Source organism: Zalophus californianus, chromosome 1 (assembly GCF_009762305.2).
Source record: "Zalophus californianus isolate mZalCal1 chromosome 1, mZalCal1.pri.v2, whole genome shotgun sequence".
NCBI classification, from domain to species: domain Eukaryota; kingdom Metazoa; phylum Chordata; class Mammalia; order Carnivora; family Otariidae; genus Zalophus; species Zalophus californianus.
The window spans coordinates 98,144,258-98,257,488 of NC_045595.1; the positions used below are offsets into that span (position 1 = coordinate 98,144,258).

At 38.1% G+C, this 113,231-nt stretch overlaps 1 protein-coding gene and 2 pseudogenes across 6 annotated transcripts; 1 reads left to right on the forward strand and 2 right to left on the reverse strand.

Annotated features, from left to right (window-relative positions):
- The first annotated feature begins 12,352 nt into the window (after nucleotides 1-12,352).
- Nucleotides 12,353-109,752, forward strand: PLS1 (plastin 1). 6 transcript variants are annotated; one of them, XM_035727858.1, is made up of 18 exons: nucleotides 12,406-12,475; nucleotides 19,265-19,348; nucleotides 19,510-19,547; nucleotides 72,687-72,790; nucleotides 77,143-77,306; nucleotides 78,884-79,013; nucleotides 79,149-79,281; nucleotides 80,581-80,662; nucleotides 83,222-83,387; nucleotides 83,469-83,611; nucleotides 85,510-85,605; nucleotides 87,828-88,020; nucleotides 92,699-92,777; nucleotides 96,626-96,740; nucleotides 102,374-102,507; nucleotides 102,934-103,057; nucleotides 108,982-109,106; nucleotides 109,349-109,752. In XM_035727858.1, exons 3-18 carry the CDS (start codon nucleotides 19,537-19,539, stop codon nucleotides 109,482-109,484), a joined length of 1,935 nt encoding a protein of 644 aa, XP_035583751.1. In that variant the 5' UTR covers nucleotides 12,406-12,475; nucleotides 19,265-19,348; nucleotides 19,510-19,536; the 3' UTR covers nucleotides 109,485-109,752. The 6 variants fall into 6 exon arrangements, with proteins under 6 accessions (XP_027440012.2, XP_035583751.1, XP_035583752.1 ...); XM_027584211.2 differs by lacking the exons at nucleotides 19,265-19,348; nucleotides 19,510-19,547 and having other exon boundaries at nucleotides 12,353-12,475; XM_035727859.1 differs by lacking the exons at nucleotides 12,406-12,475; nucleotides 19,265-19,348; nucleotides 19,510-19,547 and adding an exon at nucleotides 12,499-12,517.
- LOC113915987 lies at nucleotides 46,545-46,873 on the reverse strand (annotated as a pseudogene).
- Nucleotides 71,002-71,098, reverse strand: LOC113919055 (annotated as a pseudogene).
- Nucleotides 109,753-113,231: the final 3,479 nt, after the last annotated feature.

A 113,231-nucleotide genomic window follows, 5' to 3' on the forward strand; every position in this document is an offset into this window, starting at 1 on the left:
AGGCAGAGGAAAAGGGAGAATCAGGCTCCCTGCAGAGCAGGGGGAGCCTGATGTGGGACCCAATCCCAGGACCCTGGGATGATGACCTGAGCCAAAGGCAGTGGCTAACCAACTGAGCCACTAACTGGACAGGCGCCCCCTAATTGGATTATTTTAAAGAAAATCTCCAACATCAAATAAATTTATCTATAAATACTTCAGTTTATATCTCTTAAAGATTCAATTCTGCCTCGAAATAATCAAGCCAATCTACTTCCCTCCAAATCCCATTACCACCATGCTAGTTTCAGACCATCACAATCGTTCCCACAGCGTTCTAGTTTACCACTCTTCCTTTAGGCTTTTCCTTCCAATCTATTCTCTACACTGAACACTGAACCCTCCCAACTTTTTTTTTTTATCGTACAACAGTATCACTGGAGTTTTTAAAATATACGCATCCTAATGTGTGCATATTTATTAACCACATATATTTAGCACTATGTTGTAGTATACATAAAATGCGTGATAATGTAAATTTGGACAAAATACAACCATTGATTGGTGTCTGTATTCCTTTCACTGCCTTTTTGTCATTAGGAGGAGTGGAATGTGGGGGGTAGAGAGTGAAGCAGGAAGCAGAGAGGCTTAGGTAGGTGGGTCCTAGTGTCCTTGAGACCTTGGTATTTCCTAAGCCCAGTGTCTAATTCAAAGTTGATAAGGGGGCACCAGCCAATGCCTTGGAGGTTTTAGCCTGCATGTGTATAGAATTGTCCCCATTGATGATTAAGGGGGGGGGATGACCACCAGGTGGCACCACAACCCAAATAAGAGGAAAATGGACTTGTTTCTCAGATGCCCAAACTCCTGGCTGTCCCTCTCTACAAGTTCCATCATAATGCATTGGACTTTTTTTTATTTCATTTAGGGTATTTTGTCAGGATTTTACTGTATAATTCACATCATAAAATATACACTAAAACAGAAATCTTTTTTTTTTTTAAGATTATTTATTTATTTGTCAGAGAGAGAGAGAGCTCACACAAGCAGGGGAGCGGCAGGGGTAGGGGGCAGGCAGAGGGAAAAGCAGGCTCCCCACTGAGCAAGGAACCTAATGCTGGACTCCAACCCAGGGCCCTGGGATCATGACATGAGCCGAAGGCAGACGCTTAACCGACTGAGCCACCCAGGTGTCCCTAAATAAAAATCTTAAGGAAACGAGATAAAAATATAGATTTCAATTTTCTTTCTACACTGGAATGGATTTAAATATACACCTCCTTGGTACATGGTGCTCAAAAATTTGCATTTTAAATAATTTTTAATTTTTGTTTCTCCTAGTTTTATTGAGAAATAAATGACATGTTACTGTATAAGGTTAAGGCATACAGCATGATGGTTTCATTTGCATATATTATAAAATGATTACCATAAAAGTTCAGCTAACATCCATCTTCTCATATAGTGACAATAAAAAGAAGAATAAAAGAAAAAAATATTTTCTTTTTGTAATGAGAACTCTTAGGATTTACTCTCTTAACTTTCCTATACACCATACAGCAGTATTAGCTACAGTCACCCTGTTGTACATCATATCCCTAGTATTTATTTATCTTGTAACTAGAAGTTTGTACTTTTTGGCCACATTGGTCCAGTTCCCCTCCTACTATGTCCTACCTCTGATAACCACAAATCTGACCTCTTTTTCTATGAATTTGGTGGGATTTTTTGGTTTGTTTTATATTCCACATGTAAGTGAGATCGTATGGCATTTATCTTTCTCTGTCCTGCTTATTTCACTTAGCATAATGCTTTCAAGTTCTCTCCATGTTGTCAGAAATGGTGGGATCCCCTCTTTTTGTGGTTAAATAATATTCCATTATATAAATATATATGTCACAATTTTTTTATTCATTCATCCATTGATGGATACTTAGGTTACCTGTTTCCATATCTTGTCTATTGTAAATAATGCTACTATGAACATAGGAGTGCAGATATCTTTTCAAGTTAGTGTTTTTATTACCTTAGGATGTATTCCCAGAAGTGGAATTGTTGGATCATATGGTAGCTCTATTTTTAATTTTTTGAGGATCCTCCATAGTCTTTTCCACAGTATCTGTACCAATTTACAATCCCACCAACAGTGCACAAGGCTTCCCTTTTCTCCATATCCTTGCCAGTATTTGTTATCTCTCGTCTGTTTGATAATAGCCATTCTAACAGGAATGAAGTGATGTCTCACTGTGCTTTAAATTTGCATTTCCCTAGGGCGCCTGAGTGCCTCAGTTGGTTAAGCGACTGCCTTCGGCTCGGGTCATGATCCTGGAGTCCTGGGATCGAGTCCCACATCTTGGCTCCCAGCTCAGTGGGGAGCCTGCTTCTCCCTCTGACTCTCTCCCCTCTCATGCTGTTTCTCTCTTGCTCGCTCTCTAATTAAAAAAAAAAAAATTTGCATTTCCCTAATGACTAGTGATGCTGAGCTTCTTTTCAGGTACCAGTTGGCCTTTCATATATCTTCTTTGGAGAAATATTTATTCAAGTCTTTTACCCAATTTTTAATTGGGTTGTTTGTTTTCTTGTTATTGAGTTGTATGAACTCTGTCTATACTTTGGATATCAACCCCTTATCGGATATATGGTTTGCAAATATGTGTCCCAATTTGTAGATTATCTTTTCACTTTGTTGATGGGTTTTTTTGCTACGCAAAAGCTTTTTAGTTTGATTTAGTCCCACTTCTTTGTTTTCTATTTTGCTGCTTATGCTTTAGATGTCATATCCAAATATTACCATGATCCATGTTAAGGAGCTTTGTTTCTATGTTTTCTTCTAGGAGTTTTATGGTTTCGGGTTTTACATTTAAATCTTTAATCCACTCCAAGTTAATTTTTGTAAGTGGTATAAGATATGGATCCATCCAGTTTCATTCTTTTACATGTGAATATCCAGTTATCCCAGCATCATTTATTGAAGAGATTATCTTTTCTCCGTTGAGTCTTCTTGGCTCCCCTGTCAAATATTAGTTTGCCATATGTGCTCAGATTTATTTCTGCACTCTTGATTCTGTTCCATTGGTCTATTTGTCTGTTTTCAGGCCAGTACCATTCAGTTTGAATGACTATACCTTTAGTTATAGCTTGAAATCAGGAAATGATACCTCCTGATTTGTTCTTCTTTCTCATTATTTTTTTGGTTATTCAGGACCTTTGGTGGTTCCATATAAATTTTAGGAGTGTTTTCTTACTTGTTTGTTTGTATACTTCTGTAAAAAATGCTACTGGAATCTTGATAGGGATTGCATTGAATCTATAGATGGCTTTTGGTTGTATTGACATTTAACAATATTAGTTCTTTCAATCCATGAACGAACACAGAATACCTTTCCATTTCTTTGCGTCTTCTTCAGTTTCTTTCATCAGTGTTGTAATTTTCAGTATAGAGATCATTTCCTCCTTAGTTAAATTTATTCCTAAGTATTTTACTGTTTTTGATGCTATTGTAAATGGGATCTATACCTTTATTTCTTTCTCAGAAATTTTATTGTTAGTGTATAGAAATGTTACTGACTTTTTTATGTTAGTTTGGTATCCAGCAACTTTACTGAAATCGTTGATTAGATAAAACAGTTTTTTGTTGGATCTTTAGGATTTTCTGTATATATCATGTCATCTGCAAATAGAGACAATTTTACTTCTTCCTTTCCTATTCTGATACCTTTTCTTTTTTCTTGCCTCATTGCTTTAGCTAGGACTTCCAGTACTATGCTGAATAGGAGTGGTGCAAGTGGACACCCACTCTTGTTCCCACTCTTAGAGGAAAAGATTTCATCCTCTCACTGTTGAGTATGATGTTAACTGTGGGCTTATCATATATGAACCTTATTACATTGAGATATGTTCCTTCTATGCCTACTTTGTTAAGAGTTTTTATCATGAATGGATGTTGAATTTTGTCAAATGCTTTTTCTGCATCTATTAAGGTGATCATATGATTCTTTTCTTTTGTTCTATTAATATGATGTAGCTCATTGATTGATATGTGTGTGTTGAACCATCCTTGCATCCCAAGGATAAATCCCACAAGATCATGGTGAATGATTCATTTAATGTGGTGCTGAATTTGGTTTAGTAGTATTTTATTGAGAATTTTTGCATCTATATTTATCAGGGGTATTGGCTTGTAGTTTTCTTTTCTAGTAGTGTTTTTCCTGGTTTTGGTATCAGGATAATTTCAGCTTCATAAAATGAGTTTGGCAGTGTTCCCTCCTCTTCAATTTTTTGGAAGAATTTGAGAAGTATTGGTGTTAATTTTTCTTTAGATGTTTGGTAAAATTCACCATTGAAGTTATCTGGTCCTGGGCTTTTCTTTGTTGGGAGATTTTTTTTATCACTGATTTAATCTCCTGACTAGTAATTGGCCTATTCAGATTTTCTTTTTCTTTCTGATTCAGTCTTGGTAAGTTGTGTTTCTAAGAATATTTCCATTTCTTCTAGGTTGTCCAATCTGTTGGAGCTTAGTAGCCTCTTATGATTCTTTGAATTTCTGTGGTATCAATTATAATGTTATTTTTCATTTATAATTTTGTTGATTTGGGTCCTTTCTCTTTTTTCCTTGGTTAATCTAGTTAAGGGTTTATCAGTTTTATCTTTACAAAGAATCAACTCTTACTTTTGTTAATCTTTTCTGTTGTTTTCCTGTTCCTAATTTTATTTATTTCTGCTCTCATCTTTATTATTTCCCCTCTTCTGCCAACTTTGGGCTCAGTTTGTTCTTTTTCTAGTTCCTTAAGGCATAGAGTTAGGTTTATTTGGGATCTTTCTTGCTTCTTAATGTGGGTGTATATTGTTAACTGTTCTCGCTGCATCCCAGCAGTTCTGTTATGTTGTGTTTCCATTTTTGTTAGTCTCAAGAAACTGTTTTATTTTCTCTTTAATTTCTTCTTTCATCCATTGGTTGTTCAGGAGAGTATTGTTTAATTTCCATGTGTTTGTTAATTTTCCAATTTTCTTCTTATTGTTTCTGTTTTTATGTCATTGTGGTCAGAGAAGATGGTTGGTATGATTTGTCTTCTTGAATTTGCTAAGATTTATTTTGTGGCCTAAGATATGGTCATTCCTAGAAAAATGTTTCATGTGTGCTTGGGAAGAATATGGATTCTGCTGTTGTTGAATAGAATGTTTTGTATATGTGTTTGTTAGGTCCCTTTGGTCAATAGTGTTATTCAAATACACGGTTTCCTTATTGATTCTCTGTCTGGATGATCTATCCATTGTAGAGAGTGGGATATTAAAGTCCTCAACTATTATTGTATTACTGTTTACTTCTCCTTTTAGCTCTGTTAGTTTTTGTTTTATATATTTAGGTGCTCTGATGTTGGGCATATAAATATTTATAATTGTTTTATCTTCTTGATATATTAAACTCTTATTATTATGTAATGACCTTCTTTGTCTCTTTTTACCATTTGTAGTATAAAGCGGGTTGTTTCTGATATAAGTATAAATACCCCTACTTTTTTTTTGGTTGTCATTTGCTTGAAATGGCTTTTTTTCCATACCTTCACTCCTAGTCTATGTGTGTCTTTAAGGCTAAAGTGAGTCTCTTTTTTTGTTTTTGTTTTTGTTTTTTTAAGATTTTATTTATTTATCTGAGAGAGAGAGAAGGAGAGAGAGAACACAAGAGGGGGAAGGGTCAGAGGCAGAAGCAGACTCTCTGCTAAGCGGGGAGCCTGATGCGGGACTCGATTCCAGAACTCCAGGATCATGACCTGAGCCGAAGGCAGTCGCTTAACCAACTGAGCCACCTAGGCACCCTCTATCAATGTGGCAGTTTCACATCTACTAAGGCTATATAACAGAACTAGAACTCCACTGTTTTTGGAGATGATTCTGAAGTAAGGATGTGGGGTACTTTCTCATGTTCTAAGGATATCTATACCTCAGTAACGAATTATTATCATTTTCATTGCTAAGGTCCCAAGTATGACCATAAGATTATATCCAGTTTGTTTGAATGGCAGTGATTATTTATATTTGCAATCATTGCTTTTACTTTTCTCCATATACTTTTATCTGTTGCATATGTCATTATCTTCTAACTGGCATTTTTAATATGTTATGGATATTAATCATTTTCTGATTTATATTCTGAGAATATTTTCTTAGTCTGTCACTTGGCTCTTGTCATACAGAAATTTTAATTTTTATTATAGCAAATATATCTTCCTTTATATCTTCTGGGTTTTGAGTCTTGCTTTTAACCATGAGGTTAACCTCATGGTTAAAAGTGTTTTTCTGTACTTTTAACTGAGATTCTTTTTACTTTAATTCCCTAGTATTCATTTTCTCAAATTTATTTACCGATCATTTTTGAATAAGACAACTTGCTTCCTGGATGGATAGTACATTTGTCAGAACTGAAGTCTCTTGCTAGTTTAAGAATAAAGAGGTTTGTTAAGAGGTATGGATAATATACAGAATCTTCTGGAGAAACTTGAATTGGAGGAACTTAAATCATATCTGGAACCCAATCTATAGGTGGATCTGGGAAATGCAGGTTTGGCTTTCCAGGAAGGTATCCAAGAAGAGAGTTTGGACAATCCACAGAATCTGTTAATAGGTTACTAACTAGTCCATCATTTTCTCATTATTTTGATATGCCATCATTTTCATCCATGAAAATATATTTGGGGACAGTCGCAATCTCTGCCACATTCCAAGCTCTTTTCCCATTTTCCATCTGCTTCAGTTAATGTTGTACATGATTTTCTTTTTTCTTTTTCTTTTTTTAAGGATTTTATTTATTTATTTATTTGAGAGAGAGAGAGAATGAGAGAGAGAGAGCACGAGAGGGAAGAGGGTCAGAGAGAGAAGCAGACTCCCTGCTGAGCAGGGAGCCCAATGTGGGACTCGATTCTGGGACTCCAGGATCATGACCTGAGCCAAAGGCAGTCGCTTAACCAACTGAGCCACCCAGGTGCCCCGATTTTATTTTTTTCAAGTAAGGATGGGCAAAGTGTGGGATAGGATGGAGAAGGTAGTGAGCTGCCCCAGATCATCCTTCTAGGCACTAAAGCTATTTTTTACAATGCCTGTTAGACTCATTTCATTCTGGGATAATTACTCAGCTTGATCTTTCATTTCCTAAATCATGTCTATTCTGATATCTTGACTATCCATTTAATTTTTTATCTCAGTCATCAAAATTTTAAATCCCCAAATATCTAGTTACAGTTTTTGTACTTGCAACATCTCATATTTCTCTGAAGGTTCTAATTATACTTTTCAAATGTCTTCTGATCTCTAGGTCTGTTTATTATTAGTAGTAGAAAAATAGAAATGCTGCCTCTCTTATGGTGATTCCCCCCCACCAAATGTGTGATAATGTTTAGTTATCTGTTCAGTTTTGTATTTTATTTTATTTTATTAAAGATTTTATTTATTCATTTGCGAGAGAGACAGAGAGAGAACAAGCAGGGGGAGAGGCAGAGGGAGAGGGAGAAGCAGACTCCCTGCTGAGCAAGGAGCCTGATGCGGGACTCGATCCCAGGACCCTGGGATCATGACCTGAGCCAAAGGCAGACGCTTAACCACTGAGCCACCCAGGCGCCCCTATTTCTTTTTGTTGTCTGATTGCTGAGGCTAGGACTTCTAGTACTATGATGAATAGCAGTGGTGATAGTGGACATCCCTACCGTATTCCTGACCTTAGGGGAAAAGCTCTCAGTTTTTCCCCATTGAGAATGATATTCGCAGTGGGTTTTTCATAGATGGCTTTTATGATATTGAGGTATGTGCCCTCTGTCCCTACACCGTGAAGAGTTTTAGTCAAGAAAGGATGCTGTACTTTGTCAAATGCTTTTTCTGCATCTATTAAGAGGAATATATGGTTCTTGTCCTTTCTTTTATTTATGTACTGTATCACATTGATTGATTTGTAGATGTTGAACTAACCTTGCAGCCTAGGGATAAATCCCACTTGGTCATGATGAATAATCCTTTTCATGTACTGTTGGATCCTATTGGCTAGTATTTTGGTGAGAATTTTTGCATCCATGTTCATCAGGGATATTGGTCTATAATTCTCCTTTTTGGTGGGATCTTTTTCTGGTTTTGGGATCAAGGTAATACTGGCCTCATAAAATGAGTTTGGAAGTTTTCCTTCCATTTCAATTTTTTGAAACAGCCTCAGAAGACTAGGTATTAATATTTCTTTAAATGTTTGGTAGAATTCCCCTGGGAAGCCATCTGGCCCTGGACTCTTGTTTGTTGGGAGATTTTTGATTACTGCTTCAATTTCCTTGCTGGCTATGGGTCTGTTCAGGTTTTCCATTTCCTCCTGTTTCAGTTTTGGTAGTTTATACATCTCTAGCAATGTGTCCATTTCTTCCAGATTGTCTAATTTGCTGGCATATAGTTGCTCATAATATGTTCTTACAATTGTTTGTATTTCTTCAGTGTTGGTTGTAATCTCTCCTCTTTCATTCATGATTTTATTTGGATCCTTTCTCTCTCTCTGTCTTTTTTTTTTTTTTTTTGGTAAGTCTGGCCAGGGACTTATCAATCTTATTAATTCTTTCAAAGAAACAGCTCCTAGTTTCATTGATCTGTTCTGTTCTTTTAGTTTCTATTTCATTGATTTCTGCTCTGATCTTTATTATTTCTCTTCTGCTGGGTTTAGGCTTTATTCGCTCTTCTTTCTCCAGCTCCTTTAGGTGTAGGGTTAGGTTGTGTACTTGAGACCTTTCTAATTTCTTGAGAAAGGCTTGTAGTGCTCTATACTTCCCTCTTAGGACTGCCGTGCTGCGTCCCAAAGATTTTGAACAGTTGTGTTTTCATTTTCTTTTTTTTCCCATGATTTTTAAAAAATTCTTCTTTAATTTCCTGGTTGTCCCATTCATTCTTTAGTAGGATGCTCTTTAGCCTCCATGTATTTGACTTCTTTTCAACTTTCCTCTGTGACTGAGTTCCAGTTTCAAAGCATTGTGGTCTGAAAATAGGCAGGGAATGATCCCAATCTTTTGGTACCGGTTGAGACCTGATATGTGACCCAGGATGTGATCTATTCTGGAGAATGTTCCATGTGCACTGAAGAAGAATGTGTATTTTGTTGCTTTGGGATGGAATGTTCTGAATGTATCTGTGAAGTCCATCTGGTCCAGTGTGTCATTCAAAGCCCTTACATCCTTGTTGATCTTCTGCTTAGATGACCGTCCATTGCAGTGAGAGGGGTGTTAAAGTCCCCTACTATTATTGAATTATTAGTGATGCTTTTTTTTTAATTGGCTTATTAAAATTCTGCTCTTGGGGTGCCTGGGTGGCTCAGTCAGTTAAGCGGCTGCCTTCGGCTCAGGTCATGATCCCAAGGTCCTGGGATCAAGCCCCGCATCGGGGTCCATGCTCAGCGGGAAGCCTGCTTCTCACTCTCCCACTCCCCCTACTTGTGTTCCCTGTCTCGCTGTGTCTCTCTCTGTCAAATAAATAAAATCTTTAAAAAAAAAAAGAAATTCTGCCCTTTATGATCTCCTTCTCAATATCAATAAGCCTGGAAAATAAATTAATAGTCCAGAGTCTCCTTGGGAAATGTGAAATTAGCAAAGATTGTCTTTAAATAAAATGCATTTTTCAATTTAGTTTTATTTGATTTTTATTTAGTTGTGTTATTTTGAGAAAACTAATTACTATTTTGTGCCTCAGTTTTCTCACCTATAAAATGAGGATAGTTTATTAGGGTTGTCATGAATAGTCAATGAAAAAACAATGTAAAATACTTAAAACAGTGGCTGGTGCATACTAGGACCAGAATAACTCTTAGCTATGTTATTAATATTATTTCTAATATTTTATATAAAGTATAGAAGACCCAGAAAATTTTCCCTATTTCAGTTTATGTTTGTGATTTTATTAGTTGGAACACATAATTGGACATAAATTCACATGATAAATAAATATTAAAAATCAGGAGTATTATGGAAAAACTGGAACATATGGTATTATAACTAGGGTGTATATTTTTGCTGACCAGAATACTTGTGCCCACCAACTACAGCATTTCCTCTTTGTGAATTCTTCCTACCTGATGCCATTACTTCTGTTGCTTTCAACTATTGCTCTTTTAATTACCAGTGGAACTCTTTTATAATAAAATCACAGCGAATACTCCAATGTGGAAGTAATAGTGTGCTCTTGGGACTGGGGTCCTTGACCCAGAGTCCTGCTTATTTATCATCTCCATGACATCCCAGGCTCCTGGAAACATAGTTTGAAAACTTTATTTCTTATTGTTAGAGATATAATCATTTATCAGATAATGGTTTTCTTTATAATTATGCTCTGGTTGTATATTTCTTTTTTTTTAAGATTTATTTTATTTCATTTTTATTTCAGAGAGAGAGAGAGAGAGCATGAGCTGAAGGGGCAGAGGGAGAAGCTGTCGTGGCACTTGATCTCATGACCCTGAGATCACAACCTGAGATAAAACCAAGAGTCTGATGCTTAACCAGCTGCACCAGCCAGGTACCCCTTGTTGTGCATTTATAATATGTTTTATTTTCTATTTGGAGATACTATTGGGAAATACTTTAATCAGTAGTACCTTTACAAACGACATCTTGGGGTTGTTTACTTTTAGAGATGAGTGGTTTCAGACATTTTATATTGATTATTTTTTGCTTCTCTACAGAGGGTGATTTCTCTTTTTTTCTTTTTTTTACAAATCAGATTACACCATATCTAGGGTCTATACTTCCTCCTGAATTTATCTTGATCAATATTCCAACTAAGTAAAGAGCTCATAGGAATGTTTGATTAATTTTTTCTTATTTTTATTAGGGAATAATTTATGTAAAATAAATTTCATAGGTTTAAAGTGTACAATTTAGTTTTGACAGTTGTATATTCCTGTGAAATCTCTACTATAATCAAGATAAGATTTCCATCATTTCCAAAAGATTTTTACTGCCCCTTTATAACTCATCCCTCCCTCTACCCCTGGCTCCAGGTGATTATTCATTTGTTTTTTGTCACTATAAGTTAGTTTGGACTTCATATAAATGGAATCATACATTTGTCTCTGGGATCTTCCACTCAGCATAATAATGATTTTGAGATTTATCTATGTTGAAGCCTGTATGAATAATTCTTTCCTTTTTTTGCTGAGTACTATTCCATTGCATAGATGTACCACATTTTGTTTACCCATTAACCTGTTGATGAACATTTGGGTTCCTTTTGGTTTGGGGCTTATTGTGGAAAAAAAAAAGCTGCTATGAACATTGGTGTTTAAGGCTTTGTGTAAATGTATGTTTTAATTTCTCTTGGGTAATACCTATGAATGGAATGGCTGGGTTATATGGCAGAGGTGTGTTTAATTTTTTAAGAAGTATTTTGTGAGAACTTATGTAGTCAACTCCTCACATATATCTCGGCTCAGATAAGGATACAAAATCCACTGATTCCTCTAGGTAGAAAGCAGGTAGAAATCCTTATTGGCTTACTTATTTCTATATTTAATTGCTTATCACTTCCTTTGGTTTCCTAAAATGATTTCAACATCCTTCTTCTTCATCTCTCCCATCCTACCCATACCATTTCAGTAGGTACTGAGTACTTGGGTACCTATTTTGTACCCAGTACTGCGCTAGACACTAAGGGGGCACACAGGACTTTGAGTTAATGAGGCAGCAAAATAGGGACCCCCTCCTGTTGCCGGGACAGAGCTGGAGGGACCACAGCTATAGATTATGCTACAGGCAACGTATGCCTAAACTCTTGAGGCTGCATAACATTTACTTGACTCACATGCTAGAGGAAATGTCCCACCTTTGTTTGAGTGGGAGCTGTATTTATACATTTATTTTTAAAGCAGGTGTGGCTGTTAAATGAAGAGGAAGTGTTATGTGAAATCCTGGGGGTGGGAGTTGGTGAGAAAACTTTCCTGTTTTAATACCAAATAGCTTTAGATCAGGGGTTCGCAGTGTGTGGTCTCGGGACTAGTAGCATCAGTTTCCCCTGAGAAAGTGCTAGAAATGTAAATCTTCGGGCCTCACCGTGGACAAACTGAATCTGAAACAATAGAGGTGGGATCTGTGTTTTAACAAGCCCTCCAGGTGATTCTGATCCATGCTCAAGTTTGAGGACCACTCTACTAAGCTCATTCCAATTGTATAGATGGTTAACTTTAGGTTTGGAGGAGTACGTCCTGGGTAACTGTGGACAATAGGAATAACGTTGCCGCAGTGCCCATCCACCTCTCCCAGCATCTGCAATTCGTCTTCCACTCCTGGGCGGAACTCAGGCTCCTGGGCTTGGGTCCTCTCCCCTAGGAGCCGCAGCTAAAACCCGGCAAGTGGATTCAGAGTTTGCTGGCCTGGGTGCCGGTCGGGCATGCGTAGTGGCGCGAGCGCAGCAGCTAGGCGGCCGCCGAGAGGTTTCCGCAGAGGGGAGCTGGGGGTGCTTGGATCCCGAGCGAGAGCTGTGGGCTCAACGGCTACCGCAGGTACGGGGCGCGGCGGTGGGGTCCGAGAGGAACACTGGAACGGTAGGCAGAAAGCAAAGGTTCACTTCTTCGCCGGCGCACAGCGGCTTGAGTTGGGGGGGGGGGGTCTCTCCGATTTCCCTCGCTCGAGAGGCGGCTCCCCGCGCCCGGCTGTGCAGTGCGGCGCCCTCAGACCGCCGGGTGCGCACCTGCCCAGGCCCGGCAGCGTGGAGTGCGGGCAGGTGTTAAATCGTGTATTTATGCTGCTTACACAGCCTGTGAACTGAATTATGATTCCCTGCTTGAAGTTAGGCATTTTGTTAACTTTTTTATATTCCTCTGTCGCTTTTAAACTTTGGGTGGCTGCTGACGAGGCTTTCTGATCCAGCCTGTTTCACTTGAACTCTGTGAGTGGTTTTATTTGCCTTTGGTCTTTTGGTGCATAGGGTCAATAGGGCTGGAATGAAATCGCATCCGTGGTTTCTAGTTTTGGTGCCTTCCTGGAGCAGGGGGCCTCTGGATGCGGCATAAAAAATGTAAGCTTTCAGCGAATTTCAGTGCCAAATACCTTACGCATTTCAGCTACATTTTAAAGTAGAAACTTTATAAAATGTGAGATACCCCACCCCCGCACCTTACTTTTTCTACATTAGTATTATTTCAGGCTTAATCTGGTGCTGTTAAAAGAGAAAGGTCTTTTAGATGAGTAACAAGAGTTCTCACTTTTCTGTCCTTTATTTACCCTGTCACATCTTAGGGCTCATACACGGATGTTTTACCCTGGGGCAGAGGTATTGGATACACTTGTAGGAGGCTAAGGCTGTGCTGCACAAATTTCTTGGATAACCTGTGAGTCATAAAATTTTAGGTCGGGGGAGCACACTGAACATTATTTAGGTAAAGTGTTACATTTATGATGTGGGAAGCATATACATAGAATTAATGAGTTTAGGAAAAAGAAATTTTTAGTTCAGGAAGAGAAACCTATATGGAAAGGGAATACAGATACCTGCCTTTTCCTCCACCCTCTCCCCTTCCCATGATGAATGTTTTAATGGCAGAAATAATATACAGTTGGTTTAGTTTTGGACTGTTAGAGAGACCTTCAGGGTCAGCCAGTTCAATTGCTTCAGTTTACAAATGAGAAAACCGAGACCAGTGAGGTTAAATGACTTGCTGTGGCTGCTGGAGCCCCTCCTTGGCAAAGGTGGGCCCAGGGCCCAGGTTTTCTGATTTTAGGGCTCTTTTTACCATCCCCCTGATAATACTCTCTTCACAGTGTGGGTAGATTATTAAACTTTACTTTTCTACCTTCTTATACTGTCTGGTTTAATCAGAAAATTAATCATTCCTGTTACTAAGCTTGATTGTACCCTATAAACACCTTTCAAAAAGTGCCCTCTCACTCAAGCCCCACCTAACAATTTGCTGATTTTGAAACCGCCCTCCTTTCTTGCCTCAGGCACATTGGGCCTTTGGCTCAGAATGCCTTTTTGCCTCCTTCCCTGAAGTCCTGCCCACACTGCAAGGTCTAACTCAGGTGTGATCTTTTCTTGAAGCCTTCCTTGATTACTGTGGCCAGAAAGTAGCTCTCCCTCTTCTAAACCCTATAGCATGTATTACTGTTGTCTGTGCCGCTAGCATCCCTCTCATCTTTAGTATCCCTGATTATTGTATTTTAGCACATGTCTCAACTTCCTGACCGGTTTGTAAGCTCTTAGAACTTAAAGCCTATGACTTAGACATCCCATCCAGTACTAAGTATGTTCTCAGACACTGCTTGTGGGAGGTGAAGTATGGATCATTTTGTAAAGGGATTTTTTTAAAGATTTTATTTATTTATTTTGAGATAAAGATTAGGGTGGGGGCAGAGGGGGAGGGAGAGGGAGACAATCCGACTTCACACTGAGCACAGAGTCCGATGCAGGGCTGGATCCCATGACCCTGAGATCATGACCTGAACCAAAACCAAGAGTCGGACGCTTAACTGACTGAGCCACCCAGGCACCCTTTCTAAAGGGATTTGATGTGAATATTGTGTAATATGGGGGAGGCCACCTTAGAAGTATAGCAGGATAGTGGCCAAGTCAGACCAGCCTAATGGGGTGATTCTCACATTTTGATGAGAGCTCATGGATCTGTTTGGGGAGTGCTGGGAAAGGGGTAAAATCGTAACGGGAGAGTTGCCCAGGCCTGCATTTAAGCATGTGACTATTTTATTTTATTTTATTTATTTGACAGAGACACAACAAGAGAGGGAACACAAGCAGGGGGAGTGGGAGAGGGAGAAGCAGGCTTCCGGCCGAGCAGGGAGCCGGATGCGGGGCTCAATTCCAGGACCCTGGGATCATGACCTGAGCTGAAGGCACACTCTTAATGACTGAGCCACCCAGGCGCCCTAAGCATGTGACTCTTAAGTGCTTAGTGGAAAGCACAGATTTAAGAAATGATGTAAAGGAAAAGGAAAAAACTTTGGTAAAAGACTAGATGCAGAGAAGAAAAGATGTATTAAAAATCAGTTTCAGGCTTGGTGTGTTGGTAATGGGCTTGTAATGTTTTTATCTTATAAGTACCTCTGGTTGTGACATCTTTTTCTGTTTCTTACAGTAATTGATATGGTTGTCTATTTCCCATTCTAGATGATAAACTTTTGGGGGGATGATCTTTAACCCCTCACAATACGAGGCATGTAGCTTTGTTGTATTAGACGCTCAATAGTTACTGCATGGATAAATAAGTGTATTTTGGCCTGGGGAAGGTGGGCATTTAGGATCTTAGAGCTATCAGGTAGTACTTTATCCAGACTATCCCCTCATTATAAGAAGAGGAACTGAGTTATGTTTAAGCTAGTGTGAACAGAAGCTCTGGCTACACCATCTCCTCACTACTAGCTCATTTCATTAACTCTAACTTTTCAAGGTTATTGGCCTCAAGATTAATTTGAGTTGGCAACAGGGCACTCCAGTTCAAGATGTTCTATGGATTGAAAAGCCTCAGAGACCAATCTAATGGGAGGAACTTGGTGGCCAATGGGAGGATGTCTGTGTTATTGGAAGAGATGAGATACAAGGGATGACTGGCCATTTCCAGGTTGAATACACAGAATGAGGAGGGGTGGGCTGCAGTCCTGGGAATCTGCACATGATGGAGTTGAGGAGGAGTCTAGAGAGGACCTGGTAGCCTATGGGGCAGAAGACATAAACGGGGGCCCAAAGTCCTTGGACTGAGAGTGTATTTGGGAGATACATTTTACACTACTGGGAGGTGGAGAGCGATGGCTGTGGGGGTAAGGTTGAGAGAGAATTATGATCAGACTCTCTACTTGGAAAAATAAGACAGAAGGCAATGCTTCTGAATCCAAAATAAGTTCGAGGTGGTTTGAAATATTTGTTTACTTGGAACAGATGTTGCAAATAGCCATTTTGCAAATCAACACAGCCTTTTCACTGAGCTGCACATAGCGTTGAGGGAACTGTTGACAGTGCATCTTTTACACTGAACATTCACAGCTTCAACTGGTAGTGTGCTTATTCCTTTAAAGGAGTCAAGGAGAGAGAGTGGTAGAGAGGAGAGACAGAGCTTGAGAGATGGTTTGCTGGGGGTGGGGGTGGGGAAGGGTTGGCCAGGTATAGAGGGATTACCTTTTTTTTTTTTTTGTCATGAATTGGTTGGATAGCCAAATGCAAAATCAGGTAGTATGTTGAAGTTAATGTCTCATACACTTAAAAAAATGCCCAAATATTACATTCTAGAGTTATATGTCATAGCAGTATTTTATAAAATGACTGTATTCTGAATCTTTCTCAAAATAATAACGGTAATATTAGTAACTAGTATTATAGAATGTTTTCCATGGACCAGACACTGTTCTAAACGCTTTATAAGTGATATGTCAGAGTCTTTACAAACTATTCTATGAGATTGGTGCCATTATTCCTGTTTTATGGATGAGAAAACATAGACAAAGTCACATTTCTGACGTGATACAATTGACAAGTGTTGAGCTGAGTTTTGATCCCAGGCCTGCCTGTCTTCAGTCATGGAGAGCTCAAATAACTTAATTAAATATCTTAACAAAAGGCAAAGCTTTATCTGTGATAACTCTAATAGATGCTTAGAATGGCCACAGATTTCAGCTGGTGAAATTCTCAACAGTCTATGAGCCAGACTTTAATCTGAGAAACAAACAACAGTGGTAAATCTTTCCAGTTTTTGTTTTTATTTTAAAAATTATTCCACTTAGTCTTTATCCTTTTTTACCCTCAAAGCATCTCTGGAGGCATTCAGCAACTCTTTCTCTGCATGCACCATAAAGCTATTTCTGTTCTCCTCCTATCCTCTTTTAGGGGGTAGAGCAGGGGTAATGGAAGTGAGTTGGTTTAGTGATCCGGGAGATGCCTCTGAGTTGGGGGTTGTGAAATTCACTTTGTGTATGAGTGTAAGGACTCTCAGGTGACCATGTTTGTAAGGATTTTTTTTCCCCCTGAGGTGGCAGGATCTACTGCTGGAAGCTCCTGGAATATCTGTGGGTCTTGACCCTTATTCTGATCTCAAGTCTTTGAACTGTGGTCAGAACCCCCAGGGAGAATCCAGACCTGAACACAGTCTTCTGGGATCCTCAAGATCAGTGAGTTTTGAAGTCAGTGTGGACTTGTTGCAGTTGGAGGTGGGTGTAGAGACCTCAGGGAGGGCCCCAGGTCAGAGACAAATAATTGAGAGTCAGAGCTGGCAGTCCCCAGATTTGACCAGCGAGTTGCCCTTGAGAAAGTGCCTCCCATCTATCTCCTTGATGAACCTAATTACTCCCTCATGGGAGTCTCAAAATGGAATCCAGCTGAGAGCATTCTCCTCTCTGTGATGAGTCCTGTTTCCGTTTCTTGCTTCTGCTTCGCCGCCTTCTGGTTCTGTGCTTTCCCAGGGCATGTGCACTGGATATAAAAGGAAAGGTCACTAGCTTCTGGCCTCCACCCATTTCCACTCTTCTCAACATCCAGGAACTCATCATTACCATCCAGCTCTTTCCCTGAACAAATATCCAAATCCACATTTTCTTCTGGGTGATGATGAAAATCAGGGACCAAGAGAAAGAGGCCTTTATACTGCCTGTAGGTTTATAGGTTATAAAATCGCTATACAAGTTTGATTGCTGGAAATTTTGCTGACGTAAAAGATCATAAGACGTGAGGCTGTGTCACCTTTGATCGTCTTCTTTTCCGTATTCCTGTGTCTGAAAGTACTTATTGGTTGTTTTTGGTGAGATGTGGCATGGCTTCTGTAAAAGCAAGTTGCTTTTTAGTGACACTGTGGGCACAGAAAGTGTATGTGTTAAAGTGATGATTAGGAGAGTTTCTCATTTAAAACACTTGTTTTATCAGAAAGGTTTTTTTTTTTAAGATTTTATTTATTTGAGAGAGGGAGAGAGCACGTGCACACAAAGGTGGCGGGGGTAGGGGAGGGAGAGGGACAAGCAGACTCAGTGTGAGCATGGAGCCCAACGTGGGGCTCGGTCTCAGGACCCTGAGATCATAGACCTGAGCTGAAACCAAGAGACGCTTAACTAACTGGGCCACCCAGGTGCCCCTTATCAGAAAGTATTTTATTTTTTAGGAGAGTGACAGGTTATTTGCTCACAAAGTCCAGTGGTGAGGGGACTTTAGACTTGATAAGAAACTTTTAAGCAATTCAGAGCTATAAAGCTACAAGCATATTTGGATGATGACTCACTGCACATAGACATGCCTCCTTCAAAAAATCCAAGCCAACCACAGAGGAGACATAAGAAACTGTCTTTTCCGACAGTAAAGTGGATGGATGTCTTTGTAAGGTGAAAGGTTTGTGGGGACCTTCTTCATGATAAAAAGCAAAAGGTTTTGGGGGGAATGGTTGGCATTGACCTTATTACTAAGAAACTCAAATTGTTTAAAGATCTAGGAAATAACACATTTTTTTTAAACTTAAATGATGAAGTCCCCTTCAATTTTTTAAACTTAAGAAATGATGAAGTCCCCTTCAAAACGTAAGAAATGATGAAGAACCAAGAAACAAGATTTTAGCAGTGCTGTCAAAATAGAATTTGGATTGAATTTGAAACATTGGTAATTGCTTGGAAGAGGATCAGTCATGGTAATTAAGCCTTGGACCAAGGTCTACTTGTCTAAACCTTCTTCCCTACAGTGAATTCCCATGGGGGGCCCTCTGCACCCTGAATAAAAGAGTAAACCTACCCCACAGATCACAACTGTAAAATCCAAAGTGATGCATGACAATCTGTGACCTAAAACTGATGTTGATCAAACAATTTGAATGCCTTAGATAGAAAGTACCGGCTGCATTCCCACATCGTTCCCATAGCTGGTGCTCAGAATCTAGATTAAATTGTTGAAATAAAAGAAAAGCAGGTTCAGAACCGACTCACTTACAGTGAACGATCAAAGGCACAAGTAGAGTTTTTGTTTCATTTCACTTTGTCATCTTAAATGCCATCCTTTGTAGCTATATTGGTTTCTTTCTTTTTTTGTCCTTGATGATATATATTCAAAGGGTACTGTTTATATATAAAAATCAATGCAGACTAGAATTTTGAGGTTTGATAAATGAGTCTCTGCTTAGGTTTTAATGCAATTTATCAATAATTTGGTGGGAATACAGTACCAAGTTAGCACATAATTGAACCTTTAGCTCGGTATCAAGTTAGTATTTATAACCTTTAGGAACAAACCCAAATTTCTCAGACTCCTGAATTCTTTCTTCTACAGGCTCTCTCAGCATTTTGTCCTGATGAAGTCTCTCTTTTCCCTCCTCCCTCCTCAGCTTTCAGGTTCACTGGGACACTCTTTTGGTCCAGATGGTGTTTTCAGGAGTGGCCCGGTTCTTGCAGAGTTTAAGTGTTATCAGGTCAGTGTTAATGGCTGGCACTGTGTTCACGGTACCAGCCGTGAAACACAGCTACATAAATTCAATGGTGTTTTTTAGCAAAGTTGTCATGCGAGTGAATTAATTTTGGAAAAACAACAATAATAGCAATTTGCTTTATCCCTTTTCTTATCCTTAAACAGCCCAAGTTAAACTCAAGATCACCGTCAATGGATAAAAGGTAACTTGAGAATCTCTGAGTAGTGATCAATCAAAATGAGCTGGGTAACTTCAAGTTTAGATACCTGAAATCAGTTGGCCTATGATCAGGAGCATGGATGGGAAGTCAAAGTCTGACCCCATGAGAAGGGAGGCCTTCTCTTCAGCTGCATGTTTAATGATCAAACAAGACAGTGAATGTGAAAGCAATTAGTAAACTATAAGGTAAGGAGTAAGCTATTTATTGGTAGTTACAATAATTTTCTGACCTTGCTGCCTTTCACTGATAAGTAGCCAAGACTTTGAGAATAACTTGCCTGCTTGAGGTTACCTAGTTGGAAGGCACGGGGATGGAACTCACACCTATATCTTCTAATTTCAGCATTTGACAAAATGTCAGGGCTCAGCATTGGGACCATAGTCATAACCAAGACAGATACAGGGTCCCTGTCCTCTTGGAGCATCAGTATAGCTCCAAATCCAGTGCTTATCCAGTCAATCCATATTCTTTTACTGATCAGAGGGAATAATTTCAAATTTATATTTGGCTTTTATAAGATCCTAAGTATGTTTGTAGCTAAGCCTTGACTATGGAGCTCTTTAAGGGATTTCTCTGTTGCCAGAGGTGCCTTCAACAACTGCCCCCTAAACTGCAGATCTCACTTGATATTCATTAATCTCCATTAGGGCGAGAGGGGTTGGATGCCTCTCAGCAGTCTTCTCATTGTCAATCAGAGGCTTGTTGCAGAAGAATACTTTTCTTTCCTCGGCACAACTCAAAGGGCTGCAATTGAATAAAGGGAGGTGAGTTGGGGGTAGGGCTGTGAGTGAGACATGTCCCTACGTTCATGCATTTCAGTCAGATGGAGGAGGCAGACACATGAACAGCCCGGGACAAGAGTAAGCACCAGGAGAGAGGGCAGAATGAAGCTTTGGGGGAGCCCAAGTCGAGAGCGGTTAATTCTGTTCAGTGGGTTGAGGAAAGTGTCAAGACTTTTGAGCTGAGCCTTGAAAACACAAGTTCAACCTACAGAGAATAGATGGAGTAAAAAGCATTCCTTGGAGAAGGGAGAGTAGGAGGAGCAAAAGCATGGTTACTAGAAAGAGCTGGCCTGTTCAGGAAGCTGCAGGTACTTAAATGTGTTCTAAAACATAAGCATGCGTACAAGTCACCTGGAGAGCTTGGTGAAAAATGGATTGCTAGGTCCCAACTCCAGACTTTCTCATTCTTTAAGTCTGGGATGGGGTTGGAGAGTTTCATTTTAGCAAGTTCCCAGGTGAGGCCGAGGCTGCCGATCTGGGAACCACACTTTGAGAAACAGTGGGCTAGAATAAAGGGCGTTGTATGACAGATGAGCTAGGAAGAAATGGTTTTCTTTTGAAACTATACTACCTTCACAAAATTGATGTTTCAGATTTGTTGTTGTTGTTGTTTTTTAAGCTTATTTTCTAGGTAATCTCTACACCCAGCATAGGGCTTGAACTCATGACCCCAAGATCAAGAGTCACGTGCTCTACTAAGCCAGCCAGGCACCCCATTGTTTTGTTTTTTAGTTAGTCTCATTTACCAAGTGGTTGCTGCCTTGAGCCCCTCGCTGTTCCCTGGAAGTTCCTTATCTGTTCTATGCCCCACCCCCCCTTGTTCTAAGAAATCAGTCCTTTTCTTATATTACATACTTTTAAATAAATAACTGCTGTTTAGTCAGTATGGCCCTTCCACCCGTGGAAAGCTGAACAGCCAACATCAGGTAGATGATGTCAGGAGTCGACCCCAAACCAAGTATGAATGACTAGTACATTCACAGGGTATATACTTGGATTTTATTTTTGTTAATCTGGGTATAATGTTAAACTTTATTCAACAAGTATTTTTGGAATAGTTTGTAAGCTCTGAGCTAAGAGGTAGAATGTACACAATGGCAGAAAGTTCCTTCCCTGCCCTCAGAAAACGTGTAGTTTTATGGGAGGGTTAAGATGCATGAATTCATAGCTCCAGTATAGGGCAGTTGGTGCCACGTGCTGTAGGAATGATAGAAACCAAGGGTGAGGGGGCTGAGGTGGAGGAAGACTCACTTTCCATTGTAACAATTAGGGCAGGCAAGGACAGAGTTGAGGGAATGATGATTAATGCTGTCTTCTGATGTTTCATGCATCTTTGTAAGCCATCTGAAATAAGGGAGCATTTGTCTACATAAAGCAAATAATGGAGGAGGGGCATTTGAAGGAGGTAGGCATTGAAGGATGGCAGGTGCTCACCAGTCAGTCGGGAGAGGAAGAGGGAGAGGTGTTCCAGACAATGGGGGCGATTGAACCTCAGAATGGAGTTGTGGCCGGGCAGTGCAGGTGCAGCTAGGGGTAAATACACTTTCATTTTGGGGGACGTGCAGGGAGATAAGACTGGACAGGCATTTAGGGAAGGTTGTGGAGCATTTGAGTATGAGTTTGTGGGATTTGGGCTTTATTCTGTAGGCAGTGTTGAGTCATAGGCTTATCTTGGCTTACCCTGTCAGTTCCCTCCTAACCCCCAAACACATCAGAAAAGGAGGAACCCTATTTCTTACAGTGCATTTATCTGTAGTTCATACTCTCTTGGATAAACACCTAAAAATGCTTTTCCTTGGCTGATTTTAATATGCGTATTTCAGTCATCCTTTGGATTTGCAAAAATCAATCTATCTTTAAAGGCTTCTGTGTCTTTCAAAAATATGTAAAATGTAAAAGGACAACTAGTTTCAGTTTCTGAGAGACAAATGACAAAAATGAGACAAAAATAAATTACTAGGTCTAGTGATTATATTACTTGTTTTGGATTGTTCTGGGAAGACAAGGGAATTCAAAAATTAAGGCTAAGGATATAAATATGGTGTCTTAAGCAGATGCTTTCAGGCTGACTCCCAAGTGCTGAAAGATTCCAAAGGTAAGGGTGAATGACAATGTGGTGTCCCTCTTCAGAATTGCTTCAGCGATAAATGGGGCGATGTCTACTGGTTTAGTGCTGATTTAGAAGAGCTGGGGATTAAAAGGCACTAAGGCCAAGTGGTTCCTTTTATTCATCTTTTTGGGGGATGGTACAAATGGGGAAGACATTTGTGTCTCATTGGAGATTTTAAGATCTTCTGTGTATATCCCCTACAAAGTATCCTGTGCTGAGAACTACAGTGTGGTGAGAAAAGCAAAAAACAGTGGATTTGTAAGTAGAAGTTGGCACCCTGGTGCTACCACTTGCTAGCTGACTGATAAAAGAGGCAGCTTAGTGAGTTAAGTGGGACAGAGCTGACTGACTCCCATTTGCCCACAATCCACAGCTAAGAGGTTCAGTGGGTGGGAAAGTCATGCAGCCTATCTGAGCCTTGGTGGTGGTGGTTTGTATTTTGTTGTGGTTGTTCTACTTTTGTTGTGGATTAAATAAGATTTTTATCTTAGTTAAATTGAAAGGTACCATACACATCTTAGATTAAAATCTCCTTTTTTTTTTAAGATTTTCTTTATTTATTTGACAGAGAGAGAGACACACAGCAAGAGAGGGAACACAAGCAGGGGGAGTGGGAGAGGGAGAAGCAGGCTTCCCGCGGAGCAGGGAGCCTGATGTGGGGCTCAATCCCATGACCTGAGCCGAAGGCAGATGCTTAACAACTGAGCCACCCAGGTGCCCCTAGATTAAAAGTTTTCTAATAGGGATGCCTGGCTGGCTCAGTCAAAAGAGCATGGGACACTTGATCTCCGGGTCTTGAGTTTGAGCCCCATGTTAGGTATAGAGATTACTTAAAGGAATAAATGAATAAAAACTTAAAAAAGAATAACTTTTTTAAAAAATAAAATTTAATAACACTAAAATTTATTTGAAGTTCTTGGGGCCACAGATGTGGATGGCCATGTGGAATATGAGCTGTTGCTGCTTCTTCCTCCCCTTCCTTGCCCCCGCCCAGGTGAGAGCTTCTTGAGGGCAAGACTGTATCTTTCAAACTTTGTATCCCCATTGCCTGATGCATAGTAGGAATTTGGTAAGTTGTTGAATGAATATATAAAAAGGAATTAATGAATGGATGAATCTATACCCACCCCCACCCTGTCACATACCTAATACTTTCTAGCTTCTACTTGCTCGTAGAGACTTAAGATCTGTGGTGCCTTATTTTACTTACATACTTGTTTGTTTGTTTATTAAGTTCTGCACCCATTGTAGGGCTCAAACTCACGACCCCAAGATCTAGAGTCGCATGCTCTACCGACTGATCAGGCCGGGCGCCCCCTGGTGCCTTATTTTTTTTTCAGACTGCTAACCCCCTGTCTGTTTTACTGACAGTAAATCTTGAGAGAGGACCCAGCCTTATCCAGGAGACACAGCTGCATAGCTTGAGTTCAAAGTATAAGCATCTTTGTAGATTCACTCTCTCTCTCAAATAAATAAATTCATTCTCTCTCTCTCAAATAAATAAGTAAAATCTTAAAAAAAAAAAGAAACTGATGAATCACAGACCTTTACCCCTGAAATAAATAATACATTGTATGTTAATTAATTGAATTTAAATTTAAAAAAATAAATTGAGGTTATATTCCTCTTAAAGTATTTTATATTGTTTTTCCCCCTTTAATATTTTTTTATTATGTTAATCACCATACATCACTAGTTTTTTTTTTTAAAGATTTTATTTACTTATTAGAGAATGAGAGATGGAGAGCACGAGAGGGAAGAGGGTCAGGGAGAAGCAGACTCCCTGCTGAGCAGGGAGCCCGATGTGGGACTCCATCCCGGGACTCCAGGATCATGACCTGAGCCGAAGGCAGTCGCTTAACCAACTGAGCCACCCAGGCACCCACATCATTAGTTTTTTTTTTTTTGTGGGTTTAGACTCATTTTTTGAACTTTTATTTATTTATTTTTTATTTTATAGTTTTTATTAGCATTTTTATTTTTTAATAATTTTTATTGTTATGTTAATCACCATACATTACATCATTAGTTTTTGATGTAGTGTTCCATGATTCATTGTTTGCGTATAACACCCAGTGCTCCATTCAGTACGTGCCCTCTTTAATACCCATCACCAGGTTAACCCATTCCCCCACACCCTCCCCTCTAGAACCCTGTTTGTTTCTCAGAGTCCATAGTCTCTCATGGTTCGTCTCCCCCCCTTCATTTTTCCCTTCTTACTATCTTCTTCTTTTTTTTAACATATAATGTATTATTGGTTTCAGAGGTACAGGTCTGTGATTCAGCAGTCTTACACAATTCACAGAGCTCACCATAGCACATACCCTCCCCTATGTCTATCACCCAGCCACCCCATCCCTCCCACCCCCACCACTCCAGCAACCCTCTGCTTCCTGGGATTAAGAATTCCTCATATCAGTGAGATCATATGATACATGTCTTTCTCTGATTGACTTTTTTGCTCTGCATAATACCCTCCAGTTCCAACCACGTCATTGCAAATGGCAAGGTTTCATTCCTTTTGATGGCTGCATAATATTCCATTGTATGTATGTATGTATGTATGTATATACATACATATATGCACACACACACCACATCTTTATCCATTCATCTGTTGATGGACATCTAGACTCTTACGATAGTTTGGCTATTGTGAACATTGCTGCTATAAACATTGGGGTGCACGTACCCCTTCGGATCACTACATTTGTATCTTTGGGGTAGATACCCAGTAGTGCAATTGCTGGGTTGTATGGTAGCTCTATTTTCAACTTTTTGAGGAACATCCATACTGTTTTCTAGAGTGGAGTATTTTATATTGTTTTAAGAAGAATCCGATTAGGAGTAGGAGAGTAGCCTATAGAGATGCTCGGAGAAATGTATATTAATACACTGATCTGCTAGAGGCTTGGATACCTGTTTTTCCTGCAGTTAAATGAAACAAGAACCAAAAGTAATTTTATTCTGCCTTAGGTTTCACGGTTTGTTTAATGTTAGCAGTACAGTTGACCCTTGAACATCGTGGAGGTTAGGGGTGCTTACCTCCCCCCATTCGCCCCTGCAGTGAAAAATCCACATATAGCTTCTGAATCCCCCAAAACTTTACTTCTGATAGCCTACTGTTGACTAGAAACCTTACTGATAACATAAAAGCCTTACTGATAGCACGAGCAGTCAATGAACACATATTGTGGAGGTTATATGTATTATATATATTATATAAAATATATATATTATGTAAAATAAGCTAGAGAAAATGTTATTAAGAAAGTTATAAGGAAGAGAAAATATATTTACAGTACTGTACTGTATTGAAAAAACATCTACATATAACTGGACCCACGCAGTTCAAATCTGTGTTGTTCAAGGGTCAACTGTTACTCAGTTCTTGATTCATGAAATTAGGCTGGATTAATATGGCAAAAATTCATCTTTTTCAATTTGAACAAAGTAGTTTCATTTTAAAAATTATTGTATTTCCTGTTAACATACATCTGGAATGTATAGGATAAAAAAATTCACCTTGCTAAATTTTTACTGAGTTATATTCTACCTATGTGATATGTGTTGTGCTATGGGAGACTAAGCGTTAACTGAAGTTTTCTGCAAGGTTAGTATTAAATTTCTCATAGAATTAGGACAATAAATAATGGAAGAACTACTACATCTTATTTGTTGCTCAGTTGATGCGCATTTGAGTTGTTACCACTTTTTGGCTATTATGAATCTGCTGCTGTGAACAAGTTTTTTGGGGAGTGGCATGTGTTTTTCATTTCTCAGGCCTATACCTAGAAGTGGAATTGCTGGATCATATGGTAACTTGTTTAACATTTTGAGGAATTGCCAGACTGTTTTCCAATATGACTGCACCATTTTATTTTATTATTTTGTGACTGTAGTATTTTACATTCCCACCAGCAATGTATGAAGGTTCCAGTTTCTCCACATCCTAAATTGCTATTTAGCTTTTTGATTATGGCCCTCTTGGTATGAAAGTGGTATCTCGTTGTGGTAATATTTTTTTTTTTATTAATAAACTCTATTTTTTATTTTTTATTTTTTTTAAAAGATTTTATTTATTTGAGAGAGAGAGAATGAGAGAGAGAGAAAGCACATGAGGGGTGGAAGGGTCAGAGGGAGAAGCAGACTCCCTGCTGAGCAGGGAGCCCGATGCGGGACTCGATCCAGGGACTCCAGGATCATGACCTGAGCCGAAGGCAGTCGCTTAACCAACTGAGCCACCCAGGCGCCCAATAAACTCTATTTTTTAGTACAGTTTTAGATTTACAGAGAAATTTTTTTTTTAATTTTATTTATTTATTTGACAGAGACACAGCAAGAGAGGGAACACAAGCAGGGGAAGTGGGAGCGGGAGAAGCAGGCTTCCTGCCTAGCAGGGAGCCCGATGTGGGGCTCAATTCCAGGACCCTGGGATCATGACCTGAGCCGAAGGCAGACACTTAACGACTGAGCCACCCAGATGCCCCTAGATTTATAGAGAAATTAAATAGGTAGTACAGAGAGTTCCCATGTGCCTCCACACTGCCACACACTAATAGTTTACCCTATTAACATCTTACATTAGTGTGGTACATTTGTTATAATTAAGTTTGTTCCTATTTTCTTAGTTTTTATAGAAAGTCCTGTTTCTGTTCCAGGATCCCATCGAGATACCAAACATTACATTTAGCTGACATTTCTCAGGCTTCTCTTGGCTGTGATAGTTTCTCTGCCTTTCCTTATTTTTTGATGACCTTCAGAGTTTTGAGTAGTAGTCAGGTACACTGTAGGATGCCCCTCTGTTGGAATTTGTCTGATTTTTCTTTTTTGTGATTAGGCTGCATTGACATTGGTTTTTAGTATAAAAAATATTACATGAGCTCAGTGTACTTGGAGTATAGAAATACATGATCAGAACTGGAAATCCACAAAAATATGGTTAATAGGAAATTCCTAGGAATTAAAAAAAATTCAGTTTCCTCTGGAGAATGAACAGACCTTTAACTCAAGATATATTTTTTCTAGCAAGGACTTGATCACATTGGAAGACGATCAGATAAAGTAGGAGAATTTATTATTGTGACTGTCATTAGGGAGCATCTAATCTAAGGGTAGAGCCACAGACATATTTTTGACTGCTTTAAATGTACCCAAGAATGATGTTTTGCTTGTAATAAAACATAAAATTAACAGAAATTCAGATTGCCTTTAAGAATCCCATGGTTCTGGGGCGCCTGGGTGGCTCAGTTGGTTAAGCGACTGCCTTCGGCTCAGGTCATGATCCCAGGGTCCTGGGATCGAGCCCCGCATCGGGCTCCCCGCTCTGCAGGAAGCCTGCTTCTCCCTTTCCCACTCCCCCTGCTTGTGTTCCCTCTCTCGCTGTCTCTCTCTCTCTGTCAAATAAATAAATAAAATCTTTAAAAAAAAAAAAAAAAAGAATCCCATGGTTCTGAGGCACCAAGGGTACAACATATGGTCAGTATTTTGACCACCATCAATTCCAGGAATCCTGACAGATGCCTTGTGAAGGGGGCAGGCGCCTGGGGCTCGGTGACACTGTGTCTTGTGGCCAGGCTCACGCAGCTGTCAGTAGTTGTTGAGCTGAGATCTGAATCCAGGGCTGGGGAGTTTATACCTTACTGTTGTCCAGGCCAGGCTCCAGAGTTTCCGGAGGTTTGAAATCAGTAATGTTTTGAAGGGCATAGGCTTGAGTCCTTATCATACTGGATATTTTTACTGCCAGCTGGAGGAGATAGCATCTCTCTCTGTTCAAGGCCCCACTGAAACCAGTCTGTCCAATTCACAGCATACCTGTGGGCTGCTGACAAAGGAGAGCCAGCTTGACCCAGGTCACTATGTCCTCTTGTCTTCCTGGGGCCTGCTAACTCCCCTGCCACATGTGTCTCCTGAGATGAAGCCTGAGGGTTATAAAACAGGAAAGCAGCCATGTAGGAGAACAACATATTCAGCTAAGCTTTATCAGTGGTTACATTGCTTAATGTGCATTGCTCATGGTATGTCTCAGTAAGATCTTGAGTTTGTTAATAAGTGAGTAGCATAGAGGATTTGGTCTTAAATACTTACCTTTGAAAAAGAGTATGTATGGTAATAACCTGTGAATGCACATGAAATGAAATAAAGTAACAGAGGATCTGAGGAAGGTTTGGAAAATTTCCCTACTTGATTCAGCTAATCCTTGTAAATGGCTCAAGTTGGTTGATCATGGACTGATACAAGGTTTCTTTATGGTCATACTTTCTGCATGAGTTAGGGTAGGCTATCAATTTTTTTTTTTTTTTAAGATTTTATTTATTTATTCATGAGAGAGAGAGGCAGAGGGAGAAGCAGGCTTCCTGCTGAGCAGGGAGCCTGATGCGGGACTGGATCCCAGGACCCTGGGATCATGACCTGAGGCGAAGGCAGACGCTTAACCATCTGAGCCACCCAGGCACCCTTGCCATCGATTTCTTGTTCACATAAATGTCACTGTGCATTGGCTGTTCTTCAGAGCAGCTGTTCTGTATGCCATGACTCAGAGATCCCGGTTGCTGTGATTTTGATTTTGCTGTTTTAACATGGGACTTCCAGATTATCTTAGCAGGGGAAGAGGAGCTAGAGGATCACATACTAGCTCTGAATTGCTTTGGCTTAGTGTGACACATATTACTTCTACTCAAGCCCATTGATTAGAACTAATCACATGATCCTGCTGGAAGGGAGGGGAAGCACATGGCTATTCATTGAACAGTAAATGTCTTTGCCTCACCTTCTTGACAGCAAGGGAAGTAGTTGGTTTGCCAAAACAACAACAACAAACCCCTAATCTAAATCCAAATCATCCACCCCAAAAACTCCAGTAAAGAGAGAAAAATATACTGAAACATTTATTGATAATTACTTGATACAAATTCCAAATGAGCTTTGCCGTAAACTAATAAATTTATAATAATTTAGGTATGGCTGATTCAGCAACTTGATATACATTTGTGGATATCAAGACTGCATCTTCTAAGGGAATAAAGACAAACATAAGAAAAAAGTTACCTTTTTGCATTATAATTCTTCAGGTGATGATGATTAAAGCTTATATTTATTGAGGTATTCTTTTTTATTTTTTAAAGGTTTATTTACTTATTTTAGAGAGAGAGAGAACACAGCGGGGAGGGGCAGAGGGAGAGGGAGAGAATCTTAAGCAGACTCTGCACTGAGCCTGGAGCACAATGTGGGGCTCTATCCCATGACCCTGAGAGCATGACCTGAACCAAAACTAAGAGTTGGACACTCAACCAACTGAGCCACCCAGGCGCCCCTAAAGTAGTTAAACTGTTTTTTGCTTAAAGTTGTTACAGTGTAAGAAAATAGAAGTGGTGACTAAAATTAAAAAATTATTTTTCTTAAGCGAAAAGGAAACATTAAGAAGCAAGTATTCTAATAGTTTTCACTGATGTAATTTTAACTTGTTTCTGTCTGTGAGCAAAGATAATCAACTCAGACTCTAATTTGGCATAAACAGTGAGCTGAGATCTTCCTCCTTTCCGAACTAACTGAATCATCACAGAATCAGGGTAAGGCCAGATTTACAGTAGAGTTTCATCATGTCCAGCTCAAAAATCATAGATACTTTATATTTGTCTATAAAGCTTTCAGAATACTCCCCTGCATGTGACACATTATGTGGAAGGACTCTGTAATATATTCCCGAGGGGTCTCATTAGTCATCACAGTGGGCTGGCCGTTCCACTATAGATTTAGCCTTAGCCCTCCCTGCATTGTTCCTTCATCTGGACCAGTGCAAAGGTTAGGTCCCAAAGCAAAAACAACCTGTGAAAGATTCTTGGGCTATTGAAATTTTCTGATTCACTTGGGGATCTGTTTTATGTTGAACCAGGAGGAAAAGGACTATGGAATCCATTCTTGTCCTGGAAAGTCTTAAGGAGAGAAGTTGTAACACATTTTATTTTCCCACTTAAATGCTGGCCTTGGAAGGAGAGAAATGAGAAAGAGAAGGAAAGATTTTAAAAATCAACTATTCATGGGGCGCCTGGGTGGCTCAGGTGGTTAAGCCTCTGCCTTCAACTCAGGTCATGATCCCAGGGTCCTGGGATCGAGTCCCACATCGGGCTCCTTGCTTGGCGGGAGGCCTGCTTCTCCCTCTGCCTGCCGCTCCCCCTGCTTGTGCTCGATCTCTCTCTGACAAACAAATAAAATCTTAAAAAAAGAAATATTCACCTTGACACCAACTCACTGATCTAATCTTATGGGCAAAGACCAGGAATTCAAAAGTACCCAAACTTGGGTCACTCTGGGGCAGGTGTCTGGCTGTGACACTGCAGTCATTTGATGGTGGCTTAGCAGGACTTTCAACCAGTTCATTGTACATGCAAATAACAGATAATTCAAGACAAGAAAAGGTCTTTGTACACTTTTATTGCACCATGATAATTTCCTAAGTAGGTAATAATTCTTTCTCAGTGGTCTAGTTTCTTTCTTTTTTTTGGGGAGGGTGTAGCTTATTTCCAAATGAAAAGGGCTGCCAGGTGATGGTCTTTACAAAAACAATAAACTTTTATTTGCTTTATGTATAATCTAAAATTAAGTGTGCCATAAATTTCTATATTTGGTCACTTCTGATTATGGAATTTCTGTCCTGTAACAACACAGGATATGGCTATCTTTTCTTTCTTGAGTCCTGATCTTTTAGGGAACTAGAGATGTTGAAAAGGGGATTGCCTTTTTATTTCGAGTCCCTTTACTGTCTTTCTCCTCACTTTCCACAAGTCTGGGCCACTTTGGGATAAAGTGTCCATTTGTTTATGATTCCTACATTATGGCTTCAGGACTGAGAATGGAAGCAAGTACCATCTGAAAAGGAAACAAAATACATGTGTTTCTGTCTCAGCAGCACAGCATTAATAACTTGAGTTCAAGGGTAGCTCGGGAAATTAACAATGGCAGTAGTAGAGCTCATGCTTTACCACTGTTCATTTACATATGCTCTATGGGAAATGAGAGTAGCCAGGGATCATAGGACTGTGGCAAACTGTTTACACCTATGGAAAGGGCACAGCTGTCACTGGCCTAGCCCAGTGCTACCATGTAGAAATGTGGGCTCAGGATGGCTAGACCTCCTGATTTTATTTTATTTTTTTAAAACCATAAATAAAATGAAAAGAGTATTTATATTGATTATCTGAATATTGTATATAGCATGAGCTGAAAAATTATTCTCAATATAGATAATAGAAAGGTGATTGATTTTTTTTTTCAACTGCATTTGTCTCTAATATTGTGTCACTGGTATTCTGATGAAATATTGTGTTCAAAATATATGACCTTTTTTTCATAAAATGTTCTAGTATTTTCTTAAAGTTACATTCTATATTTAATGCATTTGAAATTGTTAATTCCTTCCATTTGCTTGTCTGAAAACAAATTATGCTAAATGAAAGATATTCTCAATTCTAAAAAAAAAAAAAGATTTTATCTATTTATTTGACAGAGCAAGAGAGAGAACGAGAGAAAGCACAAGCAGGGGGAGTGGCAGAGGGAGAGGGAGAAGCAGTCTCCCCGCTGAGCAAGGAGCCGGATGCAGGACTTGATCCCAGGACCCTGGGATCATGGCCTGAGCCAAAGCCAGATGCTTAACTGATTGAGCCACCCAGGGGCTCCTAGACCTCCTGATTTTAAAAGAGAAAATAGAAATCTGAATTTTATGTTAATCTCCTAATTGTATACGTTCACTCCAAAATTTAAAAGATACTTAATGAGCCACAGAAGACATGTGTCCAGGCAGGATGTGGCCCCTGGGTGCCATTTTGTCTGTTGGTAGCCAGGAGAGCCTCTTAGGGTGGTGAAGAAGTTGCAAAAGCCCTGAGACGGGTGCCCCAGGAGTAGGGAGGTTATGACCTGTAAGACCTGGCATGAGTTTCACTGTTTTCTCTCTTTTTCTGTTTGCTGAGAGATTGCATTTTAATTTTCTGCTCTTCTGTTCTTAAGGAAAACAGACTTCCCTCCTGAAGAAAGAGTGCCTGGGGATGTTGAACCCTGTTAAAGGCTCCAGGAGCTCAGTGAGGCTGAGCAGAGATGGGGCAAAACTGTTTACACATTAGGGTTTGAAGCCAGGGTGTCACTTGAGAGCTAAGACTCAGAAGTATCTGCAGGATGGTCAGGACACAGCATAGAAGCAGAGCTGCCAGACCCAAGGATGGAAAATGGGTGGAAAGGGTAGTCAAGAAGTGTCCTAGTGGGCTTTGCTTAGCTGTGGATGGGGAGGGAGCTGTTGAGCCAGCCAACCTGGTCTGGACAGTTATTGGTGATCAACCCAGAGAAGTAATCTAGGCTGAATTTCCTGAAGGCTCAATATCTTCTCTCCATTTATACCCCTTTGGTGATTCCTACATATTCTTCAAGAGCCGGAACATTATTCAGTATGCATCTGGCTTCAGCATTATGACTTAGACAAGACAAGCCACTCTGCTTCCAGAATGAGGGTACAGACTTTGGAATACCTAGTCATTCCCACGATCATATGCTGGATGCTCTTGGATTTAGGGGGCTGATAATTTATACTATTCTCTTTATTCTCTGAACTGATTGAGAAATAGAGGCCTCTCAGAGTTCAAAATACCAACTTTATTCCCAGTGGAACTGGACCATGATTACAGCCTGTGGCCAGATGGTCTTCATATCTTTTCTCCCCAAATTTTAACTTCTGTTCACTCCATTCCAGGCAGACTTGCTGAACAGTTACTTTTGGGTTGGAAGGGAGAGTTTGTGTCCTGAGGACAAGCTACTGCTAAAGAGGAATAGGGCAAGTCACGTAAGGATAATGACATAGAACACTTTAGCCCCATTCAGTGTAGCAGTGGGTTCTCAAAGTGTGGTCCTCACACAAGCAGCATCAACATTACCTCGAAACTTGTTAGAAATGTAGATCGGTGGTCTCTAACCCAGATGAACCAAAGCAGAGACTCCGGGGTGTGGAGCTCAAAAGTCTTATGATTCTGTTGCAGTTAAAGTTTGAGAATCATTGCAGTAGAGGAGTAAGTTTCAGTGGGCGCAAGACACCGTCTCACCAGTAAGATAAATCAGTGCCCCTCCCTTGGGGAGGGTGAGAAATGAATGTAGAGAAGAGGGCAAGAGTGCTGCTTTTACAATAAGCTCTCATGGAAACATAAGATAGGAGAATGGATTTCCCCTAGCTGATAATCTCACCCTCTCTAGAGGACTGTAGTCTGAGAAGGACCAGCGGATGCAACCATGAAGACTTTTCTTTAACTGCCTCTTTTCTCATCTGTTAACGTTGCCTACCTTTTCTCTAAAGGATAAAGGAGAGGCAAAGGAATGAATACAAGCAGGGAGAGGGAGAATACTAAAATATGATAGGAAGAAAATAATGGAATAGGTATTGTATTCCTTCCAATATCATTCTTTATAACTACTCTTCATATATTTGTACTTTATTAAGTTTTTAGTCTCTGATTAATTTTTCTAGTTGTGACCCCAACTATACAGGCCATTTGACTGTGATAGTGTTATTTGTCATTGAGTCCATGCTAAATGACGCTGGGCTCTTTGCTTCCTGTTTGTGTCTATTCTGTCATGTTACTGAATTGTGTATTGATTATGTATGTTCTTCATATTCACTTGGACGTTGAGACTGTTTATATTGCTTTTGTGACTTTTTTTAAAATATTTTATTTATTTATTTGAGAGAGAGAATGAGAGAGAGCACATGAGAGGAGGGAGGGTCAGAGGGAGAAGCAGACTCCCTGCTGAGCAGGAAGCCCGATGTGGGACTCGATCCCGGGACTCCAGGATCATGACCTGAGCCGAAGGCAGTCGCTTAACCAACTGAGCCACCCAGGCGCCCTGCTTTTGTGACCTTGAGCAGGTTGTTCAGATTTACTTTCAGAGTCTTCAAATCAGAACAGAGGTCTGGTTAGCCATTAAAATACTCAGTGATAGCAATCCATATAGTTGGTGTTTTATATTCTAAGGTGAAAAAAGATAAATTTCCTAACTGCTTGTGCTTGGGAAAGATTTTTTTTTTTTTTTTTTTTTTTTGCTTGCACCAACCTTTTTAGAGGTTTGAAATAAAATTATACCTCATTGGGTATATACAGCCTCAAAGAGATATGGATATTATGGTTCCTTTTATTTATTTATCCCCGCCCAGCCCCACAATATAGCCTGTTGTAAACATACTCAATTCCATGCAGTCCAGAGTGGAAGCTTACTTCCACTAAATAATTAATCTTTCCAATTACTGTTACAGGTATGAAAAATGCTAAAGAATTCAAACTACCTCTGTTTGTAAGTATTTTGCTTAGACTTCATCTAAAAATGGAATTAATAGTGCTATTAATAATCACAGCAACTGAATAGTTACTGTGTTTCAAGAACTGTTTTAAATTTGGGTGACAACTATATGGGTAGGTAGGACATGTCATTCCCTTTATACAGATGAGGAAACAGGTTCAGGGACCTTAAATGACTTGTCCAGTTAATAAGAGCAGAGCAGAAGCAAATCTAAGTCTGGTTATACCAAGCTGTGTATCTCTTAACCACCGAGTTTACTAGATGGGCTAGCTCCTGGGCTAACTCCTGACAAGAATTGCACTGGGCCTAGGTCAGAATAGGACAGGTCTTAGGTGGTTGGTGGGAATACTTCAGCAGTATGAATCGCTCGTTAGGGGACAAAATTTAGAAATTCTGAATTTTGATCTTATCCAGGTTTCTGGGTTCTCCCGTAAAACTTCTGAATGATAACCTTTGGGGATGAGACTCAGGAATCTGCGTTTAGCATAAGCTCTGCAGGTTGTGTTTATGACTGCTAATGAGAACCACTTCACCTAATTGCTGGGTAGCATTTACTGTCTATTGCAGTAATCTCTGGGCCCCAGTCTATTAGGTGGGGTTAAGAGTAAGGCATCCTACTCATCATTATTGGCAGAATCTTCAATCTTTTCCTTTTTGTGGTGTTTTTCTTTTTCAGCCGCTAACCTGAATATTTGACTAACTTCCAATATATGTGCATATCCTGTTGAAGGGAAAATTTATTTAAGGAGAGTCAAAGCCAGCACTGGCCCTTCCTTACAAACACACTATTCTTTTCACTCTGCTTCTCCTAAATGATAGCTGTTTTCTCTTGTGGGCCATTCACAGCCAAGGTGGTAAGAACATCCTGTTCTGAATAAAACTGTGTGAGCCTGTATTAGTTTTCTGTTGCTTCCCTAACAAAATTTAGTGACTTCTATAACACATTTATTACTTTACAGTTCTGTAGGTCAGAAGTCTGACATGGATCTTATCACTGGGCTAAAGGTGTTGGCATGGCTGTTCCTCTGAAGGTCCTCAGGGGAGGATCTCTTCCATGCCTCATTCAGGTTGTTGGCAGAATTCAGTTTCTTGAGATGGTAGACCAGAGGTCCTCATTTTCTTACTGGATATAAACTGAAGGCCATTCTGAACTTCTCATGGCCCCTTTCCTCCATCTTGAAAATCAGCAGCAGAGTCCAGCCCTTCTCACACTTTGAATCTCTCCTCCTCCTCCATCTTTCTTACTCTGCAGGGGAAGGTCCTTGCTCTTAAGGAATTCATGGGATTAGATTGGGTCTCTCTAGATCATCCAGAATAATTTGCCCCATCCCAAGGCCCATACCCTTAGTCACATCGGCAAAGTCCCTTTTGCCATGTAAGGGTAACGTATTCCCAGGTTCTGGGGCTTAGGGCATGGGCATCTGCGGGGCGGGGATTATTCCGCCTGCCACTGACTGAAACATTGTCTGCCTTTGTTGACAGATAAGCCAGCAGTGGTCATCACTGCCAGCAGGGTTCCAGGCATTAATGTTGACGTGTATGAGAAAATGTTATTTAACCGGATATTTTTTCTGAATTGAAATCATCTCAGGGCCAGATTCCAAAACAAGTAGTTTTGGAAAGGATATTCCAGGACTTATGTACAGGCAAGGAGAGCTACAGTAGCACTTACCTCTGTGTGTCGCACAGGAAAGTAATTCACATTGTGCCTGCTTCTCTGGTAATTTAGATTTGGAAGAAAATTATGACGTGAAGTAGGGCCACTCATTCAACCAGGTTATTTGCTTTTAGTTTCTCACTGCAGGCCAGATGCTCTCATGCTTCCACTCCTTTGTTCATGCCCTCTCAGCTGCCTGCTCTGCCCTTCTGTCTTTCCATTTATCTGTAATAGTACATGCGAATGACAAGTTTTGAAACCTTCCAATTCTAGGAGACATTTTCCACGGTGCTGAAAGTGTGGCATCAACTCATTTTTCCCAGTAGGTGACTTAAAAGGATAAAAAGAATCTCTATTATCTGCCACTGTTTCAAAGGCCATTTTAAATTCTCTCTGATGTCTTCCTCCATAAATCTGCACAGCATTAAAGATGCCCTTGCAGCATCTTGGACATAGAAGGGACTCAGAACTACTTATTGAATTGATTTGAAGTTCTAAACTTAAACGACTGTGGTTATATTGTCGATACACCAAAATTCTGCCAAGATACGTGTATTTATTATTTTATGTTGTTAACAAAAGGACATTGCTAAGAATGTCTAATTTAAGGACTAGAACTGGGATTGTTAGAGGTAAAATTTCCAATTCATCTTTTACTAAATATATAAATTCATATTCTGTCAGATTACCTAGCAAAGAATGGTGGGAGCAAGGGAGTAGACTTTTTGTTTTTTGTCCATTTCTGAATCTTTAATTGACATGCAGTACACATGCAGACAACTGTACAAATCATGAGTGTATAACTTGATGAATTTTAACAAAATGATACTCTCATGAAATTGGCACCGGTATCAAGAAACCAGAATTATTACCAGCATCCCCAAAACCTTCCTGTTTCCTTCCAGTTGTCACTACTCTCAAGGGTAATTGCTACCCTTAAATTTGAGAAGTTTGAGAAATGAACTATTTTTAAGATACGGGAAAACATTCTTATATTGTGAAAAAAGTTCCTATAAACAAATCTCCAAGTAAGAATATGTGGGTTTGCAGAGATGTAAAAAAAAAGTGGCTCCTGCCCAGAAGGTGCATCTAAATGCAAAACAATAAGTTCTTTTCTAAATGTTCTTGGTTTATCAAATAGTTTTCAGTTACATATGCAACTTTGAGTTAGATTATTATTTTCCAATATTTACTGATACTGTATTGGTTCAGACAATACTTTGTTAAAAATTGTATTTATTTAAGAGAGCTCACGAGAGAGCACACAAACGGAGGGGAGGGGCCAGAGGGAGAGGGAGAAGCAGACTCCCCATTGAGCAAGGAGCCCCATGCAGGACTTGATCTCAGGACCCTGGGATCATGACCTGAGCCGAAGACAGCCACTTAACCGACTAAGCCACCCAGGTGCCCTGGTTCAAACAATACTTTTGCCTCCAATATTCACAAGTTGTTAAAATTGCACCATGCACTTGGCCCTGAGCGGTGCCTTGGCACTGCATCACTTTCTGCATAGTTTTTATTGAGATCAAGTTAGTATATTTTCTCTGGAATTTTGGTTGAGGTTCATAGTAGGTACTCAAGAAAAAACTCTTGTCAGCAAAGGTGGCAGCCACCATACTGCACATTTTAATTGTCTACCACAGCACTTCCCAGAAGAGTGGAAAGTGAAATTGCTTGTAACAAAATGGAGTGGATATGGGGCTCCTGGGTGGCTCAGTGGTTAAGTGTCTGCCTTTGGCTCAGGTCATGATCCCAGGGTCCTGGGATCGAGCCCCACGTCGGGCTCCCTGCTTGGCGGGAGGCCTGCTTCTCCCACTCCCACACTCCTGCTTGTGTTCCTGCTCTTGCTAACTCTCTCTCTGTCAAATAAATAAAATCTTTAAAAAAAAAAAATAAGCAAAATGGAGTGGATAAAATTTTAGAGAAGCTGAATTCAGGGCTATCCATTGTCCATTTTCTTTTTTTTTTTAAAGATTTTATTTATTTATTTGACAGAGAGAAACATAGCGAGAGAGGGAACACAAGCAGAGGGAGAGGGAGAAGCAGGCTCCCCGCTGAGCAGGGAGCCCGACGCGGGACTCGATCCCAGGACCCTGGGATCACGACCTGAGCCGAAGGCAGACGCTTAACGACTGAGCCACCCAGGTGCCCCTGTCCATTTTCTGTGTTCAAGGATGTGGAAGCATTATTTCTAAAACTAAAACATTGGAAACCACCTTAGTTACCAATATGGATGCTTAAATAAATCATGCTGTGGTCATAATGTGGACTGTTAATGAAGCATTAAAGGCACGTTTTCAAAAGATGCTTAATGATAGGGGAAATTTCTTGCAATACTAAGTAAAACTATATATTGAAAGATCTTTGTGAAAAAAATATATTCATGCATGTGTGTAGAAGAGAGACTAGAAATTCATAACATTGGCTCTCTGGTTGTTTCTGAATGGTGTACTTGAGAGCGATTTAAATTTTCTTATTTTCGAAATATTTTCCACTTTGCATGTTACTTTTCAAAAATCAGAAAATAGACACACAGGATCCATTTTTTAAAAAGGATGCATTGGGCAATCCCTATCAAAATACCACCAGCATTTTTTCATAGAACTAGACCAAATGATTCTAAAATTTATATGGAACCAGAAAAGACCCCAAATAGTGAAAGTAATATTGAAAAAGAAAAGCAAAGTGGGAGGTATCACGATTCCAGACTTCAAGCTGTATTACAAAGCTGTAATCATCAAGACAGTATGGTACTGGCACAAAAACAGACACATAGATCAATGGAACAGACTAGAGAACCTAGAAATGGACTCTCAACTGTATGGTCAGCTAATCTCTGACAAAGCAAGAAAGGAGAAAAAAGACAGTCTCTTCAACAAATGGTGTTGCAAAAATGGGACAGCTGCATGCAGAAGAATGAAACTGGACCACTTTCTTACACCATCCACAAAAATAAAATCAGAATGGTTGAAAGAAAGACCTAAATGTAAGACAGGAATCCATCAAAATCCTAGAGGAGAACACAGGCAGCGACCTCTTTGGCCCCGACTGCAGCAACTTCTTACTAGATATGTCTCAAGGGAAACAAAAAGCAAAAATGAACTTTTAGGACTTCATCAAGGTAAAAAGCTGCTGCACAGTGAAGGAAACAAAACTAAAACTGACAGAATGGGAGAACATATTTGCAAATGACATATCGGTTAAAGGGCTAGTATCCAAAATCTACAAAGAACTTATCAAACTCAACACCGAAAAGAAAAAACAAATAATCTAGCTAAAAATGTGTAGAAGACATGAATAGACATTTTTCCAAAGACATCCAGATGGCTAACAGACACATGAAAAGATGCTCAACATCACTCATCAGGGAAATATAAATCAAAACTATGATGAGATATCACCTCACACCAGTCAGAATGGCTAAAATTAACCACACAGGAAACAACAGATGTTGGCAAGGATGCAGAGAAAGGGGAACCCTCCTACACTCTTGGTGGGAATGCAAGCTGGTGCAGCCACTCTGGAAAACAGTATGGAGGTTCCTCAAAAAGTTAAAAATAGAGCTACCCTATGACCCAGCAATTGCACTACTAGATAATTATCCAAAGGATAAAAAATGCTGATTTGAAGGGGCACATGGACCCTGATGTTTATAGCAGCACTATCAGCAATAGCCACATTATGGAAAGAGTCCAAATGCCCATCGACCAATGAATGGAGAAAGAAGATGTGGCGTGCATTTATATATACATACATACATGTACACACACACAATGGAATATTACTCAGTGATCAAAAAGAATGAAATCTTGCCATTTGCCACAAAGTAGAGGGTATTATGCCAAGTGAAATAAGTCAGAGAAAGACAAATATCATGATTTCACTCATGTGGAATTTAAGAAACAAAACAGATGAACATAGGGGAAGGGAAGGAAAAAAAAAGTAAGATAACAGAGAGGGAGGCAAACCATAAGAGACTCTTAACTATAGAGAACAAACAGAGTTGCTGGAGGGGAGGTAGGTGGGGGATGGGCTAAAAGGGTGCTGGGTATTAAGGAGGGCACTTGTTGGGATGAACACGGGGTGTTGTATGTGGGTGATGGGTCACTGGATTTTCCTCCTGAAACCAGTGCTGCAGTGTATGTTAACTAACTTGAAATTAAAATTTTAAAAAATTTTTTATTATGTTAATCACCATATATTACATCATTTGTTTTGGTATAGTGTTCCATGATTCATTGTTTGTGCATAACACCCAGTGCTCCACGCAGAACGTGCCCTCTTTAATACTCATCACCAGGCTAACCCATCCCCCCACCCTCCTCCCCTCTAGAACCCTCAGTTTGTTTCTCAGAGTCCATCGTCTCTTATGGTTGAAATTAAATTTTAAAAAAAGTGGGAAAGGAATTTCTGATGGTAAAAACCAGCAACGATGGGGAAAATGAAAAGGAAAAAACACCAATTAAACTTCAAAATTCAGAAAGCAAATAGACCTGGAAATTACTTAGTCAACCTGAAGTTTTATTAAAAACCTGTAGAAAAAGTTGAAAACCAGTTTTATTTGTATCATAAAATTTTTTTTAAATGTTTTATTTATTCATGAGAGTCAAAGAGAGAGAGAGAAAGAGGGGCAGAGGCAGAGAGAGAGAGAGAGAGAAGCAGGTTCCCCGCCTAGCAGGGAGCCCAATGCAGGACTCGATGCCGGAACCCTGGGATCATGACCTGAGCCGAAGGCGGACGCTTAACCGTCTGAGCCACCCGGGCGTCCCTCGTAAAATATTTCTTACATACTCCCCTACCCTTCTCCCCATAGGATGCATTGGGCAGATAATTGACTTTTCCTGTGAAGTCCTTGGGGGAAATCAGACACAGCAAATCCCTGTTTTAGTCAAGAAGTTAGCAGGATTCCACACAGCAGGGTCACAAACATCTGTAAATGGTCTGCCCTGAAATAATGTAATTTTTTGATGCAAGAATCATTAGTGGTCACCTCAGGCAACTTTCTGTGTAGGAATCCCTAAAGACAACGTTGCACCCCCAAAATGTACTTTGAGCTTATATTGGAGCATGCCCAGTGGAGAGAACTTTAGTATTCCCAAGGGAGCCCAGGTTGACTCTGGACCATTGGGACAGTATATATTTCTTTATTATCGATGCAGAAATTTTCTGGCATTTTGGCCTAATGATCCTAGTTTTGCCATACTGTGGCCATGTAGAGCAAGAATAAGTTTCTTCAATACAGGTACCTTTTAAATATATGTCAGTGTATTTTTTTAAATTTTATTTTATTATGTTAATCACCATCAGTGTATTTTTAACAATCATTGCGGTAGAATAATAAACCTTGACCATTTAGAGCAGACAGTTTGGTATGTTTTGATTAGATGTACACACTCACAAAATCATCACCACAATCAAGATACAGAATATTTTCATTACCCCCCAGAGTTTCTTCATGTCCCTTTGCAGTCTGTCCCTCCTTCCATCCCTATTCTAGGCAACCATTCATCTGATTTCTGTCTCCGTAGATGAGTTTGCATTTTCTAGAATTTGATATAAATGTAATCATACGTTATGTACTTTTTTTTTTTTTAACTGGTTGGTACCATACAAACCCTTTACTTTTTCTTTCACTTTGTGAAGCAGTTTTATAACAGCCATTCTTTACTTTTATGGAGGCATCATAAAAAGTGTTTCATACTTCCTCTTCAGAGAATTAACCATTCAGTGAAAATGGATTATGGATTTTATAAGTGAACCTTTTCCTGCCACACTTAAAAAGTAGAATTGGACTATCACCTTTGAGGCACATTCTAGCTTTAACACTATATGATTCTATATAATGTTTCCAGTTACTATTCAAAGGTAATTTTATACATTTCCTTAAAATTAAGTGACTGTAAAAAAAACAAAATTCAGTAGGATGTAGGGTTTGTTTTTTTTTTATTTTTTTAATTTTTTATTTTGTTTTTAAGTTCAGCACAATTTCCTAGTGATTTCCAGGAATCTCAATGTATAATTAATTGTTTAATGATTGTTCATATGGTGAAAACAAAGTTGCCATTTCAAAATTTAAAGTGGCAAAGGAATATGTATAAAAATAACATAAGACTTCATAGGACAGTCACATTCCATAGGAAGACCTGCCTGCGTGGAATCTAAACACTAAAGTGAAACTCCAGGTATAATTTAAGCCACAGTCATAATCAAACAAATGGTGATATCATCTACATTTTTGCCTCTTGATTTTTTTATAGTTCCAAACCACACCCATGTTGCAAATTGGCCTTTCTACTTGAGGCCAAACTCTTTTGAGATTAAAATCTTAGTAGGCAGAATACTTCAGTTTGGCCTTGCTTACTTTCTTTGGTCAAACACCGACTTTGGCGGAGGATCACCTGAGGATAGACACATCTTACACTGAATTTTAAATCTTCTGAGTTGTTTCTTGGACCTCCCAATCTCAGGTGATAAGACCAACAGAAACAGGTATGCAAAATTTCCCCTTATGTTAATAGCAATAATCAGGCCTCAGTTTCTAGAACTGCTTTTTTCATATTTTTGTTAAATTGAGATAAACCCCCTCATGTTTTGTTTTGTTTTAGTGCATTCTTGCTTTGGGATTCTAGGTGGCTTTGCTTAATCAATGCAAATAATAACCATGGTGTGAGGGTCACATAGTTCTTAATTCTCTTTTAATTTTTCTGTTTTTTTTTTTTATTTTAAAAAATTTATTTGTCAGAGAGAGAAGGGGAGAGCACAAGTAGGGGGAGTGGCAGAGAGAGAGGGAGAAGCAAACTCCCTGCTGAGCAAGGAACCCAGTGTGAGTCTTGATCCCAGGACCCTGGGATCATGACCTGAGCCGAAGGCAGACACTTAACCGAATGAGCCACCCAGGTGCCCCAATTTTTCTGTTTTGAAAACTATTTCTTCCTTAAGCAATACTAGCTAGGTAAAAAAGCGGGCTGTTTTGGTTTACTCAGGGTTGGATTAAAAAATTCAATTCATAATTTTTTATTTGACTTTAATTTTTCCTTTAGAAATGTATATAAATTCTTAGGAACATGCTAATGTGACAACATACACTCTGTGTCCTCTAGAATGGGTATGTATAATTGCTTTGAAGCTTGATTCTTTTAGTCTAATGAAACAGCTCTTCCAGTCTATGGTTTGATCATGGCTAAGCAAGACTTTTCTTTTTTCTAAAGGAATTTCACAGCTATGTAAAACAAATGGTAATAGAAGATGTTGCCAGTATTGGGACCTGTTAAGAAAATATCCAACCATCTGGAGTCTGAAGAAAATATCTTAATTGAAATAAATTCTTTATCATTATTTTTGCTCTTCTACATTTTTAAGTACCAGAATGTACTTGGAGATAGTGCTCTTGTTTAAAAACTTTCTCCCCCCGCCCCCGACCCCAGCACTGCACTGAATTTGGGAAGAAGCGGAGGGCTTTCAGGAAATTTCCTTATATAGTATACAGATAAGCATGTTGTGTTTCACTGTGAACATTCTTAATGGTTTCTGAAATTGACTGGAGAACCATAGATATTTCCCCTACACAGTCCTGGAAACTGTGGCAGCCTCCCTTGAGCTCTTTTCTTAGTAAAACAGAAAATGAGCAGTTCCCAGCCCATGTAAAGCTGAGAAGGTCTTGAATGATGCATGTCGGGGAAAGTTGGATACTGATACTGCTGGCAGTTTGCACAGCTCTTAGTGCCAAAGAATTAAAGACTCTGGAGTTTTCTTAAAAGGGACCAGCTTCTGAAAAGTTAAGTATGTTTCCTTTGCTCAGTGACCTGAGCTCTCAAACCTCCATAGTAATTTAAGACAATCTGCTCAGCTTTGTGAAGCAGTCAACCATTTAAATTTATTTGTATGCATCTGTGGCTCTTCTGAGAGAAACAAACACATCATGACCAATGAACTCTGGAAAGTGAGTGCCGTGGACAAATTTCACATAGTTCTTAAGCCCTTCATGGCTTTCTAATAAGGAGCCAGAATTCCCTTTCCTGTATTATGCCCGGAGTCTAACAAAGGCTCTGCCCTTGTGCTAGTCCTTTCATAATGAAGCAGCCAAATGCTCAATTGTGTTCTTGTAGAGGAGGGGGATACCATTCCTTTATGATCCTTAGTTTAGATCAGCTTACCACCCAAAGCATGATATTTGGTTACCCTTATTATGTTACTTTGCATAGCTACAGATGTTAGTATGGTGTGGCCTTATCTAGCCATTGAAAAAGTCCAAGTTCACACTGACTTGCATTCAGTGCTTTAAAAGGCCCAATTGCTAAGGATCCTAGGAGCAGGAGCCTGTGGAGAGTGGAGTAGCACTTGGGGTTAGGTATGCACTGCAAGCATGCATCCTGAACTCCTGAATATAGTCCACTGAGTGCTTTGCTGCCTGTTTTTTTCTACGGGCTGATTTTAATCTCTAACACTCGTTGTGTCTGGGCCTGAATTGCTTAAGAATTATAAACATTTACTGGCCTTTTCTGACTATACCCTTTTATTAGAATTGAGCCTTTTAGAAAGATTCCTTCTGTTTCTTTCCTTTCAAATATTTCCAACCCAGTTTTCAGTCTTACAGGATAGAAGAGATGCTGTCATGAACCAGAAGTAGCAAAGGGTGGGAAGAACTCTACCTTTACCTATTCCAGTAGAGGCTGGACATTGAGCTCTTTGTCCTTGGAACAGTGACCTCCAGGTTTTTTTCATTGTTCTGCTCTCATCAATAAAAACGTTTTCTGTATACACTACTTCCAAGGAATAATATTTGTAATAACTAATAGCTCATGGTACAATTTACACAGAGGGTACTGTTTATTGTCAGTGATGGTGTAAAACTGTATTTTATGTAGTCTTGATAATTTTGGATCATTTGTCCAACTTGTCACATTCGCCTCTGTTTTTTTTTTATAGCCTTTTTTTTTATTATGTTATGTTAATCACCATACCTTACATCATTAGTTTTTGATGTAGTGTTCCATGATTCATTGTTTGTGCATGACAACCAGTGCTCCACGCAGAATGTGCCCTCTTTAATACCCATCACCAGGCTAACCCATCCCCCCACTCCCCTCCCCTCTAGAACCCTCAGTTTGTTTCTCAGAGTCCATCGTCTCTCATGGTTCATCTCTCTGTTTTATTTTCTAATGTAGCTGGTGGAGACTCCTTAGGAGTAGAGGTATCTGCTCCTCCATTTTCGTAGGCTTGTCTGATTAGTGTATTTTCAGTACCCAGTTTCTGTGTAAGCATCATTTAAAGCTACTTGCCCATTTAGTGAAGATAGGCTTGCTGTCAGCTAAGTTATGCCACTCAGGCATACATAAAGTTCAGGATGTCAGAAATACTGGAAGTGGTCAAAGGAGTGATGGCCCACTGTCCAGCTTCTGCTTTGTGGAATATCCACTCCTCTCTTGGGGTGTCTCTTGAACTGTTTGTGACATGGGATCCTCTATTGTAAAGACCAAGTTAGGATGCTAGTGAAAATAAGTATGTTAAATATTTGTAAATCTAATTTTGTTCCTTAATACTGCTTCCTAGTGTTCACTTCCTACCCTCTGGTGGAGACCTTTGTCCTTGGTATCTTTTGAGGAGTATGGTGTGGCCTCAGTCTTTTCATCTATAGAGGGGGTTGGACTGGATGACTTTTTTTATTTTTTAAAGGATTTTATTTATTAGAGAGTGAGCACGAGCAGGGGGAGGGGCAAAGGGAGAGGGACAAGCCGACTCTCTGCTGAGTGGGGAGCCCGATGTGGGGCCCGATCCTAGAACCCCAAGATCGTGACCTGAGCTGGAGTCAGATACCTAACTGACTGAGCCACCCAGGTGCCCCAGGACTGGATGACTTTTTTTTTTTTTAATTAATCTTGTTTCAAACTTTATTCCCAGTCTTCTTCAGCTTAATTAGCTGCAAAGAATGAATTGTGTGTAAGCAAAAACTGAAAAGAGCTGCAGTGTCCAAGGGGCTGGAGCTTAAAAATATTAGAGATCTAGATTTTATCAGATCCATGAAGAAAATTTTAAAAAGCAGTCATAATATAAAGTAGTAGCTCCCAGTAACTTCTTCAAGTTTTATCTTCTTCAGAACTTGACTCAATTCAATTTGCTTCATTCTTGGACGCTTCATCAAAATTCTCCACAAGATCTGGAACTTCATCATCATTCTCTCCGGTAGCAAGTGGTGCTTTTCCATCCACAGATTGTTTGGGCAGAGCTTCAGCTCGTCATCTTCAACTAGTCAGACTGTCTGCACCGAGTTGGTTTAAGATCCTGGGTAGCATTTCTGTCAGCTGCTTTGTCTCAGCATGGCCTGGAATGGTGAAAGTGTTCGCTGCCAGCGACGCCTGAACTTTGGGGTTGTTAGAGCGCATCACTGTTCCTTGGTTTGTGAACATATTCACTTCTTCAATACCAGAGATATTGTTTACCCCAACTTCTTTAAGGAGAACTGAAGTTTTTATCATCTGCTCTAGCTGTTCTATGAACCACCTTCTTCTTCGGCGAGCAGTTCCTTTCCCACCAGTGCGCACTTGTGCTTGCAGTTTGGCAGTTTCTCCTGGTTCATGATAGTTTCTTTCATCTTGTTGGAGCGGAAATGGGACCGCACGGGGGAATAGCGTTGGTGCTCAGGGGGTCTCGGGCGACCAGCCGAGATTAGGTGCACACACGCAGGGACGCAAGTTGGCAGCTAGAGAGGACTGGATGACTTTTAAGGTTTTTTTTTAATCTGGGATTTTTATCCTATTTATTTATTTGTACATGCCTGTCAACTCATTCTCATAAATAACACTCACTGCTTGGAAGTTGTATAAGGAATAATTTTCAGAAATACGAATGACATATTAGGATATGCTTTTTAAGTCAAGATTTTAGAGATATATGTGGTTCCCAAACACAACTTTAAAAGTCTCCTTACTCTTCAAGGCCCACTCAGCTTAAACATTATCTCCTCAGGAAAATCTTTGTTAGACCCATATTTGCTTCCTCTTTTTTCCTCCCATATAGCTGTCTGTACACTTTTATCAGTAGACGTGAATCATGGTTATATGTGTGCATGTTTGCCTTTCATGAGGCACAGTTATTTATTGTTCAATTTTATACCAGCAAGCCTTGATGATTCACTTCTTGTTTTTCACTGAAAATGTTGAAGCTGTGGAGAACATATTATCTAAGAAATTATTCTAAAATGTTTTCTTCCTAAGGGAACTTTTTGGGAAAATCTAGGGTTGGAGTTCTTAACCTGGAGCCTGTAGGCCTCTTGGAGGTGCATGAATGGGCTTGAGGATGAGATGTACATCTACAGACTTTCTGAAAATATATATGAAGTTCAGATCTGTGTGCATTTTTCTGGGTGCAGTGCCCATAGCTTTTGATCAAAAAAGGCTAAATATCAAAAGACCTTTAAGAATCGGTGCCACAGGGGGGTGCCTGGGTGGCTCAGTCGGTTAAGCCTCTGCCTTCGGCTTGGGTCATTGATCCCAGGGTCCTGGGATTGAGCCCCACATCGGGCTCTCTGCTAAGCGGGCAGCTTGCTTCTCCCTCTCCCACTCCCCCTGCTGTGTTCTCTCTCTCTGTCAAAAAATAAATAAAATCTTAAAAAAAAAAAAAAGAATCAGTGCCACAGGGAACACCTGGGCATTTCAAATACAAACTATTCATCTTAATTTATGTTTACTTTCTAACCTGATTTTCATCACTTTTGTATGTTTTCAGTTCTCCATAGCATTTTGTGACCTTACTATGCAATCAGTATTTTTAGCAATGCTTAATACCATAACCTTGCAAATGCCATGCTGTATTTCCTACTAATTATGTACTCATGGCATTATCTTACTTATGAGTGATAATTCTTATTGAATGTAATAAGTAAATATTTACTTATTAGAAAAAAGGGAGACTTTGGGGTTAAATTAGAATTAAAAAAAAGTAAAAAGAACCACATATAGAACTGTTTTGTAAACCTCTACACTAAGTCTTCTAATTTCAATGTCTATATAAAAGAGGCTCAGATCTCTTCCTTGAATATCGTGTGGAAAGTTGATTCCTTGGTTGCCCTGACATCCTATTTCATGTCTTCATTGCTCTTGGACGTTCAAGAGTCAGTGAGGTTTATTGAACTGGGACTCAAGCACACTGAAAGCAGTACTAGCTTTGACACTCAGCATCAGGTGACCTAGGCTATGTAGGTTGATTTCTTGGAGTCTGTTTCCTTATTTGTAAAATGGGAGTAAAATAATATAGGGAAACAGAAAATACTATTACATAGAAAATTATTATATTATTATAATTATTATTATAAAATTATTTTCAGTACAACTTAATGGATTAATATGGGTCAAATGTGATAAGATATGTGAAAGTGCTTTATAAATTAGAAAGCACAGGGGTATGCGGGTGGTGCAGTCAGTTAAGTATATGACTCTAGGTTTGGGCTCAGGTCATGATCTCAGGGTTGTGAGATGGAGCCCCATGTCAGGCTCCCCACTCAGTGGGGAGTCTGCTTGAGATTCTCTCTGCCTGCCCTACTCTCTCTCAAAAAATCTAAATAAATAAATAAATAAATTAGCACTTAAATGTGAGACTTCTTTATCTTGATAATGACACCTATTCCGTACAATGTCATGGTAGTTTTCCTTGGTCTTTGGTTTTAGCCCACTATGAAGAATCAGTTTCAAATTTATTTTTGCTTTCACAAAATTTAGGCCATTATTATTAGCTAAGAAGGAAATGTCTAGTGTGTTTGCCCTGAGATGCTTACGTTAACTGAATAAACAGACTCCCATGAAGACACACAAATAAAATAATGTTATTTTAAGATACTGAAATTAAAGTAAGATTTTCAAAGATTGCAAATGTTGGGTAAGTGTCAGTCTAACTCTGTAAGCAGAATGATTAAATTGCCTTGTCACAGATCCCGGTACTTTCCTGGGCCCAGCCTTATTTGGAGTAGTGGAAACGTGGACCTTAACACTCTTGTTTGAATTGTATGACTCTACTGCTTCCTAGCTGAGTGGTATTGGGCGAGTTACTTAATCTTATCGAGCTTGAGTGTCTTTATCCGTAAAAATAGATATACTTCTACTTTTGGGGCTTGTCTTAATTAGAAATAATTTGGGGTGCCTGGCTGGCTCAGTCAGTGGAGTGTGTGACTCTTGATCTCAGGGTTGTGAGTTTGAGCCCCACATTGGGTATAGAGATTAGTTAAAAATAAAAAAAAGAGATAATTTATATAAAGTGCCTGGCACATAGTAGATTCTCTTCATATAGTTAGTATTATGAACTTAAAAAATTATACTATTCTAGGTTTATGTATACCTCTGTCTGGACTGGTCTATTTTAGACCCCATTCATCATTTAGCCTTTCATTCTAGGTGCTCTTTATTAAGTCAAAGAACAAAGCCTGACACACTTCAGCTTTTTCTATATATTCACAAAGTGAAATGTTAACTTAGGGGAGTTGCTACATAATTTTCTTTAAAAACAGATTTTCTGCTGTATTTTCTAAAACCAGTCGAAGAGGATGATTAAGTAAAATGCATGATGGAGAGAAGGACTGCTATATACAGTTATAGGATATGCCCTAATGTAATATTCTTCAAGGGACCTAATATCCATGTAATATTCTCTGTTTACTTTCATATTTTTAGTTATAAAAAAACATGCAAAAGAATAGTGAGAATAATACAATATACACACATTTTCTCTACCCAGATTTAAGAAATATCAGCAATTTGCCATTTATTTTATGCATCAGCTCTTTGTTTTCTGTAAGGAGTAAAACATTAGAGAGATGACTGAAGGCTCTTCCCCATTTTAATCCTTTACCTTGCTAACAGTCCTGAAGTTGGCATGTTAATTATTTTTCCCACCCATCTTTCTATATTTTTCCATTAATAATATAAAGTACTATTTTAAATGCTTTAAAAATTTTCACAAATGATATCTGCTGTATACTTTTCCTCATTTAACATATATTCCTCATGTTAAAACCAATATCAACTTCATTTTAACTGTTGTATAGTATTTCACTAAGTGAATATTCTGTAATTATCTAGTCACCTGATGGAGGAATTCAGGTGGTTTCCAATTTTTTGATACTATTTTTAAAAAGACTGTATTTATTTGAGAGAGAGATAGCAAGAGAGAGCACGAGTTGGGGGAGAGGGAGAAGCAGGCTCCCCCCTTAGCAGGGAGCCTGATGTGGGGCTTGATCCCAGGATCCTGGGATCATGACCTGAGCCAAAGGCAGACACTTAACTGGCTAAGCCTCCCTGGCACCCCAAATTTCTTGATACTATTAACAATGGTGTGCTTTTACCTTTATTTTGGTATATTTGTATAAGAGTTTCTCTGGAATAAATTTCTAGAAGTAGAATTGTGTATCATAGAGTATGCATATCTTCACCTCTTTCAGATATACACCACTCTGGAGAGCACTGTGGTTTAAGATGTTGGGTCATTGTTTTCATTTGCCTTTCCCATTATATGTAGCTATTAAAATAATGTTTAAAATCTATGGCATAACCCCATTTAAAAAATCATACATGTATCTAGGTATATAAGTATACATGAGTATTTGTAAGGTAAAATAGTCCAGTCCTCCCAAGTACTGCAGTTGTTTTAGATTTTTATACTGAGCATGAAATACATGAGCAAAGCAAGAAAATATGACCCATAATGATAGGGGAAAGTCTGTCAACCAAAAATGACCCAGACCTGACACAGATACTAGAATAATCAGATAATGACACCGAAACAATCATTACAACTATATTCCAAATGCTTGAAAGAGTTAAGTGGAGACATTGGAAATACTTTAAAAGACTTGTACTGAACTTCTAGAGATAAAAACTATAACATGCCAGATAAACAATACACTGGATGGTCTTAAGGGCAGCTTAGACATTGTAGAAGAAAAGAATAGTGATCTTGAAAACATAGCAATAGAAACTATCCAAAATGAAAAAGAGAAAAGAAATTACAAAAAATTAAAAACATCAGTGATCTGTGGGATCACTGTGGGACTTCAAGTGACCTAATATCCATGCACTTAGAGTCCCTAAGGAGGAGGGGGAACAGAAAAAAAATATTTGAAGAATCATGGTTAAAATTTTTCCAAATTTGGGTTGCCTGGGTGGCTCAATAGGTTGGGCAACTGCCTTCAGCTTGGGTCATGATCTCAGGGTCCTGGGATCAAGCCTGGAGTTGGGCTCCTTACTCCGTGGGGAGCCTGCTTCTCCCTCTCCCTCTGCTGCTCCCCCTGCTTGTGCTCTCTCTCTCTCTCAAATGAATAAATAAAAATCTTTAAAAAATTTCCCAAATTTGATGAAATTATAAGCCTACAGATACAACAAACTCAATTAACTAAAGCAAAAGATCCATGAAGAAAACTGCATCAAGTCACACTGTAATTAAATTGCTTAAAGCCAGAATAAAGGATCTTATCTTTAAGGATAAAATCTTAAACCAAGAGAGAGACCATTTACATAATTACAGAGGAAGAAAGATAAAGATAATGTAAATTTCTTGTTGGAAATGTGCATAAGAGAGGAACATCATTAAAATACTGAAAGGAAAACTGTCAACCTGGAATTCTACGCCCAACAAAAATATCTTTCAAAAATAAAGATGAAATAAAGACCTTTCAGACATGTAACAAGTGGAAAAATTCATCCTCAGCAGAGCCCCATTATAAGAAATGTTATAGGAAGACCTTCAGGCAGAAAGAAAATAATAGCTTATGGAAATACAGATCTATATAAAGGAAGAGCACCAGAAATGGTACTGTATGTATAGGTAAACTGTAAGAGATCTTTTCTTATTATTTAAGTATGTGTGATAGAGAATTATTTAAAAAAAGAATAAAATGTAGTATGGGGCTTGTAAAATGTATGACAAAAATAGCATAAAGGACTGGGGGGGAAATGGAAGTATACCACTGTAGCATCCTTATACTCTACATGAAATGGTGTCATACCACTTGAAGATAAGCTGCGATGAGTACAAACCCTAAAGCAACCACTCAGATAACAGAGTTGAGCCAAGAAAGGAGAAAAAATGGAATTATAAGTATTATTTGAGTAATCCAAAAGCAGAAAAAAGAGGAAGAAAGGAAACAAAGAACAGGTGGGACAAAGAGCAAAATGAGAGACTTAAACCTAACCATATCAATGATCACATTAAAAGGTCAATGGAAATAAATAAATAAATAGTTAATGGTCTAAACACCCCAGTTAAAAAGCAGAGATAGTTCGGATTGGGTGACAACACAAGACCCAGCTAAATGTTGCCTTGAAGAAACTACACTTTATTTTTTTTTTAAGATTTTATTTTTTGACAGAGAGACAGACAGTGAGAGAAGGAACACAAGCAGGGGGGAGTGGGAGAGGGAGAAGCAGGCTTCCCGCTGAGCAGGGAGCCCGATGTGGGGCTCGATCCCAGGACCCTGGGATCATAACCCAAGCCAAAGGCAGACACTTGACTGAGCCACCCAGGTGCCTCTCTCTGACTTGTTTTGCTTAGCATTATACTCTCTAGCTCATCCATGTTGTTGCAAATGGCAACATTTTATTCTTTTTTATGGGTGAATATTCCATTACACACACACATACACACACCACATCTCCTTTATGCATTCATGTATCAGTGGGTACTTGGGGTTGCTTCCATATCTTGGCTATTGTAAATAATGCTGCAATAAACATAGGGCTGCATGTGTCCCTTTGAGTTAGTGTTTTTGTGTTTTGGGGGTAAATACCCAGTAGCTGATTACTGGATTGTAGGGTAGTTCTATTTTTAACTTTTTGAGGACTCTCCATACTGTTTCCCACAGTTTGCATTCCTACCAACAGTGTGCGAGTATTCCTTTTTCTCCACATCCCTGCTAACACTTGCTTTTCTTTGTGGTTTTGACTTTAGCCATTGTGACAGGTGTGAGGTAGTTTTGATTTGCATTTTCCTGCTGATGAATGATGTTGAGCATCTTCCCATATGTCTGTTGGCCACCTGGTTCTCCCTTCTTTGGAGAAATGTCTGTTCATGTCTTCTGCCCATTTTTTAAATTGGATTATTTGTTTTTTTGATTGTTGAGTTCTATCGGTTCTTACTAACCTCTTATCGGATATGTTATTTGCAGTTATCTTCTCTCATTCAGTAGGTTGCCTTTTAGTTTTGTTGATTGTTTCCTTCGCTGTGCAGAAGATTTTTATTTTGATGTAGTCCCAGTAGTTTATTTTTGTTTTTGTTTCCCTTGCTTCAGAGGACCTATCTAGAAAAATGTTGCTATGGCTGATGTCAGAGAAGTTACTACTTAGGATTTTTATGCTTTTAGGCCTCCTGTTTAGGTCTTTAATCCATTTGGAGTTTATTTTTGTGTATGGTATAAGAAAGTGGTCCAGTTTCTTTCTTTGCATGTTGCTGTCCAATTTTCCCAACACCATTTTTTGGAGAGACTTTTTTTCCCATGAGATATTCTTTCCTGCTTTGTTGAATAGGTTTGATTTTTTAAACCTCTGTAGCAAGGATGAACTCTCAGGCCTCAAAATTTAGGTGTATATAAAAATATCTTTATTTTTCTGCAACAGCATAGTTTCTATTATTAGTACCCATATAGTGGAAGACTTTTCTAGTCATACAGGGTAAAACAGTCATTTAAGGCTGAATTCAGTTGTCTTCTTCCTGGTGGTATTTAAGCTTTCAGAAATTTCATCATGTTGTGGCACAGGTTTGAGGGTAGAGAGTTTAGTTCAGGACTGTTGTTTCTCTGACACTGGCTTCTGGTGAGACTTAGGTTCCTGTGTAGTCCCGGGCGTGGGTGTCCCTCCCTGCTGATATCTGCAGAAGTGTCTGAATTCCCAGTTGGTCTGTAGCCCATGTGGTGTCCCTTCATTAAGATCCTGAATCCTGAGGGTTCCTTGCTGGCTCAGTTGGTAGAGCATGCAACCCTTGATCTCAGGATGTGAGTTCAAGCTCTACCTTGGGTGTAGAGGTTACTTAAAAATAAAATCTTAAAAAAAAAAAAAAAGATCCTGAATCCCCTTCAAATCCACCTGGCTTAGTAGTAGAATGGTGGAGGGTATATGGTGAGGGATTGTAAAACAATTAGTCACTAATGAGCTATTTTACCCCATTATACATGAGATCACCTGTCTCTCTCCAGTTCCCACTCCTCCATGGAACACTTTCTGGATCACTTGGGTATATAGAAGCCTCTCTCTCCTCTTTTTAATTCTTTGTGTCCAGACTGCACCATCTACCCTGTGACACCTCTTATAACATCTTAAAAATGATCTTGGGGTGCCTGGGTGGCTCAGTTGTTAAGCGTCTGCCTTTGGCTCAGGTCATGATCCCAGGGTTCTGGGATTGAGTCCTGCATCGGGCTCCCTGCTCGGCGAGAAGCCTGCTTCTCCCTCTCCCACTCCCACTGCTTGTATTCCCTCTCTCGCTGTGTCTCTCTCTGTCAGATAAATAAAATCTTTAAAAAAAAATGATCTCAACATCATTTTAACATCTTTTAACATTTTTTCCTGAATTTTATTGATTACACACATAATATTAACGTTGTTATTTAACTTTCTATTTGTGTTTCTCACACATTTCCCTCCCCCCGCCCACTAGTTTGTAAGCTCTTGGAATGCCCAGACCGGATAGTAAATGTCCTGATGCTCTTCTCAAGTGTTTAGCATTGGGCTAAAAGCATAGGTGGTCCTCAGTACATATTGGCTGAATGAATGAATGAATTTAAATTTTTTGATTACAGAAAATCTATTACCTTTTATATTTCAACATAGTGTTGAATCCTGAGTAGTCATAAACTATTTACTTCATTTGATTGAATTGAGAGTCACTTTTTGTTATTCTTTCTACATGTATTTCCAGTGTCCAAGGAAGCCTAGAAGACCCATGTCTTCTACATGCAAATGACTAAAGGTTTTGATTACAGTCAGCTGGAGGGGTGCCTGGCTGGCTCTGTTGGAAGAACATGGGACTCTTGATCTTGGGGGTCATGAGTTTGAGCCCCATGTTGGGCATAGAGATTACTTAAAAAATAAGTAATAAAGAAAAAATAAAGCTTTAAAAAATTAAAATTAGCTGGGAGAATTTTATAGAATAGGAAAGATAAAATGAGTATAATTACATGCATGGCATGTCAGGGATAGGGTATAATACAAGGCCAGAAAAATCAAAGACCTGGCAAGTAGTATTTGTGATGGCAGTCGTTCAAGAGGATGTTAGCAACAGTGGGTAGATGACTCTAATTCACTTTTCTGAGGGCAGATGATTCCCCTGAGCTTACACTTGGTAGGATTTTAATGATTTTCTACATGTGCATTCAAATAACAAATTTTTATTGAGTACCACCTATGGGTAAGTCCAATGTGTTGGACACTCAGTATTCAGAAATGATCTGAGAAAAGGTGTTTCTAACATCCCCAAATGTGTAGTCCTTGATGGAGGACAGGAGATACAGTATGCACACTGGCATTCACCAGAGTGTTGATTGACTTTCTTTGGCATTGCTGAGGGACGGATGTAGCTGCTTGGTCTGAGGGAGTTGAGGAAGACTCCACAGGGAAATGGTATTTACCTGGACCAGGAATGCTAGGAAAAGGGCATGTGCAGAGGGTTGGTATTAAGGAGGAAGCAACGTGTACAGGATCTGCTGGTGTGCTCAGTATGACTAGAGCATGTGGTTCAGGCAGGAGTAGTGGTACCTCATGATAAAGGGGCATTCCATTAGATACCAGCTTGGATTTATTCTAGCAGAACATAAAGTTTATCTCCTCCAGTTTTCAAAATTATTATTATTTAAAGATTTATTTATTTGAGAGAGAGAGAGAGAGTGTGTGCATGGGGGAAAGGGCAGAGGGAGAGAATATCAAAGCCGACTCCTCCTGAGCTCGGAGCCTGACACGGAGCTCGATCCCAGGAGCCACGGGATTAGGACCTGAGCCGAAACCAAGAGTTGGATTCTGAACTGACTGAGCCATGTGGGTGCCCCTTCAAAATTATTTTTAACTGTCATGTAGGAATGGTTAAATGTGAATCTTCACTTTTTCCATTCCTTCACTTCTTGTCTCTTGTAAAAGTAATGTATGATCATTGTGGAAAATAGGCAACTATCTGGAAAAAAAATTAAATCATCCATAATCTCACCACCCTCACCCCCCAAATAGCTCCTGTTAACAGTTTTATGTATAGTATCTCCTGTTCATTTTTAAAATACTTTTAAATGTATATATATTTTTTATTATGTCCTGGGGCGCCTGGGTGGCTCTGTCAGTTAAGCGTTTGCCTTTGGCTCAGGTCATGATCCCAGGGTACTGGGATCGAGTCCTGCATTGGGGTCCCTGCTCAGTGGGGAGTCTGCTTCTCCCTTTGCCCCTCCTTCCTGCTTGCGCTCTCTCAAATAAATCTTTAAAAATAAAAAAATAAAAAATAAAACTGTCCTTTTTTTTACTTATAAATGAATTCTTTATCTCTGAATATTTCAGGCATACTTTATTTTAAAGTTTCTTTCATGATTTCCAGTTTGGAAGTTTTTACTGTCTTCCATCGTGAGGGTTCTTATATGATTTGTAATGTTTGTGAACTTATCTTCAGAACATTTTGTTTTCTTTAGTGGAGTTCAGTGTATGCTCTAGGTGCTGGAGTTGTGCCTATGGGGCAGTTTTGCTTCTGCCTGCCAGATCCATATGGTTTTGTTGGTTTCTTAGGTTCTTGCAGTAAGATAATGTAAAATTCATATTTCACACTCACACGGGGCAGATTTGGGGTTCTGATCTCATGGGTACCTTTTTTCTATGTAGAGTCTATGTTGAGCATCCGTCTTTACAGAGAGGATGGCCCCTTCCTGGTTTCCACCTGTGTGTTCACTTCCAGGTTTCTGCTGTGTTCACAGCCTGAGATTTCAACTCCTGTCCCTTGAGATGTGAATGTGCACCTGCTCTTACTTGATTTGCCACTTCATTTTTGGTACTAGGAGATTTCTTTTGCTTGCTTAGGCTTAGATACATATTGAGAAAATTTAAAGATTTATATTTTAGCCAACTTTTTTTTTTTTTTGGAGGGAAAGGGTGGGGGAGAGGAAGAAGGGGAATCTTAAGTAGGCTCCATGCCCAGCACGGAGCCCAATGCAGGGCTCAGTTTCACAACCCTGAGATCATGACCTGAGCTGAATTCAAGAGTCAGACACTTGACCAACTAAGCCACCCAGGTGCCCCTTATCCAACATTTCTATGTGAAACAGGTGGAGGAATTTACCTATTGCCTCTATCATCTTGGCTAACGACTCCTTGTGCAGATATATACTTTAAACAAAGTTGGAAATATATTACACATGTTAATAATCCCCTTTATTTTAACCTGATAATATATTGTGAGTTTTTCCTCATATTCTTTGAGAAGATTACTTTTAATGACTACCTGCCTTTTGTAAGAGTATACTGTATTTTATTAAGCAAGTCCTCTATTTTTGGAAATTTAGGTTTTGTTTTTCCATTATTATAAGTAATGATGAAATGAACATCTTTTTTTTTAAGATTTTATTTATTTATTTGAGAGAGAGAGAATGAGAGATAGGGAGCACGAGAGGGAAGAGGGTCGGAGGGAAGAGGGTCAGAGGGAGAAGCAGACCCCCTGCTGAGCAGGGAGCCCGATGTGGGACTCCATCCCGGGACTCCAGGATCATGACCTAAGCTGAAGGCAGTCGCTTAACCAACTGAGCCACCCAGGTGCCCGAAATGAACATCTTTATACTAATATCTCTCCACTGATTTCAGCTTGTTTCTGTAGAATAATTCCTACAAGTGGAATTCCTTCACCACATTTTTGAGACTTTGAGACTAAATTATCCTGCAGAAAATTTGTTTCAATTTGCACCCAGTACAGTGGGTTTGTATATTTCCTGGAACTATTGCTCCAACTGGTTCTTATCCTTTAAAAGGATGGATGCTAATTTTCTGGGCAAAAAAAATGGTATTTCATTATTTTAATTTCCACTTGGTTTAGTGGCTGTTTTATTTTTATTTTTTTAAAGATTTATTTATCTATTTTAGAGAGAGAGAGAGAGAGAGAGAGAGAGCGTGAGCGGGAATGGCAGAGGGAGAGGGAGATAGAATCTCAAGCAAACTCTGCGCTGAGCATGGAGCCTGATATGGGGCTACATCTCAAGACCCTAAACTCAGGACCTGAGCCAAAACCAAGAGGCAGAGGCTTAACAGACTGTGACACCCAGGCGCCCCTAGTGGCCACTTTAAAGGGATGTTTTCAGGAGATCAGTGATTTTTCAGTTTAGAAAATTTTCTTAGTCGTATGGGCCCAGAGTGGCTACCAACTTGTCCTTTTTTGTTTTTTGCTATTCCCCTACTGTCTTCTAAGGAAGTTGGATCCTTAGGTGGAAAGTGTGTTTGGTGACAGGGCAGTGGGTGAAAGAGTGTTAACTGCAGAAGGTGAGCAAAGAGTTGAATTGCTCAACATAAGAAAAGTGGTTGGGGTGGAGGTTAAGGAAAGAAATACCCTGGAGAACGGGAGGCTGAAACCTAAAGAGGGTGGTCTGGGAATTGTGGCAGGGAAGGAGGCACTATCGCAGAGAGGAGTTTGGGGGAAAGATGGGGATAATTAAAGGAAAATGTGCAGAATTATCTAACAACTAGTGTTGGTCTTCTCAAGTGATCATACTGAGTAGGCCTTTGACCTAACTTTGATTTAATTCAGGAAAATAAGGATTATAATTTGAGAGTTGTAGAAAATTTTATAGCTTTACAATTTATTTTTCAGATTTTCTGTATCCTTGTTTGTTTTTGACTCATTAAATTATCAGCAGTTAACATCTCCTACAGTAGTTGTGCTCTTGTTAATTTCTTCCTTTGTTTCTTAAAGCTATACAACCTGGGGCATATAAACATTAATGCCAGTGTGTCTTAATTTTAACTGTATTTGTCTTTAGTGGTGTTTACTCTGAGTCCTTTTTTGATGTAAATACTCTTACCCAGCATTGTCAAAGATTTGTTCTAGAACTCTGAGCACAGCATTTTACTCCTGTCTAGGTGCCCGGTCTGTCATCTCTGGAGAAGTGTGGACTGGATTTTATAAATGTGATAAGTCTTTAAATTTCACTGTGTCTGTTTCTTTGTTGGGAGACCTATGTCTAATAAGGGGTTAAAGAGGTAAAATGGTTGCTTGGAAAGTATAAAATACTTGATAAATATAAAGTGCTATTTAATATTTCTAATGCCAAGATTCTGGTGTGAGGGAATTTCCAGAGTTGGTAGTGGGCACTGCCTCCTTCCATTCTCCACAGCAAGAGGTGCAGATACCTCATAGTGCTTGGGCAGATGTCTAGTTGCACTGTGGAGGTGTCCCTCTCCTGTGAGTAGGAACGTCTCTGACCTGTTATGTTTGGCTAGTAGAATCCTTCTGTGGTAGCATGCAGGCTATTAATGATAAAACCATAGACTTGTTAACTATTGTACTCTTTAAGAAAACTGTGGTGATAGTGGTGATTCTTTGTAATATGGCATCCTTAGCATTTGTTGGAAAATATAATTTTTTGATACTAATGATTTTTATCCATAATTGATAGAAATTTAGGATTTTATGGGTCATTGAAAACATACACACATATATATGATAATTCCTTCTTCCTTTGTCAGTTAATAAAGAGGGTCAGAGTTGATTTCTACAGGTTGTAAAATAAAGTGCCTCAGGGTTTCAACTCCTAAAAGCACTTTTAATTTATGTACAAAGTGAGACATTTCAAATTTAAACCAATGTGTGCTTTGGAGGTTAAAGTTCAAACCCCGACCAGAATATACCCTGGAGAGGACTCCTCTGCTCACTTGGACACAAGTTGGACAAGAATGTCTGTATTGCTGTGAATCATATACATGGAAATTCTTGGGTGGAAATGGGGGGAAAGGATTATAAACCAGGAAGTAATGCCCGGATTATTCCAGAGCCCCTGGAAGTGACTCACAGCTTCCTGCTCTCTGACAGCTCTTTGGTGTTTGTGTTGAGTTATTTATTCTGAATGAAATATTTGGCAGTATAGGTAGTTACAGTCTGGGAAGTTACCTCTCTAATGTATAATTTCCAGTGACTAAATAACACATAGAAAATAGGAACAAGGTACTTTTGTAGAGACAGAAAAAAAGGTAATGTAAAAGAATTCATGTAGTTCTCACAAAGCTCATTGAAATCCTTTCATTCATTCTCTGAGTTTCTAGTAAGACAGATCACACATAGATAAAACGGTATTTTCAAGAGTTGAAACTCTGAGGCACTTTATTTTACAACCTGCAAAAAGCAACTCTGACCCTCTTTATTAACTGATCTGTCTCTGACCCTCTTTATTAACTGTCCACACTTCACCCTAACTGTATGCTGGAAAGCCAGTTTCTAGGGCAGCTTCTAATAGGCCATTGTCACAGGATGTATAATTTGAGATAGAGGAGTGGAAGGGGATGTATGGAGACCACCACTATGAAGTATAATTAAGGGTCTGGACTTGGAAAACTCCCTGGGCATGGATCCCAGCTCTGCCACTTATTGTGAAGCCTTGGACCTCAATTTCTTTACTGTAAAATGAGAATTGTAGTATTACCAGCCTCAGACAGTTTCTGTGTAGATTGAGACAATATATGTACTACTTAGAACAGTGCTTGGCCTGTGATGAGCACCCATGAATGTTTATTACTGTCAGAGAGGTAAGGGAAGTTTCCCTTGCCTTTTTGGACTGCTGTTGTGTATGAGTGCTGTGTTTTGTGATTTCTTTGGATGGAGAGTTTGGAGGCAATTTTATGAGTGTTTCTAGGACCTTCAGGTGTTCTTAACTGGGTGGGATGAGTTCAGTTCAGGAGAAAACTATTAATGGCATGCTTGCATTTGGGAGTCAGATTTAAGCCTTGGTTTTTGCTTCATGCAAACATAGAGATTGTGCAGAAGGCAAATGAACCTAGGACAAAGAGATTCTCTACAGCGTCGGTCTTCTTGGTATCCCCTGAACCACAGGGTTGAGCATGTGGCGTGAGCTCTGCCAATCAGAATAACATCCTGGGGATTAGACTGTCATCCACAGCTGGTGGTGGTTGAAGCATCTGGAGACAGAGCTCTAAAAGCTCTAAAAGTTTCCACTGTGAAGCTCCTTAGAACTGCCTGGCGCCTGTCCTTCCAGAGCCTGCTTGTTCAGTCCTCCCTGACTCTTTGAGCCAGTGTGTTCCAGTGTGTTCCTTTTTTGGCAAATTTTGCCAGAATCAGTTTTGGTTGCTTACAGTGAAAATACCTTAACGGGCACAAATACCAAGTAGGCAGATTAAATGTGTCCACTGTCAGTATGTAAGGGGATACAGATGAAGCTACGAGTCTTGGAAATCACAGAAAATTCCTTTTTAGAGAGTATGGCTTACAGTGAGATCACTTGTTTTCTGAGGTGCATAAGGAGTGAGTTGTTGACCTATTTGAATGGAAAAAGGAAGAGTCTTTAGGTGGGCCAGGATTGGCCTGCTCCAAGTAGAAGGTATAGCATGCAGGCATCTTTGGAGATGGCAGGGGTTATTTTTCATGTCAGAAGTTGAACTTACCAGTAGGCAAAAACACAAACTTATTTTATTTAAAGAAGACATCTAATCATGTATAAAAATGCTATTAAAGACTAGATGGAGGGGTGCCTGGCTGGGGCAGTTGGAAGAGCATGCGACTTGATCTCTTGAGTTTGAGCCCCATACTGCATGTAGAGATTACTTAAAAATAACTAAATAAATAAACTAAAAAAAAAGAGACTAGATAGGGTGTTTTGTTTTTTTCAGCCTCATTCATTCCTGAATTCCTGTCTGCCATACATCTTTCTTATTCCCTTTGTACTTCGGAAGCACATTATTGTTCCACACAGCAAATTATTGAGGGTCGCATGGAGGTCTAGGTCAAGCACCCCTTTGAAAATTGAACTAACTTATAGGGACTTTGATACTTGGGGAGACCTGCTTTTGGTGAGCTACTGGATTAAGTTACAAACATCTTGGGTGTTTGTTATTTTTACTATCATGTATTAGGTAAATTTTTTCCCCCCCTCTATCTGCAATGTGTTAGTAATTTCCTGATTTTAACGATTTGTTGACTCTGAATATTTCTTATTGCAGCTACATTGCCTGCTCTGCCTCACAACAGAAAGACCTGCCATTCCTCATAATATATTACTACTCAGTTTGCCATCTTTAACAAGAAATGAGTTAGGAGAAATGGGAAGAATCTTTCTGGATATAGAGAAGGGAAAAAAGGTACAAAGAAGCTGTAAGTCTAGAGGCCTTTAGGCTATGAATATAGTCTTCAGTGCTGTGGGAGCAACCATAAACTGACTTCTATACTTCACTGATGCACTGAATTTCTGGGATTGGGTGTGGTGGTGGTGGTAAAATACCAATTATGGCGAAACTCAATGATACTATAATAGCACTGTATGGTGACAGATGGTAGCTACTCTTGTGGTGAGCACATCATAACATATAGAGAAGTTGAGTCATAATGTTGTACATCTGAAACTAATGTAACATTGTGTGTCAACCATACTCAAAAAAAAACAACAACTAAAAATGGGGGCCTGGGTGGCTCAGTCGGTTAAGCATCTGACTCTAGATTTCAGCTCAGGTCATGATGTCAGGGTTGTGAGATTGAGCCCCTTGTTGGGATCCATGCTGGGTGTGGAGCCTGCTTAAGATTCTCTCCCTCTCTACCCTGCTCCCCCCAAAAAAAAACCTAAAAAATTATGACAAAAATAATGTTTCTTATTTAGATGTAAACTTAGAAAATATAATTATGATTAATTTTCTTTCCTAATTCAGAATGTTCAAATATTTTCTGTCATTTGAGGAATTGACCACCCCCCCTTTTATTTTCTTTTTGTAAACTATGTCTGTATATCAGTTTGGACTCTTTGTTGCAAGCAACAGAAACCCAGTTTAACTGGCTTTAAAAAATTTTGTTTCAAGTAACACTTTAGTGTCAAGGTTTTAGCACAGTGGGATTTTGCATTCAACCCTGCCGGGTCACGTTTTCTCTTCATCCACTGGCTCTCCTTTCTACTATGTTGGTTTTGGCTTCATTCTTAGCCCCCAGGTCCTCCCCTTCTGGAGGCAAGATGCATGCAGCTGCTCTGGCCTCTACTTCTTCATGAAAAACTGATCCAGGGGAGTTTGTGGGACTCTTATTACAGAAAGTTCCACAAAAGCTTTCTTATGTCTCACTGGCTCCAACTGGATTGTATGCCTGTCCCTAAACCAAATCCCTTTGGCCAGAGAATATGATGTGCTGATTGGCTTGGACCTAGAGCTTCACTCAAATGTTATGCATGGATTATATGGAATGAGTGGAACCCCAAAATGAAAATTGGTGCGGTTACCAGAAGAAGGGAAATAGTTACTGGAGAAGAAACATGTTCAGGAAATGATACTTGAAGTATTGATGATATAACATTATAGGATAGCAACTTTGGTAACATTGGTGTGTTGAATTTTCTCAGAGAGCCAGAGAAGTCCTAAAGTGGCGGGGGGGGGGTAGTGAGGGAGAGTAGAGGGGATATAAATAATAAGTGAGAAGGAAAAGATCCTGGGATAATAGGCAGATCCACTTAACTGAGCTAGGAATCTGTGATTAGTGGTCTTCTGACCTGCTGGCTCCTCTTCTCTCAGAGGAGCTGTGCTTTGGAAATATCCCTTACTGGGATCAGGGATGTGGTGAGTGGTGCATAAGTGAGGTTGGGTTTTGACATGTTAAGAGATAAAATGTTCTCTTTTGGCCCTGAGAATGAGCTAATTTGATGGGAGTGTTTCTAGAGAAACATAGAGTGTTTCCAAGTTCCCTTGAAAGGCCAAGTGAAGTGATGTGGAATTAGAGAGGTGTAGAAGCAAAATTAATAGAGCAGAGTTCTGGTCTGACACACATGGTGCTTTGTAAGAATTCAAATTGTTTGCAAAATTTGAAAATAAAATTTCATATAAAAATATGGATTTCTGGGGCGCCTGGGTGGCTCAGTTGTTTAAGCATCTGTCTTCAGCTCTCAGGTCATGATCCCGGGGGCCTGGGAAATAGCCCTGCATCGGGCTCCCTGCTCAGTGGAGAGACTGCTTCTCCCTTTCTCTCTCCTTCTGCTTCTCCCCTGCTTGTGCTTGCTCTCTCTCAAATAAATAAATAAATAAATAAAATCTTTCAAAAAAATATGGGTTTCTGGTTTCTCTTTAAAAATCAGAAGATTTGGCAACCTTCGGCCTGATTCCTGTGGGCAACAGTCCACTGGAGCTCAGCAGTAGCGTCCCCTTTCAGAACCAGGCAGGCATCCTGGACACATCAGGAAAAGGCTAAAGGCTAGGGAGTCAGATGTCAGGGCCTCCTTCCTCCTCCCGGACTTCAGGGACCAGGAAAAATTTTCACGGGCTGCTGGGTAGAAGTGGTGCCGAGCTTGGGTCCATGGGGCATCATTGGTTAGCAGGTCCCAAGAAGAACTGATTCCCACTTGATAGACTGTAATTTCCTCCGCTTACAAGTTAGCTGTATTCACTTGATGTTGAATTTAGAGAGAGCTTGAGGCTTCAGGAAGATACTAGGGACTAAGTCTTCCCCTTTCTTTCACATCCCGAATGGTCCCAATCAGTCTTCTATGGATACTCTTGACCTAAACTTGGATCAGTAAACTCTACTTTGTATCTTTTATGTGTACATTTAATGCAATTTCCTATTTCTCAACTAAAAAATTACTAAGTGTGGCTATGCTGACAAAGGGTCAATGATTTTCCTGCCTCTTGGGCAGGCTGCAGTGGAAGAGCCTGTACCTGTACCGTTAGAGGCACGGTGGATACAGTAGTCACCCGTTTGGGTGGAGCTGAGTGCAGAGTGGGAGGCAGGCTTTACACACTGCCCTCCTTTGCCTAAGCCACCCCTCATCACTTTTGCACTTACTACAGCTTTATGTGTTGGGGTTTCCAGAGTTGGCACTGTTTGGGGTTAGTTAGGGTCGATGCAGAGAAGTCTGGAGTAAGGCCTTGTGACAAGAGACCAGTTTTTTTCCTACATGCTGATTAATCATTCAGTGAGCAACTCTAACTCTTCACAGCCATTCATTGAGTTGCACAAATCAAGTAACATTTGAACCTCTGTGCTTGGGTGACCAAATCCCATACACTAAGTAGTGAAGGTCAGTTTTGGTACCCGCAGCTTCCATTTCAATAAGGTGTCTTTCCTTAAGAAAGTTATTCTAAGTCCTCCTATGTAATTTTTTTTGGTCTGAATCCGTTTCTGGATTCAAAATACTTGTTGACTCACCACATGCTTTTACATTGGTATTCTGGTGTGGGTCAAGCTCCCCTGTGACTTCACTTTGCAGAAGGATGCTCAGGAGAAATCTGAGTTATGTTGTCCCCATTTAATAGCTTGCTTTGTCCAAAGAGGGGTCAGTCTGGTATGTAGAGTAGGAGTCTAATATTGAACAAAGTCAGTGGTCTCCCAGTTCATATTTATATTAGAGAATCTGTAGACAGTCCAATTAACTAGAGAAAAATCTGATAAAGTAACAGGCTGATATGGAATATGAATGTTTGCTTTTTGGAAAATGAGTGATGCCACTCCCTATTGTGAAATATGGTTGAAAAAAGAGATTGCTGAAAATACAGAAAAATGGAAGTTTTCTCTAGGTTTCCTTTAAACTAAAAAGAAAACCCTTTAATTAATTCATATTTCTTAGCTGTTTATTTTTTCACATAGTGATTTATTACAGTGACCTTGTGTTCTTTAAGCTTGTAATCGGGAGCTAAAAATAGGACATAACGGGAAAAGAGGAGAGTTGTGGTGGCAGATAAGAGAATAGTTTATGAAGAAGGGGAGGAGGGTATAGGATACCATAGAGTCGCTACTCCCAGAGATACTGTGGTGCTCTGGAACCTCTGTTCCTAGGCAGTTCTCCAGAGAAACACTATCAAGGCTTTTCCCATAAATGTCAGATATGAAAGAACTATCACATTTATTTATTTATTTTTAAGATTTTATTTATTTATTTGACAGAGACACAGCGAGAGAGGGAACACAAGCAGGGGGAGTGGGAGAGGGAGAAGCAGGCTTCCCGCCAAGCAGGGAGCCTGATGCGGGGCTCGATCCCAGGACCCCGGGATCATGACCTGAGCTGAAGGCAGACACTTAACAACTGAGCCACCCACGTGCCCCTATTTATGTTATTTAAGGCAAATTTATTTTGACTGTGATGCCTCATCCTGCCTGAGCAGTCAGGTCTTTCTCAGGTATCTGGAATCTGCCCCTCAGGCTCTGTTGTATGAGGTCTTAAACAGACCAAAGGCTTGGAGGAAGCTCTTCTGTCCTTGGTCGTTAGTCCTCAGTGTTGACCTGGGAAGCACCCGTTGCTTACTCTGTGTATCCCTTTGGCAGAGATTCTGCTACACCTTATCTGTCCCTCTCTTTGCCACCTTTATGGCTGCAGTCTTCCTTGATGGCATCCCAGACTTTCCTCCTTCCCCACCGGGGTAATTTCTCCGTCTCTCTGTCTTCCTTATCTAGTGGCTTCTCAGAGATGTCCTCCTTCTGCTGCCCCATTCACAGCACACCCAGCCTAAGTAAACCCTAAGGAAGTTTGTACTTCAACCCAAGGACTCAAGGAACCACAGATTCCAGGCTGGTTTTGCTTTCTGTGCTGCCAGCATTCCTAAAACAAGAGGTAGTTATTACTTTAGTTGAGGAGTGGGACTGGGGAGGGGGGAAGGTGGAAAATAAACACAATTTGATATTTCAATAAATTCTTCTGCCACAATAATATTAACTGATAGTTCAACATTGAAGTACTTAAAAATTTTTTTCCCCATGTCCTGAGGGGCTTTGGGAAATTTTCTCCTGTTCAAAACATATTCTTATGTTAGCTCTATTATTTTATTTACTTATTATTTTTTACTGTCTGAGTTTAAAAGTTAAACAGTTATATTATGAAATATTTAAAACAAAAAATACTGAAAAGTACAGGAACAGTTTAGCCAATATCCATATACTTAATGCTCAGATTGAACAGATGTTAAGTTTTGCCATAGGGGTGCCTGGGTGGCTCAGTTGGTTAAGCGACTGCCTTCATGAAGCTCAGGTTGTGATCCCGGAGTCCTGGGATCAAGTCCCGCATCGGGCTCCCGGCTCAGTGGGGAGCCTGCTTCTCCCTCTGACCCTCTCCCCTCTCATGCTGTTTCTTTCTCTCTCTCTCAAATAAATAAAATCTTAAAAAAAATTTGCCATAATTGCTTCAGATTTCTCTTAAAAAATATAATAGATTGAGCTTCAGCCTCCAGCTGTGCCCCTTACCTCCCTCTCCATAGGACAACCAATATTCCAAATTTGTATGTCATTCCCATATGTTTTTAAGTTTTAGCACCTATGTTTGGGAACATACAAAACAAATACAACATATACAGTATTTTCTGTTTTTAGACCTTAATAATTGGTACATATACTCTATGTATCCTCTAGTACTTTGCTTTTTCCAGTTACTGTGTTTTTAAGAGACAGATGTGGTTCATTTATTTAATGATGTATATTCTGTTGATTAAATAATAATGTATTCATCCGTTATTCTAAAGAAAACACACATTTGCTTTAAAATATAAATTTGCCGGGGCGCCTGGGTGGCTCAGATGGTTAAACGTCTGCCTTCGACTCAGGTCATGATCCCAGGGTCCTGGGATCGAGTCCCGCATCGGGCTCCCTGCTCCTTGGGAGCCTGCTTCTCCCTCTGCTTCTCTCTCTCTCTCTCTCTCTCTCTCTCTCTCTCCCTCTCCCTCTCCCCCCTCCCCCCCTCTGTCTCTCATGAATAAATAAATAAAATCTTTAAAAAAAAAATATAAATTTGCCCTACAGGCAACCTTGGTGGCGCAGTCAGTAAAGCATGGGGCTCTTGGTTTTGGCTCAGGTTGTGATCTCAGGGTCGTGAGATTGAGGCCCCTGGTCAGGCTCTGTGCTCAGTGTGGAGTCTGTTTAAGACTGTTTCTCCCTTTCCCTCTCTCCCTCCCCCTCTGCACGCACATGGACACTCTCTCTCTGAATAAATAAGTATATCTTTAAAAAAATATATAAATATGCCCTTAAAATATAAATTTGATGAGCACTGTAAGGATTTATCAATCAGTCATACTTTTCTTTAAAACTACCTGTGATGCTTGCAGCCAAGAATAGGGATGTTAATTAACTACACGTAGAATTTAAGAGCTTGGAGGCACTAAAACAGATTTGATTTTGAATCTCTTATTTTGTCTGCCTTCCTTAGGCAGGTAATCTCTGCAGCCCTCTAATTTACATTTAAGAGAGGATGCTTGTTCCATCAGTAGAACAGATAAATACATAGTAAGCTTGTGGGTGAGGAGGTTAGCATAGTTCTGGGTCCATTGAAAGCCCTCGGTAAATATTTGCCATTATTTTTTCTACTACTAGAGAAGGAGGAAGTAAGGGAAGAAGGGAATTTTGGAGGATAGACCAGACTAGTTAGGGGACGGCTGCCTCAGTGGGTCAGTGGCTACCTCAAGAACTCAGAATATCAGGTGACCAGGGCTAGGGCCACAGTGGGAGGAAAGAAAACAGAATAGCTAAGAAGCCAAAAAGTGCCTGTGTAAACAGTTTTGGTCCCTCACATTTGGAAGCTTTACAGTTGATTGAAAGGCATCAGAATCTGGTTGGTCTCAGGGTTGTTCCTAATGCCTTTTCTCTGAAATTGTTCTAGATCCTGGAGTTCTAGATCCTGTAAATCGTAAATGGCTGCTTAGACTAATTCTGGTAAAGCTTTTAAAGGTTCAGGGAGGTTAGAAATTTGAGGAAGGATAAAAGATCAGATCAAATTTCATCTAAATTGAGTTCATCCTTAGAATATATTTAAGTTTCTAAATATATATTTGGTTGTGTCAGGATACCCTTGAGGATTAGGGGAGGGGATAAAAAAGGCTTTAATTGGTAAAAGAAAGCTTTTAAATTATATGGGCTAAAAAAAAAGGCAGAGGAGGAAAGCAGTGCTGGAATTACTGAAGAAAACATGGTACACGTCAAAATCTATGGGAAGGTATATCTATCTACAGAATTCAACATAATCTGCCCCATTGGTGGGTCTCTGGTTTGATCCTGGCTGCCTTCTAGGCTGCATTTTTCAGGACTGACTTTAAAAAACTATGCTCTTCTGGGCGCCTGGGTGGCTCAGTTGGTTAGGCGACTGCCTTCGGCTCAGGTCATGATCCTGGAGTCCCGGGACTGAGTCCCACATCGGGCTCCCTGCTCAGCAGGGAGTCTGCTTCTCCCTCTGACCCTCTCCCCTCTCATGCTCTCTATCTCATTCTCTCAAATAAATAAAAAATCTTTGAAAACAAAACAAAACAACAACAACAAAAAAAAAAACTATGCTTTTCTGAGCCATCTCAGGCATCCAGATAGGAATGCTTCAATGCCAGGTGTTGGATACTGGTTAAGTGTTGGGTTCTTCGTTTCTAAAATTGCAAAGTGAATTCTAATAACTGCATTCTACAGTGTTTCAGGATTACCAAGTTATGTGTTTGATAAATATGAGTTGATCTAGCTAGAATTTTTCCCCTCAAAACTTTACAAAGAATTTTACAGAGGCAGATGTCTTTTAAAATGTATATATTGGGGCACCTGGGTGGCCCAGTCCATTAAGTGTCTGCCTTCAGCTCAGGTCATGATCCCAGGGTCCTGGGATAGTGCCTTGTGTCAGGCTCCCTACTTGGCAGAGAGTCAGCTTCTCCCTTTCCCCCTGTCCTGCTCGTGCTCTCACTCCCTCTCTCTGTCTCAAATAAATAAATAAAATCTTTTTAAAAAAATATATTTTCAAAGTAATCTCTACTTGAATCCACAACCCTGAAATAAAGGGTTGCATGCTCTAAGGACTGAGCCACCCAGGTGCCCCATTTAATTTACTATTTTAATCATAGTATTTTGCTTTGTAAGGAAAATAGGTGCTCTTATTTTAAATTGTAACATGTAGATACTGTGCATATCAATCTTAGCATTATCAGTATCCAATAATGTGTGCCTTCAGACTACGAGTATTTATTTTATTTTTTCCAATGTTTTACCACAATTGCCTGTCTTGTTTTCAGTTATTTTGGTTTTGACAGGCTTATAGTCTACAAAGATGAATGGAAACATGTATAAGGAAAAGTTAGCCCCTTTCCCACTCTGCAGCCAATCTCTCATTTCCCCTAGAGTGTCAGTCACTGTTACCTTTTTTTGGTATCCTTCTGGAAATGTTTTATAACCATACAACTGATATAGCTTCCTATCCCCCCACCATATTTACTTTTCTGTACCTTGCTTTGTTCTTTTAAGAGTATATCTTTGTGGACACCTAGATGGCTTGGTTGGTTGAGCGTCTGCCTTCAGTTCAGGTCATGATCTCAGGGTCCTGGGATTGAGCCCCGCATCGAGCCTGCTTCTCCCTCTCCCTCTGCTGCTCCCCCTGCTTGTGCGCGCTCCCTCTCTCTCTCTGTGTCAAGTAAATAAATAAAATCTTAAAAAAAAAGTATATCTTTTAAAAAAAGTATGGAATGCTTCATGAATTTGTGTGTTCCTTGCACAGTGGCCATGCTAATTTTCTCTGTATTGTTCCAATTTTAGTGCTGGTGAAACAAGCACTTAAGAGTGTATCTTGAAGATAGCTCTATATTTTTCTATTTCTTTCATTTAAACACTAAAGGACTTGAAGCAACTTTATTACTTACAAAAATAACGTTTTAAAAATAAGAAACACATTGTATGGGTAATTGGTTTTTCAATAAGTTTAACTGCTGGTTTTGTCTGATTGTGGGAAAATAACAATAGTTTATGTAGTTAACTAATCACATAAATTCAAATAAGCATGAGCAAAAAGAATAGAACCCCAGGGGTATTTATCCTTTCAAATATGAGGTAGCACAAGGACTATTAATTTGCAGCCTTTCTGTGGACTGCAATTGGGAAAGTTGGATCACTGTGTTTTTTTTTTGTTGTTTTTGTTTTTGTTTTTTTTAAGGATTTTATTTATTTATTTGAGAGCGAAAGTGAGAGTGAGATCCCGGGATCACGACCTGAACCTAAGGCAGTTATTTAACCGACTGAGCCACCACCCAGGTGCAACCTTGGATCACTATTTTTAAAACTTGAGGCCAGCGGTAGAAATCATTTTGAATATGGGGAAGGATATGCAGGATGACCAAAACCACAGAGATTCAAAGCCAACTGTGACAGAATTAGCATTTTGCAGAACTAGGGGATTATGCTTAAAAATTCTAAAAGATCTGTTTAATCTCTTTCAACACAAAATAAGTATGCCTATAAATAGTTTTAACTATAGTGAAATATTCTAAAAGTGAGAATTCGATAAAATTTTATTATTTAATGCTAAGATGGAAGAAACTGCATCTGGAGAGTAAGATGAATTCCGTTTACCCCTTTATCAGCTCTATTACTTGAGCTCTTAAGATTCTTTTTTTTAAACAGAGTAGGATTAAATAGTGGGCAGTGGTATATTTTTTAAAACCCAAAGATTTAGGGGCGCCTGAGTGGCTCGGTCGGTTAAGCATCTGCCTTCGGCTCAGGTCATAATCCTAGGGTCCTGGAATCGAGTCCCACATTGGGCTCCTTGCTCAGCGGGAAGTCTGCCACTCTCCCTACTTGTGTTCTCTTTCTGTGTTGCTGTCAAATAAATAAAATCTTTAAAAACAAACCAAAAAACCCTCCAAAAGCCCCAAAGATTTAATTATACTTTGATTAGAACCAGGCCCCAGAATAGCTGTAAGATTCAGAAATGTCATTTTGAAAAAACACCAAAAATTCCTAAGCAAGTTGGTATACAGATCACAAATGACACACGAGCTGTAATACTCTTTGAGGGCTTCACACAACTTAATATGTTATCTTTAAATGACAAATTTTAATGAATAAATTATATTTCAAAAATTATGTGCTTTCTTCTTTTTTGGACATTAGTCATGTCTTAAAATTTTACTTTCTGACCACTTCCTTTACATTTATAAATGCTACATGTCTCTCAAACTCGAAATGTTTATTTCCCACCTGTGCTGGGAAGTGGTGTTCCCAGGAGGGTCTGTTCCTGTTTGTTCCTTGTCATCCAGACCTCTCAGGTGTTTTCTTCTAGACAGTGTACTGCCTGTGTACTCTGTATTGCTTAGATAAATGTTTCCAAAGGGCTAATGTTCTTTTTATAACTTTACTTTTTCTAGATATAAAGACCTGAAGGTAGTGTTTTCTCCAAAGATGGAAAACAGTACCACTGTCATTTCACGGGAGGAACTGGAAGAGCTACAAGAAGCATTTAATAAAATAGGTATGCTCGAGAAAAACTAGATACGACATTGCTATTCTGCTTGATATCAGACTTCCAGGAATGGAACAATAACTTTTATTGGTTTTACTACCACCCATTTACCCCTAGCTTTATTCCCCCTCCTTTGTCCCCCCCTCCCATCTAGGTTTCACTGAATTCTTTCTTTCTTTCTGAAAGATAAACTAAGACTGGCTTAAATTTCTAGGAGAACTGGACTTTGAATTCTTTGATAATTGCTTTGCCGAGAGTAATCCAGGTTAATGAATGACAGTGTTACTGAATATGCTTAACATGATATCCTCATTACAGAGAGAAAATACAGAAACACTTCCTTGTTTATAAACTGAACTCTGGCCTTCATGTGTTTGTCACAAACAATAACACTTTCTTATTTCATGCAGAATATTTTAAAATCTGAATATTGTTTTTAAAGGCCATATGTCTTAATTTCCTTCTCCCTTATGCAAAATTTTAAAAAATCTTGGGGTTGTTTTTAAAGGCTGCATATCCTATTTTTCTTCTTTCACTTTTTAAACCGAATGGTGTTTTGTCTTTATGACATTATCATTTGACAGCTTTGTATTTTTCTTCCCAAAACATCCCCTCATACTCTGTTGGATGGCAATTCTTCCATACTTTGTTCCTAGGAAACCTGTGGCAAATAGGAATATAAATAACGTCTTTTGCTCTAGTCTGCGAAAGCAAGCAAGTGAAAGGTGAGCACAGTGAAAGGACACTGGGACAGTGCCACCACCACCCCTGCCCCTCCCACAGTAGGCTCCTTCTCTGGTACAGAAGAGCAGTCCATGAGAAACAGTCAGATGGTAGACCAGGGGGGATATATAATGATCACAGTTGGTCCTGTGCCTAGATTTCTCACAAACCTCGTGAATAATCACTAAAATTCATGTAGGTGAAATGTAGTGCAGAATGAATTTTAGAGACCAATGGAAAAAAAAGAAAGAGTTTTAAAAAGAGAGCTCTCCAAAAAAAAAAAAAAAGTAAAGCTTTACTGAGCTTTACTGAGCCAGGAAGCTCATAACTTACAAATATTGCTTTACTGAGCCAGGAAGCTCATAACTTACAAATATTGCTTTACTGAGCCAGGAAGCTCATAACTTACAAATATTGCTGTGAAGTAAAGTGAGGTGTACAAATCCCTGGGCCCTTCCACCTCTCCCTGCACAGCCATCCCCAGAGTAACTCAGACCTTCCAAATACAGTCTACAGGGTGGCTGAATTAGGCTCATAGTGAGTGCCTTAATTCTGATCTTTTCATTATTTGGAGGATGGTATATTTGTCAGTAGAGCATTGCATGAATATGATACAATTTCTAGAAGATTATTATTAATAATAAATTTCATGGAGTATTGTATGCAGTGCCCAGAGTCTTTTCAAGACAAAAGTTGGGCAATTATTACTGGTCGGTTCATTCTGAGCACTGAAACAGAGGAAGTAAATAAAAATGTATCTCTGAGTTTGCTGTTGCTGTTATTTTATAGTGCAGTTTGGTAGCTTGAACAGAAGTGCTACCTAAGTCTTAGTGAAATATGAATGAATTAGTAATCCCTTTTCTTTGTGTAGCTTTACTCTTTATGACTCATGGACATATAATCCTGCAATATTTATTTAATGATATTTTGAATAAATAATTCATTGATGGAACAAATCTGACAGCTGGATAATTTGCTCTCTGTGAGGACGGTGCTAACACTAGCACAATATGTACTAGCTTTATTGACAAGATAAATTGCTATTTTGGAACTCAGTATTCTCTCTGATAATTTCTACCAAACAACTTTTCTAAGGGGCAGAGGGACATGCCCATCCAGCCTTACTACATGGCATGTTTTTTGGGTCTCAAGGGAGACATGGCAGGTTAAAATATTTGTCTTCTTTCTTTTTTTTTTTCCTTTATAAATTTTGGTAAAATAGGCATAACAAAACTTACCATTTTAATAACTTTTTTAAGTATACAGTTCAGTGGTGTTACGTACAGTCATGTTGTTATGCAACCATACCACTATCTCTAGAACTTTTTCATCTTCCCAAACCCATTAAATACCAACTCCTCATCTTTTATAACATTCTGTTTTATGTCTACATCACATTTTGTTTATCCATTCCTCTGTCAAAGGACATCTAAGTTGTTTCTACCTTTGTGCGATTGTGAATAATGTTGCTGCGAACACGAGTGTACAAATATCTGTTCACATTTCTGCTTTCAGTTGTTTTGTGTATATATTCAGAAGTGGTATTGCTGGATAATATGGTAATTCTGCGTTTAATCTTTTGAGGAACCATCATGCTGTTTTCTGTGGTGGCTACACATTTTACAGTCCCATCGGCAGTGCATAAGGGTTTCAATTTCTTCAAATCCTTGTCAACACTTACTATTTTCTGTTAAAGAAAAATTTTTTGTAATAGCCATCCTCATGAGTGTGAAGTGGTATCTCATTGTGGTTTTGATCCGCATTTCCCTAATGTTTTGTGATGTTGAGCATCTTTTTGTATATTGGACATTTGTATAACTTATTTGGAAAAATGTCTCTTCATTTCTGTTCAGTGTCTATTTCTTCTGCCCACTTTTTAATCATAAGTTGTTTGTTTTTGATGTTGTTGAATTATAGGAAAGTCTTAATTTCTTTTTAAACTCTAGTCTTTATGATAATTTAACCTAAGCCTTGATTTCCTCATCTTTAAAGTTAGAATAATATTATCTACTACCTCAAGGTTGTTACAGGATTTCATGAGATAAGTTCTTAACAAATCACGTGGCACAGAATATGTGCTTATTAAATGGTATCTATTATTTCTTGTCACATCACACCCAAACCACAGAGGCCATAGGGATGGAGCTGGGATTTAAGCACACAGACCTATTCATCTTCAGACTCCCAGCTCCTAAGTATTCTTGTTAGTATAGCATGACGGTTAGCAGGTAAACAACTTTTCCACAATCTTGCATGTGAGGGTGGGGGAGGTGGAAAGAGGGAGAGGGAGAGAGAGAATCTTAAGCAAGCTCCACGCTCAGCGAGGAGCCAGAATCAGGGCTCAGTCTCATGACCCAGAGATTATTACCTGAGCCAAAATCAAGAGTCAGACACTTAACCAACTGAGCCACCCAGGCACCCCTCAATCTTGTTTATTTTTAAATACTCTCTGCCATAGTGCTGGTAAAGAAGTAAGCCAGCTAGTTTATTTGCCTATTTCAGAATTATAGGAAACAATTCTGAACTTGTGATGTATTAAATAATGATATCTTGCTCTAAGTTCAAAGAAAATAATATTATTATCGCAATATCAAGGTTCCTAGCTGACTTTGGAGATTATAGCGATATTTTAGTTATTGGTAGATTCTAGTTGAGAAACTTTTAATTATTCTAAACAGTGTTAATTCTAAAACTTGTGTATGAGAGTTTAAAAGAAAAATTCTGTGTTTATCATTAATTGAGTTATAGTGAGGATGGCTCTTTCATCGAGAGGAAAAAGTGAAATAGAGGAAACAAAGCAACTATAAGCAGATGAGCCAAGAAAGCCTATATAACAAGGTGGATCCAGGCAACTAACCAAACAATCCAAAGTTCTGTTGCCAACTCTGGGCAGGAGTGTTTTGTGTTTTCTTTGTTCTGTGTCAAGAAGTGATATCTAATCTGCAGGGAAAACCTAGGGAAGGGCACCTCAGTGATAATGTGAAAATGCCTGGAAACCTATCTTCAGAAGTCCAAATACAGGTGTGAAATTATTTCTTGAACACTTAATGTCAAAGTGACATCAAACATGATTCAGCCTACATAATGGTATCATAAATACATAATGAAGAAGCAATGAATTATTGACAAATGAAACAGAACTGCCACCAAGTGAAATGTGTAACAGAAATACCTTATTGTATTTACTACACAAATCTGCACATATTTTATACACAGTGTGGAACCTGCAGACCCATTTTGTAAATTCTCTGAAGGAGTTAAAATCTGGTAGGTATTCCCTCATGACCATTGCTGCTGTTTCTTCTAGCTCTCTGAGACTTGTCCATGCTTAGTTCTTTGAAATTTAGTTGTGTGCTAAGCCTGGGTTTTTCATCTGTCAGAGCAGTGTTCATACTATGTACTTAAAATACGCATGGAGTCCTAAATCTGTGTGGATAAAGTCCATTTAAATATGAGTTTTTTTGACAAGTGTATAGACTACCTTGTACTGTTCAGATACAGGAGAAAAGGTGACTGCAACTTGTGGAGCAAACCTGAAAGGTTCTACCTGCCTATGAATCTCCCACTAGGCCTTCTGGGTGCACACCTCTAATGAAGAGTGAAAATGATATTTGACAGCTCATAATTTATCTTTACAGATATTGACAACAGTGGGTATGTTAGTGACTATGAACTTCAGGACTTGTTTAAGGAAGCAAGCCTTCCTCTGCCTGGATACAAGGTGCGCGAGATTGTGGAGAAAATTCTAGCAGTTGCTGACAGCAACAAAGATGGCAAAATCAGTTTTCAAGAGTTTGTGTCAGTAAGTAATCCCATCCTCTCCTGGTTACTGATCTTTTAGCTTTGAGCAGGATTTTAGTAATGTCATTGCTCTCTTTGGTTAAATCTGGCTGCAGAGACCAGAAAAAAGCACTGTTTCTAATGATGGTGGTGATGATGATGATGATGGTAACAAGAGTGTCTACAAATAAGTCATAAAAGAAAGGGAAAAATCATTCTCAAATTGTTAGAAGTCAGGTTTTGACAGTAATAGCTCACGTGCTAGTAAAACTACAGTTGAGTTCGGTTTTTACTGACTATCCGTATACAGAATGTTTTAATGTCTCAGTACTTGGTCTTGAGAAATGGAATATTTTTTGTGACTGACATAGCTAAGGTATGGAAGCTATACTTCCTAGAAACTGGTTATTTCCTTGTGATAAGTTATACCTTTAGTTTCAGCAAATGCCACAAGGTAGATTTTGGTGCTAGCTATGGTAGCATTGTTTCATTATTAAAGTACCTCAAGGCTCAGGGAACTGAACAAGATGAAAAATAATACGTGACTTAACCAACAGAAGAAAAATAGGTTGTAGAACTGAATCTTGAATATCATGTATTTCAAACTCTTGGGCTAAGAGAGATGACTTGACCATATTGCCATTGCCATTGCCAGCTGAGCACTTCTTCCTATGCCTCCACCAGGACTGTATGTGTCATATGGAAATAGAACTTGATGGTGAGGCCGCGGAACCCAGGGACTCAGGGAATGTGTCCTGGGAGCTATGAAGACTGAGCTGAGATCTGAAGAAAGATGTTAAACAGATCAAAGGGGCTGAGTGGGGAAAATGAATGATGTGTGAGGCCGATGGAAGTGACAGCCTATGTGGAGGCCCTGTGTGGCTTTAGGGATGGTAGATACTCTCAAGCACTTGGAAAAAAGCTGAGTGTGGATAGGGCGAGATGGTAAGGGAATGGAATGCAGCTGGGGAAGTAAGTTGGGGTCAGGTCATAAGGGTCTTGTAGGATTCTCATTTTTATCATAAGAGCAATAGGAAGCCAGTGATGTAGGAAGAAGAGAGTGTGAAGTGACATGATCAGATTCAGATTTTTTTAAAAACTCACTCTGGCTGCTGCTTGGAGTACTGATTAAATTCAGTCTAGCCAGTTATGAGAGTGATTGGGAGAGGGCATTTCTCCAAACCTCTCAAATTCCCTGCAGTGTCTGACTTACTGATTTTAACTTTGCAATGTTCAGACAGGCAAATATCTTCATTAAAGCATTTAAAAATATCATGTAGTTAGTTATTCTTTAGTTTTCAAAGACACAGCAAAAGGTCGTGGCAAGCACAGGAGAATAATTTCAGTGTATTCAATTTAAGCTTAATTATAACAAAATTTCTTCTAGTATTTGGGGTGCAGACGTTTATACATTTTGTGCTCTGGGTAAGATGACATGAGAGGTATCTGTGTACACAACCAATAAGGGTGGGAATACCTGATTGGGATTTATTTTGATGTCATTCCAAATAAATAAAGAAGTCTAAATAATTATCCTTCACACTGCAAGTTTTTTTGATTGTCTGATCAAGGCTCAGTTTTACTTATATTCCATTCCAGCTGATGCAAGAGTTAAAAAGCAAAGACATCAGCAGGACATTCCGCAAAACAATTAACAAGAGAGAAGGAATTACTGCTATTGGAGGAACTTCATCCATTTCCAGTGAGGGCACACAGCATTCTTATGCAGGTAATCTGCCAATCTAAATTTGATCTTTCAGTCATTGATTCACTCACTAAATCTGATAGTTCATCAAGTCTAAGATGCCATTCATTTGTAAAATTTGTGAAATTTGGTTTGCTGACTAAGATTTTCTGTTTTCAGAGGAAGAAAAAGTGGCTTTTGTTAACTGGATCAACAAAGCCCTGGAGGATGACCCTGACTGTAAGCATCTCCTACCCATGAATCCCAATGATGGCAGCCTTTTCAAATCACTTGCAGATGGCATCCTTCTTTGGTGAGTTGAACATTAGGTTAAGGGAGATAGGTTCTTCCTTTCCCCATTGATGAGCATTCAGTAAAAACTACAACTCAGCAAACAAGTAGCTATGTAGGTATTGAAGAATTTATATCACATGGAAAATTAAGTACCAGATGCTTTCCAAAATTTTTCTTTAAATGCAATCTCTTAGTTTTCTGATGCCTTTTCTATTTCCTTACTGCTGCCAGGATAGTTTTGAGTTATTCCTTTGATGTATTTAAAAATGTTCACAAGGTTTCTTTTTTTCATTTTTAATAAAGAATTATTGCCTGGGACAGGGACATGAGGAAATGTAAAAGAAAGATACATCTCATTTTGGTTAAATGAAATTAATGTTTTAAGTCAGTCTTGTCATATCCTTGGCTCTTTGCAGTGTGTTTCTGCTCACTAGACTGTAAACTCTCTAGGGGCATATCTTCGTTTCTGTTTTGTGTACTACAGTCCCAGCATACTTCTTTGTACAAAGCAGGTGTCTTTTTTTTTTTTTAAGTTTATAAAAATATAGAAAACTTAGAAGAGTAAGTATCACAAATATTCTTATCACCCATAGTTAGCTATTACTAATATTCTGGCATGTTTCTTTCAGTCTTTTTTTTCTGTGTTTTTACTTAAAAAGAAAAAAAAAACTCCACAACCTACGCACAAGTACAGGATATTAGTTTTTAAGTAACATATAAAATATACCTTGACTTCTACCTACAGTTCTAATCTCTTTTTCTGACCTTCAGAGGAAATTCCTATTATGAATTGAATGGGTATTTTTCTATCTTTATTTTAAAATATATATTCTAAAATCTAGAGATAAATTTTATATTAATTTCTCTTAAAATGTTTGAGTTATTGAAATTTTAGGCCATGTCTCTGGCTCTTTCTGCAACAACAGTAATTTTGATACTGTTGATACCACTTTATGAAACTTCTTAAGAATTTGTTTTACATTTCAGACTGCTGAATGTTGATGATCATTAAATGAAATAGAGACAGGACTCACATAAAGAAAATGCAAGACAATTTAAAAAAAAATTAGGAAGTGCTAAGATTACTATTGCAGTGAGTGATAGATTTGTTTTAGGTTACAGAATATTTCTTAGATTTTAAAAAGTAAGTCCCTGACATGAATCACATTATATTTTAAAGAAATGGATTGTTACTACTTTACAAAATTTAACTATTTTGTCTATTGTAAAAACAAACTAAAAAGTCTTAAATAATTTAACTTAAATTATTTATCTTAAACTGGGAGTCATAAGCTTAATTACTGCCATTTTCCTATAGCAAAATGATCAACTTATCTGAACCAGACACAATTGATGAAAGAGCCATTAATAAGAAAAAGCTCACCCCTTTCACTGTTTCTGTAAGTATTTGCCCTTTGCTAATAATCATGTACTGTGTTGTAAAATGTAAGGCCTTTATTAATGGGTACTTAGGCCCAGGCAAAACTTTTTTTACTCCAGTTTTATTGAGAAATAATTGACATATTTCACAGTGTAAGTTTAAGGCATACAGTGTGACGGTTTGATTTACATATATTGTGAAATGATTACCACAATGGTTCACCTAACATGCATCTTCTTATATAGATACAATAAAAGAAAAAGAGAGAAAGAAGGAAAAGAAGAAAAATTTTCTCCTTGTGATGAGAACTCATAGGATCTACTCTCTTAACAACTTCGCTACATACCATACAGCAGTGTTAATTGTAGTCATCTTGTTGTACGTGACACCCCTAGTACTTAAGTATCTTAAAACTGCAAGTTTGTACCTTTTGACCACCTTCCTCCAGTTTTTCCTCCCCACCCCCCCAACCCTTTGCCTCTGGTAACCACAAGTCTGATCTCTTTTTCTATGAGTTTGGTAATTTTTGCTTTGTTTTGTTTTAGATTCCACATATAAGTGAGGTCATATAGTATTTGTCTTTGACTTATTTCATTTAGCATAATGCCTTCAAGGGTCCATTCATGTAAACGTTGGATTTAGCATAATTTCAGTTTCTTATAAAAACTAGGTTTTATTAAATAAAAATTCAGCTTCAGTTTTGTACTGAATGAAATAAAGATTCAAAGAGCTTTGGATGGGGGGGCGCCTGGGTGGCTCTGTTGGGTAAGCATCTGACTCTTGATCTCAGCTCAGGTCTTAATTGTGGGGTTGTGGGTTCAAGCTCCAGCGTGGAGCCCACCTAAAACAAACAAACAAGCAAACAAACATTGTTCAGAGTGCTTTAGATGAACTTTACTTAAGATAATAGTATTCATGTTATATTATTGTAACAATTGAGTTGCTTTTATTAATGAATATTTGCTTGATGCTGTTGTTCTTGGTTGAAATAAGAGTACTATATAGTTTTACTCCATGTTTTACTATTTCACAGAATTTGAGCTATTCTTTTTTAATATATTGTTCTGTAGTCAGCCTCTCCATTCAGGTCTTGTTAAAGTCCAAGAATTTATAGTCACCATACTTTTCCCCTCAAAATCTCTAGAGCAGTGCTGGATATCAATAGTTACTAAGTACTTACTGGGTACCAGCCACTATTCTAAACATACTGCATAAGTTATCTCTTTGACTCTTCCCAGCACCCTTAAAATGAGGTAGATACTACGATTTTACAGATGAGAAAACTGAGGCACTGAGGGGTTACCCAGTGGCAGAACCAGGATATGACCCAGCAGTCTAGCTCTAGAGCCCACCTTATAATCACTGTGTACTGCCACTCTTGTGTGGTAGTGGTAATAGCAACTAGTGCATATACTAGTCACAGCTGCAGCTATTAAAAGTGAGCTAATTCTAAGCTATTTCCCTCATTTCTCTTGGCAAATACAATCCTTGATTTTGCTAAAGTTGTTAAGCCTCTTTTATAGGGAAGCTACAACGTTAGGGCAGTGTTACATGGTTAGTCTTGGAGTATCCAAGGGGTACTCCTATTTCCTGTATCCTCATTGGGGAGTATGAATTGGATGTTGACTAATATGGCTTTCTTGTCTCCCACTTTCCAATAAGCAATAATATTGCATATTCCTAGCAGAAACTACCATTCTTGAAGAAGCTCATTTCTGATTGCAATTGCCAGAAGTTTATTTTCTTTCACATCTTGTGTCGGGATGCTTTGTTTAATATCTATGATTGTTGAAAATATTCATACATCTTATTTTTAGGATACGTGTCACATAATTTTTTATGACACTGGCTCTGAAATACAGCATTTCTCAGTGTTGTACAAATTTATTGTCTGGTTTTACTTTTAACATTTGTATGCAGTGCATTAAAGAAAATAAAGAAAAAAATTCTGTAGCTATTTTGCAATAACTACAGGATGGGCCCGAGGGGCTAAGTCTTTTACAGTTTTATTTTTAGAGATGACAGTCTTCCAGTATGAGTAGGGGGTAATAGTCTAGATCTTTGGGAGGCTTGAAAGAGTATACTAATGTAGAATAAAAAAGATCTCTGGGAAGGAGCAAAGTGTTACTGTGGATATTAAATCTGTCTTTTTTTTTTTTTTTTTAGTAATTTTAGAACTCTGGGAATAGATCGGCTAGAATACTACCAGTTTCCCATGAAACTTTATCCAAAAGAAGCCTCATTCATTTGTAAAAGATTGTAAAGTTTGATAACATAGTTTTTTACCTCATGATGATGGGTTTATGTAGTATCATGATGTATGAAAGAAGAGAAATACGAAGGGATGAAAATGACAAAGAGTAACTATGAAAGCAAGGGAAAGAGATCAAGTAGTAAACTGCTAGTTAAAACCATGGGATTTTTTTTCTTTGAATAGTAGTATTTTGCTTGTATAAATATTACTTATGTTTCAAAAGCTGAATTTTCACAATCTATTGCTTTTTATTTACCTTTACAACTTGTCAATAAGACTTTGGAAAGTACTTTCTCACACGTAATTTTCTTTGCGGCAATTCAGGAAAACTTAAACCTAGCCCTGAATTCTGCCTCAGCCATCGGTTGTACAGTGGTCAACATTGGTGCACAGGATCTTAAAGAAGGAAAACCTCACTTGGTCTTGGGACTTCTCTGGCAGATCATCAAAGTTGGTCTTTTGGCTGATATTGAGATTTCCAGGAACGAAGGTAAGATCATCAAAAATACTTACTTTTCATTGACATGTACTTACTGTGGGAAAAATTTATATTTCATTGTTTTCTTTTCAGCTCTAATTGCATTGCTAAATGAAGGTGAGGATCTAGAAGAGCTGATGAAGCTTTCTCCAGAGGAATTACTGCTGCGATGGGTGAACTACCACCTGACCAATGCAGGATGGCACACCATCAAAAACTTCAGCCAAGACATTAAGGTTTATATCTTAATGTTCATAACTGTGATATAAAATAAGGATGTAGAATGCAGAAAAACAAAAAGTGTTCAGAATTAATTTTAAATTGAAGTTTATTTCATACGGACACAGTGTAGAAAATGAAATTTTGCATTTTTCTGTCTGAGGTGGATCTCCCAATTATAATTGCAAAATCCTTTTATTTAAAAAAGAACTGGTTTAAACTGATGGTTACCAGAAGGGAGGTGGATGGGGGAATGGGTGAAATAGGTGATGGGGATTAAGGAGTACATTTGTGATGAGCACCAGGTGTTGTATGGAAGTGTTGAATCACTGTATTGTACATCTGAAACTACTATTACATTGTATATTAACTAACTGGAATTTAAATAAGGACTTAAAAATATAAAAAGGACAAAATTTTCTTTTGCAGTAAAGAAAAACTGGTTTATTGGTATTTAAGAAGAACTACAACTGGCTGTGAGAAGGAGATACTAGCCCTAGCAGATTAAAGCATTCTTTCCCATTTTATATGCCACAGAGAGACTAAGTTATAATGAGGATGTCAGTCTATTAATTTGGACTGAGACTTCCTCTGTTCACTGGACTAACGGCCCTTGTGGGCCTGACCAGTTCAACATTCTTACTACCACTTTGCCAATAACCAGCTAACAGGAGACCAAATATCTGAGGGCACAGGGAATCAGTAGACAAAAAGAATTCTTCAGGTATGTTTCTCAACCAAAATAGCTTGAAATGCTTCTCTCCTTACCGGGAGAGCTTATCAGTGAAACTATAACATTCAGTGTGCCTAACAGTTCTCCCATGGTCACTTCCTAGACATGCATTGCCAGATTGGGTCTCTGTGACTCCTTCTCTATGCTTTTTTCCCCCACCCAGACTAATCAGCATTGGCATTTATCCGTATTTTATCTCTAGCTATATTAACACCTTCAGTCAGATTATGTTCTTGTCATGATGGGCTTAGATGACAATCCTTCTTTGAAGTGACATTGTATTTCTCTGCTTTCATCTATTATATACTCATTTAAAAATTTATTTTGGGGAGCTCTGTTATTTTAAAATTCAGTTCATCAGATTTTTATTAAATCCTTCCTATGGGGTATTATGCCAGGCATAGGGGATGCAAAGATTTAGCTCTTGAGAAGCTCACCAGTTACACAGGGAGATAGACATTTAGTGGATGGATATTTCAGTTACATATTGGTATTAACAAGCCACTCAGAACTTAATAGCTTAAAATAACCATATCGTTTCTCATGATTCTGTGGGTTAATGCGGCTTGGTTAAGTAGTTCTGCTTCAGATGCTTTTGTTTGGGATAAAACTCATTTGCATTCAGCTGTCAGTTGGGCTGGTCTGGAGGGTGCACAAGGGCACCACTCACATGTCTAGTGCCGCACAGCGTCTCCATGAGGCCTTTCCATAAGGCTAGCTTGTGCTTCCTCACAGCGTGATAGTCTCAGATAGTTGGACTTCCTCCGTGGAGGCCAACTTCAAGAGGGAGGAAGCAGAAGCTCTTAACAGCTTGGGCCTGGAAGCCCCAGTACATCACTTTCATTGCATTCTCTTGTTCAGAGGAAGTGACAAGGCCAGTCTCAGTTAAAGGGGGGAAGGCTTCCAGAAGATAATACTTGACCCTAATCTTAACTGACGCTTGGGGTGTAAATACATGAAAAGGTGAGGAAAGGTATTCTAGGTGTAGGGAACAGTGTCGCTAGAAGCTGTGAGGTGTGAAACCAGCATAGTGCATTCAGGAGCCTGTAAGTAATAAGTAAAGTTACTAAGTTATTCCATTCTTTAAGATGAGGACAATTTCTTCAGTTTGAGTACTATTTCCCTAAATCAAATGATGATTTTATTCATTTAAAAAATTCTATTTCATGTCTTTCCTTAAAGGATTCAAGAGCCTATTTTCATCTGCTTAATCAGATTGCGCCAAAAGGTGACCGGGGTGATGAACGTACCATTACCATTGACCTTTCAGGATTTAATGTAAGTACGGTTTTTAATTAAAGGTTTTTATGTTTCAGTAAACTATACATTGACAAAATTTACCATTTTAACCATGTTTAAGTGTACGGTTCTTTGGCATTGAGTACATTTGCAGTGAGTGCAACCATCACCACTATCCATCTCCAGAACTTTTCATCATCCCAAAGTGAAATCTATACCTGTTAGACAATAACGCCCTATTCCCTTCTCCCCCAAACCCCTGGTAACTGCTGTTGTACTTTCTATCTCTGTGAATTTGACTAGTGAGTACAGTCAGATTTAGAGTGCAATTCTCTATAGGCAGCATTCCCTGATGGAGTCCTCAGCTCTTCATTAAACCTTGGCCCTTTGTTCTTCAGAAGTTTTTCATGCCCTAGGCTTCAGATCTCCATACTAAGCCATCTGGCTGTGATAACTGAAGAAGGGTAATTACAGAATTCTGATGTTGAGTATGTGTGGAATTAACCGTACATCCACTTCTTCCTGGTGCAATATAACTGGAACTCACAAGGGTACTTTGGTGACTATCACTGTATACTAGGAAAGGGAGTAGCAAACCATTGCTAAGCAACTGATAATCAGTTCTTCCAACTTATATTCAGAAATACACAAAATAAAAGATGGCAGTTTCTAGTGTTTATGGTGTAGGAAGGACTGACGCAGATCCTGGCCTAGCTAATGCATTTCCTAGGAAGCCCATTTTTTAGCATAAGTTGTAAATACTGGGGATAGTTCTGTCTCAACGTTAAAATCTGATCAGATATAGTTTGTATGAAAATCTATTAAGTATTTAAAGTGCAACATCCATAATGGTTTTAAAGGCAAATTGAGTCATTACAAATGAATTATATTTTACATTATTACAATGAAACATTTGAGAAAGTATTGCAAAACTGCAAAATTAGCAAATTAGTTTGAGTCAAAAAATTAAGAACTTAAACGTACGGAAAATTTCAAACATAATAAAAAAATGAACAAACTCAGTATAATAAACTACCCTGTGCTCATCCCCCAGGTTCAACAACTATCAGCTCATGGTTAGTCTTTATTCATTTATCACCTGTACTTCCTCTCCCATGTTATTTTGAAGCAAACATTTGCTTCAAACATTTCATTGATAAGTATTTCAATATGTATTTCTAGAAGATAAACTTGAAAAATATAACCATAATACCTTATCAGACCTAAAGAAATTAGCAATAATCTATATCATCAAAATATTTAGTCAACATTGGCATTTCCAATTGGTCTTAAATGTCAGATTTTCTTTCTATAGTTTATTTGAATTAAGATCTGAATAAGGTCCACATATTATTATTTGCTCGTGTCTACGTTAGGAACTTTTTATTGCTTAATAGCATTAAACCTATTGCTTTCTCTGATTTCATTTACATTTTTACTTTTTTGTAACTGATGCACAAAATGAGATAAGTCATAATTCTTGGACATGATACACTCTCATCATGGGTCCGTGCATGTCCCTCTTTTTATTTATTTTTGTTTGTAGTTGTTTTAACAACTACAAGTCCGTATGAACCGTCACTCCAACAAGAAAGCTAAGGCCTTGATAGTAATTTATGTTTAGCTTTCTTCTTCTTCCCTATTCCATCTTTCTGCCTCACCTTAATGTGATAATCACCGTCTTCAGTCTTACGCTCATTGTTCTTTTGCTTCTCTTTTTATATAGTTTTCTTTCAACCAAATATATCCCTTACAAAACTAAATTTGTCATTTTACTTTTTAACTTCACATAAAGCTTATTACCTTGTACTTAAATGCTTATTTTGAACATATATTGCTAAGTCACTCACATTGTTCGATGTTACTATATAAATATGACACAGTTTGTCTCCTTTCCTGTTGACAAGCACTTGGTTTGTTTCTAGGATTTCGCACTTGTGAAAAGTGCTATTCTTCTGATTTTAATAATTTTTTATTTGTATCCCAACTTGTTTTTCATTGAGAAAAGAGTCTACTGGAAATATTATTCAGAGTAGAATGGGTGAGATAACTAAGCCTCTTAGCCAAAAGGTATGATCTTGACCAAATTATCTATAATTTGACCAGTAGGAGCTGACTGATAGAAAATTTGAGAGTTTATTTTGATCTATCATTTAATATATTTCTAGAAAAGTGATTACTTTTAAATATGTGTATCAATAAAAAAATTACGCCAATCAAAAGTTTAATGTTGACCGTTTTTGTTTTATTTTGTTGTTTAGGAGAAAAACGACCTGAAGCGTGCTGGATTCATGCTTCAAGAAGCAGATAAACTGGGCTGCAAACAGTTTGTTACTCCTGCAGATGTGGTTTCAGGCAATCCTAAACTTAATTTAGCTTTTGTAGCTAATCTGTTTAACACATACCCGTGCCTACACAAGCCTGATAATGACATCGATATGAATTTACTGGAAGGTATGTTCTTTCTGCCTTTAATTGCTTCACTGTTGCATCTTCTTGTGGTATTGACCACTTCACTGTCAGAGGTAGGGGATTGTGGTGGGAGATGCAGTTTACTGTGTGTAGGCATGTGCATCCATTAAAAAGTTCATATTAAGGAAAGTGGTTGTTGGTTTTGTTAAAAGAGAATGCTGGGGTAAATCTTACTTGTCTGTCATTTCTCCATCAGAGTTTAGTGAAAACTATCATACATTTAAAGTAGTCTCTTAAATGGCCACATAACATAACTCCACCACCAATATGGACAATGAATTATCTATTGGAAAAAATAATCATTTTGTAGCTTTTTTTCTCCTTTGAAAGCTACAGTTTGACTCCAGTATTGTTCTCTTTTTAATGTTTTTAATGTACATGAAAAAATTTTAAATATTCATTACTTGTCTTGTTGTGTGTGGGCTATTGTTATCTGTCTCATAATTTATAATACTTTCCTGTTTTGCTTCGTGAAATGCAGATTTGACCCCTCCTAATGTAGGTACTGTATTTAGTACTTTTCTATACCCTATAAATACATTCATTCTGAATGTTCTTTTTATTAGTACCATTTACTCTTTCTCTCTGGGTTGATATTTATTTTTTGCATTGTTCATGCTGTGTTTTTTCTGTCTTAATATGCCTAAAGAATGACAACAAGGAAGAAACACAAATGAAACTGAATTAGAATAGCATAGCAAGGCTTGATTATGTAAACTCTCCCCTGAATTTGCTTTCTATAATGATGGGATACTATAGTTGTAAACACACTAAAAATCAGTTTTGACAATTGGATTTCGTGTTGTAAAGCCTTTATCCCTCTCCTGTGAATAAACACACTTACCTTTTATCACTGGTAATCTTTGGAAGGATCTGTTTAGGTTTTATTTGTATTAGTTATGTTACATTTCTTGACTGTCATTGAAGCTTATGATATATGAATTGTCGTGACGACAGAAACATTCTTGCTATCTAGTTCTTTCTCCCTATCTTTGTTTCCTGGCCTGTCTTCTTTTTGGTTCTCATACTCTCATACGCATACCCAAACCCATATTAGAATCAGAACTAAACATGAAAACAGTGGCAGCAGTCAGAGGGAGGGGCCCATCCTAAAATATTCTCACTAGTTGCCCTGGTTTGGAGAAGGCAGTCTTCCAGTAGGATTCTTGTTGGCAGAGAGAATCTGACGTTGCAGAGTCCTTTCTCTCGCATCACCTGCCTTACTCCCTTCCTTCCCCGGGGAGGGGGATAGAATGAGAAATCAGTTTCATGATCTTCTTCTCTTTGACTGCCAAAACCAGAGTTCCAGTGTCCTTGACACTTTATAATTGCATCTTCTTGATTAATGAAAGAAGTTTCAGATTTAACAAGTATGTTCTTTGAGGAATATGATTAATTCAATTCACTCTTCCTGAGGTCCAGTAAAATAGACTATATTCTCTACATAGATATGTAATTGAGAGGAAAGATAAAGACTATATTCTCAAAACAAAAAAAAGACCATTCTCTGCATAGGTATGTAATTGAGTGGGAAGATAGATAAAAGTATAGATTTTTCAGCAGAGAAATTGAGGGTGAGGGATTAGAACTTTAAAAAAATTAAAACGGAAGACTGCTAAGTTTTCATCAGTCTGGAAAATTTCAAAATGCCTCTGTATCTTACAATAGAAGGCATTGTTTAGAGTGGCATATTAAAAATGATCTTTTTATAGTCACTGAGTTCTTGCTAGATATCTTTTCCAACTTGCTCGCTCTTTTGTCATGTTTGAATTCTTTTGCTAGTGTTCAGCATGCTTTTGGAATTTTTCAGTGTGAATAGGATTGCTAAACATTTCCATTAGTATTTACTCTATATAAGAAGATACTATGGGAAATATTTATCAATCATCTTTATTTAGAACATATGTATATCCTGATACGTCTGCCAAAAAATGTATTTGACTTCGACTGTCATTGGAATTTCTCCTCTGTAAATTTGTTTTTATAGATCCTTATGAAATTTGAAGCTTGACTTTATCACATCCCATATTCATGTTCTCATTGGTAAAGAATTTTATCTGAATGGAATTAGAGAAAATTAAAAGCCCAACTGAATAAAAAAACCCTTCATATTAAATTGAGCCAAATATGTGGGCTATGTATAGAGAGGCCATCTCAGAATTCATTTGTGGTGATAGAAAATATATAGTCCGTGGTATTACACTTTGTTCGAATTATGGGTCCACCATTTAGTATCTGTGTGACTTCCATGAGCTTTGGTTTTCTCATCTATAAACCAAGATTAATAATACTAATTTTGAAGAATTACAGAGCAAGTTAAAATGACCTTTGAGGAATGAAAGAGTTTAGCATACAGTACGTGCTCAGTAATAGGTTGGGAAGAGGAAAACATCACTTCGCACATTTAGTGAGTGTTAAATATATGTTAGTTCCTTTTCTTTCCTCTTAGTAGTCTATTTACTGTATATTTGTTATTTTTTTCTGAAATTTTTGTCAATTGCAGATATAAGTTTGGCCCTGAAACGGAATGTTTTATAGTTTTTTCTATCTTTTATATCAGCAATCAACATTTAACTTCTAGGATTGCTTTAGTTGTCTGCAATACAGACAACATTTACAATCTGGAATACATATGTTTTTGTAATGCTTTATCATGGCTCTTGCACAAATGCGTAGTGCTTCTGGCTTTGAGCATTTATTTACCAAGACAATTTGAAATGGCATTAGATAAATAAATGCTCACTTACATAATCTATTTTACTTTCCAGGCATCAAAAATGAAAATAATAACAATATAATCAGTTGAGAACAATGAGAAGAAATATGAACCCCTGAAGCTTATAACAGTTTCAGAACTCAGTCAAAATACTAGTATCTTTTTAGGTATTATTTGCTGTATCATCCGGTTCAGCAGAATTTGGATATTATTTCAATTAAAGATTAGACTGTTGTTACACTATCAGTGTTTGTAATTTTAAAACATAACTTGGATTTTCCCAGAAGGAAATAATGTAAAATTTCTCTAATTACTAGTGAAAAATCAATTACAGATTTTAATATAGAAACAACTAAAAGGTAAATCCAAGTCACATGCATCAAATTGTTGATGATAGTACACTTATATTTATGTTGCTTTGGGGAAAGTTCAGATATTTAATTTATACTTGTTTAATAACTCCTACAAACAGGGAAGCATGGTTCCTAGGATATTTAGTTTAACTTGGTTCTTTTTTAAAGGGTTTTCAAGTAGGTTATTTATCATAAAGTGATAGTGGCAAATACAACAGACTGGTCATTACCTTTTATGCAGGCCAGAGGGAACAAAATTTAAGAAATTATATGGCTACACAATTTAATAGAGTAAGAATTAAAGTAGATTCTGGGAATGCCGTTAGGTATTAGCATAGAAAATCAAATGAAAATATAGTGGACAGATTATTTCCCGAACAGCTGCACAAAATAACAGAATCCTTTAGATTTTATAAGGTTTGGTTTCTTTTCTGGGTGTGCAAGGTTATATTACCTGTGGCACTTATTCTGAAGATGATTGCAGGGATGGCTCTATAGGAATGGGTCCCTGGGGCCCAGATGGTTATAGATTTAGATGATTCATTGTTCTGGGAAACCCACATGAGTCAAAGTCTAGAGAGTGACATGAACTAGCCTACAGTTTAGAAGTGATGAGAGGTGTAAATGTTTCAGTTTTTCACGAGTCTGGTGATGAGATGTAGGTTAGGACATTCCATTGCCCCCTACCTTTGCTGAAAATAAATAATACTACAGATAGTCACCAGGATTTGCAGTCTGGGAGATGACTAGAAGCAGACATGGCAAGGAGAGTCCCTCTCGCTCTCTGCCCACTTTGTGGTACATGATAGCCCACATTTTCTTATAGATGCTATGAAGGGAATGCTCAGGGAGGCTAGGTAATCACAGGTTAAAAGTGTCTGCAAGGAGTTTCTTGCTGAGGTGATCTCTGAGGTCTAGGGACTTACTAGGATAAGATGTCTTTCTCTTAGCACCCTGTTTGGGGGCTGTGTCCCTCATGTGTTTTCAGTAGTGACAATCTAAAATAACTCAGGAAGCCTGTAAAATAGTTCTGTCCCTTCATTGCTTATTTTTATGTTACCTGTAATCCCCCTCTCCCCTTCATTGCTGTTTGGTGTAATTAAAATGTGAGTTTGCGTGCCCAGAAACTTCCCCGTGTAAAACCAAAATCTATACAAATTTAGAAACACTGCATTGGGAAAAGCACAGCTTTTCTTTTGTGTTTACTGTGCTGATGTTACCCTGACTGCTAAAAGATTTTGTTTCATTAATTTTTAGCCAGTCCCTTTTGCATGTAATCGTAACTACAGATATGACCATATAAGTTTCTTTGTCACTTTCTGGACAGAGAAACCCATGACTCAGTAGTTCACAGACATCAAAGGACTGTAGAGAGAGAAATTTAGAGCAAATGGAGGCCTTCTGGACAGAGGGGGGTGGGGTGGGGAGAAGGGACTTTGGCAGTAAGACTTACCTTTCCCCAAAAGATTGTAGTATCATAGAAACCACAGCAAAGTATGTATGGCTGGTTTGCAACTGCCAGGATGGCTTAAAATATATTTCTTGATGCCTTTTGTCCGGAATCATCAGTATGAACTTGTGTCTACTCTAGGAGAGAGCAAGGAAGAGAGAACATTTCGGAACTGGATGAATTCCCTGGGGGTCAACCCATACATTAATCATTTGTACAGGTAAGTATTTTATTGTGTTTTAGTTTTATAGCCAAAATCCAACTTTTCTAGTTTCAAACCATAGGTATGTTTACATCAGTACATTTTCTAAAAATCACAAGAATTTTAACCAACATTTATAATTTCAGAATGCTGGAGATTGGCAATACAATGGATTTTTAAAGAAAAGTAAAGTATTATTTAAAAAGATCAGAATATGATAATAGTTACAATTTTTGATGATATAAACAACCAATTTGGTAAAGATAATTCATCGTACTCTTTTATAATTATTGATCAGAAAAATAAAATATTTCAACTGTAACAGATTAGAATAGTAATATTTTATAAATTGTTCTTATCATTATATCAATATTTTAAATTATAATTCACACTTTCTATTTTTGCCAAAATCTACCTCAAAAGACCAATTCACTGGCCAGTTGAGGATTTATGATACAGTAATTTCTGCTTCTTGGTGTACATGCAAAATTTTGTTTAAAATCTAAAACTAGAGCACCTGGGTGGCTCAGTCCGTTAAGCGTTTGCCTTCGGCTCAGGTCATGATCCCAAGGGCCTGGGATCGAGTCCCTTGTTGGGCTCCCTGCTCTTCAGGGAGTCTGCTTCTCCCTCTGCCCCTCCCCCCGCTGTGTTTTCTCTCTCTGTCTCAAATAAAATCTTTAAAAAGATTAAAAAAATAAAATCTAAAACCAGTACTACCTTATGGTAACTGGCTTTGATGTGATGGACTGATATTTGATGAACTCTTTAAAAGTGTGTAAATTCCACCTAGATGACAGATATATATCATTTAGACTGGAACTCTCATTATAGTAGCAAGGCAGTAAAGGAATCAAATCCTGGGGGTGAGGAGGGGTGAGGGAGGGATAAGATCTTTATAGAATAATGGGAAAGAATGTCTGTAATATATATTTGAGAGAAAACAATAATACATCAGGGGTACCTGGGTGGCACAGTCGGTTAAGCACCCGACTCTTGGTTTCAGCTCAGGTTGTGATCTCAGAGTCATGATCTCAGGGTTGTGAGAGCGAGCCCTGTGTGGGGCTCCACAGTCAGCAGGGAGTCTGCTTAAGATTCTCTCCCTCTGCCACCCCCATCCCCTCTCTGCCGCTCTCTCTCTCAAATAAATAAATCTTTTTTAAAAAAGAAGAAAATAATAGGTCTAGTGTGATTCCATTTTTATTTTAAAATTAAGTATATACAAAGCATTGCCATTTTTTTTTAAACTGGTCATTACTTTCAATGTTAAGTTATTGTTTATTCTGGTCTCTTATTTATTTCTGATTTTTCTTTATTATTTCTTTCCTCTACTAAATTTCAGATAAGTTTCTTCTTTTTCTAGTTCTTTGTAGTGTCATGGTAAGTTGTTTATTTGAACTTTTCTTAATATAAGCATTTATAGCATAAAAAATGTTGGGATTAAACTGTTTTCTTATCTTGCAGAAAAATTGTGTGTATACACATTTGTATATGAATTTTTTAAAACCCCAGAGGGATGAATACCAAACTGTATGCATCCTGGGTAGTAGGATGGAGAGTAGTGAGAAGACTTATTTTTAATCTTAATGACTTAAATATGCTTTTTTTTTTTACAATGAGCATGTAAATTTCAAAGTAAATTTCTTTTTAAATTACAAAGTAAATTTAATACTAGGGGACTAAGATTTGTTGAGTGAGACTCATGGTAACTTTGTCATAAATGTCATGATCACTAGAGTTCTCTATGGTTGACAGTGGAGGAGAGAATTGACCACATTTTTTAGTCGAAGTCCTGAAGTGCTAGCATAGGACTTCTAGGCATATGTAGTTTTATTTTGGAAAAGGGAATTCAGAAAATTCTCAAAAGTAACATAACCCTCAAGAGAACTATCATATATAGAAAAACAGTAGCCAGAGGTCTAGTTGGCGCCAGAACCGTGTGTCCAAGAATTTGTGTCTGGATCATATTCCTAAACCCTAAGTTATTTTAACTCCTCTCCTGCAGTACACCAAATCTAAAGCAAACCAAAGCATTAGCATAATTTAGATTGATTTTAAATGAAAATTCTCTCCCCTACACAAGTTATTTAATATATTTGAAGAAATGTTAGTCCTAGAATTTTTCTATGACAGGTTGCTTCAGGAATACATCTTGAATTCTCTGGAAATCATTTCAACTCTCTGGACTTCAGTTTCCCTATTTGCAAAACATGAATAATAATACTTTCTAAATAGAACTAAGAATGAATTCACCTAAAGTAAAAAAGAAAAATGCAGAACCAATACAAATCCTTTAGTTGGGTGCCTGGGTGGCTAAGTTGTTAAGCGTCTGCCTTCGGCTCAGGTCATTATCCCAGGGTCCTGGGATCAAGCCCTGCATCGGGCTCCCTGCTTGGCGGGAAGCCTTTTTCTTTTTTTCCTACTCCCCCTGCTTGTGTTCCCTCTCTCGCTGTGTCTCTCTCTGTCAAATAAATAAAATCTTTAAAAAAAAAAACAACAAATCCTTTAGTAATTTTTTTATATAAAATTCTCCATGTGCTTTTATAGATAACCCAGTCAGCTCTTAATTGCCTTCATAATAGATTTTATCTTTCCATCACTCAGCACAGGGCCCAGTCCCCTTCACTGCCATAGGGTGTGTATCCAGAGTTGCAAAGTAACTTTCATATGAATCTTAGCAAAACAACTCTGTGAACAAGCTGTTGAAAGAGAAAAACCACATAATACATCACAGAGCCAGCAATTTTCAAAATCAATTGATGTTGCTTTATGTCCTTAGCATACAAAACTGAAAACAGACTCAATGGATATACTTTGAGCATCTCAGAAGGATGTGTTTTTCTGAATCCAAAGTAGTACTATTCTTACTTCAATAACGCCTACTTGCTCATAAATTCCTTCCTTTTAACCCTCATTATTTAACATGAACAACTGCCTACTTTGTAGCTATTGTGATTTTTGTATATTTTTAAAGGTTTTAAAAATCATATGTAAGTAATACATGAACTTACTCTCACTGTACAAATTTCAGGAAGTGTGTAAGTAAGTAGAATGAATTAAAACATGATAATACTTCTCTTACATCTCCCATATTCCTTTTTTCTTGCTCAGAGGTATTGCTGTTAACAGTCCATAGCACATATAGGTATTTAAATACTCTCAATTTTGAAAATAAATTTTATACATGGTGAACTGTATGCAGTGTTCTGCCACTTGCTTTTTTAAGCATAATATATCTTGTAAGGCTTTTCATGTCAGTACATAGAGATCTACCTTATTTCTTATGGTGGACCAGGAGTCCATGGTATGGATGGTTTATTCAACAGTCCCCTACTGCCAGGCACTTAAGTTGCTTCCAAATTTATGAATAATGTGGCAATGAATGTCTTTTTACTTCTGTCTTTGTAAACATTTATAAAAAAGTTTTGGACAGATTCTGGGTTGACCACTGAATTCTGCTCCTGAGACCAATATTACACTGTGTGTTACCTAACTAGAATTTAAATAATTTGAGAAAAGAAAAAAAAAAAGTTCTGGGTCAAATGATACATCTTGTCGTTTTTTTAAGCTTTATTTATTTTAGAGAGCGCGCACGAGCGAGTGGGGGGAGGGGCAGAGGGAGAGAAGCTCAAGCAGATTCCCTGCTGAAAATGGAGTCAGACATAGGGCTTGATCTCATGACCCATGAGATTATGACCTGAGCCTAAATCATGAGTTGGTCACTTAACTGACTGAGCCACCCAGCTGCCCTTGTCCTGTCATTTTTTTAAGGATTAAATGACCCTGTTGTGTTTTTGAAGACCTAAGCCTATATCCATTGTGCTTAATAAAATTTCCTCCTCCTTCATCATCTTTTCCTCTTGTTTTAGTGACCTTGCAGATGCTTTAGTGGTCTTTCAGCTCTATGAAATGATCCGCGTGCCGGTCAACTGGAGCCAGGTCAACAAACCTCCTTATCCTGCTCTTGGAGGGAACATGAAGAAGGTGAATGAGATAATCACCAAGGATATGTTGTTATTGTTCTAATATGAAACAAAGGATTTGGAGTTTCATAAAGCTTAGTAACGTGTGGTCTGTTCCCATGATTCTTTTTTTTTTAATTTTATTTATTTATTTGGCAGAAAGACACAGTGACAGAGGGAACACAAGCAGGGGGAGTGGGAGAGGGAGAAACAGGCTTCCCACTGAGCAGGGAGCCCAATGTGGGGCTTGATCCCAGGACCCTGGGACCATGACCTGAGCCAAAGGCAGACGCTTAATGACTGAGCCACCCAGGCGCCCCTGTTCCCATGATTCTGATTTAACCCAAAATGTGTTAAGCTTAATAGCCCTTTTATAAATGTTTGGAAAGATGAAGACCGTTCGCTCAGTCAGACACTTTATGTAACTGTTTTTGTCTTTAACAAGTTGTAGTACTTAATTTTCTTTGAGGTGCATCATAAATGCTTTCCTATATTATAATCCCCAGAACTTGCCAAATCTTCACTGGTTATTTGTTAGTAGCTTTTGACAGATATTTACTGATTACCTACTACCTATACAGTGCAATTCAAGATATAAAATAGTACAAGACATGGAGTTGGTCCTCAAGAAGCCTAAAAAAATTAGAGATATGTGTACAAACTAATGTAGTGTAACATATGTAGAAGTGAATGTATTTTTTAAAGATTTTATCATTTATCTGACAGAGGGAGAGCACAAGCAGGGGGAGCAGCAGGCAGAGAGAGAGAGAGAAGCAGGCTCCCCGCTGAGCAGAGATCCCGATGTGGGGCTCGATCCCGGGACCCTGGGATCATGACCTGAGACGAAGGCAGACACTTAACTGACTGAGCCACCCATGCACCCCTATCGAAGTGAATATTATGAGTTCTAAGGAAGAAAAGACCACAGGCTGCACTTATCATGAGATACTTCATGCAGGAGACGGTATTTGAGTTAGAGTTTGAGAAAGGAGGGTGGAGAGGGGGCTAAGGATCAGGAAAAGGGATAGTGATGGGAAAATATAAAATGCATTTCTGGGAATTGGAGGGAATATGTTGGCTATAGCAGAGGATTCCAATAGGTAAGAAGACCCTAAAAATTTCAACTGGAGCCAAGTGTTGAGAACCTTGACTGTCAGATTAAAGAGCTTGCATTTTAAACTAGAAGTAATGGGAAGACATTAAACATTTTTGAGCAGGGCAGTGACTTGATTACAGTCAGTGGGAGACTATCTGGGAAATGAATGATGATGATTCCATAACTGGAAGCCTGGTACCTCCCACTCACTTTAATCCATTTTATCCATTCCCCCCTCCTCCCCTCTGCAACCACCAGTTCTCTGTATTTATGGGTCTGTTTCTGCTTTTTTTTTTTTTTTGCTTTTTTTTTTTTTCTAAATTCCACATATATGTGAAATCATATGGTATTTGTCTTTTCAGGCTGATTTATTTCACTTAGCATAATACCCTCTGGGTCCATCCATATTGTCGCAAATGGCAAGATCTCATTCTTTTTTATGGCTGAGTAATATTCCTGTGTGTGTGTGTGTGTGTGTATACACATATATATCACACATCTTTATCCATTCATCTATCAATGGACACTGGGTTGCTTCTGTTTCTTGGCTATTGTAAATAATGTTGCAATAAACATAGGAGTGCATGGATCTTTTTGAGTTGGTGTTTCTATTTTCTTTGGGTAAATACCAGTACTGGAATTACTGGATTGTGTAGTGTTTCTATTTTTAATATTTTGAAGAACCTCCATACTCTTTTCCACAGTGGCTGTACCAGTTTACATTCCCACCAACAGTGCACAAGCTTTCCTTTTTCTCCACACCCTTACCAAAACTTGTTCTTGTCTTTTTCTATTTTTTGGAATAGTTTGAGAAGAATAGGTATTAACTCTTTTCTTTCTTTCTCTCTCTCTCTCTCTCTTTCTTTCTTTCTTTCCTTCCTTCCTTCCTTCCTTCTTTTTTCTTTAAATATTTGGTAGAATTCACCTGTGAATCCATCTGGTCCTGGACTTTTGTTGGGTGATTTAAAATTTTTTTAAATTTAAATTCAATTTAATTAACATATACTGTATTATTAGTTTCAGAGGTAGAATTTAGTGATTCGTCAGTTGCATACAACACCTAGTGCTCATTACTTCAAGTGCTGGGGGATTTTTGATTACTGATTCAATTTAATTACTACTTACTGGTCTGTTCAGATTTTTTCCCAATTCAGTTTTAGAAGATTGTATATTTCTAGGAATTTATCCATTTTTTCTAGGTTGTATAATTTGTTGGCATATAATTTACATAGTAGTCTCTTACAATCCTTTGTCTCTCTATGGTGTCAGTTATTCTCTTTCATTTCTGATTTTATTTGAGTCCTCTTTTTTCTTGATGAGTCTGGATAAAAGTTTGTCAATTTTGTTTATCTTTTCAAAGACTGACTCTTGGTTTCTTTAGTCTTTTCTATTGTTTTTTTAAGTCTTATTTCTGCTTTCATCTTTATTATTTTCCTTCCTTCTACTATGGGCTTTGTTCTTTTTCTAGTTCCTTTAGGAGTAAGCAGATGCAAAATGTAATAGGAAAACAAAAATTAAACCACTCATTTTATCTGGAATTTTAATTATGAGATGTCACAAGTGAATCATATGTAAAATGCTTCCTTTCAACAAATACCAGCTGTTTATAGAATGGAGCATAAGCCCTGTAATAAATTCAAGATGTTTAAAAAATGAAACAGTACTTTCATGACAAAGTATCATAGAGGCTTATTTTAGAGACTTTGGGCATTCATCAGACATCACTTTGCTTCATTTGTGAAGTTCATAAAGTTGCACCACTTAAATAGTCTTTCTTCATTATTTCTTCAGTAATTCTTCTCACTTGGAACCCTGTATCCTTTTATGTAATTTTTCTCATTTTCCAAATGATCTAAGCTTCACTTTTTCCAAAGCATTTGAAGTGCTTGATAATCATTTCTCCCATTAACTATATGAAACTGCATTCTCCAGTTTTTTTTCTTGCTTGCTTTGTATTTATTCTTACCTTTATTCTTACCTATTCTTCGTTTTTTAGCCTGACACCTCTAGAAGTATCCAAGGCTCAGTTCTTGGCCCACTGCTCTTAACTTTCTATATTTACATCCTCGGAGAGCAGATCCACTTTTAGAGTGTTAAGTAGTACCATAAACAAGGCTTATCCCTAGAGCTGAATTTCTTATTCTTTCTCTAGTTTGGTACCTCTCCAGATCTTAGAAGTTTTGCCAAATTTGGAATCAACTGTTGCCACAAAAACCAGAACACATCTATTTCCTTATGTTAGCGTCCATTTCCAGGTACCCTTTTGTTGCTGGTCATATCCACGTCTCCGACCTCTAGTAACCCTGAGCACCCTTCTCACTATCATTACACTTGGGAATTTTTATCTAACTGTAAAATAGATGGCCCTTCATTGAAACACATTTTGCACAAAAGTGATTATTATTACATTTGCTAGAAAATTCTCCCATTGAAACAGGTGTCAGCGGAAAATATGCTTGGTTTTTCTCCTGTTCACACTGTGACATAATCAGAACTTTGATGCTATTTTCTATAAATTAGGTATCTGGTGGTTTTTCAATTCTGTACATTTCTATAGCACATATTTTTATTAGGCAGTCTAAATCTATAGTATAATATGATTACTAGGAAAAAGAATTTTAAAATATTATCTCATTGTATTTTAAAAAAATGCATACCTATCAAAGATTTTATGAAACTTATTGAGAGAACCAGGCAGATGCTACAGCAGGATCAAAGGATCTTCATGCATTTTTATTTGTAACAAACTGATCTTTGGGAATTTGGATTTTCTTTTTTAAACAACAATACCCATTTATTTGTGCAAATTCTATTGTGTGGTCCCTTTCTCACCTTTCCTAGAAATACTTTCTTAGGAAGAAAAATGTATCTGTATATCTCACATTGAACTGTTTTGTAATGAGGTCTTAACTAACTTGGGAAAGAAAATCAGAAGAAACCAGTTACACCATTTTTCTTAAATGTTTATTCCAAAAAGTATTTAGTAAGCACTTTTTACTACTTGTGTATTATAAGATTATGAGAGCTTACAATTTCACTGGAGAAAAAGATTCTAATACCTAAGAATTTATACACACACACACACACACACACACACACACACACACACACCCCTGAGATAAGAAGACTAGAGATAATAAACATCTACAGAGGCCAAGTAGACAAAAAAATTTACTAGAGAAAGGACTTAACTAGACTTATAACACTGGAAAGAAGTAGGTAGGTAAATAATTGACTTGGTGGTCATTCCTCAGATTCTTAGTGTAGGCGGGGCACAGTGATGGGTTCTGGCCTGGGGATGGAGAAGAGTATGATACAGACTTGTACATGTTATAATTTTTAAAAGGAGCCTGTCCAAAGATGCCTGGGTGGCTCAGTCGGTTAAGCATCTGCCTGTGGCTCAGGTCATGATCCCAGGGTCCTGGGATTGAATCCCGCATCTAGCTCCTTGCTGAGCAGAGGGCCTGCTTCTCCCTCTGCCTGCCGCTCTCCCTGCTTGTGCTTGTGCTCCCCCCCGCTCTGACAAATAAATAAATACAATCTTTTTTTTTTTTAAAGGAGCCTGTCCTGTGGTTGACAAAAGAAAGAACATAAATTGCTACGTAGAAGATGGTGCATGAGCCATACAAAATAAGCATTATTGGAAGTTCATTAAGGGATAGATTGTTATTAGCTGGTATAGTTAAGGTTAATAAGCCTTTGTTCAAGAACGTGAGCTAAAAGCTACATTTTGGAAGATGAGTAATACCTGGATGAAGAAATGGGAGATGAAGTTTTAGATTCTTTCTTTTTTTTTTTAAAGATTTTTAATTTATTTATTTGATAGAGACACAGCGAGAGCAGGAACACAAACAGGAGTGGGAGAGGGAGCAGGCTTCCCACTGAGCAGGGCTCGATCCCAGGACCCCGGGATCATGACCTGAGCCGAAGGCAGACGCTTAGCGACAGCCACTCAGGCGCCCTGAGGTTTTAGATTCTTAATGAAACAATTTCTTTATTCCTTAGTTTTAAATTTAGACAAAAGAGTATTTTTTAACTCTATTAATGGAATGCAGGAAACCTAGGTTTTTAGTCACAGATTTGCCACTAATAAACTATGTAATCTTGGATAGTCAAGACTTTTAGGGTAAGATCTTAAAACTTTCTAGCCAGTTGTTTCTCTGTCTAGGTTAACCCTTCAGTGCTTTGATATCTTCAGCTATAAAAGGGGAATAATTATTATTTCCTTAATTTCAGTGTTATGAAATGATATTCTGTCATCTAAATTGAAGGTGTCCTCAGTTGTTTTTCAAATGACTGAACAGAGCTGGTGTACTCAAGAGATATATTTTTAAAAACATGTTTTTTTTTTTTAAAGATTTTATTTATTTATTCATGAGAGACAGAGAGAGAGAGAGGCAGAGGGAGAAGCAGGCTCCCAAGGAGTAGGGAGCCTGATGCGGGACTTGATCCCAGGACCCCGGGATCATGACCTGAGCCGAAGGCAGACGCTTAACCATCTGAGCCACCCAGGCGCCCTAAAAATATGCTTTTATACCAAAACTTTTCCTTATTCATAGATTGAAAACTGTAACTATGCAGTGGAACTTGGGAAGAATAAGGCTAAATTCTCCTTGGTCGGCATTGCTGGGCAGGACCTAAATGAAGGGAATTCAACACTTACTCTGGCATTGGTATGGCAGCTGATGAGAAGGTAAAGGCTGATATGTTTATAGCAATACTGGTTCCTTCAGCAAGTCATATGAACTAAAATTTTAGCTCTTTTTGAGAATAACAAACAGAAGAAACATGTAAATGTAAAATTATTTTAAAATGATTTGCCATTGATAATATATTTTGTTTAAAAGTGGATCAATCTCTGGAAATAATCACTTTTATTAATGCCTCTTAAAAACTGCCTTGTAAGGAGTTGTTTTTATAAAATACCATATAGTAGTTTTTGATTACTGAGCTTTGCAACTTTGGAATGTGACTAAGTTCAAATATCTAACATTAGAAATATTTATTCGAGCCAAAATATTTAAATACTTATCTAAATATTGATATAAATGATGTGAGAGCAAATTTCACCCCTTCTCTCTCCCCTTTCACTCTCAAATATACATCTTTTCTGTTACAGGTACACATTGAATGTGTTATCAGATCTTGGAGAGGGTGAAAAAGTAAATGATGAAATTATTATTAAATGGGTCAATCAGACTCTTAAAAGTGCAAAAAAAAATACTTCTATATCCAACTTCAAGGTAATCAAAAGCTATTTTAAAATTTTGTTTTCGTAAGTAAGTTCAGGAAGGAATTTTTATTGGAAATTACATTGGTTTAGGTTCAGAGTTACAGTAACATTATATATCAGAAACATAATTTATGAACCTAGGCTTACTAGTTACTTGGCATCTGAAGCAAAAATAAATGTTTGAATTCTTATAGTTTTGATTGGTTGTCCTGTTGAGTGTAAATACAGGTTAATATTATCAGGCTCTGGTCATCTAATCTTAAAAAAGAAATAGAATAGAGCCAAAAAACCCAACTGTCAAATGAAAAAGAAAAATAAAAAAAGCCATTGTTTATATAGGACCTATAATGTTTTGTGCTCCCTAGCAGCAGTCTCAGAATTGTATTGACATCATTTCCAAGGCATAACAGAGCCAGCCAAACCGATTCAAGTGGGAATTGAGAAAACTGGTAGGAAAAAAAAAAAATCTTGTCATCTGGCTTCATAATGGCACCTAACACTCACTTCCGAGCATTTGTGGATGATTCATAAAGCACTCAAAAATGTAATCTGCACATGCATACCCACTAATTTTCATTCATTTCCATTGTGTTTCGCTTTTGCATGCAAGGTGATGTTAACTACAAATAAGCATGTCTGCTTGTACACATGAATCCAGTGAGGCTTGTGTTTGTGATTTTATTATATGTGAAAAATCCGCAATTTGGTGGTTTTGTTTTGTTTTTAGTGAATAAGAGTGCATAAATAAAATCTTAAGAAAAAAAAAAGAGTGCAAACAGATGAAACCCTAAGCTCTCCTAAGAGTTATCTATCCATCTTTAGTCTTTTCCTTTCCTTTGTTCTATATGTTTGACAACATTTTAGAGCAGGAGAAATGTCAGAAATTGATAAATTAAATCTTTACTAAATACTGAGCCCCAAAGTGGTTTTAACCAGACAGCTGGAATACAGCAGAGATGTTGCCTGAGTCCTAGTTCAAGTATGTTTCTCTTTTTGCCATCTTGGAAGGAACTAATGATTTTGAGTTTTTGCTGTTGCTTATTAAAAAAAGAGAAACAATTTTCAGTCCATGATTTGTTTTTATATATTTTAGACATAAAACACAATTTAAAAACGTAAAACAGGAAAAGGGACATATGAAATTCTCTGATAGTTACTCATTAAAACTGTTGTAATGAAATTTTATGCATTTGTACATTAGTTGATGAAAAATAATAAGCATGTATATATTTAAATCAAATACAATGAGAATATTTAGAAACATATTTATTGAGCTCTCTTACTATTAAGTAACATTTATAGGTAAAGATATAGAATATAAGAAATTAATTTGGCCCTCATAGCGTTCACCATGTATTTGAAAGACAAAGTTTTCATAACTGGAATTTTCATAACAAGCTACAAGAGGGTCCATCTTGAATAAAGCCAAGTCTGAGAAGGTTAGGAGAAATAGTTTGGCTAGAGAGGATAGTTCCTAAGGGTGTAGTGCTAGATATAGTCTGGGGTCAAGATTGTGGAGGTATCTGGCCTTAATAAAAGTTTATCGATATCGGAAGTAATGTAAAAATAAGTAACTATTTTAGGAATACTTTTCTTTTTTTCTTTAAGATTTATTTTAGAGAGAGAGAGCGTACAAGTGTGGGCACGCATGTGTGTGTGGGGGGGTGGGCAGAGAGAGAGAGGGAGAGAAGCAGACTCCCCACCAAGATCATAACTTGTGCCAAAATCAAGAGTCGGATGCTTAACCAACTGAGCCACCCACGTGCCCCTAGGAATGCTCTTCTGACTGTGGTGAGCAGGATGGATTGGAGGAAGAAAGGTGTAAATTCAAGGACAGTGCCTAAGAAGCTGAGGCAGAACTCAAGGTGTGAAATGATAAGGATCTGAATGGAGTTGGGGGTGGGCACTGGGCATGTTAACAGTGGATAGTTATTTGCTATTGCAAAAGAACAGGTAGGGTTTGGCTTCTTGATTTAGGGAGGCACAGGAGAAAGAGGAATTAAAACTTGATGTTTTAGGCCTGGGTAATTGGAAAACAGATAACACTAACAAATGGGAATGTCAGGAGGTATAGTTGCTTTCTGGAAAAGGTGATGAGTCCAGTTTTAAGCTTGTTGGATTTGAGGTAATGTTCAGGAAATGAGCTGGATGAAAGGAAATATTAAAACTGGGAATACAGACTTGATCAGTTGAATAGAAGAGATAGTTGAAAATAGGAGTACACAAACCCTTTAAGGGAGGGAGCTCACAGAGAAAAGCGGACTTGAGAGTTTTACTTAGAACAGAGGTAGCAGAAACATAATGCAAAAGTGCTTGGCATTTATTTAGTAGATGCTCAGTAATAAAATCTTTAAAGAGACTATACTTAAGAAATCTGGCAGCAAATGCTAAAAAATAGTTGGGGTGGGGAGGCTTTTTTTTCCAACTGTAGAAGGCATTATTTTTGAAGGCTATAATAAATGGTACTAGTAAGAATCTATTAATCATAATCAAGGCAGTGCTATACTGAGAAATTGTAGAAAAGACAAATTTACCCTTTTTAGTTGCAAAGTAATTTTCCCTCATCAACATAAGGAAGTGTATGAGCACTGAGTAATATATGGAATTGTTGAATCACTATATTGTACACCTGAAACTAATAGAACACTCTGTTAACAACACTGAGATTAAAATAAAATAAAAATAAAAGAAGATATATCAGCCATAACAATAATCATAATTCCCCTTTATTGAGTTCTTTGTGCCACCATGATAAGCACTTTACAGTTTAATTCTCTCAATAACTCTATAAGCAAAAAGAACATTAAAAAAGTTAAACAACTTGTCCACTGTTACACATTTAACTATTAAGCAGAATAGCTGGATTTCACAGGCAGATCTAACTGCAGGCTGAAAGCCAAACTGTAGTTGTGTGGCCCTGGATTTGACTTCAGCGCAGACACTTGTTAGTTGTGTGACATACTGCTCATTCATCTCATAAATATTCAAAGCTTACTCTATATCAGGTGCTTTGTGTCACTGGGGCTACATAATGCCCTCAGAGTGCTCACCGTTCAGGAAAGGAAGCAAATAAGACAGGAATCACTGTGTGGGGTGTCAGCATACTATAAAAATCAGCTAAGGGGAGTAGGAAGCACATGAAAAGGGTGTGTTTTATAGAAACCTTAGCAGTTTATACTAACAACTGGACTACACCTCTTGATAGATAAAACTGAATTTACTTCTGGCTCATACATTCAGTATGTGTGACCTTGGGCAAGTTATTTCTCTATGCCTCAGTTTCCCCATATTTAAGATGGAGATATTAATAATACCTATCATCTGAGTTTGTTATCAAACTAAGTTAACAAATGTAAAGAGCTCAATAGTACCTGGTACGTCTTAAGGGCTCGGTACAAGGGGCTTTCACAACATATAAATATATCAAATATTCAAGATGTACACTTTAAATGTCTTACAGTTTAATGTGTAATTATAATTCAATAAAGCTGAAAAAAACAAATGAACAAAATAATTTTCCTCAGTCTTAAAAAAACCCTCACAAATATGTAAATAAGTAATCAAAATATAGCACAATTAAGCCACTTGTATGTTTTTGTTTTTTTTTTTAAGATTTTATTTATTTATTTGAGAGAGCGAGAATGAGAGAGAGAGAGAGAGAGAGCACATGAGAGGGGGGAGGGTCAGAGGGAGAAGCAGACTCCCTGCTGAGCAGGGAGCCCGATGCGGGACTCGATCCCGGGACTCCAGGATCATGACCTGAGCCGAAGGCAGTCGCTTAACCAACTGAGCCACCCAGGCGCCCAAGCCACTTGTATGTTTTTGAATCATCATAGAAAAGTGAAAAGCACACAGAAATTTTAAATTTGTTATAGAATGGCATGAATGTTAAGTTTTTTTTAGAAAGAATAATGGTATATTAGAGTCATTTAGGAAGCTTATTAAAAAAGCAGATTCCTAGCCCTATCCACAGATAACCTGACTCATTCATTTACAGGGATAAAATTATGCTTTTAAGAAGCATGTCAGGTGTTGTTCATGTAGGTGGTCTGCAGACTACACATTGAGAAAACAAATACGAGAATTTTTCAGAAATAAGGAAGATGCCAAAGAAACCCCCACCCAGATCCAGATTACCAGCATCAAAGACTTAAAGACCCTAGTTATTTTTACTCCTCTACTTATACTTCTCCCCAAAAATCTGTTTCATAAAATGAACATTCCTGAAAGTAAAGAATATACATTTTTCTAAAATTAATAAATGTAGTGGCTTACATATCATGACCCAAAAAAGTAGACAGTTACTTTTCTTCACATGGCTTCAAATTGTTTTTTCAAAAGTTTATTAATTTGGCTAGGAACTGTAGTAGATGCTTTCACTTATATTAATATTCCCAAGAATCCTGTGACATTCTCATGGTAGCGATTAGGAAAGGGTGCTTGCTTTTGGCTTCAGGTAACAGAAACCCAATTTAAAGTGGTTTAAACCAAAAGGAAAGGTACAGAATAGCAGAAATCCAGAGGTAGGGTAGATTTTAGGGTTGGTTGAACAGTAATTGAAGAATGTCATTCAGGACTGAGGTTTTTATTCATCTCTGCTTTGCCATCTACAGTGCCAACTTCACCCTATAGCTGGTTTTCCTCTTGGTTATAGGATAGCTGCTAGCTGGGACAAAGGTTTCATCCTCTCATTCACATACAGGAGGAGGGTTGCTGGTTTTTCATGGCTCTTCCAGAAAATAGCAAGGACCTCACATTAAATTAAATTAGGCCCAAATTAAATCACTGTGGTAATCAGATGGGATTACTCTTGTTTGGTTCAGACTAGTGTTTTTGTTCATCGAAGGAGTCTTTTTAGATGTTTTCTTCCTAAATGCCCCTCTCTGAAATTTTAATGCCATGGATATTACTGTATGTTTATATACTGTATGCTTTATACATAAAAAAGAATAAGTTTATCACCCTACGCCCAGAATTCATGGCCTGGACTAGTTCAGGATCACCCCTGGAGCTGTGGATGGGTTCAGCTTTCCTTGAAGCACATGTCCATGTGAGGGAGGTATGGACACAGAGCAAAAATGTGGGTTCTGTTAGGATGGAGAAAGTAGTAAGGAAAGAATAGATTCTGGGTAGGTAAGCAGCAGTGGCCACTATCCAAGCTGAGAGACAGAATAAGTGATTTTTTTCTTTTTTCAAGTACTGGTAAGTGGTAAAACAATTCAGACCAGGATTTCTGGCTTTCACTGCAATGACTATCCACTAGAATTTGGTTGTTCATTTTTAGTTCAGCTTGGAGGTGACTTCAAAAATGGAGAGAATCTTGGGCATTATAATCAGACAGTTATGGGTCCAATTACTGGTTTTGTACTTACTGGTTGTGTGAACATGTCACTTGAGCTCTATGAACTTCATGTTCTTCCTCTTTGAAAGAGAGATCATAATTATTACCAGGTTGTAAGGAGAATTAAACAAGCTGGACATGTAAAGCAACAAGAATAATGCCTTTGTAAATGTTCCTTTCCACTAATATTTTCATTTTTCTTTCTGAAAAATTTCAAGTGAAGGCTTAGGAATCGATGGTCTAAGAAATATATTACTAGAATTTACAAAACTATTAATTTAAAATTCATCTCCTAGTCCCTTTCAAAGTTATTTTTTACAGAATGGATACTGTAGTTAGCATACTTTAGGAATTGTCACATCTGCAAACCCTATTTGGGTATGGTAACAACTCCACACTGTAAGCTCTGTAAAGATTGAAGGAAAAGCTTGTTGTAAATGGTTTGTGATGTGTGCTGGTTGCAGAAAAGCTGAATGTTCAGTACAAAGAAAATTTATAAGTTGCTTTCAGTTATATGGTGATGACCCAGTTTGCCATTTATGAAAATTAAAAGTAAGATGTTTATGAATGTTCATCCATTCTTTATTTTCTAGGACAAATCTATTAGCACTAGTTTACCTGTCCTAGACTTAATAGATGCCATTGCACCAAATGCAGTTCGTCAAGAAATGATCAAGAGAGACAACTTATCTGAGGAGGACAAGCTGAACAATGCTAAGTAAGCTTTTTATGGTTTAAATTAGAACACAGTGGCTCTTTAATTTTGTAAGTCCTTACAGGTAAGGTTACTACGTCTTTAACATTTTTAAGTACAACTTATATGGAGACTATGATTTAAAGACTTTCAAACTTAACTTTCTTGTAAAGCACTAATCTAATCAAAATATTTCATTCTTAACATATATTAAGTGAAAACACAGTAGCTAACAACTAATAAGATATTTTTCTTGTCTTTTCAAGATATGCCATTTCAGTTGCTCGAAAGATCGGTGCCCGGATATATGCCTTACCTGATGACCTCGTAGAAGTGAAACCAAAGATGGTTATGACCGTGTTTGCATGCTTAATGGGAAAGGGACTGAACAGAATAAAATAATGAAACATTTAATGATTTTCTGCCACATTAAACACATTGAATGTCTCACAGTTTACAGAATTCTGAAATGTAGTGGGTATAAAACCAGAGATTATTTGTATGCTTAGACTAGTTGTATAATTCATTAATGAATTCAATATCTTGTTCATACTACTTAGACTTTGTCAACATTTTTGGATAATGCAATTAATTTACCAGTCAATACTGATAATAATATGCTCATTATCAAGCTGATATTTCATAATTAAATTATTTTCATTTTCTGAAAGTCTTATTAAAACAAATTCATTCTTTTTCATGGTTCAAAAAAAGATCAGTGTAAAAATTTTTTTTGCATGTCCTGCTGTGCTTTGATTTGTGTGTGTGTGTATTTGTTAATTTTGATCACAAATGTATTCTAAGTCATTATCCAGGTTCTCTTATTTTTTCCTCCAACTATGTGAGCTTCAGCTTTTCTGTAAATTTCTATATTGTCTCAAATTTTTAAGTGACAAGTATTGTTCATTAAAACTTTTTATATATGAGAACTAACTCTTGAATAAACACCAAAATACATTCTCTTGTATAAGTAGCAGGAGCTTTTTACTTAAAACTTAATTTTGGGGCACCTGGGTGGCTCAGTCGTTAAGCGTCTGCCTTCGGCTCAGGTCATGATCCCAGGGTCATGGGATCGAGCCCCGCATCCGGCTCTCTGCTCGGCGGGAAGCCTGCTTCTCCTTCTCCCACTCGCCCCGCTTGTGTTCCCTCTCTCGCTGTCTCTCTCTCTTAAAAAATAAATAAAATCTTCAAAAAAAACACAAAAAAACTTAATTTTAACTGTACTGATACTTTATGTATGCTAGTTTATAATACAGCTTTAACTATGCAGCATATATGTTGGTAGGCTGTTATTAGAGAAATATGTGTGTGTGTATATATAATTTTTTTTTTTGCATCTGAATTACCCAGGTCTTCTTAAGTGGTATGTATAACTGGTCAGTCAGGCAACCATTAAGTGTTTATCGTGGTCCCACTACGTGTATAATAACTTTTCAGTTTGTAGATATTTGGTACATGAAGATTTCTTTTAGAAAATAATTCATTTTGGATGTGCATATAGCTATTTTTCAACTGACTTCTTCCACATATTTATAGCAAAACATTGACTACAGCATCTCAAAACACATTAATTTTGACCTATACTGAAGCCCTAATTTAGAAATTGCCCACATCTTTAGCAGAAAATAACACAAAGCTAATATTCAACATAGAATATTTTCACATGTTTTTTCCACAGCTTCCTACAAATTGACAGTGTTTGGTTAATGCTTGTGTTACTTGGGAATAGCTAACCCTCAGACCTATTTTTGTGTGAATTTCTGTCAGTAGACAGATTCTGCTGCTAAAAAATGAATTGAGAAATCTGTTTCCTCCATCATCCACTGTGAGAGTGAGCAATACTGCTATGCAACAAAAATGCTGTCACTTTATCTCCATGTGAATGAGTAGTTTAAACCCCTCTTCTACCATTGATTAAAACAGGTTGGTAAGAGTGAGACTACTCATGTGTTTCAGATTTTTTAAATGAAATCATCAATAGGTGGAACTTTGAAATATATTCTTCTACAAAAGTGATTTCCTTTCCTTTTATATTTTGATGACTGTTTTCTTATATGAAGATTAAGATATGTTCTTGCTCTAAGAGATTAATCAATGTTTCCCCTTTTAATTTTTTTTCACCATTATATTTACTAAGTTATCTGATTTACATGAAATTTGGCACTTTAGGGTGTTCTTTTTCTCACAAAATATATTTAATAAAAACTGTGTATGTACAAATGTGTCAGTGTTCATTTCATTTAAAGAATATACAGTCTTGAAAATTAATCTATCATAAGTTTATTTTCCAGAAAAAATAATTTTGTTTTAATTAGTAAAACAAAAGAAATTTATTAGATTATTTTTTGGGGAATGAAGGTGGTTCTGTGGTTCTTTAATATGAAGAATTTTAGTAAAGACCAACTGCATTATTACTACGATTTAGTTTGTGCTGAAATAATATGAGGGAATCAGTTGATTAACATAAATTTGTTATGATTCAGGTATGATGCTAGAAACGGGATTCATTGAAAAAATATAGATTCTCTAACTTCATGAATCTTATATCCTAGTAGAGAGAGATAATAAATAGGAATTTTAGATAGTGATAAAATGCAATAGGGGAAATAAAACGGTAACGTAATAGAGACTGATTTGGGAACTGGGGTTAAGATTTTGGTTTGGGTGCTCAGGAATGGTCTCTCTAAGGATGTGCTATTTAGACTGAAATATAAATGATGAGGAGGTAGGTGATAAATGTTCAGCAGAGGGAACAAAGTACAAAGGCTCTGAGGCAGGAAAAGTCTTACAGACATTTTAGTAAAACAAGCAAATGTGACCTTGAGTTTGGAGATAGGATCTGTTCTACTTTTTTTTCTTTTTTTTTTTTTTTAAAGTAGGCTCTATACCCAGTGTGGGACAAGAGTTACATGCTCTGTTGACTAAGCTAGCCAGGTGCCCCGTTCTACTTTTTGGGGGGGAATCTGTTCTATTTTTAAGACTAGATCTGAATCTGGATTTTTCTCTTCTCCAATTGAAGTTGATGGCTCCTTTTTTGTACCTACAGGTTGGTGAGTTGTTTTGAGTAATGTGCTGCTTCTGAATCTTGCATGCCATTGTTCATCATAATTCTGTCATTAGTCTTACTATCACAGATGTACAATAAACCCATTTTATAGGGGATGCTAAAATACCCCAATTTATGCTGGATAAAATATGTACCAGAGGCAAGAGAGAATATGCTGCATCTGAGATGATTCAAAAAAACTTCTAAAAAACAGGATGCAGTTGCAACACTGGCTTATTTTGAAAAAGGATAGACCTCTAATAACTTTGCCTTCTAGGATAATCTACTAAATAAAGTAGGTTGGAATTCCCCTGGATCTAAGAAATTAATCCAGCCCCTGTGGGAGTCCTTATGGATGAGAAATCACAAACCCAGAAGCTTGAAAAAACTTAAGAGTAAAGTGGTTTTTATACTTGGAGCTACCTGAATTTTTACCTTTCAATACTCTGGAACTTTTGGATGGGTCAGCATTAGAGTTAAAATTTTACTAGACTATGAAGATTGTGTAAGTAAGCACACATATAAACCCACATATGTACCTCTGTGTTCAAGGGCTACAAATTAGCAATGAACAATTTTGACAGTCCACCAAATATGCAAACTTGGAAACAATATAGAATGGGGAAGATTTATGATACATTAGAGAGAAAGAAAAAGCTAAAATGATTTAATAGATGACTGTTTTGAAGTAAACACATGACAATGTTTGGAAAGGTGGGCAATCTTGTCATCTACCTAAGGCCTCCTATTAGAGAAGATATAAAGAGTACTTTGAATTGTGAGAAAGTTATATTTGGGAAATTGGGGAGTTAGTGATGGCAAGAACAGAGATGGAATAAATCAACCTGAATAGGAAGTATTTCCCTCAAATATAAGATATTCTGATGTAAATTTACTGCCTTTAAAAACCTAAAGCAGTGAGGGCACAATTTTGATTTTTCTATAGTTGTGGGAAGCAATAAGAATTATTAAAGACATGAGTTGTAGTTTTACCCCCTAGCTTTTAAAGGTGCAAGAATCTGCCTTAAATAAAAGCTTGCTTTAAAAAAAAATTATTCAGGGGCGCCAGGGTGGCTCAGTTGGTTAAGCGACTGCCTTCGGCT

Bases quoted from the DNA above. Each gene is read 5' to 3' on its own strand.
- PLS1 (XM_027584210.2), top strand. From the start codon at position 34,747: ATGCTAAAGAATTCAAACTACCTCTGTTT. The intron at 34,776-72,686 runs GTAAGTATTTTG...TACTTTTTCTAG, and splicing joins AATTCAAACTACCTCTGTTT to ATATAAAGACCTGAAGGTAG. The intron at 77,307-78,883 runs GTAAGTAATCCC...ATTCCATTCCAG, and splicing joins GTTTTCAAGAGTTTGTGTCA to CTGATGCAAGAGTTAAAAAG.